The 142,568-nt window shown below is 46.0% G+C and overlaps 4 protein-coding genes across 11 annotated transcripts; 3 read left to right on the top strand and 1 right to left on the bottom strand.

Moving 5' to 3' along the window:
- Window positions 1-10,404: 10,404 nt before the first annotated feature.
- On the top strand, window positions 10,405-11,229 carry GJC3 (gap junction protein gamma 3). Its single transcript, XM_014797111.2, has one exon. The coding sequence runs from the start codon at window positions 10,405-10,407 to the stop codon at window positions 11,227-11,229; it is 825 nt and encodes a 274-aa protein (XP_014652597.2).
- Window positions 11,230-16,632: 5,403 nt separating this feature from the next.
- On the top strand, window positions 16,633-43,069 carry TRIM4 (tripartite motif containing 4). Of its 4 annotated transcripts, none has more exons than XM_014797106.2 (7): window positions 16,696-17,234; window positions 18,843-18,917; window positions 25,044-25,139; window positions 26,049-26,279; window positions 30,761-30,783; window positions 31,048-31,145; window positions 37,211-43,069. In XM_014797106.2, the coding sequence occupies exons 1-7, from the start codon at window positions 16,842-16,844 to the stop codon at window positions 37,795-37,797; spliced, it is 1,503 nt and encodes a 500-aa protein (XP_014652592.1). In that variant the 5' UTR covers window positions 16,696-16,841; the 3' UTR covers window positions 37,798-43,069. The 4 variants fall into 4 exon arrangements, 3 of the variants coding, with proteins under 3 accessions (XP_014652591.1, XP_014652592.1, XP_087273722.1); XR_015548619.1 differs by lacking the exon at window positions 18,843-18,917 and having other exon boundaries at window positions 16,698-17,234; window positions 37,211-41,894; window positions 42,664-43,069; XM_087417596.1 differs by lacking the exon at window positions 18,843-18,917 and having other exon boundaries at window positions 16,698-17,234; window positions 37,211-37,479; window positions 40,690-43,069.
- Window positions 43,070-70,312: 27,243 nt separating this feature from the next.
- LOC106803952 (odorant-binding protein 2b-like) lies at window positions 70,313-101,235 on the bottom strand. Of its 3 annotated transcripts, XM_087417613.1 has the most exons (8): window positions 101,044-101,164; window positions 100,620-100,686; window positions 73,049-73,182; window positions 72,701-72,771; window positions 72,026-72,136; window positions 71,254-71,355; window positions 70,927-70,953; window positions 70,313-70,488 (listed from the first exon to the last, which is right to left on the bottom strand). In XM_087417613.1, exons 2-7 carry the CDS (start codon window positions 100,623-100,625, stop codon window positions 70,928-70,930), a joined length of 450 nt encoding a protein of 149 aa, XP_087273739.1. In that variant the 5' UTR covers window positions 100,626-100,686; window positions 101,044-101,164; the 3' UTR covers window positions 70,313-70,488; window position 70,927. The 3 variants fall into 3 exon arrangements, with proteins under 3 accessions (XP_087273739.1, XP_087273737.1, XP_087273738.1); XM_087417611.1 differs by lacking the exon at window positions 100,620-100,686 and having other exon boundaries at window positions 101,044-101,235; XM_087417612.1 differs by lacking the exon at window positions 100,620-100,686 and having other exon boundaries at window positions 70,313-70,483; window positions 101,044-101,235.
- Window positions 101,236-101,416: 181 nt separating this feature from the next.
- On the top strand, window positions 101,417-134,756 carry RCC1L (RCC1 like). Of its 3 annotated transcripts, XM_004442838.3 has the most exons (11): window positions 101,421-101,777; window positions 110,202-110,331; window positions 112,717-112,845; window positions 113,689-113,755; window positions 114,344-114,395; window positions 116,051-116,135; window positions 124,868-125,049; window positions 128,773-128,860; window positions 129,717-129,890; window positions 132,544-132,629; window positions 133,705-134,756. In XM_004442838.3, the coding sequence occupies exons 1-11, from the start codon at window positions 101,454-101,456 to the stop codon at window positions 133,780-133,782; spliced, it is 1,395 nt and encodes a 464-aa protein (XP_004442895.1). In that variant the 5' UTR covers window positions 101,421-101,453; the 3' UTR covers window positions 133,783-134,756. The 3 variants fall into 3 exon arrangements, with proteins under 3 accessions (XP_087273727.1, XP_004442895.1, XP_087273728.1); XM_087417601.1 differs by lacking the exon at window positions 132,544-132,629 and having other exon boundaries at window positions 101,417-101,777; XM_087417602.1 differs by lacking the exon at window positions 124,868-125,049.
- The last annotated feature ends 7,812 nt before the right edge of the window (window positions 134,757-142,568 follow it).

Below are 142,568 nucleotides of genomic sequence, written 5' to 3'. Positions count from 1 at the left end.
ATGTTTTGGTGGGCTCAGGACTAGCTTAGCTCCCTTCTCTCCAGGTCACGAAGGATCCCAGGCACAGTGCCGTTGTATCTGATTCCCTGCGAAGATGTTTTCCTTCTTGTTCTCACACTTTCCTTCTGCTGACCCCTCTGCAACCCTTGTTCAGGGTGTCTCTCACTATCCCCTAAACCAAGTGGATACACCCAACTGTGGAAAGAGGGAGGGAGGGAGAGAAGAAAGATTTCTCCTCCCATCTTGGTGGGCACAGAGATGCCAGGCCTCCACACTTCTTTCCACTCCCTACCCTTGGGTGATCCCTGCATTCTGGACACCCTGCTGCTCCAGGTCTTGGCACATATCGTCAACTGTGGCTGTGGGAGGAGGCTGGTCTCATCTGGTGGGAAGAGGGGAGACAAAGAGGGCATTGTTTAGTGGAATAAAGAAGTGGGATGAGAGTTCTCTTTATCCTTGGGGGCTTCTTTCCTGGCACCAATCCTCAGAAACTTATCGTGAAAGAGATGTTTGTCTTGGTGCTTTAGGGTCCTGTCAGAAGCTTAGAAATAATTAACCAGAAACCCCCCCCCCCAACCCCCGGCACCAACCCTGATACCCACACTGACCCGGGTACTGTGGACATTTATAAATAGAGCCATTGAAGAATCAACAGAAATTCATGCAACTTTGAAAAGTACCCCTATTCCCGGGCCCTGTGTGTCTCCCCACTTTCCACCCCCACTTCAGACCTTTAAACAAGGACTTTGGTCACTCCGGCTGGACCATCCGCATAGCCCCAAATGGTGGGGTCACAGCTCTTGGTTTCCAAGGAGATGATCACATGCCACAAGCAAAGATGTACTAAAAGCAGCTGACTCAGTGGGTCCTCCTTGAGAAGTGGTTTAGCAAAGGGGAAGGAATCTGACCCTAGAGCCACCCTTGGTACCCCTTGAGAGAGGACTCAAGTAAATAAAATTATAAATGAAAGAGGAGACATTACAATTGATACCACAGAAATACGAAGGATCATAAGAGACTATGAAAAATTACACATCAACAAATTGGACAACCTAGAAGAAATGGATAAATTCCTAGAAATATACAACCTACAACGTCTGAATCATGAATAAATAGAAGATCTGAACAGACCAATAATATGTAAGTAGATTGAATCAGTAATCAAAAACCTCCCAACAAAAAAAAAGTCCAGGACCAGATGGCTTCACAGGTGAATTCTAGCAAACTAAAGAAGGATTAATGCCAATTCTTCTCAAACTCTTCCGAAAATAGACAAGGAGGGAACATTTCCAAACTCGTTTTACAAGGCCGGCATTATCCTGACACCAAAACCAGATAAGGATATTACAAGAAAACTGCAGGCCAATATCCCTGATGAATATAGATGCAAAAGTTCTTAACAAGTTACAAGCAAACTGAATTCAACAGCACATTAAAAGGATCATATACCATAATCAAGTGGGATTTATCCCTGGGGTGCAAGGATGGTTCAACACATGCAAATCAATAAACGTGTATCAAATCATCACATTGTACACCTTCTACTTACACAATGTTATATGTCAATTATACCTCAATAAAGCTGGAGGGAAAAAGTGTTGGTGAAGATATGGAGAAAATGGAACTGTCTATGCTATTGTTGGGAATGTAAAGTGTTGCCACCACTTTGGAAAACAATCTGGCAATTCTTCAAAAAGTTAAACATAGATTTACTATAAATGAAAACATAAGTCCACACAAAAGCCTTACACAAATATTCATAGCAGTATTATCCAAAAGGTGGAACAACCAAAATGTCCATTAACTGATGAACGAATTAATAAAAGTGATATATCCATGCAATGGAATATTATTCAGCAATAAAAAGGAACAAAGTACCGACACATGCTACACCGTGACTGAAGTTTGAAAACATTATAGTAAGTGAAAGAAGCCAGTCACAGAAGGCCACATATTGTATGATCCATTTATATTGAAAAGCCCAGAATAGGAAAGTCTATAGAGACAGAAAGTAGGTTAATGGTTGCCATGGGATTGGTAGGGGGATGGGGAGTCACTGTCAGTGGGTATGAAATTTTCTAAGATTAGATAGTAGTGATGCACAATAGTTTGAATACATTAAACCCCACTGAATTGTACACTTAAAAGGGTGGATTTTATGGCATGTAAATTATATCTCAATAAAGCTGTTATAAAAAAGTTAGATGGACAGCAAACTTTTGGGTTTGGTGTAATAAATATCACACTAAAGAGATCAAGAAAAGCCACTTTAATGCAAATTCCTGAGTCCTTAACAGGTTTCTGAACTGAGTTAGTTCTGACGACTGTTAGTGTGAAGTAAGTTAGACCGAGAACCCATTGATTGAAGGGTTGGATCTCCATGTGGAAGTACCCTGCAACACCATGTGAGGTGTGTTCAGTAGTGATTCCCTGAGTTCTTCCTCAAAGTAATCCATAGCCGTTTACCTAACCACACAATGGGGAAGGGGAATATCGAGAAATTTTGAGGACAGTTGGATACATGATTGAGTTGGCACTGAAAACTCCAAGGATCCAAAGCTCCATCATAGCGCATATGGAAGTTTGGGAATAAATGGAGCCCTGGCCCAGCTCCCTCTCACAGTACATCTTACATTCACTGGCTTTACAGATCCATCTGGTAGTCACTTCCCATGTCCCAGAGTGTACAGTCAGAATGGATAAACTTAGCAGTTGCCTGAATCCCACATAGACTCCTTGACCAGTGGAATAAAATTGTTATATAACAAAGGCCCTGCCCCAATACACAGTAGGCCAATATAGTAAATAGAAAACAATATTGCATCGCAGGAGGAATGGCAGAAATCAATGGCATCCTCAAATAATTAAGGAATGCCTGGGGGTGGTCTCCATCATATCCCATTTAATTCCCCAGTCTGGGCCTTGCAGAACAGAATGGATCATGGCAGATGATGGTGGACTACTGAAGAATTAACCAAGTAGGAGCCCCAATGGTTAAACACTGGGCCAGATGTAGCATATTTAGTAGAGCAAAATAACACAGGCTTTATTATGTGGTAAGTCTCTACTCATCTGATTAATGTGCATACTGATTCAATGTTAGAACAATGTGTAAAATCATTATTATTCATTTGTATTTCGAAAAGTTTAAACTTCAACAGAAATTCTCATATCTATCTGGCTAGTTCACAAATAAGTTTTTCTTTTCCTCGGAGCTTCAAATTTAGTTTATTCATCTGCAGTGTGAAACCAGCCAGCGAGGAAATGTAAATCACACTGCCATTTTTTTAAATCTTTGATTATTGAATATTTGACAAGCACTTCTTTTGTTTCAAGAAAATCTTGCATTGGAGTTATCAGTACAGTAAATCCTAGCAAAACTCTTCCACAACACAACCAACAAGCATCGAAAAAGAACACAAGATCATTAAGTTCTTTGCCCTCTATTTCTTTCAGCAGTTCCACAAACTGGTGATGACTTATGGTATTTGCAGATATTTACTCAACGATTTTATCAACTGTATTCATGACAGTTTTCTTAAAGTCTGCTGGCAGTAAAGGATTGTCAATAAGACTTATAAATCCACTAGATAGTAGAAGGCATTTAAATAATATCTTGAAAGTTCTGAGGGAAAATAACTGTCAACCTAGAATTCTATGCCCAACTAAATAATAATTCAAGATTAAGGATAAAATGAAAGCATTTTAAGACCAAAGAGGATCAAGAAAGTTTACTTCTAACAGTTTCCTAGTAGAACTACTGAAGGTTGTACCTCAAGAAGAAGATTTAGCACACCCACATTCATAGCAGCATTATTCACAATAGCCAAGAGGTGGAAGCAACCCAAATGTCCATCAATGGATGAATGGATAAACAAAATGTGGTACATGCATACATGCACACATACAATGGAATATTATTCAACCTTAGAAGGGAATGAAGTTCTGATAGATGCTACAACGTGGATGAACCTTGAAGACATTATGCTAAGTAAAATAAGCCAGTCACAAAAAGACAAATGCTATATGATTCCACTGATATGAGGTATCTAAAGTAGTCAAATTCATAGTAATAGAAAGTAGAACAGTGGTTTCCAGGGGCTGGGGTAGGGGAGAAATGAGTACAAAATTTCAGTTTTGCGAGATGAAAGAGTTCTGGAGATTTGTTGCAGAACGAAGCGAATATACTTAACACTACTCAACACTTAAAAATGGTTAAGATGGTTAAAAAAAAAGGAAGAAAAAAATTTATTCCAGAAGGATGGTATGGGATTCAAGAAGCACCACTGAACAAAGAAACTGGTAAACAAATTGGTAAATCTAAATAAGAATTAAGTTAAATATTGTTTGCAATGCAGAGAATGGATTAGAGGTGGACAAGTCAAGAAGCAGAGGCACTAGGATGACGTTTCATTCATTCAGTCTTGAAATCAGGCGCCTTCTTAACTCAAGGAATGGAATCTGTACCACTGGTAGATGGATAAGGTGTGGTCAATGAAAGAGAAGATGTCAGTGATGACACCCAAGTTTTTGGTTGGGATAGCAGAGTTAGTTATTAAGATGTGGAACGTGTAAGAAGAGGATTTTTATTTTCTCAAGGGCATGAAATTACAATGAGTTTGCAATCAAAAGCTCTTTAAAGGCTGGTAATTTGAATAATGGGGAGGCTAACAGTGTAGGAGTGGTTAAGGGTTTGCCATCTGCAGCCAGATTGCCTGTTCAAATCCCAACTTCTCCACTCATTAGCTGGTTGACCTTGAATATGTTACTTAACTTCTCTGTTCTCCATTTCTCTCCTTCACAAAAGAGGATAATAATAGTATTTACATCATAAAGTTGTTATGAGGGCTAAGTGAGTTAATAGCCATATAGCACTTAGAATTTTGGTCATTCATTAAGCACTGAATAAATGTTAGTGTAACAAGATATTAAATTGGAGATTTTGACTGGATTTCGAGATGCAATGTTTTAGAAAATACAATATATATGACATTCTAGAATGATTTGTTAGTCTGAGATACAATATTTCAAAGGAAAAAAAACAAATAAATAACAGTTATGTCACTCAGACTCTACACTCACATCGAAGTTGGATAAAACGGCAGAGTTCTTGGAAATTAGAAGGAGAGAGGGTTAACTTTGGAGAGAGAATGTCTTTGGAAAGAAATGTGCTGTTAGTTCTTCCCAAGAGAAAGGGGTGAGCGTGCTGCCTCCTGCCTCTCAAGCCCAGTAAGAGGGGCTCCATTGTGTCTATTGATGCCTGTCTGATAAATCAAGAAGGCAAGAGGTAGGCTATCCAGCAGAGGAATGGAAGGAGATGTGGCTGCATTGGAACTGGCCTACATGCCCAGAGTTTGTTGGACCTAAGGATGTGTAATTGTTCTCCGTGGGCCAGATGTGGACATGCCCAGGAGAGAGCCAGTGTGAAGTTATCATATGTCTTGCTTAACAGAATCCCCTGGAGGAGTGAACAGGCTTCAGAGCTAAAAAAGAATCCATTTGGCAAACTGTCAAAAAGATCAAATCACTTAAAAGGTGAAGACTGTCGAGCTGGACTTATACCTCTCCATACCATCATTAAATACTAGAAAATAGTGGAACGATGCCCCTCATATCCACAGGGGCAGTAACTGGAACTGAGGTTTCCCCCAGCTCTCCTCCTTGAAGAGCTCAATGTTGGCTCTGGGAGCTGGCAGCAAAGTAATGAGACCCCTCACTCTGCACTCCTGAGTTACTTTCCCACCCATCCACCTGCTGGCCCAGCCTCGCCCCTTCCCATTCTCCAGCATATCTTTGGAGGGGATCCTGGCTCTAGCAATGGGGGCAGGAAGGGGTATGGGGGCAGGCATTGCAGTTCTCACTGGGCTGGGCTCCCCGAGCTGCTGAGGGGACATGCATCATGCTGTGAGGGGAAGCCTGTGCTATTTCTCCCAGCCAAGAGAAGAGGACATCCTGAGAGCAGGATGAGTTCTGGGACAGCTGCTGCCTGAGGAAATGAAGCAAACACACGCGTGCACACACACCCACACATACACCCATACTTCTTGTGCTTTGGGTACCTTGGCCAGGAGAGTGGGGGGACACAATAGAGATTTAAACATATGGAAATTCTATCTATTGTTGCCTGAGAGCTCAAAAGTTGGAAACACACTGAAGCCATTGCTCCCCTTGCAGATAATCTGAAAATCCCTGTTTCAGTTCACCCTCAACAACAGCGGGTTATTCTCCAGAGCCCATTCTTTAACGGCAGGGCTGCCCGCTCCTCCAGCTGCAATTCTCTTACCCTTCACTAAAGCTGCCAGGAATGAAAGGGGAGGGGAAGAAGGGGGTGGTGGCAGGGGCAGGGCCTGGCGGAGAGCTGGGACCCCGAGGCTCCAGCCTGAGGACGCTCCTTTCTGCTTCTTTCCCGTTTGTGCTTCTGCTCAAAGCTGCCAGGTGAGTGCTGGGGCAGAGAGCAGCAGGGCTGGCTCAGGGCCTGCGGTAGTGGTGGGGGGGCTCTAGACTGTGCTTCATGCACACACCAACGACCTGGGGATACTACTAAAAATCAGATTTGATTTGCTAAGCCTGGGCTGCAGCCTGAGATTCTGCATACCTGGTGATGCCAGTGCTGCTGCACCACGGACCACACTTTGAATTAAAGAATATAGAGCATTTTCCAGGCCAGGTGGGGTGAGATGGGAGCAGTGAGCCAGGTCCAGCACTGTTCTCAGTGGACATCTCTCCCTCACACCTCAGATAGTTACCTGCCACCAACGGAATCCTGAAATTTTTCTCTAAAAGAATAGAGATGCTTAGAAAAATTCTTACCAAAATCATGATGGAATTAAAAAAAATCTATTTACATATTTGAAAATCCCCTCAAACTTAGGGCTTTCCTCCCTCTCCCAGCTCTTGAGCTCACAGGTGTCGCTTCACTGATTGAAATCGTGACAGGTCTCAGATCCTGCCAGCTCCTTCCTGAAGAGATTTATTTGCAAATTATTTCTCCACTCCTAGAAACAGTGGTGTCCCTTGAGCTGAGATTTGTCAATAATGCTGAGCTCTCAGCTTCTTAGGTCCTCAAGTTAGGCCCGAGGACTCTGGCTCCTGAGGACAAAGCTGCAGATACGTTTGCAGGAGGAGGCTGTGGGGCTCAGAGAATGAGACAGGTGGGCTGGGGACAGCTGGAACAGATGGGTCCCAGGAAAGCAGGGGATGAGGGAGGAGGCAGGGCTGTGTTTAGGCTCTGCTTATATAGGAAACTCCCTTTGGTCTGCAGACTGTGGGAGATGGAGCATGATTTTGTTTGAACCTTCCATGAGGCCCCGGAATGTGTGCAGAATAAATACTGTTTCAGTGATAATAGCTGTGAGGCAAAGGACACAGAAAGGTGCTCAGAATTAGTTGTGGGGACTCCAAACCAAAGAGTTCTCAGGCAAGTCTTCTTGTCCTGTTTTATCCCCTCTCTCCTTTCCAAACCCCCAAAGCTCTGTTGTGAGCTCTGGAGACCCCAGTTCAGTTCCAAGAGCTTCTCAGAGGACATTTGGATGTCTAGATGTGGGTCAGGGGTGGGCACGGGAGAGAGAGAAGAATAGAGATGGGGCCTCTGTAAATTACTAAAATTCCCAACACTTGGAATAGGCCAGGCCTGCTCTGTGTTAAACTGCAGGTCTGCTGGGAATGTGTTGGAAACGCGTTTAGAGGGTCCTGGGCCTGCACTTTGAAATGAGATGAGGCTGAGTGCAAGACCTAAGAATTTACCAAGATAGCATTTGGTAACTCTCCAGGAGGGCCAGGGCAGAAACCTTCAGAGCCTGGGGCTGCCTCCTCTAAGTGCAAGGACCCTGTAGACTTATGAGGCGGAGAGGGGCAGCAGGCATCCTCACAGATGGGGCTGGTTGAGGGAAGATGCACAACTAGCCTGGAAATGGGCTGTTTATCATGCTCCACCAAATGAAAGCCCGTTGACATGCTCTTGTATAGACATCTTGCTTTACAGAGCTGGTAACTGAAGCTAAGAGCGGGGAGCTGACGGACCAGTGCGACCTTAAGGCAATGGTTCTCAACCAGAGGTGAATTTGACCCCAGGGGACAACTAACAACAACTGGAGACATTTGTGGGTGGGAGGGGAGGAGTGTGCTACTGGCATCTAGTGGACAGAGGCCAGGAATGCTGCTAAACATCTTACAACGTACAAGACAGCATCCCCCCTACCCCTAAACAAAAATTATCAGGCCCCAAGGTTGAGAAACCCAGGACCAGCATTAGAACTTGACCTTCCTTTTGGTCCTCTGTGGAGCTCAATGTCTCTCCCAACAAAACTCAGTTAAACATTTATTGAGAAACTGCTTTTCCTCAGGCTCTTCACTAAGTGCTTTTTCATCCACTAAGCAAGTGATTTTGTTTTATTGTTGTCTGCATTTTCAAATTAGGAAACAGATTTTGTTCCCTTACCTATTTACCTTTTATGATCTTCAGTTGTTCATCTTCTTCCTCTGAATTCTGGAAGAATTACCCAAGGTGCTTTCCAGCACCCCACTCTGATTTTCCTCCAAATCTGTCCTGTTGCCTTTGAAGTGGATTTCAGTTGTGCCACTGGCGATCTTCCTCCTGCTCCATTCATCACGGTTTATACGTTTAAAGATCCATTTACTCTCATTTTCCAGGAGCCTTGAGAATGAGAAGGGATAAGTCTCTATCTTCAATCTGCCATCATTAATTATGAGACCAATTTTGCATCTTTCTAGAGACTGAAAATAGATTTCTTCTAAAAATTTTAACCCAATTTTATAGCAAAGAATTTTCAGCTGCCTGATATACTTCTGAGGGGCAGGCAGAGGTTCACACTCTCATTCCTAGTGGCTCAAAAAATGGTTTCTCACAGTTGGTGAGTGGCGACGTATTTCTCTGGTCAATTGATACCCTTAGAGGCATCTCAATCCATCTTTTCTGATTGCATAGAAGTGACCATTCTGCCTCAGTTTTGGCATATGGCCTTGTCTTTTCTATAGTTTATAACACTAATACCCATTTAAAACTGTTTTGTGCATCTTTCTGGGTATTATAATTGGGAAGCTGATACGAGACAAATTAGCTATGTCTCATTTGCTGCCATATGAACTTAGAAATTCGGGTTATTATTATTAGAGTTAAAAGGAGAAATCTAAGCAAGTTCATAGTCAGAGGGGAAACCCTGGGTTATTTGAATTACAGGAAAGATAATTTGGGGATCAAATCCTTGAAGAAGCTGGAGAGACCCAAGGGCACGGATCTGGAAGGGAGAGTAGCCTTGGAGAAGTGTAGGACCACTTCTTTCTCTAAGATGCTGTAGAAGGAAGTGACTATGAAGGTGAGAGAAGTAGTAGCCCTGGGGTTTCACATCAAAGAGTCTATTTTCTCTGTGGAATGAGAGGTTTGCATGGTCTTCTGAGAGAGAGGGGAACTAGGTGTGTAAGAGTTCAGGCTGAAGTGGGATGGTTAGGAAGAGCAGCGGGACATTGAGGAGACTGCTGATTAGGACAAAACTAAAGATGGCAAATTGGGCTTGTAGCATGATGGTATTTGTCCAGAGAACTGAGGAATTTCTGAAGCCTGTCCCTGACCAAGGTCACCTCTCACCACGAGGGAGATATAAGCCCAAAGAACAATGACAAAGCAAAGTCCAATTTCGAATTTTTATCCAGCCAGCTCTGGCTTTGGCCCCAAACTCCATCACATGTAACTAGTAGATTCTGTTTTTTTTCTTTCAAAATGTTTTCCTTTTCCTAAGCTGGTTAGGTCTAAAGAACATCAGACTAAAGAAAGCCTTGACACTCACTCTGTTCACTTGATCCCCATTCAGCCCACTAACCTAACTGCATCTCAATCTCACCACTGTGACGGGAGCAGAGGCTGCCCAGACACACCTGTGAGCACCCGAGGGCATGGAGCCAGAGAAAAGTGGATAGCAAGAGAATGCACATTCTCCCCAGTGTCAGCACTGATTTCGTTCAGGTGACGCTGACTGTAGCACCAGACCTGGTAGCCATCACTTGGGGAAGCAACAGTTTTCAGAGGATTCTGGTCTCTGACTATTCAGCCTTTGGGCTGAGAGGGAGGGAGGGAGGGAAAGGGAGAGACAAAGACAGATCCTGGTCCCCTACCATGCCAAGAGTTCCTCTCCATTCCAGCAGTACAGAGAGGGGACAGAAGAGAGAGAGCCACATCCACACTGACTCACTACTATTATTTTACATACATGATTCCATTAACTCTAAGTAGGTGCAATCCGAGTCTTGGTATTTGATCAACCAGATCCTTGGGGAGGAGCAAGAGGCTTGCCTTACCCATCCTTGGATTAGGAGTGAAGAGGTGGCCTGACACTCCTAAAGGACAGTGAGCAACACACCCACACCCATCACTGTCCTCTGCTCCATAACAGGATGTGTGGCAGGTTCCTGAGGCAGCTGGTGGCTGAGGAGAGCCGGCACTCCACCCACGTGGGGCGCCTCCTGCTTCCCGTGCTCCTGGGATTCCGTTTTGTGCTGCTGGCTGCCAGTGGGACGGGGGTCTATGGTGATGAGCAGAGTGAATTTGTGTGTCACACTCAGCAGCCAGGCTGCAAGGCCGCCTGCTATGATGCCTTCCACCCCCTCTCCCCACTGCGCTTCTGGGCCTTCCAAATCATCTTGGTGGCTGTGCCCAGCGCCCTCTACATGGGTTTCACTCTGTATCATGTGATCTGGCACTGGGAAGAATCGGAAAAGGTGAAGAAGGAAGAGGAGACCCTGGGCCTTCAAGGGGAGGATAGCAGAGATGCCCTAGGGTCTGGAAGCCCCAGGCTGCTCTGGGCCTATGTGGCACAGCTGGGAGTGCGACTGGTCCTTGAGGGGGCAGGCCTGGGGGGGCAGTACCATCTGTATGGCTTCAAGATGCCAGGCTCCTTTGCGTGTCGTCGAGAGCCTTGCCTTGGTAGTATAACCTGTAATGTGTCTCGCCCCTCTGAGAAGACCATCTTCCTAAAGACCATGTTTGGGGTCACTGGACTCTGTCTCTTGCTTACTCTCTTGGAACTTGTGCTCCTGGGCCTGGGGAGATGGTGGAGGACCCGGAAGCACAAATCTCCCTCTTCTAACTACGTCCCAACTTCAGAGAGTACCAGAAGACACAAGGAACCAACCAACAACTTCCTGGTGGTGGAAACAAGAGAGCAGTTCCGAGAAGCAGGTGAGAAGGGCGCTCACATCACTCTTTCTTCCTGCCCCTGATATCCTGTCCTGATGATCTCCCATGGCAGGTCCCTCGCCCTCTGGGACATACAACTCCCACATGTCATAAATTCTGACCACTGCTCCCAACCCATCTCCCAACCCCTATCCCTATCAGTTCAATGATTCCTTCCAACGAACCAGGACGAGAGTGCTCAGTCAGTTGCCTCCTGCCCATTTAGGTCTCTTCCCACTCAGAAAAATCTCAGCTTCTGCTTGATTCTCTACTTTGCAGAGTTATGAAGACATCTGTCTCACCTCTGAAGGAAACCCTATGATTGGATCTTCTTCCAAATATCCTGTGAGTGGGGTTTTACCTCCATGACAAATGAGAGGCTATTGAAGCATCTCTAAGGGCCAGATGGGCCATGCTGTCTGAAGCATTGCCTTGAAGAACTCCTGCTTGTGCCTTCTCACCAGAATCCTCTGGTGTCAGCATAATAATATTCATGGGCTTGGTTCCCGAGTCAGCCAGCAGAAGCCTCCATTAAAACCATGCCACTCCCTACATGCACAATAAATATTGACTACTGTTGTTGGCATTCCTGTTGCTGAAGACAATCCTCCCCCCGTCTCAGTGACTCTACTTATCTCTCCTGTTGTTCCACAATCTCTGCTCTCCCCTCCTTCAAAGTCCTGTAAACTATGAATGCCCCCAGCCCTGCAGCATGTCATATCCAGAAGCTCTGGCCTTCCAAGCATATATGACCCAGTGTCCTTTAATATATAGATTAGATTTATTCAAATACCCAGCCACATCCTTTAGGAAGATCATTGGGAATTCAGAAGCTTATGTCTCCTTAACCACTGACAACTCTGATTTCTGCTCAGTTCTCATTCTCTGCTTGGTGCACTGCAGCTGCTCCATTGTCTCCAGCAAAGCAGCACCTCCTATGTGGGGCCGTTCCTAGCTTTTAAAGGCATACCTGTCAATACCACACAGAAAAGACAGTAGAGATTTACTGCTGATTCAGGCATAACAGTAAGGGACGTTTACATCACAATGTGATTCAGCAGATAATTTAAAGCTGAATATCAGGCTTCTCTTTTCTTGAATCTGTCAGTCATTTCTGTCCGAGTTCCACCTTTTTGCAGAAATATCTCTCTCCACAGCCCTTCCTTGCCCTCAAATTCTCAACAAAGAGCAGTTACCTAGTGTTGTTTTCTCCTTCTGAATCCCAGTGTACCCCCAAGTAAATGAGGAAGGCCCATTCCTAAGGAAAGATATTTGGTCCCCCAAGGGACACTTTGGCAACAGCTAGTAAAATAACAATTTTTCTTTCTGCTACACAAGTGTTTCATAAAGAGTCCCTTATCTACTGTAGCCAGAGCCCAGCCAAGTGACCAAGGACAGAAGAAAGTAAACGTCATCCTTCTGAATTCCTCCTTGATAGAGTCCCTTTTTAAACAGCTTTATTGAGATATAGTTCACCTACCATATAATTCACCCATTTAAAGTATACAACTCAATGGCTTTTAGTATAGTCACAGAGTTGTGCACCCATGAACACAATTTTAGAACATTTTCTTCGACTTAAAAAGAAACCCTACAACACTTAAGTATCACCCCCGAACCTCCATACCCCCTAAACATAAGCAACCGCTAATGTACTTTCTGTCTCTCTAGATTTTCCTATTCTGGGCTTTTCATATAAATGGAATCACACAATATGTGGTCTTTTGTGACTGGCTTCTTTCACTTAGCATGTTTTTGAGGTTCATCCATGTTGTAGCATGTATCAGTACTTCTTTCCTTTTTCCCAAATTTTTAAAAAATTTAAAATTTTTTTTGTGAGGAAGACTGGCTCTGAGCTAACATCCGTTGCCAATCCTCCTCTTTTTGTTAAGGAAGATTAGTTCTGAGCTAACATCTGTGCCCATCTTCCTCTCCTTTATATGTGGAACGCCTGCCACAGCATGGCTTGATGAGTGGTGCATAGGTCCACACCTGGGATCTGAACCTGTGAACCCCGGGCTGCTGAAGCGCAGTGCGCAAACTTAACCACTACAGGCCGGCCCACTTCATTCATTTTTACGGTTGAATGTTATTTCATTGTATGGCTATACCACATTTTATTTATTCATTTTTCAGTTGATGGCCATTTGGATTGTTTCCACTGTTTGGCTTTTATGAATAATGGTGCTATGAACATTCATGTACTAGTTTTTAAGTGAATACCTAGGAGTGAAATTACTGGGGCATATGGTAACTCTTTAAAACTTTTTAAAGAACTGCCAAACTGTTTTCCACAGTAGCTGAACTATTTTACATTCCCAGCAGCAATGTATGAACTGGTTGCAATTTATCCACATCCTCGCCAACACTTGGTATTTTCTGATTTTTGTTTGTTTTGTTTGATTTTTTAATTCTAGCCTTCCTAGTGGGGTGAAGTGGTATCTCATTGCGGTTTTGATTTGCACTTCCCTAATGACTAAAGATGTTGAGCATCTTTTCATATGTTTACTGGCCATTCGTATGCCTTCTTCGGTGAAATGTCTATTCAAACCCTTTGCCCATTTTTAAATTGGGTTGCTTGTATCTTTGTTGTTGAGTTCTTTCTATATTCTGGATACTAGATCCTTATCAGATATATGATTTCCAAATATTCTTTCCCATTCAGTGGGTTGTCTTTCACTTTATTGATAGTGTCCTTTTATGCAGAAAAATTCTAATTTTGATGAAATTCAGCTTATCAAATTTTTCTATTGTTGCTTATAATTTTGGGGTTATGTTTAAACCTTCACATTGCTTAATCCATGGCCATGAAGATATGCCTGTTTCTTTCTAAGAGTTTTATAGTTTTAGCTTTATATTTAGGTCTTTGATTTTGAATTAATTTTTGTATATGGTGTGAGATAAGGGTCCAACTTCATTGTTTTGCATGAAGATATCCAGTTGTCCCAGCACCATTTGTTGAAAAGCCTATTTTTCCTCCATATAATGGTTTTGGCACCCTTGTGGAAAATCAATTGATTGTAGATGTATAGCATTATTATATATATTATATATATATTATATATATATATCTGGACTCTCAATTCTATTCCATTGATCTATGTCTATCCTTATGCCAGTACCACATGTTTTTATTACCGTAGATTTGTAATAAGGTTTGAAATTGGGAAGTGTGAGTCCTCCTACTTTGTTCTTTTTCAAATAGTTGGCTATTTTGGGTCCCCTGAAATTCCATATGAATTCTGTATGAATAAAATTGTGAATTGGGGAGCATCGATACTTTCAGCGAAAAAGGACATTCATCTCAGGAGTGTGGCAGGATAGAAGACATGAACCTTAAGGAGACATAGGACCTAATGTCTGCCACTCAATACATAGACAGACACATACTCGCACCACAAACACTCATGGCAAACATTGGTAACTGATAAGAACACTTCTTCCCGCTCGGTCCATATTAAGATTGGACTCGGGCCGGCCCCACGGCTTAGCAGTTAAGTGCATGCGCTCCGCAGCTGGCGGCCCAGGTTTGGACAATATTTTGGATGCTTCTCCGGCCATGCTGAGGCTGCGTCCCACAAACAACAACTAGAAGGATGTGCAACTATGACATACAACTATCTACTGGGGCTTTGGGGGAAAAATAAATAAATAAAATCTTTAAAAAAAAATGATTGGACTCAGATTCCTTCTCATTCTAATTCTAATTTACAAAGAACATGCATTTATTAGTTGTATAGTTTAAACATTTTAAAACTAGATATTATGTGGGACTTTTATCAAAAACCCCAAAATAGAGATCATAGGAACCCCTTTCCAACTCATGTAATCATACATTCCATAATACTTACTGAGCATATTAAGGGAAAGACAGTATCTGATATTGGAACACAAGAAGAATTAAAATTTTCATCCATAAGGGGCCAGCGCAGGGGCATAGTGGTTAAGTTTGGTGCTCTGCTTTGGCGGCTCGGGTTCGCAGGTTTGGATACACCGCTCAGCAGCCATGCTGTGGCAGGGACCCACATACAAAATAGAGGAAGACTGGCACAGATGTTAGCTCAGGGCTAATCTTCCTCAAGCAAAAAAAAAGAGGAAGATTGGCAACAGATGTTAGCTCAGAGTGAGTCTTCCTTACAAAAACAAAAAAATTTTATCCATAAGAAAAGGAACAGAGTGGGAGGAATAAAAAACAAAGCACCTCAGAAACACAGGATCACAAGTCCATTGAAGAGAAATAGATAATTCTCTGCAACAGACAAGCATATTGTTTGTTGAAAGCCTCAATGAATGTTTCTTGGGATAGCAAAGTGGTTGCTGTTCAAATTGGGTACCAAAAGGCAATGTGTCTGTGCTTCTAAATCCTAACCACTCCCACTTAAAAAACTTGATTTCCTTTTCACCCACTCTCCTGGTCCTACCAGCTCTTTCCCAATGTCCTCACAACAGCTACAGCTTCAGTTCCACTCTCCAGGCAAGGCTCTTGCACCCCGGTCTTGACCTCCTCAGGTAGGAGGATCAGGAACTGCTTCAGCACCAACAGCTACAGGATCTGCTCCTTCCCAGGATCTTACATGTCAGCCACTCATAGCAGATCACCCAGAGTTGCCTTAGAGCATCCCATAGCCCACAGACCTCCTGGGAATTGAACCACCTAAAACACTGATGGGAAGTCTCCAATATGGGGCAGACCATCGAATCCTAGATTCTCTTCCCCTAACTTATTAGTACCCCCATCTGCACTGGGTGAGTGTGTCCCATGCTCTGAGAATGGGATTCTTCTACCTGTGTCTGTCTCCTATGCTTGGGGAGAAAAAGAGGGAAATCAGGGTGGCAGGGCGATCAGATAGCTCCCTAGCTCGTGAGGGAAACACTCCCTTTCCCGCTCCCCTCCAAGAAAGTTGGTTCTCCAGTTCCCGGGACTCCTCCAACACCAGGAGAGTTGTGGGCTTCCAGTTGGTGGGCTTCGTGGGTGCAGTAGGAAATCCTGCCCTTCTGCGAACTCAAGTAGACCTCGCGGTTGGAGGCCGAGAACGGGTTCCACTCCCAGGAGAATGAGGCTGAACGAAAAAGGGAGGCTTCACGGAGAGCAAGCCTAAAGGGCCCTGCGCCTCCTTAGCCCCACTCCAGGCCCGGCTGCACAGACCCCTGTAGTCCTCCTGTCCTCCAGGGTGCTAGGCTGCCGCTCGCCTAGGACTTCACAACTTAAATCGCCCCGAGCGGCCGGCGAACAATGACCTCACCCCTCAAACTTGACGGACAGGCTAAGTCCGCTGGCGCCTCCCCGTTTTGCTCCACCCGCGGCTCCATCGCAGCCCTAGCGCGCCCTCCGCAAACCCGAGAGCTCCTCAAGTCCCCTCTAGGCTTCCCGGGGGATTTCCGCATCTCTATTGCCGGCCGAAGGCGCAGCCCACCTCCCGTCATGCGCCGCGGCAAGGCCGGGGCCGCCCCGCGAGGAACGGCTGCGCTGTCCGGGCCTGAGCGCTCTGGCCCCGCAGCGCCCGCGCGGGGAAGGGGCGCACCCCGGCCGGCGCGCGCCGCGGCAGGGGCCCGAACCCCGGAAGAGAGGCTCCACTTTCCCGTCCGGTGGGAGGCGCCGGCCGCGGCTGCGGCCTCACGTCCGACCCCGACTCCGGCTCTGGGGCAGAGAAGCGGCATGGAAGCCGAGGACCTCCAGGAGGAGCTGACGTGCTCCATCTGCCTGGACTATTTCGAGGACCCGGTGTCCATCGAGTGCGGCCACAACTTCTGCCGCGGCTGCCTGCACCGCAGCTGGGCCCCGGGCGGCGGCCCCTTCCCCTGCCCCGAGTGCCGGCAGCCGTCGGCGCCCGCCGCGCTGCGGCCCAACTGGGCCCTGGCCCGGCTCTCCGAGAAGACGCGGCGCCGGCGCCAGGGCCCCGTGCCCCCCGGCCTGTGCGGCCGCCACTGGGAGCCGCTGCGGCTCTTCTGCGAGGACGACCAGCGGCCCGTGTGCTTGGTGTGCAGGGAGTCGCAGGAGCACCAGGCCCACGCCATGGCGCCCATCGACGAGGCCTTCGAGAGCTACCGGGTGAGCCGGGTATCTTCGAGAGTTAGGGGGCTGCCGGTGTTGCCCCGGAATACTCAGTTCTCGTGCAAGACCCACGAGGTGGCTGCTATTCCCACTGGGAGCTTGAACACACCCCCACCCCCCTTCTCAAAGAAGTTAAGTGACACACGGATCTCAGAGTTGGAGTTAAAACTGGGAATGGGAGGGGCAGTGCTCAGTCAGCACTGTGCAGAATTTCAAGGGACTGGCCCCTAGGAGCTCCTAGTTTAAGACAGACGTACTGACGGGGTGTATACCAGTGCTGTCCAATAGAAACAATATGCCACATATGTAATTGAAAAATTTTCCAGTGGTAAAAAGAAACAGGTGATGTTAATTTTAATAATGTATTTTATTTAACCCAATTATCCAAAATATTGTCATTCAGCATTAATCCATATGAAAAATTATCAGTGAGATATTTTCCTTTTTTTCGTATTAGGTCTTTGAAATCTGTTTACAGCACATATCACTCCGGACGCTCCACATTTCAGGTGCTCACGTGGCTAATTGATGCTATATTGGGCAGTGCGGGTCTGTATCTATAGATGTCGTACACAGCTGATGATTTGGGAAAAGCCTGGCTTGGAGTGATGAGGCTGGGTTTTTTTACTAGCTTCATTTATCAGTTGGGAAAATCACTGTTTGAATTTGGAGCTCATCTGTCCTGCCTATCTCATGGGTTAAGAAGCTTCAGTTGAATAAATCAGTGTATCTTAGTCTGCTCCAGCCGCACTAGCTTTCTTGCTTTTGTTTCAAGCCTGTTCTCTTTCTCTACCCTCACCTTCCATCCTTTAGATCCTTTTAGCTTTTAGCTTGAAGACCTTCCTTGATCATCCTTTCCAGAGTAGCCCCACCCCCTTCCATTACTGACGGTGTACCTCCAGTGGTCTCCAGCAGAATTGGTATCTAGTAAGTACTTGTTGAATACAAGAATTTAATGATACAAGTTAAAGTGTATTGTAAATTGTAAAATGCTATACAGTTTTATCAGCGGACTGTGAACAGGAAACAGGTGCAAAGCTAGTCTAGAAAGTGTACATTCATTTCTTCATTCAGTAATCTTTATTGATGCTTATTGTATGGCAGGCGTTGTTCTAGAATCTGCTCATAAACGGATGAGAAAGACATGGGCTTTGTCTTGTAGGGGACATAAGCTTGTAGACGAATAATTTCAGTATGTGTGAGAGTTATCAAAGTTTGTACCAAGTACACAGAAGGTCTCTGGTCAGAGTGAGGAGTGAGGAAAGGCTTCACAGAGGAGTTAAACATCAGTTCATTCTTGAAGGGTGAGTACAACAAGGTACGGGAGAGGGAAGGGAATTCAGGCCAAGGGAACAGGATATTCAGCAGTGTGGCAGCATGGAATAGCTTGTGATATATAAGAGGACTGGAGGTTGCTTTGTACTTCTGGAGTGTAGAGCAAGGGAGGGAGGGTGGAGGGAGTTGAGGTTGAAGCAAGAGGCAAAAGCCATGTCATGAGGGATCTTGTTAACTGAGCTGAAAAGACTGAACTTTCTCTTTGAGGCAATGGGGAGTCATCAAAGGATTTTAAGGCAAGGAATGACATTATCAGTTTCTTTGTTTTAGAAAGATCACTTTGGCATCCACGTGGATGAATGGAGAAGACTGATTAGGGTGCTGTTGCACCGTTTCAAGCAGGAGGTATCAGGGGCCTGAATTAGTGCAGGGCAGGGGTGATGGAGAAGAGAGGATGGATTAATTATGAGCTGGAGTTGAATGACTTGGTGACTAATTGGACTTGGTTGGTCAGGGAGAGATAGGAGTCTAGGATGGCTGCCCAGATATCAGGTGCTCATTTGGGACATGTTGAGTGTGAAGTAACTGTGACAGAAAGTCCAAGGAAGAGGGACAGGAGGCAGGGGACATAGGAGGGTAGAAACACAATATTTTAGAATCATCAGCCTATCCCTGAAGTCATGGAAGAAGTAAGCAGAAGTGAGTTTCCCAGGGGGACCACATAGAATCTTTTGATCTGTAATCAGATACGTTGTCCATTGCACCATTGGCCCCTCACCCAGGGGGACCACATAAAGGGTAAAAAAAAGGGGCGTGAAGAGAAGCTTGGGAAACACCAATGCTTAGTAGCCAAAAGAGATTGAAAGGACCCATCAGAGAAATGGAAAGGAAAATACATTTGTAGGAGAGGGCTGAGGCAAGTGTAAGTGGATGGGTATGAAAAGGGGGAAATAACTCTTAAAGCGTCAATTTTCAGCAATAATAATAATATTAATACTAGCATGAAAAGGGGGAAATAACTCTTAAAGCTTCAATCTTCAGCAATAATAATAATATTAATACTAGCATGAAAAGGGGGAAATAACTCTTAAAGCGTCAATCTTCAGCAATAATAATAATATTAATACTAGCTATCAGTTATTGATGGCTTATGTACCACCCACAGTTCTAAGCATTTTTCATATAGTAATTCTTTAATCCTCGTAGCAACCCTATTAGATGGATTCTCTTATTCCCATTTCGTGGATGGGGCATGGAGATGTGAGGTCACTTGTCCAAGGGCACAGAGCTAGGAAGTGGCTAAGCTTGAACTGAGGTCCTCTAACCCCTAGTCCACTGCACTTTTCGTTATGCTACAACTAATCTAGCTGAGAAGACTTCTTGGAAGAGGTGGGATTTCAGGATTAAACAAAATGGTCCAACAGACGGGGAGTGAGTGGGTAAGGGTAATGCTGGGGTGGGTTGAATGTCACAAGGTTGACTGGGCGGCTGTTCAGGAGTTAGGTCATTAGGCAGAATTCTCCAGTATCTGTCCTCCTGTGCACCCTCCTCTGCTTAGTTATAGCTCCATTCATCCATCTCCAACTCCACCCCCACCCCAAGTTAGAAAACATTAAGTTGCTCATGGGTGGATCTACCCTGTTTCCACCATCCCGTTCCCAGCACAAACTCAGTTGGGTGCACTGTGTCTTAAAAGTTGGGAGTTCCCTAAGTTCATGGAAAATATCCCCCATTCTATGCCCACACTTGGTCCTGCACACAGTGTGCCAGATGCTTCCTCTCAGGCTCTGAGTCCCAGAGCACTGCATCCAGGAAACCTGCTTTGATGAATTCCTAGCCCACTCTGCTTGCTCTCTTGGGCCACACCAGTGGCTCAGGATACACATTAGGATCACCTGAGAACACTTTTAAGAACTAGCCAAGCCAGGCCTCTCTCCCTCCAGGATTTTGATTCAGTTGGTGGGGCCCTTGGCATCAGCATTGTTTAAAAGTTCTCTAGGTGATTCTAATGTACAAGATAGAGAACCATGGACCTACAGCTTAGTACTTTCATGCAGGGAAATCTCAAAAAATTGTGTAGAACAGAAGTTATTTTTAAGAGAGTCATTGGTGGTGGGGGAGAAAGGGAGAACAGAGAAAGAAATAGCTTCATAAGCTTCAGGGAGCAGATTGCGTGGAAAAGGCTTCCAAATGCAATTCTTCTTTTCCTCATGCCAGTATTTAGTCCACTGACTCTAGGAGCTAATCCCTCCATTGCTATTAATTCATTTAACAAATATTTATTGAACACCTGTTTTGTGTCAGACACAGCACTGGGAATACAGTGGTGAATGAGGCAGGTGAAGACTGTTTCCATGGAGCTCACAGTCTAGTTGGGCTGGGGTTGGAAGGTAAACAATAGACACACAAATAATCGAAATAATCACAGATTGTGTTGTGTGCTGTGAAAGAAATGATGTGCCGTGGCAGAGAAGTAACGGGCTTTAATAAGGTGAACAGAGTAGTCTTTTCTGAGAAGATGACATTTCAGTTGAGACTTGATGGACGAGAAGGAGGTAGTTAGCCATCTAAGGAACTGTGGGAAGAACGTTCCAGGCAGTGGGTAGCAAATTCAGAGACCGTGAGGCTGGGAAAAGCTGGACGTATTTATGGAACTGAAGGAGGGTCTCCGCACCTGGAGCATCAGGAGCAAGGGGAAAAGTAGCACGAGATGAGTTGGGAGATGTAGGCAAGGGTGGGGTTATGGCAGGCCATAATAAGGTGTTTGAATTTTCTTGGTGGTGAGGGATTCCAGTGAAGAATGGGGAGTGACAGGATCTGATTTGTTTTTAAAAAGATTATTCTGGCTGCTCTGTGGATATTGGATAAGAGAAGGACAAGATTGGAAGTAGGAAGACCGGTCAGGAGGTTGTTGTAGTTGTCCAGACAAGACATGATGGTGGCTTGAACTAGGGGTGGCGTTAGGGATGGCAGGTAGGCTGATTTGGTGTGTATTTTGGAGGTAGACCTTCCTGCTTGGACTGAATGCAGAGGTTACAGTGACTGAAATTCACAGAACCTAAGGGCTGGGAAGGTATTTAAGGGACCAGCTAGTCCAGTTGTCTTCATCCTATAGGTAAGGAAGCTGCGACCCAGGAAATGTATGAGGCTGGCTTGCTCAGATACACACAGCTAGTTTGTGAAGGTCTGGACTGAAACTCAGATCTAATTTGAAGTTTAATGTTGTTTGAACCACATGATCACAAGTCAGCAAATGTCTTCATTCTATAAATGTATGCTCTTTTATCATACTTAGGGTTTTACATATATGCAATTTTCTGATGTTAAATGCAGAGAAAGTGATTTTTTCAACTTCTGGTACCTCTGTCTTTGATGTGCTTGGTGTTGCCCTCCTGCCACCGTGTGGCAGTTCCTGTCATTGCAGGGAAGGAGTTTTCTAATCTTCCCCAAGGGTTCCCAAGTTTACTCCTGGGCCCTGTTTAGATCCCAGCTGTGGCAGGATTCAGAAAGACTTAGGTAGAGTCTTGGATAATAGAACCAACCATACAGGATAATTCATGCATATTGGAATTGTTAAGGGCTTTTAAAAATTTGAAACATTCTATTTAAAGTATTATTTAGTTTTTTTCCATTATCAAACAACAGTGAAAACATAAAAAAAAAATCTTGGTCACATTCAAAGTGCTATTTATATCATTACAAGTCTCACACATATATCAAATTTGACAATGATCACAAAGTGGCAGATATATAATTGAATAAAGGAATAAAATTACTTGAGCTGGCTTACTGAGTAGCAGGATTCTATGCCTATTTAAGTTAACAACTAGGGGTAATAAATATAATGTTAGGAAACATTGTGTTAGAAAGAAGATGGCACAGGTGATTTTATGGTATATAACAGAACTATATAAATCCGTTTGTAACCTAATTTTATTTTCCCCCAACATTTTACTATGCAATTTTCAAGCATTCATCAAGGTTGAAGGAATTTTATAATAACACCAGTATACCCACATCTAGATTCTGCCATTAACATTTTACTCTCCTGAGGCCGAGTCCCGCGTGCAGCAACTGGAAGGATGTGCAGCTACGACATACAGCTGTCCACTGGGGCTTTGGGGGGAAAAATAAAATAAATAAAATCTTTAAAAAAAAAAAAAAAAAAAACATTTTACTCTGTTATCACCTGTCTATGCATCTATCTATATCTTCTCTGCATCCATCAATTCTTATTTTATTTTGAAGCATTTTAAAGTTAATTGCAGATAGTACATGTCTTTCTATATTTTAGCATGCATATCATTAACCAGATTTAACTTTTTTTATGGTATTTTTTGAGGTAAAATTTAGTACAATTAAATACATCTTAAGTGTACATTTGCTGGCTGTTGACAAATGCATACACTTGCGCACCTCAAGCCCTTCTCAAGATAAAGAACATTACTATCACCCCAGAAAGCTCCTTCATACCCTGTCCCAGTTAATCTCTGCTCCCTCCCTCTACCTGATGCAACCACTGTTCTGATTTTTTCCACCGCAGATTAGTTTTGCCTGTTCCAGAACCTCATGTAAATGGAATCATATAGTCTGTACTCTTTCTTATAGGCTCCTTTTGCTCAGCACATTGATTTTGAGATTCATCCATTTTGTATCAGCAGTCTGTTCCTTTTTACTGCTGAGTAGTATTCCATTATATGAACAAGCTGCTTTGAATATTCTCATACAGGTCTTCTTGTGGACACACATTTTCATTTTTCCTGGGTCTAGGAGTAGAATTGCTGGGCCCTAGGATTAATGTATGTTTAGTTTTATGCCAGACTTTTTTCCAAAGTGGTTGTACCATTTCACACACCCACCAACATTGTATGAGAATTCCGGTTGCTCCACATCCTTGCCAACTTTGGAGTTGTCAGTGTTTTAAATTATCTAACTTTATTTTAACCATTGTCATTTGTAAATGATTGGAAGTAAAGTGATAACGCTTAGTTTTCTTTAATTCTCCTAGGGAAGAATTAAAAAAAAATGTGTTGCTTATTTCTTAGTTCTATTCATTTTTTTTTCTTTTAGCTTTTTGTTTTGACACATTCAGACTTAATGGAAAGTTGCCCTAGGCAACTTTAGCATTTGACAGTATTCACCATTTTTTAATTTGAATTTTCTCTTCCTTTGGTGTATAAGAAACCATTCTCTTTTGGGTTTTCACCAACCACTCATCTAGCTGCTTTGCAGGATTTTTGTCCTCTGCATACCCCTTAAATATGGTTGTTCCCAGTTCTAGCCTTGATCCTCCTCTTCCTCTATAGAGTCTTGCCAAGTGATTTTACTCACACCTGTGGCTTCCACTGCTATCTGTGCTTTAATCCCTAAATCTGCTTCTGCAGCTCAGATCTCTTTTTTGACTTTTAACTGCTAACTGTATCCACTTGTCTCTCCCACAGACATCTCAAACTCGCTTGATTCAAGTCGAATTTATTTTCTTTCCTTCTGTTTACATACTGCTCATTTTCCTATAGTTCCTAATTTGGTAAATAACCTACGATCCATCTAGCTGCTCATGTCAGAACCTAGGGGCTAAATCTGGACTCCTTGCTCCTGTAACCACTTGGTCATCAGTTCCTATTGGTTTTCCCTTGTGTGTGTCTCTAACCTGCCTGCTTCTCTAAGGTTGTGTCTGACATTCTGCTATCATGTGCTGCCCCTGTACAGAGCCTACTTTGTTAATGCTCATTGACTCGTTTTATTTTTTAAAAGCTTATTCAGGTTTTTAAATTACAGAAATGGTGTATGCCTCCTGTAGAAATTCAAACAAAACAGAGATTTATAAAATTTCTAGTCTTCCCTCCCTACCTCCCACCCATTTTTATTCCCCAAAAATAACCAGTGTTAATAATACTTAGGTATATATCCTTCTAGATGTTACTTCTGTTCAAATACAAACACACACACACACATGCCTAGACACATGTATAATTATTCTTTTTAAAACAGAATTATACAATACTATTGTTTTACAGCTTAGTTTTAACTTAATATAATATGTCCATATGTAGAGAGCTACTGGAAGTTGATGGAGTATGAGTACACCACAATTTATTTAATAATTCCCCATTGATGGGTAATGAATAATGCTGCAGTGAACATTCCCATACATATTGGTTATTTTTTGCTAGTGTTTTATTGCATAGATTATTAGAAGTAGGAATATGCACATTTTAAATGTTAAATTCTGCCAGTTGCCCTTAAAGAGATGGCACCTTTCTACGCTTCTACTGTTATGGTGCCAGAGGCCTTCTACCTTGCCATTGCTAGGTATTTATTAATCTTCTAACAGTTTTTAGTTTTTGCCAGCTTAGTAGACAAACTCTAGTGTTTTGATGATAACAGAACAGAATATTTCTTACATATAGGCCTGTGACCTTCAGCATTTTCTCAATCTCATTCCCTATTTGGATTAGGTGAGTTTTAGCTCTTGAACAAGTAGGCTACTTGGAGAGGTGATTTCTCTCTGATATATGTTTCTGCTGGCAGGAAAAACTTCTTAAGACTCAATGTAGTCTGATGGCCAAGATGAAGAAAGCCATGCATTTGCAGGACATGGAGGTGAAGAATGCTACAGAGTGGAAGGTAACAGCAGAAGTGGTTGGCCATTTCTTGCTCCTGAGGCCCTTTCAGTCTGAGGCTGCTCAAGGGATTTTGCTGGGAAGAGGATGCAGGATGTTATCAGTGGTCAGGCCCCTTGCAGATAACGTGATAGAACAGGAAGCATCTGTCCCTACTGACCTGTGGCTCTGGGCAATGTGAGTTCCACACACTTCATCTTCATATCTCTACTTTGAGGTAGTGCCCCCCTCCTTCCCACTTTTTCCTAAATATACACTGTAGTTTGGAGTTGGTTTGGGTCCATGGCATTGTGGAAAGTAAGTGGACTTTGCTTTCAGAGATGGTAGTCTTGTTGGGAGGCACAATGCGTGTGCACACGTGCACGTCTAAAGATTTCACAAAACTAAACAGTAGGGGTTCTGAGAGCTAAACTAAATAATCTGAAAGTGCATTTTAGTTTAAAAAGTATACAAACAAGGCATTGCTGTCACTACGGTCATGTGTTGCTTAATGATTGGGATATGTTCTGAGAAATGTGTTGTTAGGCGATTTCATCGTTGTGTGAACATCATAGAGGGTATTTACACAAACTTAGATAGTATAGCTTGCCACACGCTAAGGCTATATAGCACTAATTTTATGGGACCACTGTTATATTTGTGGTCCTTTGTTGACTGAAATGTTGTTATGCAGTGAATGGCTTTAGTAGAGACTCAAATGTGACAAAGAATGAATTAATACTGTAAAGACTAGTACAAAGATATCAAGTAAGTGTAAATAGAGGAGTAGGGGAAATTTGTGGGGCGTGGGCAGGAGCTTTTCTGGAGATGATTAGGATGGAAGGACCATGGATTGTTGGGGAGTGATGTGCAAGGAATTTAGGGACAAGGGCCATGCAGAACACGAGACTGAGCAAATCTCATGTGGCTGTAGGAGAAGATGAAGAATCAGCGAGTGAGATTCAGCACAGAGTTTGCAAAGCTGCACCGCTTTCTGGCTGAAGAAGAGCAACGGTTTCTTCAGAGACTGAGCAAAGAAGAAGAAGAGACAAAGAAGAAACGGAATGAGAACACATTAAGGCTCAATCGAATGATCTCTTCCTTGAAGAAGCTCATCATAGAGGTGGGGGAGAAGAGCCAGAGCTCCACCCTGGAGTTGCTTCAGGTGAGACAGGCAGGGGAGGGGTTCGTTAACATCATTAACTGCACTCACTCTTGTCTTTAGAGCTGAATGTCTTTCTTGGTGAGTGGGTTTAGTAGACGAAATATTTTCTCTGTGGATAATTCTGTTACTACTGTCTTTATACAATTAAAGAGTCAAAGATTCACCATTCAAAGGAAATTAAGGTGAAATTTAGTTATGCTGAGCTCAGGTAATATGAGATACTTAGATTCACTTGGTCTAATGGTTTATCTAGGATCTGAAGCACTTCTAAGACTTCTGTTCATCTTGTTTATACATTTATAATTCTTTCTTAAAACAGAGCAAACATAAAACCACAAAGTAGATAATTGTATCAACAGTTTCTAAGAGAAATTTATCTTTCTCACTAATTTTTCTTTTTGTTTTTGCTGAGGAAGATTCACCCAGAGCTAACATCTGTTGCCAATCTTCCTCTTTTTGCTTGAGTAAGATTTGCCCTGAGCTAACAGTGTGCCAGTCTTCCTCTATTTTGTATGTGGGTTGCCACCGCAGCATGGCTGCCAATGAGCGGTGTAGGTCTGCGCCCGGAAAATGAACTTGGGCCACCGAAGCAGAGCACGCCTAACTTAACCACTAGGCCACGGGGCCGGCCCCTCTAATTTTTTTTTCCAGTAACTTTATTGAGATCATAATGGTTTATAACATTGTGTAATTCTGGGTGTACATTATTGTTTATCAATTTCTGAGTAGACTTCATCGTGGTCACCCCAAGTAGTCTGATAATTGTCTGTCACTGTATATATGTGTCCTTTTACCCCTTTCACCCACCCCACCCCCCTTCCCCTCTGGTAACCACTAATCTGTTCTCTTTATTCACGTATTTGTTATATTCCACGTATGAGTGAAATCATGCAGTATTTGTCTTTCTCTGTCTGGCTTATTTCACTTAACTTCATACCCTCAAGGTCCATCCATGTTGTTGCAAATGGGATGATTTTGTCTTTTTTTTATGACTGAGTAGTATTCCATTGTATATATATACCACATCTTCTTTATCCAATCATCTGTTGATGGGTGGCCCCTCTAATTTTTAATCATTACAATCACAGCTTGATATAACTTTGTTCTTAGCCCTAGATTTTGATTGGTATATTTATTTAAATAATTTTTAATATCCTGCAACCTTTAAAAGATTATGATTCTGACTCATTAGCACTTAGCTATGGGTCTTTTGGCCAGTTTGTTACCAAAAGTCCTTCCTTGGGTTAATCTTTACCATTATATCCTTTGTAGGTAAAGTGTCCTTGTAGCTTCTTTCAGGTTTTGGATAAGATCCAACATTTGTGACTGTCTTCTTTTTGTTTCACTAAAATAATTCACTTTTGGTCTCAGATCCCTCAGAACCTCTCTTTCCTCCATATCATGTGACTGAAGATGAAAGAACCGTTGAAGGGCATCCTCAAGAATACCTTCAATCTACCATTACTGTTGTTTCTCATCAGAAGGAGACAATTTTCTGTTCTACTCTTAAGAGAGAAACATGACCCACTCACTAGTTATTTTCAACAAGAAATTGCTAGCCGGGTGGTAGATGATATCTAAATGTAATAATTTCCAAGAATTGTCTAGAACTTTTACAACTTGCTTGAGCAATGAAGTTACAATGACGTATCCAAATATATACTCTAGCAGAATCTTTGAAATAACACCTTTAAACAGTGTTTTTAAAATAGAGGTTTAACATCTAGTCAGAGTGTAAAGCCTCAAAGATACCCATGAACCAGCAGAATGCTTACAAAAAAATATATCAGCCAACATAAGTGCAAGGTTAGGAAAGTGATTAAAGAAGATGGAACTGGAGCATAGAATCTCAGAACCTAAGAGAACTTATTTTACTGATTTATCCATCCATCTGTCCATCCATCCATCTGTTTTTTTCATTATTTCCTTGGCTTTTAGCCTATAACTCACTTCTGTTCTTTTTAGGAACATAGAAACATGGAAAATAAAAAACATTCTATTGTGCTTAATTTTTACCTTTTTATTTGAACGTGTTCTTGCAAAATATGTAGTATTGCTTGGGTTTATGCATTTTTAATTTATGCAGTGATTTAGAGTTCTTGTTGCATTCTGTTCTTTGCTTTTGTCATTAGGTACTATGTTTTTAAGACCCATTCCTGTTGCTATATATACATTTAATCCGTGTGTCCATCCACCACATTTTGCCAGTTCCCTCTTCTAGTACCGGATACCCAGGTTGCCCCCAACACTATTACCACTACAAATAATGCTGCAGTGGAATCATTAATATCTGCTCTTATTGTTATTGTTTTTTTCCTTATTGGTCCTTGAGTTTGCTCTGTAGCTCTTTCCTCAACCTCTCAAGTTGGCATGCTTAGCTCATTTATATTTACCCTTTGTTTGCTGGTAAATATATATTTATGCCAGACTTTCACCTTTATGTATTGCTTTAACTGTGTCCACAGATTTTGGCAATATTATTTTTATTGTCATAATAAACATGTTTAAGAACAGTTTAAGTATAACATGTGTAGAGAAAAATGTATAAATCATAAGCTTGACAGGTTATCACCAAGTGACCCACCCTTGTAACCACCACCCATGTCAAGAAATAGAATGTGAGTAGCATCCCAGAAGCCCTCCTCATGCCCCCAGTCAGTACCCTTTCCCTTCTTCTCAGAGGTATTCTCCCTCCAGACTTCTCACACTGTTTCGTTTTGCCTGTTTTTGAATAAGGATCTTTCAGTATGCACTCTTCTGTGTGTGGTTTCTTTTGCTCAGCGTTATGTTTGTGAGATTATTCCATGTTGTTGTACTTGGCAGTAGATGTTTGTTTTCGTCACTGCTTAGCAGTAGTTCTCAACCAGGAGTCATTTTGCTCTCCCAGGGGCAATGTCTTGAAATGTTTCTGTCATCACACTTTGGGGGTGGTTACAACTAGCATCTGGTGTATAGAGGCCATGGATGCTGCGAAACATCCTATAATGCACAGAAGACACCTCCTGCCTAGCTCCTAGGAAAGACTTATCCAGCCCCAAATGTTAATAGTGCCAAGGCTGAAAAACCGTGCTGCATTGTATCCCATTATGTCAATATACCAAAACGTATTATTCATTTTACTGTTAGTGAAATTTGGGTTGTTTCTAGTTTTACTGTTACAAAAAAGCAGTATGAACATGTTTTTTTGGTGCACATATATATTTCTGTCACTTCTGTCAGTTATGTACCTAGGAGAGCAATTCCTGGTCACAGGGCATGCACGTGTTTAGTTTAGTACAATTCCAAACTGTTTCCCAAAGTGGTTGTATCAATTTACACCATTACTAACAATGTGTGAAAGATCCAGTTGCTCTGTATCCTCATCAATACTTAGAATTGTCAGTTCTTTAATTTTAGCCATCCTGAATGGTGTATATGTTATCTCACGTCCTCAATCAGCACCACGCCTTCCCTCTTCCCAAAAGTAGACGGCATTTCCCTGATGACTGATGAGGTTGAGAACTTTTTCATATGGTAATTAACCATTTTGATATACTCTAAAAAATAGCTTTTCTGAGGTATGATATATATATCATATAATTCACCCATTTTAAGTGTACAATTGAGTGGTTTTTATGAATTTACCAAGTTGTGCAGTCCTTACCACAATCTAGTTTTATAGCATTTCCATCACCTAAGTAAGATCTCTCATGCTTTGTTTATAGTTAACCTCTGTTTCTGCTCCAAGCGCCAGACAACTTACTTTCTGACTCTTTAGATTTCCCTTTTCTAAATATGTAAACAGAATCATACAATATGTGGTCTTTTGTGTATATGGCTTCTTTCATTTAGTATAATGTCTTTGAGATTCATTCATATTTTAACATATTAGTATTGTATTCACTTAACTTTTGAAATTCCTAAATAGGATTCCGTTGTAGAATATTCCACATTTTGTTTATCTTTTCACCAGTTGATGGACATTTGGGTTGTTTCCACCTTTTGGCTCTTATGAATGATGCTGCTATGAAAACTTGCTTGCTATTCTTTGTGTGGACATATATTGTCATTTCTCTTGGGTAGATAGTAGGAACAGAATTGCTGGGCTATATGGTATATTTATGTTTAACTTTTTAAGAAACTGCCAAACTGTTTTTCAAAGTGGCTGAACCATTTTATATTCCTACCACATCCTCACCAACATTTGTTATTTTCTGTGATTGAAAGAGAATAGACGGAGAAATAGGCAGAAAGCCAGGAGAGAGTTAATGTCATTGTGCCAAAGGAGAAAGAATAGGGTTTCAAGAAAAGAATTGGTTGATGTTGTCACATAGTGCAGAGGGGTCACATGAAAAAAGACTACATTGTGTCAATCCACTGGCTCTGGCAGCATATCACATGTGACATTAACAAAAGTAACTGGCAGAAAATACCTGCTCACAAAGTTGAGTACCAGATCTCAAGGGCAAGGTTCATACCTTACTTCTTTCTTTTTTTCACAGAATCCAAAAGATGTGTTGACCAGGTATGAGCTCCTGCTTTCTTTTGGGGGCCTGAGTGGAATGGTAAAGATATAGGCTGAGCAGTGGTGAAACAAAGCCTGGGCTCCATAGATCAATCTGGGCACACCTTGAGGGGTCTGTGGAGGAGGAAGCTATTGTTCAGTTTTGGGAGGAGGAGTGGGAGAGAAGTGATCTGAGCTTTGGGTTTGGAAGCTTCAGGTAGGAGTTGGGGGTCTTGGCTGCCCTAGATGTCTCCTAAGAAGAGCAGCCTTCTGTACTTTTCTTAGGAGCGAGAACCAGGATGTGAACTATTCCCTTGAAGTTCTGAAGGTGAAGACTGTGTGCCAGATACCAATGATGAAGGAAATGCTGAAGCGATTCCAAGGTGAGCAAAATTTCTAGGATATGGAGCTCCCTAGAAATCTTTCAAATAAGAGAATAAATAATTAGAAAAGTCTGGAAAGGAAAGAGAAAACAGAGCATGCAGCTAACAGAAGTGTCAGGAAAAATGGTAATAACTACTTAGGAATAAATGGATATATGCTTCATTCAAGAAACATTTATTTAACACATACTGTGTATTAGAAGGTACTAGTGATACAAAAAGAAAAAAACCTGTTGTCTTCTTTCTAAGAATTCATAAGCAAGTTAGAGAGACAGACACATGTCACTCACTGTAATATAGTGGTATGAGTAAAGTCTTACAGAAGTACAGAGGAAGAGCTTCCTTGGGGATGAGGTGGGGAAGTTTTCACAGCAGAGCTGACAGTTCTAGGATTTGAGGGATGAGTAGGAGTTTGCCAAGTGGAAAATGGGGATATACTCCTTCAAGCAGAGTCAGCAGCATGAGCTAAGGTGTGGAGAAAACAAAGGGAGGGTAGCTGATGTGACTAAACCTTAAGGTACATTGTGGGGAATGGCAGGGGCTGAGGTTGAAACGATGAGAGTAGGAAAGACTGAAGATAAACTTACTGGATCTCCAGGGAAGTACCAAGGCATGTACATGTTGTAAAAGCTATGCAGGCAATTCTCATGTGCACATCCCTGATTAAGAACCATATTATGGGTGTCCACTTCCAGCTAAAATGAAGTAACAGGGACTGGATTTACTCTTCTGCCTGAAACTTAACTTCAAAAGCAGACACAATACGTGAAAGAACAGTTTTCAAAATTCTGAACATCAGGCAATGAAGGACAATGATCTCTGAAAAATGTGAAACAAATGAGGTGAGCTCTGTGGTTGCTCCAGCCTAGTGCCTTGTGACAGTTTCCAGGCCATCTCAGGGAGGGATAACAGAGATGGAGCCAGGTGGACTCCCTGAGTTGAGGAATAGAGCTGAAAGTCCAGGAAGAACAAAGCAGTGAGAGTTCACAGAGCATTGAGAGGAGAGAGCTGTACAGAAAGTACCCTGACAATCTACAGAGGCACCTACTAAATATTCAGCACAGTACTGATCAGTACGTAGTTGTGAAGAACTATCTGAGGGTGAGGAAGGAAGTTTCTAAAATGATTAGAAGGAACAGTTCCTGGTGCTCTCACAGGCCTAGGAACAGTGCCTGTTCTATCAGCCAGACTGGAAAGCTCTTAATTCTTGAAGCACTGGGTAGAGTACTCAGGAAAATCTTGCCTCATTAGTGGGGGAATAGTTAACTCTATACTGAGCACTACTTTGGACCCACCTTACAAATCATGAAAGCAAGACCCAAAAGGATTGAATTACTTGCAAGTTTGCAACTTGACTACATCCCAGGACAAAGCTCAAGAAGATTGATGGGAATAAAAAAAAAAAGTTTGAGTACCCAACAATATCAATTCATAATGTCTGGCATCTGATCAAAGATTAACAGGCATGCGTAAAGGCATGCGAAAACATGACCCATAGTGAGGAGAATAATCAATTGAAATTGACCCAGAATTGATCTAGATGTTAGAATAAGCATAGAAGGACATTCACAGAATTATTATAATTGTATTCTGTAAAGAGGCATATAGAGACATGGAAGATATAAAAAAGACCTAGATCAAACTTTTAGAGATGAAAACTACTGAGTGATGACTGAGATGGAGAATACACTGGTTGGGATTAAGTTGATTAGACATTGCAGAACAGAAGATTAGTGAACTTGAAGACAGAGCAGTGGAAACTATGCAAAATGAAACGCAGATGAAAAAAGAACTTAAAAAATGAAGAGTGAGCTGTGGGACAACTTCATGCAGCCTTATATATGGTAATGGGGGTCCCTAAAGGAGAGGAGTGAGGATGGAGATTAGACAAAAAAAAATTTGCAGAAATAATGGCTACACATTTTCCAAATTTGGTGAAAACTGTAAGTGCACAGATCTAAGAAGCTAAACAAACCACAAGCACAAGAACTATGAAGAAAACTACACCAAGGCATATCATAATCAACTTGCTCAAAACCAGCGATAGAAAATCTTACATGCAATAAGAGAAAAAGGACATGTCACTTACAGTGGAACAAAGATAAAAATGACACCACGCTTCTCATTGGTAGTTGCTCATTGCAAGTGAGCAAAGTCTTTACTGAAATTAAAAACTGTTAAACCAGAATTGTGGCAAAAATACCCTTCAAAAACAAAAGTGAAATAAAGATGTTTGCAGATATACGAAAACTGAAAGCGTTTACCACCAGCAGACCAACATTGCAAGAAATGCTAAAGGAAGTCCTTCAGGCAGAAGGAAAATGATACCAGTGGAAGTCTGGATCTATGCAACGGAATAAAAGATCACCCAAAATGGTAATGATGTGAATAAATATATATATATTTGTTGTTATTTAAATCTCTTTAAAAGGTAATCGTGGTGGTTAATTTGTATGTTAACTTGACTGGGCCATGGGGTACCCAGATATTTGGTCAAACATTATTCTGGGTATTTCTCTGAGGGTGTTTTTGGGTGAGATTAACATTTAAATCAGGAGACTTGAGTAAAGCACATTGCCCTCCATAATGTGGGTGAGCCTCATCCAGTCAGTTGAATGCCTGAATAGACCAAAAGGCTGACCTTTCTCCTGAGCAAGAGGAAATTCAACAGCAGATTGCCTTTGGACTTCATCTGTAACGTTGGCTTTTCCTGCCTGAAGGCCTTCAAACTGGAACATTGGCTGTCCCTGGGTCTCGAGCCTACCATCCCAAAAAGCAGATTGGACTTGCCAGTAACCATAATCACATGAGCCAATTCCTTATAATCTCTTTCTATATACATGTCCTGTTTGTTCTGTTTCTCTGGCAAGTGCTAACTAATATAGTAATTGACTGTTTAAACAGACAGACAAAAAATCACATTGTGGAGTTTGTAACATGTTTACATGTGAAATGCACAACAACAACAGCATGAAGGTTGGGAGAGGAGAATGGAAGTATACTATTATATGGTTCTTATATGTGAAGTGGTATAATATCACTTGAAGGGAGACTGTGATAAGTTAAAGGTGTATACTGTAAACCTTACAGCAACCACTAAAATAAAACAGAGTTATAGTTAATAAGCCAACAAAGGAGATAAAGTGGAATCATAAAAAAATACTTAATCAGGAATAAGGCAGAAAAAGGAAAAAAGAACAAATAGGACGAAGAGAAAACAAATAGCAAGATGATAGACACAAATCTCATCATATTAATAATCATATTAAATATAAATGGTCTAAATACCATAATCAAAAGGCAGAGATTGGTTGGATTGGATAAAAAAGCAAGACCCAACTGTATGCTGCAAGAAACACATTAAATATAAAGAACTGTATATGTTAAAACAATGGAAAAAGATATACCATGCTAACATTAGTCAAAAGAAATCTGGAGTGGGTATATTAATATCAAAGGAGATTTCAGAGCAAAGAATATTACCAGACATAAAGAAGGTCATTTCCTAATGGTAAAGGGATCAATTCATCAGGAAGATATAACAGTTCTAAACAATTATACACCTAATGATAGAGATTCAAAATACAGTAAGCAAAAACTCATAGAGCTGCAAGGAGAAATAGAAAAATCCACAGTTATAGCTGCAGTTTTCAATAATTTTTGGAACAAGTAGGTAGAAAATCAGAAAGGATTAGTAGACTTGAATAACACTAGCAACCAACTTGACCTCACTGATATTTATTGAACAGCCAACAACAGCAGAATACACATTCTTTTTAAGTGTACCTGGAATGCTTTCCTAAATAGACCAGTGTAGGCCATGAAACAAATCTCAGTAAATTCAAAAGGATTCTTATCATACAAAGTATGTTCTCTGACCATAATGCATTTAAGTTAGAAATCAATAAAAAAAATATCCCTGGAAAATCCCCAAGTGTTGACACTTCTGAAAAATCCATGAATTAAGGGAGAAATCAAAAGGGAAATTAGAAAATACTTTGAACTGAATGAAAAGGGAAACAACATATCAGAATTTGTGGGATGCAGCTAAAGCAATACTTAAGGGGAAATTTATAGCACTAACCACCTATATTAGGAAAGAAGAAAGTTCTCAATTTGGTGACTTTAGTTTCCACCTTAAGACACTAGAAAAAGAAGAGCCCCAGATAAAGCCCAAAGTAAACAGAAGAATGGAAATAATAAAAATCAGAGCAGAAATCATTGCAACAGGATACAGAAAAAAACCAGAAAAATCAATGAAACCAAAAGCTGATTCTTTGAGAATATCAATTTTATTGATATACCTTTAACCAGAATGATTAGAGAAAAAAGAGAAGACACCCATTACTAATATCAAGAATGAGAGAGGCAACATCACCACAGATTCTACAGATATTAAAAAGGTAATAAGGGAAGAGCTAGCCCTGATGGCCTAGTGGTGAAGTTCAGCGCTCTGACCACGTCAGCGGCCTGAGTTCGTTTCCCGGTTGTGGAACCACACCAACTGTCTGTCAGTAGCCATGCTGTGGTGACAGCTCACATAGAAGAACTAGAAGGACTTACAACTAGAAAATACAACTATGTACTGGGGCTTTGGGGAGGGGAAAAGAAAGAGAGGAAGGTTGGCAATAGATGTTAGTTTAAGGCGAATGTTTCCCAGCAAAAAAAAAATTAATAATAATAATAATGAGGGAATATTCTGAGCAACTTTATGCTGATAAATTTGACAATATAGATGAAATGAACAAAGTCCTTAAAAGACACAAATGACCAAAGCTTACTCAAGAAAAAATAGATAACTGGAATAACCCTATTTCTATTAAAGAAATTGGTGGTGTAGTTAAAAACCTTCCCAAATGGTTTCACTGGTGAATTCACCAAACATTTAAGAAATATCTATTCTATGTGAACTCTCACAAAAAAATGAAGAGGAGAGAATATTTCCCAATTCATTCTATGAGGCCTGTGTTACCGTGATAGCCAAATCAGACAAAGACATTACAAGAGAAAAAAACTATAGATCAATGGCTCTCATGAGCATAGAATTCTAAAGAAAATTTTAGCAAATTGAATCTAACAATGTATTAAAAGGATAATACATCACAACCAAATAGGATTTGTCTCAGAAAAGCAGGGTTGGTTTAACATTTGAAAAATCAATGTAATTCATCACATTAGCAAACTAAAAAAGGAAAACTATATGATCAGTAGATGCAGAAAAAGCATTTGTCAAAACCTAACATCCATTCCTGATTTTTAAAAAAACTAAACAACTAGAGAGACATGGAGAGTCTGAGAGGGAAGAGAATTTGAAGGCAGGGAGGAGGTTATAGACACAGTTAAGGTGAGAGATGCTGAAGGTCTGAGTGAAGACTGTGGCAGTGGGAATGGAGAGGAGGAAAAGACCCTGAGTGGTATTTCAGAGGTAGAATTGATAGGACTTGGTGACTAATCAGCCATTGAGGGCCAGAGGGAAAGAAGAGTCAAATAATCTCAAGATTTAAAATTGTGAGTGTTTGAATGGAGGTAATGCTCTTACACCTTAGAGAACAGAGAAGACAAGATGTCTGCATGTAAGGGGGGGTTAGTCCCAAGAAGGTGGAAGGAGACTTAGGTTAAGGAGTTCCATTTTGAGTTATCTATGGGGGCTTGTGGAGATGCCCAGTGAACAGAAACCTTGTCAGTCATGACATCCGTGTGTACCTGTACAAAGAACCAGCCAGTCAACGGCGGTGATCTGGTCCTGATTCAACAAGTCAGAATTTGTTAACGTTTCTCCAAATTTTATGCTGATTGTGAAGACTTGGAGCCGTGAAATAATGAGCTCCCCGTTTTATAGGTCTTAGTCTTTAATAGTAGAAAGGAAATGAAGATTTCAGGTTGCTAAAGGCTGTGGCCTGCTAGGCCCAGCTGAGGATCACTTGAGAGTCAATGAGGAGTCTCATTCCTAACAGTACTTGTTAGGAGGGGAAGAGTGGAGCTGAAGCTGGAACAGATGGGCATTCCTGGAGGCGGGTTGGTGGTAAGCTGTTGCCTTATTTATCTCAGCTCTCATTTCTCTGCAGTGACTATAAATCTGGCTGAAGACACAGCTCACCCGAAACTTGTCTTCTCCCAGGAAGGGAGATATGTGAAAAATGGAGCGTCAGCCAGTTCTTGGCCATTATTTTCTACAGCATGGAGCTACTTGGCTGGATGGAGGAATCCTCAGAAGACCTCACAGTTTGTGGAGAGATTTCAGCACTTACCCTGTGTTTTGGGAAAAAACGTTTTCACTTCAGGGAAACATTACTGGGAAGTTGAGAACCGAGATAGCCTGGAGATTGCTGTGGGGGTATGTCGGGAGGACATCATGGGGATTGTTGATAGTTCAAAAATGTCCCCGCATGTGGGGATCTGGGCTATTTCTTGGAGTTCTGCTGGCTATCGGCCCCTAACAAGCTTCCCTGTAAGTCCTACGAAGCAAGAGCCAGCTCTTCACCGGGTGGGAGTTTTCCTAGATCATGGGGCTGGGGATATCTCATTCTACAGTGCTGTGGATGGAGTGCACCTACACACTTTTTCTTGTTCTTTCATCTCGCGTCTCCGGCCATTTTTTTGGTTGAGTCCATTAGCATCTTTAGTTATCCCACCAGTGACTGGTGGGAAATGAGGCTGTTCTTCCCCTGCCCAAGACATACATCTCCCTATTACCCCAGCCCAGGGACATACATCCCTTGACCCTCTTCTCTCACTTCATACATATTGATCCTGGATAGTACATCAGTACTGTCCATTCAGATTCCAAGTTCATGTTTCGTTGAGCTCCCTGGATGTCCTGTGCATAGACAGATACCGCAGACCCTGTTGGTTGCCTTTCCAGTGGCCACTTGGCGCACTTCTCTCCTTCTCTTCTGGGTCTTCCTAATTGAACTGTTTGGTATGCGCCCTCCACATGCTTCAGGAGAGGCAGTCCCATGCACGGTAATTCTGGCTGACTAGATAGGATGAGGAGTTTTCCAGGGTGCTTCTGGGGAAAGTTTTTGTAGCTTTTAGAGAGTTATTTGGGAAGACACAGCGTCTCTGATGTTAGCGGCTGTATTGGAATCGAGGAGAGCACAGTAATAGGGGAAAGGAAGAAGAAATATGGTCTTTGTTGGCATCGTTCAACTGCTGGAATTTTCCTAATCCCAAATTTCTTATTATATGAGATTATTGCTCCCTTATTGTATAAGGCAGTTTTAGTTGCATTTTGGTCACTTGCAGTCTGAAGTATCCTGACTGGTGCTGTGGGCACATAGCATCGGCATCCTACCCTATAGGCTTATGTCACTTTTTCTGAAATTTGATAGGTTTATAGAATCCCTTTCTATTTAGTCATGTAATTCCTCCTCTTTCCAGTAACTTCTGATATCCCTCACTTTTCTGGATCAGAAAATTGAGGAAATCTTCCCTTACTCTGCCTGTGCTGTTACTCTTCTTCACTGACCAGGTCTCTGCCCTCCAGTGTTCATTATGCTATCCATCTGTCAAATTCATATACTGTATATACAAGGTAATTAACGTCATACCGAACATGTTGGGAAACACTTTAGTATTTACACAGTGCTACCCTTTTCACATAATGCTCTCATGATTCTTGGCAACAGCTTGCTGAGATGGAAATTAAAATCCTATTTTTTCAAGTGAGAAAACAAACCTTGAGAGTAACTTGCTCAGTATTGCTCAGCTGGCAAATGGGAGTGTTGGGACTAAATCCAGATCTATCTGAGATGAAAGCCTACACTCTTTTCTACTCTACATTCATTTCTTACAAATTGTGGGATCAGTTTGTGGGATTGATCCCACAAGTCCAGGGACTGTAGATCAGCTTCATCTTTGTTTCAGGTTTTTATTTTGTTCCGTTTTTATCCTGTATGTGTGTTTTCCTTACTTTCTGCTCTAGATCGTATGCATTCAGAGGATTGCAGCAGTTACTGGATAGTTATTTTAAAAATAACGATTGTTGGGCCTGGCCCGGTGGTGTAGTGGTTAAGTTTGCGTGTTCTGCTTCGGCAGCCCAGGGTTCGCGGGTTCAGATCCTGGGCGTGGACCTACACACCACTCATCAAGCCATGCTATGGTGGTGTCCCACGTACGAAAAGAAAAGAGGAAGATTGGCACAAATGTTAGCTCGGTGACAATCTTCCTCAGGCAAAGAGGAAGGTTGGCAACAGATGTTAGCCTCAGGGCCAGTCTTCCTCACCAAAAAAAAAAAAAAAGGTTGTTTCTCTCTGGTTATAAAAGTCATGATGTACTTATTGTAGAAAATTTGGAACATACAAAAAGTGTAAAGAAAATTAAAGTTATCAATAATCCCACCACTTTTAATATGTTTCTTCCCAGACTGTCAATAGACTTTCTGGTAGTGATCTAACAAGTCTTACAAAACTTCCAGCACCCTCCCTAAGCCCTCCTCCCCATCCTATGTCTCAACCCATCCTGGCTTGTCTTCCTATTTCAGCCTGAGCAACCCCCTGATTCAGTGATTTCTGCTGAGTTCTCATTAACTCTCCAAGATACTTGCTGTTATGAGTTGAATTGTGTCCTTTAAAAAGATATGTTGAAGTCCTGCCTGTGAATATGACCTTATTTGGAAATTAAGATGAGGCCATTAGGGTCGGCCCCTAATTCAACGTGACGGGTATCCTTTATAATTAGGAGAAATTTGTGCATGCGCACGCGCGTGCACACACACAGAAATACCCTGTGAAGACACAGGGAAGATGGCTATGGGAGAGACTGGGTTTATTCTGCTGTAAGCCAAAGAATGCCTGGGGCCACTAGAGGCTGGAAAAGGCAAGGAAGAATCCTCCCTTAGAAGCTTCTGAGGGGACATGGCCCTGTCAACACCTTGAATTTGGACTTCTAGCCTCCAGAACTGAGAGACAATAAATTTCTGTTGTTTTATGCCACCCAGTTTGTGGTACTTTGTTATGGCAGCCCCAGGAAACTAATACACTTGTCCATCAGGCCTTTCTCCATCCCTGCCTGGTTAATTTCCAGTCCTCTGGGAAACTCGTTAGTACCTTTCCTCCACTCTTCCTTCTGGGCTGTTGAACCAGGTTGATGGGTTCTGCCACAAAGTCTCTGTCTCTGACTTCAAGAGGGCTCTTTGAGCTGCTTGGTAAACAAACTTATTTTTTCATCCCGTGACTTTCTTTTACATTTCTGGTGGCAGTGATTCCAAACCTTTTCCTCTTTTCTCAAGCCTTCATGAGCCCCCCTTTGTACTACTGTAGGGGAGGTGAAGCTTTACCTCTACCCATGTTAGGTTTTCAGCTGGGACTCACAAAAAGATTAACAAGAGAAAAACAATGGTTTATTAACACATGCAGCGCACATCACACAGGAGAAACCTAAAATGAATCGTAACTCAAAGTGGCTTAGACTTCTGGCTTACATAGTATCTTCAACAAAGAACAATAAATTTGTGGAGAAATGACAGTTTTAGGCTTCCAAGGGTGGCAGGCTGTGGGAGGGTAAACATATGTGAGGAAACTAATGGAATAATGTTTGTTTGCAGATTCCTCTGCTGCTGTCTCTGGGCTAAGAGTTTGTCTCCAGTAAAAGGACAATTTATATCCTGCCTGTAGGCAGAAAAGGGGGAGCTTTTTCTGGGTTTGCTGCTTCTTAATTGCCTTCAGCTCAAAATAATTTTTGTGTCAAAGAGGCATATTTTGGGGTGAAACATTCTGGTTACCATTACTACTTATTATTGCAAAGAACTTGCATATTCTACTGAGAAAAATATGTTCTCTTACGCTACCCTTCTTATTTGCAATTCTTTGCCTCTTTTTGGAGTGTTGCTATTGGCCCCTCATCTCAGGTATGGGATGGGGCCCAGGTATCATCTTTATTAAAACTCTTCTGATGCACAAACGGGATTGAGAATAAACTTGTAATAGTTTTCAATTTTGCTTCGTATTTCTCTGAGTCTATATTAATTTCTGAGTCTATTCTAATTTCTATATTAATGTGTTATGTGAATCATTAGGAGGGGTATTTATTATGCAGCACTTCTCAAGCTTTATTCACCACGGAAATTTTAGCTCTGGGAGCAGCAATTAAGACTTCCCAGAAGACGGTTTGGCAATGACTGTTTATTCTGCACTTTTTCCGGGTGATCTTGACCATCTCAGATTTCAACCTAGGCTTGCACTGCCCCCGCCCCCAAAGTTGGTGGATACATGCATTGGTGCTGTAAGCTACCCACACTGTGTGACCCCACATAAGGCTCTTTCCCCTGGAGACTAGGTTTCTGTTATGGAAAACACTCTGGGCACATTTTTCAGTGATTTCTATTCTTCTTCTCCCTGCCAGAGCCATGAGGGGATCTTTCTCAACTTTTTACTCTGAGAATTTGGTGGGGTCCTAGAGGTAAAAACCCATGAATATGTGGCCCCTCCCATACTGCAGCTCCCAGAAGTTTCTCACTCTTGAGATAGCCTACACTCAACCTGCAGCAATTCATCAAAACTAACATTTAAGTATTCCTACCAGTTTATTGCTCCAGTGGATTTTTTTTTTTTGCTGGGGAAGATTCACCCTGAACTAACACCTGCTGCCAATCTTCCTCTGTTTTTGTATGTGAGCCACGGCTACAACATGGCCACTGACAGACGAGTGGTGTAGGTCCATGCCTGGGAACCGAATCTGGGCCACTGAAGTGGAGTGCACCGAACTTAGCCGCTAGGCCACTGGGGCTGGCCCCAGTGGATTTTGCTTCAGGTAAATGGATCTCAGCTTTGACCCTGTGGACTTGCTTGTCTATCCAGATTTGGGGTGGCAATTTGCTGTGCAACCTAAGTTCTCTGATGGGTCCAAGAAAAGACATTGATTTTCAGTTTTCTCATCTTTTTCTTTTAAGGATGTGATTTATGACTTCCAAATTCTTTACATGTTGGAGCTGAAACTGGAAGTCTTCTATCATATTATTAAAATAGGTTTCTTTTAGACCTCTATAATGGTTAATTTTATGTGTCAACTTGACTAAGGGATGCTCAGATAGCTGGTAAAACATTATTTCTAGATGTGTCTGTGAGAATGTTCTCGGAAGAGATTAACGTTTGAATCAGTAGACTGAGGAAAAGGTAAGTTTCACTAATGTGGGTCCAATTAGTTGAGAACTTGAATAGAAAAAAAGGCAAATTTGTTCTTTGCTTGAGCTGGGACATCCATCATCTCTTGCCCTTGGACATTGGTGCTCCTGGTTCTTGGGCCTTCAGACTTGAACTGGGACTTACACCATTAGCTTCCCTGGTTCTCAGGCCTTTGGACTTGGACTGAATTCCACCACCAGCTTTCCTGGTTCTCCAGTTTGCAGACAGCAGATTGTGGAACTTCTTGGTCTCCCGTGATCACGTGAGCCAGTGGTCAATGATCCTTCTGTTGGTTCTGTTTCTCTGGAGAGCCCTGACTAGTACAACCTCATGTAGTTGGGTCTTGCTTTTTTTATCCAGTCTTGTCAATTCTTTTTTTTTTTTTTTTGGTGAACAAGATCAGCCCTCAACTATCCAATGCCAATCCTCCTCTTTTTGCCGTGGAAAATTGGCCCTGGGCTAACATCTGTGCCCATCTTCCTCTACTTTATATGGGACGCCACCACAGCTTGGCTTGACAAGCGGTACGTCAGTGTGCGCCCGGGATCCGAACCTGCAAAGCCCTGGCCGCCGAAGCAGAGCGTGCACACTTAAGCGCTGTGCCACCGGGCCGGCCCCTGTCAATTCCTAACTGTTATTCTTAAACCATTCACCTTTAAAGTTATTGTTTGTGTAGTTGGATTAAAATATACTGTCTTGTTAGCTGTTTTCTATTTTCATTTCTTCTATGTTTATTTTTTACCTTTTTCTGCCTTCTCTAGTTTTATTGAGCACTTTTAAAAATAAAATTCATTTTATCTCCTTTATTCGCTTATTATTTATACCTCTTTGAAAAATCTTTTTAGTCATTGCCATAGAGTTTACAACATACATTTTGAAAAATCTGAATCTATCTTCAAATAATAGATTGCTTCATGTGTGGTGAAAGATTATAACGGTATGGCCTTGATTCCTAGTCCTTGCTCCATTGTTGTCATACATTTCACTTTTACATGTGCAGTAAACACCCAATACATTGTTGCTATTAATGCTTTAAACATTTATTTGCTTTAACCATCTCCTGGTATGTTGAAAAGGGTAAGGGGTATGAAATGACACATACACAAAAGTGGAAAGGAGACACAATGAAGAAACCCAGGTAACTGAAGACTCAAGAGATTTTGGAAAGATATTTGTCATGGAACATCCATACTGCTGACTTAGAACCTATAGACTACATTCAGGCAGCCGAGAGAGACTCTCAGGAAAGACAGAGAAAATCACAGCTTCTCTAGAGTCTGGCTGCTGAGAGTTCAGCCTTCAATTCTTAGTGGCCTGGGCTCCTTTCAGGGCTAAAAGAAATGCAGGAAATAGGTGATTCTGAAGTGAAAAAGATTTCCAGAGTCAAAGGGATCAGGGTCCTCTGAATAAACTAGAAAGGACAGCTTATCTGCTCTCCTGACAGTTTTACCATTGTCAGTGTCATGGTGTAGACCTATGGAGTGCGTATTGACAGGTCATCCCATTTTGGGTTTCTCAGCATGACAGGCACACTTTCAGATCTTGCTTCTTTATCCATTGTAAAACTGTCTGGCTTTTAATTGTACCATTTAGTTCATTTTTACTTAATTAAATTATTGATATAGTTGAGTTTAAATCTATCGACTTGTTAAAATTTGCCCTATTTTTTCTCTATTACTGTTTTCCTGCCTTCTTTTGGGTAAATAAAATATTTTAAACTTTTATTTCAGCTATTGGGTCTTTAAAGAGCTATACATCTTTTAAAAAATAATTTTAAATCTGGCATTTTGGTCAACTATTCTTCAGTAAGGGTGCTAAGAATACACAATGAGGAAATTATAGGCTCTTCAATAAGTGGTTTTTGGAACACTGGATATCCACGTGCAAAAGAATGAAATTGTGTTCTTATACCATACACAAATCAACTCAAAATTGTTTAAGGAATTAAACATAAAATTAAACTTCTGAAACTGTAAAATTCCTAGAAGAAAACGTAGAGAAAAAGCTTCCTGATATGGGCCTTGGCAATGATTTCTTAGATATGACATCAAAGCACAGGCAACAAAAGCAAAAATAATTGGGATTACATCAAACTAAAAACTGTACAGCAAAGGAAATAACAAAATGAAAAGGCAACCTATAGAATGGGAGAAAATATTTGCAAACTGCAATCTGATAGAGTGTTAATAATTAAAATATATAAGGTATTCCTACAACTCTACCAAAAATCAAATAACTCTATTAAAAATGGGCAAAGGATCTGAATAGACATTTCTCAAAAGAAGACATACAAATGGCCAACAGGTACATGAAAAGGGGCTTGAGGTGACTAATCTTCAGGGAAATACAAATCAAAACCACAGTGAAACATCACCTCACACTTGTTTGGATGGCTATTATCAAGAAAGCAAAAAATGGCAAACATAATTTTTTGAGGTTTCTCAAAAGATTAAACTATCGTATGGTCTAGCAATTCCGCTTCTGACTAAATATCCAAAGGACTTGAAATCAGTATCTCAAAGAGGTCTCTGCACACCCCATGTTCATGGCAGCGTTATTCACAATAGTCAAGACGTGGAAGCAACCTAAATGTTCATCATCAGATGAATGGATAAAGAAGAGTGGTATGTACATGCAATGGAGTATTATTCAGACTTTATATAAAAAAAGGGAATCCTGACATTTGTGACAACATAGATGAACCTGGAAGACATTAGCTAAGATAAATAAGCCAGACACAAATACTACATGATACCACTGATATAAGAAATCTAAAATAGTCAAACTCATAGAAGGAGAAATTAGTGTGGTGATTGCCAGTGGCTAGGGGGAGGGAAAAGTGGGGGGATGTTAGTCAAAGGGTACAAAGTTTGTTACACAAGATGAATAAGTCCTAGAGGTCTACTGTACAGCAGAGTGCCTACAGTTATCAACACTATATTGTGTACTTAAAATTTTGCTAAGAGGGAGATCTTATGTTCTTGTCACGGAAAAATAATAAGGAAGGCAGGAGGAAACTTTGGAGATGATGGGTATTTTATGGCATAGATTATGGTGCTGGTTTCGTGGATGTACACATCTCCAAACTCATCAAATTTTATTCATTAAATATGTACAGCTTTTTATATATCAATCATACTTCAATAAAGTGGTTTAAACAAAACAAAATACCTTATTTCCCTTTTGATTTCTCCTTTGATATGGGTTATTTAGAGGTATGCTATTTAGTTTCCAAATATTGGGGATTTTTCTGGAGATCTTTTCTGTTACAATTTCTAATTCTATTGTGTTCCGAGAAAATACCTTGTATGACTTAAATTCTTTTTAAATTTATTGATCCTTTTTTTATGGCCCAGAATATGGTCCTAACTGTGCCGCCTGACTGTGGACAGACCCTTTCAGACGGCCTTGGGGGAGGCCTCCAGCACTGGGGCTACTCTGTGAGGCACCATCGCCCGGGGGCCTGCCCTGCCCCGTGACTGAGTCCCAGGAATGTATCTCCTCCCCCACAGAGCCCACTCTTGCCTTTCTCTCTCCCAGAGTGCATCACCCAGCTACCCTCAGAGACTCATGGTGCACCAATCAAGAAATCCCAGCCTTTCTTTCACGCAAACCTTGATGTTTCACACAGAGCAGCAGCCCAGATTCAGCTTGAGCTGGAAACAATGTTTGGAGTCCCTCTAGCTGTGCTTTTCTCGGGGCCACACTGAGGGCATGCTCAGCGGTCAAGTTTAAAAGGATAAATCCAGATAATGTGGTCACCTCCTCAAACCAAGAGTTCAGTGTCTTGCTAGGGAAGCAAATAGGTGGGATGTAGCTGGTGAGGGTTGGGGTTAGCCCATGGAGGAGCAGAGAAACTTGATCTTTATATGGCTCTGGTAGCGTGGTGACAGCTCAAGTGCCAGGAGACCAGAGAAGCATGCATGAAGCTGTGCCCATCAGAAAAATGCCCCGTGTGAGTCCATCCTCAGAGACGAAAGCTGAACAGGCTCAGGCTCATGACTGGAAGCTGTTCCATAGCTAAGTCATCCGCCCTCATTACAGCAGGAGAACACTGAAGATGAAGCAAAGGCCTGATTGGGTCCCTATTCCTGACACCGACTGTACGCCGGGAGCTGCCAGGTGCTGGGGATGCGTTGGTGAGAAGGACGCGTTCAGTCCAGCTGGTGCATCTAGGGGCTGGCTGCCTCTCATGAATCTGGCCTCAAACTAGGATATCAAGATGAGGCCGCCTGCCCCCAGAGCAGCCGAAGGAGGCCGTGTTCGTGAGGGGATTCCTTTGGGCAGATTCTACCCCTTACCCTGGGCCTCACAACCTTGCCTGTATGATAGAATCATCTGGGAGGTTATTTATTTATTGTTTTGATGTACCATATTTTATTCATCATCAGCTGACGGAAATTTGGGTTGGTTTCACTTTTTGGCTAATGTGAATAATGCCAGAACTTCATGCACAAGTTTTACATTGGCCGAGCGTTTGATTTTTGGAAGATTCTCATACAAGTGTTTGTGTGAGCATGTTTTCAGATTTCTTGGGTGTATACCTAAGGAGTGGGATCACTGAGGCATTCATTTAATTTTTTAAGTTTTGACACTTGTGTCACATAATCCATGACACACTCTAATCAGGACACTGAGTATTGATTTCCCTGAAGACAACTCGGGCTGTTCCCTACAGGCTCCTCAGAGGCTCTACCTGCTTCTCTGAGGTTCTCCCTGGACATCAGGACCCTCCCTGTGCCCCGTGCTCAGCACGGTGAGAGACGGGCCCTGGTCTAGCTGATGCTGCACAGCTTTCCTCTGGGTCAGCTCAGGTCCCGAGCTCCTGGAAAAACAGCTCAAAGGAGACGCTCCCCCATCAACCTTTGCGAGGTAGGATCTCCGGGTTCTTGCCTCCGTCCTCCTCCTCCTCTGTGCTGCCTCCACCATGTTGACAGGGACTTTCTTTAACCCTCGAGAGTGAGAATAACTCACATTCTTTCTTGGCCATCCTTCACACCAGGCATCCACTCCTGTTGCTTTTTCTACCACATTCATGTTTTCACAACATTGAGATGTCAGTCACATGATGTAAGACCATTTTAAAGTGGACAATTCAGTGGTTTTAGCATGTTGTCTATATGGTGCAACCATGCCCATGATCTCATTCCACACATTCCCTTTGGAGAGCTCGTTTTCACCATCATGAGCCCCCCACCTCTAGCCGAAATTCACATGATGAAACCAGGGGAGACAAAGTGACCACAGAGGCTGCTATTTCCTTCTGTTACTGTGTTCTTTTTGTTACTTTTTGAGAGTGGGTGGGGGCCCTGTTTAAACTATATTGAAGCCAAGATGAGTGGAATCAGACATTTTGGAGTGGAGTCCTAGCATAGGTAACCCCCCTAGGGGATCCGAATGTACGCTGGGGTGAGAACCTGCCAAGAAGCAGCCAGACTGCCCTGGTAGGAACTATGCCCTGGTGGGGGAGGGGCACAGTCATAGTCCTGAGGGCTGGCTGGACGTCTACCATCCTCTACCTCCACCACTGCCCCCGCCACCCCTGACTCTGCACTGGGAAGGCCCTTGAGCCAGCCAGGGGAGGCTCTCCTGAGAACTGATGCCAGGACCCTGGGCCTGGCTGTCTCCCTTTTCTTCTTCTATCAGCCCTGTTCATAACCCAGACCTGTCATTCAGATGCTAAGTTTGGTCCCCTGCGTGGAAGTCCTCAGTGGCTCCCCATGGCCTGTAGGAGGGTGAGGCCCCTGGCCAACCTGAGCACCCACCTTGCGTTTCAGTCCCATCCCCTAGCAGCCTCGTCCACTCCTCCCTCCACTGCACTTCTCCATTCCAGACAAGGTTCCCGCTGGCCCTCTGTGACTTTACTCTTCCCTCTGCTGGGTCCCCATCTTACCAAACTCAACCCTAATGTTCTGGCTTCTTGGTTTGCCCCCTACTGCCGGGAGAGGTCATTCCCTACCCCTGGACACAGCATCCATTTGTGGTCTAGCCTAGCCCTGTACTCCCTGGAATAGCTCCTGTCTATGTCTTCACACCTTCTAGAGCGACTCAGGTTCAGGGGCCACAGCGGTTCATCTGGGTCCCCAGCACCTGGCACAAGGTCCAGCATCACCCGAGTGACAGTGACTTTGAGTGAGCGGTGGGAAAGGGAGGTCAGGCTCTGGAGGCCTTTGTAACTGTTTTGAGAGTTGGGGGGGATATCAAGAGTCCTCGTGGATGTCCTGGCTCCTGTGGGGTAGCTGAAGGACTGAGAGGATGCTTAGTCTGCAGACCCCAAAAGGAAAAGCCTTCGCAGCAGCCACAACTTTCTTTGTCTCAGGGTGGTAAGAGAGCTTCAGCTCCCATTTTCACTCCCTTCCATCTCCAGGGCTGCTTTTCCTGCAGGCAGGGGTGAGGGGGGTGGGGATGGGGGTTGGTGGTGCTGAGTGCAGGCTCAGGTCTTCAGCCCTGCCCTGCTCACACCTGCCCTCCACGGAAAACATCAGAGAGGGGCAGTGACTGGTGTCCAAGGTCCAAGACCTCTGTCCTGCCTGGGCAGCCCCAGTGCCCACCTGCCAAAAGGGCAGGAACCAAATGCCAGAGCCCTTGTGGCAGGGACGCTGGGCATGGAGCCCTCCCTCCTGCCCCCATGGTATCTTGTCTGGAGGCATCATCTCCTGGGCTTCTAGCACCAAGGACCCGTTCCTGAGGGTGTGACATCCACAGCGGGGCTCCAGGCTTGGGCAAGAGGCCCTGTGGCCCCGGATCCAGCCCCTGATCCTCCCCCTGCCACCAGCAAGGCCCTGTCCTGCTCCACAGGCCCCCTGACCCCAGGCCCGCATCTGCCAGAGGTTTGGGAGGAATGGTGGGCACAGTAGCCAGTCTCCAAGATGGCCCCCAGTGACCTTGCCCTCTTGGTTTCACACCCTTGTGTGTTCTCCTCCTGTGTCATATCAGAGCGGGGCTGTATGGTGACAGAGTATGGTGGAGGCAGTGGCGTGTGAATTCTGAGGCCTGGGGCCAAAAAACCATTTTGGTTCCTACACTGGCCCTTGAATCCCTTGCTCTGGGGGAAGCCGGGCACCACACTGTGAGGACACTCAAGCAGCCCCATGGGGAGACCCACGTGGAGAGGAACGGGCTTCCTGCTAACAGCTGGGCCCAACTTGCCAGCCCTGTGAATAAACCACCTGGGAAGTAGATCCTCCAGTCCCAGCCAGGACTTCAGATGATCACAGCCTCCTGAGGGACACCGAGCCAACTGCTCACACTGCTCCCGAATTCCTAACCCACAGAAACCGTGACACGTAAACAATCATTTTAATCCATTGAATTTGGGGCAAGTTGTTACACAGCTTCAGGTAACTAATCCAGCCCCTCTTGCTCTGGGGGCCGTGTCCTCCTCTCTCAGACACTGGGTGTTGGACGGGAAGGTTGTTCTGCCTTCCTCCCAGCCCCTGGCCATGTTCCCCGACCATGGACTGGAGAAGGAAAGAGGTGAGATGTGGCCCAGGATCAGCACAAAATCAGACGCCCTCAGCCAACATGATTTTCTTCTCCATTTTAACTAACACTTTACAAATTAAAAAATATACTGTCTTTTTGGGGGAACATTAGGTACTTTTTCTCTCCATCATACAGTACATGAATCTTAAGGGGTTCGTGTTTCTTCAAGAAGGAAAGAAAGCATGAGGGCCACGCCCCCACCCCCACCCCCACCCCCCGCTCCAGGGTGTAGGACTGCCCAGTTCTCCCCTCCCCACACCTTGGGATGGATATAAGTGCCACTGCTACTGCTGGTGACCTGGCGCAGACCAGGTGAGGGCCAGACCCCCCAAGACGAGGCCCTGGGCAGGGCAGAGGCCCCCAGAATCGCACTGTGCATCCAACATCAACTCACCCCCATGTCAAGATAACAGAAATGATTTTGGCATAGAGCAAGAGGGGGGTTTGCGATTTCGTTTGTTGTTAGTGCCCCCCCCCACCAGTTTTGGAGCCACCCCTGCTCAGTTCTTTAGGGACCATTTCCTGAATAGGTAAACTGAGGCAGTGGATAGGAAATGGCACTGGGCTTGGCCTGTGACTTAGGACCTGAATTTGGCCTGTTTTTCATCCCCCGCCGCATCTCCAATTTTGCTGGACTCTCTTCATGGGTGAGCCCCAGTAGGCAAGGGGACACCAGCACCCAAAACCTCTCCTTGTGAACAGTGTCCTCAGGACTGGATGCTTCTGAAGAGCTGGCTTAACAGGTCTAGCCCCTTTGGGCTGCAGGGACTGCCAGGCCTCGTGGTGCACAGCAGAGCCCCTGCTGGGGACACACACCTCTGCCCCCTCCCCAGAGCAGATTTACACAGTCAAATGAGGTGGGGCCATCCTGTGTTCAAGGCCTGCCACCCCCACCCATCAACTCCACATGTGGCCCCCGGTGAGAATGCTACTGAGGCCTCAAAATACTGGATGAGCCAGTCCCTCAGCTAGGATTTGGGCTCTGCACACGTGTGCTCGCACACACACTAATGTGGATGACACGGCACATGCTCACACTTACATTTGTGTGTGTGAACACACGTGTGGCCGTGCACAGAACACTGTCCTCACCCAAGGGCAGGGGCCACCTTGCACTCCTGACTCTTACAGCCTCCCATCTCCTTGAAGCAAGAGCCACAAACTCCCTCACCACCAGGCTGCCCACAGACGCCAGGGGCCGGGCTGCAGGCTCCTACCTCCACTCCAGCCACTCCTGGTGCCGCCAGCCTCAAGGCCAGAGGCTGCCTCAGCCACCAGCTCCTGCCTTTACCTTCCCAAGAGAGCAGGCATCATAGGAGGGGTGGACATCAAAGCTGAAGGTATGGAAAGGGGATGAGAGACAGTTAAGCTTGTCCTTTTGCTGCCTCTAATTTGAAAATGAAAGAAAGAAGAGAGCCAGATGAGCTCTGAGAGGTAGGAAAAGGTCTCTCCTACAGCAGGGCTCCACTCCCCTCAGGACAGCCCCGCCACTCTTCCCGAGCCTGCCCTCTGCTGGGCTGACCACCGTCCACCACCCTGGTTCCTCCCCTCCCAGGAAGCCTCTGTGAAGGGAGGGCTCCTGCCTCTCCCTCAGCACAGTATCTAGGAACCTGAAAGGCCAAAGCTCATGTCTTTCCACTGCTGGGAGACTCCGTCATCCTCCCCAAGGCTCCACTCACTAAGCCAACCTCCAACTTCATTTCTTGGTGGATGTGACAGCAGTGACTGGCTGCTCCCTGCCCTGGCTTACAGTGGGCACAGATACATCGGGGGTGTTGTCTTCCTACTCCTGCCCAGTGTCCACTCAGGAAGTGGCATCAAAAATTCCTCAGTCACAGGGCTGGAGTGCTCTGTGATCATCTGGGAGATCCCCCAGGTCCCCTCTCTTAGCTGAGGCTGGGAAGGTCCCTAGCTTTTCCCACATCCAGATCCAGAGGCTCAGAAAGGTGGCCCCGGGTGGCTGTGGGACTCCTAAAGGTGAGCCTGGGAAATGCTGCCAGGTGGGTGAGCAGGTTCATCTTTGATTATCAGGCAAATGGTGCCCTCAGCTTGGGGTGGGAGCCTGACCCTTCCTATCTCCCCAGAGCCTTCTCTCGTGACCTCCATGGCATCCTCCATCACCTCAGAGGGGACAAGACCCACCAGACCGTGCATCTTCTGCTGGACACCACACTGGTCTCTGAGGCCATGCTGCCTGGTGAGGGAGGCCACAGTGGGCAGCTCTGGGTCACCCGGCTCCCTCTGTTTCCACCATGGGCCTGTGGCCTGGAGTTGGTGGGAGGAGGAGAATGCTGGTCCTTGGGGGTCTCTGGACTCCCTGAATCTTAGGGAGGAGAGGTCTGCATGCCTCTCCAGGTTGGATGTATGCCCTGGACTGAGGGCTGTGGCATGGGCAGCACCTCCTGGGGAGATTTGGAGACCCCATGGAGGAAGGAGGTACAGAGCTGGCACTGCCCATCTCTCTCCTGGGTCAGGACAGGGGGCTGAGGGAGAAAGGGGTTTATTAGGACCTAGGGGAGCCCATGCTGAGGGTTGAGGCAGAGGTGAGTTTTCTAATTGGGGGTGAGGGAGAAGAGGTGGTCACAGCCACCTTGTCCCTCACTCTCCCCTCCTTGAGCTGCCACCGCTCTGGAATGTACAGGGATGGGGCAGACGAGGGGCGAGGGGTGAGGGTGGCATGTAGATGGTGTGAGCTTTTCTCACCAGGGAGAGGCACACAGGCAAAGACACACACCTGGAACCCAGGTGGCGGCTCTGGGCAGCCCGCTTACCCCGCCTCTCAGCAGCCTGGCCCAGGAACCCCATTTCTCTCCTGCACCACCTGCCACCCCAGCCAGAGCCCAGAGATGCTCAACCCCGACAGGGTATATCCTCAGGCTTCCCTGAGCCATTGGCTGCCCTCAGCGCCTTTGCCTTCAGCCAGTAGGAAACATGGCAGTGGGCTCTTCTCCTGGGGTGAGGGGTCAAGGGTCACGCTAGATGGCGGTGCCCAGGGGCCGCTGAGGTGGGAAGCGGAAAATGGCACTGGCTGCACTGGCGTTGTGCTGGCATGGGATACCTGACCGTGTGCAGATGGCTGAGCTTGCCAGATGCAGGTCCCCATGTCAGCCCAGCCAGGTGAAGGAGCACAGCCTCAGAATCACAGATGGTCCAGCTCAGGGCTGCCCCTGGTGTCCTGGATCAAGAGCAGAGCAGGAGGGAGCAGGGACCTCCCATCTACCACCCAGATGGGAAAGCTCCAGAAATAGCTCCGCCATGAGCCCAGAACTCCCTGGTCCATGAATGGGGATAAAAGAGCTCACAGGGCTGTGGGGAGGACACAACAGGGGCTCAGGGTGGGTGCCCTATTTTAGATAAGTGGAGGAAGACCTGCATTTTATCACATTTTATCCTCAGGAGGGTCAGAGGAGCAGGGTCAACTCATGTCTCTATGTATGCTGAAGGGGAGGAAGACTTATCCTCTACCCACTCTGGGTCCTTTCTGGCTGGGCTACAAATTAAATAGACATGAGACCGAAAAACAGGAGAAAATCATACAAAGATTTATAACTTGTATACATGGGAGAGACCCAGGCAAAGCCGGGTAACTCGACAAATGGCAGAGGTTCATCTTTAAATAGCATATTCAGGTAAAGACAAAGGAGGATGTTGGGGGTAGGGGGAGTCAGTTATGGGAGATTACCAGAAAGCACAGTAAACAAGAGAAGGCAGATTTAAGGCCTTGCCTTCCGTACTGATAAGAGTTTCTAGAGATAAGGTCATCCCCCCTTCTTCCTGGTACAGAGAGGGAGATACCTTTACAAATGGAGATTTCCCTTATAAGTGTAAATATTTCTTACAAAGGGTAACTTCTACTTTTACTTGGTTTTCAGAGCTTTGATAAGAATGGGCTTAGCGAGGACCCTCCCAGTCTATCATACCCAGAGTTAAATTCTTTTAGGCAGTTAGTGGGGAGGAGGAGGGGGGAGGAGGTCAAAGTCTCTTTCAGAGAAAATAATCAAGGTAAAAAAGACATATTTTGAGGTGGCCAATTCTGATCCCCCACAATGCCTTCCCTGTGTTGATTCTACTCACCGTGACAACTAGGCTGGGCTGCCCGCTCCACGTGCGCTGATCTCATTTAACTTCACAGAATCCCCACCCTGGGAGCAGCATTGTCCTCATGTCATGTCTGGGAATTGGAGGGGAAGGAAGTGTCACTAGTGGGCCCCCAGCTAGTAGGTACAGCTGACATGGAACTCAGGGTCAGGAACAGTGTTCCTGGAGTTTCTACCTGATGAGCTTGGCCATGTCCTCACCCCTGTCCCCGGGGCGGTGCTGTCTCTCTGGGGCTTTGGGAAATTTGTGGAGGCTCTTTGGGCTGTGCCAGTGAACGGGGGAGACCACTGTCATTTAAGGGAGCAGAACATGCCACAGACTGAAGAATTGTCACCACCCCCACCCCACGCCCAGGGTGCCCAGGTGAGAACCACTGGGAGGACTGGGGAAGGACATTCTAGCTCTGGCCTCACTTGGTCACTGGAGATAAACAAGGTGCTCCTACCAGCACATGTGGCTGGTCCCTGGGAATATGAGGACTCTGTACTTGGAGCAAATTAATAAAAACATTGAAACACTTAGAGCCCCAGAGTGCTCTGGTCCTTTCACCTTCTCTAAGAAAGGATCCCCGTGGCCTTGGAATTGGGTTGAAGGTCACAGGGTCAGGGTCCCTGGGTAAGCCTTGAGGGAGACACTCATCACAGTCAGCACCGGGCAGCTTCCCTGAGCCCCACTGACCCCTGTGGGCTTCTCAGCATCTCTCAGACCCAGCCTGCCTGTTGGCCCAATCTCTGCTGGGACCCCATCCCAGGCCCCTGTTTTGCTGAGCTCTAGGCCCTGGGCTGCACCTCTCCCAGCCCCTGTCCAGCCTCCTACTGCCCCTCTCCAACTGAGCCCCTGCCCCACCTAGGTCCTGCCCACCTTGACCAAGATCACAAACCGGGTCCTGCTGGTCAATCAGAGGCCACTGCCCAACTGTCCTTCACCCTGAGGGGTGTTACCTGCAGCAAGAGCTCTGCAGCCACCACTGGTGGGGTGGGTGGCCACCCGGAAGACTCTGAGGAAGGAGACCCTGGGCCAAGTAGGGTCAGTGCTACCTGCACTGCCCGGTCTTCTCCCTCCAGCCCACCTGGGGGCCGGTCAGGCTGGGGGTGCATTCTCTCTTCTCTCCGTCTTATTTTGTCACTCACAAATGCTGCTGGTTTTCTCTTGGTAGAGTGAATGTGCTTTAAAAAAGTCAGAAAGTGATAAAGGTATAAGGAAGAAATTAGTAATCACTGCCAGTCCCTGCCTGCAGGTAACATTTTGGCAAGTTTTCTCCCAGGCTCTTTAGCTCCTGCTGTATACGTGCTTTCATATCTTGTTTTCCTCATTAACATTATTTCCTAAGCATTTTCTGAAGTCAGCACAATTTTTTCCCAGATATATTGAGGTATGATTAACAAATAGAAATTGTATATATTGAAGGTATACAATGGGATGATTTGATGTACATATTCATTATGAAACAATTACCAAAATCAAGCTAGTGAACATTTCCATCATCATGTAGCTACCCCCATTTTTTCTGTTGTGTTTGTTTGTTTGTTATTTTACTGAGAACACTTAAGATCAATCTTCCTAGCAAATTTAAAGTATATAATACATTATTATTAACTATAGTCACCTTGTTTTATATTAGGTCTTCAGAACTTATTTATCTTATAACTGAAAGTTTGTACCCTTTGACCAACATCTCCTCCCCTCCACTCCCCTCCCTTGTCCCTGGTAACCACCATTCCACTCTCTGTTTCCATGAATCCGACTTTTTTAGATTCCACATATAAGTAAGATCATGCAGTAATTGTCTTTCTGTGTCTGGCTTATTTTACTTAGCACAATGTCCTCCAGGTTCATCCATGTTGTCGGAAAAGACAGGATTTCATCATTTTTAAAGCCGAATAACATTCAACATATATATACCACTTTTTTAATCCATTCGTCTGTCAACAGACACTTAGGCTGTTTCCACGTCTTGGCTATTGTGACTAATGCTGCAGTAAACACAGGAGTGGGGATCTCACTTCAAGACACTGATTTCATTTTCTTCGTAAATATACCCAGTAGTGGGATGGCTTCATCATATGAGAGTTCCATTTTTAATTTTATGAGTGAACTCTATACTGTTTTCCATAATACCTGCACCAACAAAAATCAATTACAGGTGGATTTTAAATATAAAAGTGGGAGTTTTTACAATAACTTCTCTAGTAGGTATAATAGGAGAACATTTTCAAGATCTTGGGGCAGGCAAAGATTTCATAGAACAAAAAGTGTACTAATCGTAAGGAATAAAGAGATAAATTGGAAATTATTAAAAATAAGAACTTATTTTTGTCAAAATAAACTTTTAAGGGAGTAAACAAGGCAGGCATAGAAGGGATAAACATTTGCAGCTCATTTATCTGACAAAATACTCTTATTTAGGATATGTAACTAACTCTTATAAATTTATAAAAATACTACAGACAATCCACCAGAAAAAAATGGGCAGAAGATTTGACTAGGCACTTCACAAAAAAAATAACCAAATGGGAATAAGTAGATGAATAGTTGCTCCACATCATTCCTTAGGAGGAAAATGCAAATTAAAACCACAATGAGATACCATTACACATACACCACAGTGGTTAAAATCAAAGCCCTGACAACACCAAGTGTTGGTGAGGATGTGGGGCAACTGGACCTCTCATACACGCCTGTGAGGGGAAACTTTGAAAACTCTTTGGTAGTATCTCCTGGAGATGGACATGCACATTCTCTACGACCCAACAATTCTACTCTTAAGTTTATGCCCAACATAGATGTGTTCATATGTTCACCAAGAGACTTGTACAAGAAGATTCAGAGCAGCACTTTTTGGCATATCATCAAATTGGAAACAACCCAAAGTGCATCAGTAGTGGAATGGATAAAGAAAATGGGTTATATGTTTTGTAGTGGAATACTATAAAATACTATAAAAATTAACTACACCCACATTCAAGACTATTTATGAAAGAAGCCAGACATAAAAGAAGACACTGTGTATGATTTCATTTAAATACGGTTCAAAGACAAGAAAAAACAAATTCAGAAGTTAAAAACTGGTTCCCCTTGGGGGAGAGAGGGCAGTGACCTGGGATGGTGCATCAGGGGGCCATTGGAAGGTTAGTCATGTTCTATTTCTTGTGAGTACCAGTTGCCAGGTGTGTTTCCTTTGGATAATTCATGGAGCTATGTTAGTACGATTTCCATACTTTCTAGTACGTATGCTATGCTCCAAATTGCAAATCCAATCACATGTTTATAAACTTTTTTACCGATTAGTCCCAAGGCATAGTGGTTAGTGCAAGACTCCAGAATTATGGGTGTAGGTTCATATCGTGGATCTAACCTCTTCCTACCTCAGAGACCCTGGCCAAGTGATTAACTCTCTGTGCTTCAGTTTCTTCACTCGTAAAATGGGTTACTTTTGGAACCTCTCTCTTACTCAGTGAGATAATTTTTTTTTTTTCTTCCCCAAAGCCCCAGTAGATAGTTGTATGTCATAGTTGCACATCCTTCTAGTTGCTGTATGTGGGACGCGGCCTCAGCATGGTCAGAGAAGCGGTGCGTCGGTGTGCGCCCGGAATCCTAACCCGGGGCCGCCGGTAGCGGAGCGCGAGCACTTAACCACTAAGCCACGGGACCGGCCCCTGTTCTTGCCATTCTTAACTCTTCGGGCTGGGGAGCTGGTGGACGATGGCCTGTGGCGGAGGGAGGAGCAGGATGGGGATCCAGTCAAGACACATTCTCCAGGTGACAGTGAGGGGACAGAGCAGAGCTGATGCTGAGGTGCAGGAGGAAGGATCAAAGGCCTGGGGCCCCTCCTTCCTTCCCCATCTCAGTTCCTGCCCCTCTATAAATACAGGAGGTTAACTAACCAGGTGATCTCTAGCTGGTTAGTCCTTCCAGCGAGGACGTTGGAGAGACAGGAGGGCGATGGAAATGCCATGAAAAGTCAAAAACAAATTTCCCAGTTTGAGCCCCACTCAAACACAAAGGACCAGACCAGGTAGTTAGGGGAGGTGGATATAGTGGTGGGATTATGGGTCCTTTCTATACTCTTCATTGTACTTTTTTCTATTTGGGACAGGAGCCGCCTGAGCCAAGAAGCCACCTGCGTGGCTGAGACCCCTGGGGTGGTTCATTTATCTGAAGTCTCCATAGGAAAGGTGGCCCCCTTGGTTCTGGAGAGCAGAGAATTGCCCTCTGTGGATGGGATGGTGTGGAACTCCCTAGGCTCAGGGGTGCTCTGTCTGCCCTGCCACAGCCCCTCCATGAGGGACATCCCGGCATTTGCTGGTTTGTGGGGGGGACCACACCAAGAGGAAGGGGCTCAGGCTGTCAGTGCCCGGCCTCTAGGTGTCAGCGACCTTCTACTCTCCTCCCCTCCCCCCTGAATCAGCCCCCAGCCCCTCCTGAGTGGAGCCCCATCTTCCCAGCCCGGCCCATTAGAGCCTGAACCCCCCTTCCCAAGACATTCATCCTGGAGAGGGTACAGTCCCTTGGTGCGGCCTTTGTCTCCTCCAGGGTGTCTGCCCCTCCCAGCATCCTGGGCCTGGCCTCTACCTGGGGGAATCTGGGTCTCAGAAGCTGAACCTCAGGCTCCTCCTCGCTGGCCATGTGCACATCACACCCACATCCTGCCCCACCGAGCCGTGTACACCTCAGTGTGCACAATCCATGCACTGAGCCTTGTTTGGGGTGAAGGTTTGTCCTGCACAGGGAGGCAGGGGTGGATGGTGAGGAGAGAAGGGACATGTGAAATGCACCTAGAGCGGGGAGGAGTGGGCCGCACCAAGGGGCCTTGTGGTCTGCAGTCATGATGTGCAGGTGGGACCAGCCCTTGCTCTGCACCACCCTCTGCCCCTCTCCCAGCTGGGGCAGGTGCAGAGAAGGCACAGAGTTGGGCTCCCAGGGTGGACTTCACCTGGCCAGGACCATGGAAGGAACAGGGCAGAGCTGCAGGACAGGAGTGTGGGGATGTCCTGGAGCTCAGTGTGTGCAGAGGAAGAAAGGAGGTGACGTAGGGGAAGGAAAGCGAACGTGGAGCAAGGTTGGCAGACGGAGCCCCAGTGGGCTGAGGACTCATCAGGAGAGGGAACTCGCAGCGAGTGGGCTGGAGAGACACCGGTGGGTACTGGCTTAAATGGGCTGGCCATAAATGGGGGTGTCGGTCGTGGTGGAGATGTTTAAATGTGTAGAGTGAGGCCAGGGCGGTGGATGGCAGGGGTCAAGTGAAGGAAGGAGTAGGACAGGGCCCTGGGAGTCCAGGATGTCAAAAGGATCATCTGGGTGGGTGCAGAGTGACCAAGAGGGGTTGACTCACAGTGGTGGTGAAGAGACAGACAGCGTAGGCTTACATACACACCTGAACACACACACACATGAACACACACGCACACAGACCCTGATCAAAGCACAGAGCACAGTTTGGCCCAAAGCCTGAGCACAGCTGCCACAGGTGCCAGCTGACATGGGCAGCCCCCTCTGTGTGGCCATACCACTGTCCCTAAGGACACTCCTGCCCTGTGGAGACCCCCATTGAAGAGCTTCATCATCTGCATGTCCTGGTTATTCATCTTGTCCTTGAAGTAGCTGATGTCATGGTCCCTCTCCAGGATGAACCACACATTGATAATGGGTCTCCACCCTAGAGGTGACATGGGTTAGAGCCGTGTTGGACTCCTCATGGTCCGTGGGATTGGGGAGGGTCCTAATGTCTGAGAGAGGAAGAGCAGAGGTGGAGGAAGCCCCAGTGCAGGGAACTGCGAGGTCTGGAGGGATGCAGGCTCAGACACCCAGTAGTGCAGAGTGGAGATGGCTGGTGGCTGGCAGGGAGGCTGTCCACCCTGGGTCTCTCTGCTGGCCTCAGGATCGCCGCCATCAGCCGAGGCTCCTGGACGCTTGTTTTCACGGGTTCTTAATGCTGCAGGGAGCTTGGGAGCAGCTGACCTGAACCCCAGACTTCTTGACCAGGTCTCTGAATGGAATAAGGGGAGATGATGGGCACTGTACCAACAGGGTGTGGTGTCCCCTGAAGGTGGGGATCCTGTGAGGTGGGGGAAGCATAATTATCCTGTCCCTGGGCATGGGGCCAGCTTCAGTGAGACAGGCTTACAGGTAGAGGGGTGGTCAGGGAAAGGCATGCCCGGACTCTGGAAAACTGGAGAAAGTTGGTCCTTGGACATGGTGTGGAAAGAACATGAGCTGCATGTGGGGACCAGCCAGGATGACTGATGGCTCTGAGCAGTAGAGGGAAAACTGTCTCTCCATGGTGGAGATGTGAAGTTTTCAGGGGACAGCGGGAGTTGAGTCTATCACATGAAAGTTCACCCAAGTTCACAGTCTAGGTGGTCACCTGGCACATTGTGGCAGAACTGCTGCCCCCTGGAAGCCCAGGCCCTCCATACAGCTGAGCCAGTGGCTACTTACAGGTTTTGAATTTTGAGGTGATGATTCCACAAAGGGCATTGTAAATAGTTTGCATCCACGTGGGTTCCCGGAAAACAGAAGCCACCCTGGAGCCCTGTTCTGGTGATGGAAGCATCCCAAAGTCATCAGGGGATGAGCCCCCACTTCTCAACCAAAGGGCACCCTCCTCAGTCTTCTCTCAATGTCCATCCTGCCTCCCTCCAACCCAGGGATTTGCCACCAGCTTGTCCATTAGACCCAGCCCCTTCCCTGTCAGTCCCACCCCAAGACACCAAGGACCCTTGCCTGAGGTTCTGCAGCATCTTTGCTCAAAAAAAATAAAAGGATAGTTTCAGTCCCACAGACCCTGCCATCACATCTCAACACACTCTGCTGCCATGATCTTCTGAAGCACGTGGACCCCCAGGATCTCCTCCACCAATGTTTCCAGGCAGTGCCGACGTGGCCACATAGAATGGATGGTCAGGAGATTGTCCAGTGAATCTTGCACACTCTTCCTCCCCCCATCTCTGCCAGGAGCTCACTCCTGGGTAATGTCCTCCCATCTTAAGCATGGTGAGGCTGTGGACTGCAGATGGCAGGACTGGTACTGCTCTTGGACCAGGCTTGCCCATCTGCCACTCAAGGAGACTGTGAAAGTTTGGGTGGGGATCCCATCTTATTTATCTTTGTCTCCAGAGCCCAGGACGGTGTAAACCAACACCCAGCACATGTGGTGGGCTGAACGGAACGAGCTAATGGAACAGTCAATGCCCTGACTAGCTCCCCTTCCCCCTGAAGAATGGGGCTTTCGGCCTTTCATTCAGGGACTCACAGAATTGCCCCATTGGGCCTGTTCTAAAGACATGTAATGCTCGTCTTGCTGATCATGCCCAACAGGATCCTGGAGAGGCTGTTGGCCTGCTATGGGGAATATCCCAACTCTTTTCCCTGCCCATCCCACTTACAGCATTGAGCTGCCAGGTGAGCCCAACAGCGGGCCCCACTGGGTACAGCAGGATGACAATGGCTGCAGTCTGCCCTCACCCATTTGCCCACCTGTCTTGTAGACAAGAAGTCTCTGTTCCTTGTCTCAGCAGAAGCCAGTCCAAAGCTTGCACTCTGGGCTCAGAGATCCCCAGTGCCTATCAATCTATTCAACTTCTAGCTCATGAGAGAACTATGAAGCCTCCCCTTCCTCAAGGACCCATAGCACTCAGCTTTTGCAAAGTGTGAATGAGATAAGGCATGTAAAGTGTTTTCCAGGGAACCACACCATAATTAGTTCTCAGTACATGATGGTGACTCACCCTTAATTTCATTGCCGTGACCAGCATCTTTATTGTGTGAAGTCTGCTAGAAGAACTGGCACATTAATAGCATGATCAACTGGCAGGCTGCTGTCTGGCTCCAGAGCACAGATGGGTGGTGAGGCCTGTTCCCAGCACCCCAGGGTTGGTATAGGGGAGCTCATGGGTGGGAGGGGAGGGAGGAACACCCCCCAGGATGTGCATTCTGAATTCCAAATGACCTTGAAGTTCATTATGAAGCTGAAGGGCGGTGGGGTGACACCATTTTACCCTGGTGATATCGATGGTTCCTGCTCAGTGCTTTCTATACCATTTTCCTGAAAGCTGGGGAAAAAGGATGTCTGTAATAAGAGCTTTATGGAGAAAATTGTAACAAGATTGAAAGGACTAAGCCCAGATGTCTCTAAAATGGCTAATATCAGAGCAGGTGTCCATAGCTCAATGAAAATGGGCTGTGAAGTTGGATGAAATAGGGAGAGAGAGATCAGATGGTTGAGGGAGATATGGGAGGCAACAGCAAGGTGTCCCTCCACTTGATTCTGCCCTCCCATCTGGTCAGCAGAGGAAGCTGACACTGGTGGGAAATGTCCTGTGAGATTTCCACAGGAGCTGCCATGGCCATAACATCCTAAAGGGGAGGGACTGTTAATGGGCTCATTGAGAGGACAACTGCAAAAGGGACCAGACACTTGTCAGAATTGGACATGCCCCCAATCCAGAGCAAGAAAGGGGTGAATAAGCAAGAGCAGAGGATGGAGCAAATGTACATGGGGCTCACAGTGATGGTCACGTGGATTTAGACTCTCCTACTTTAGAGGTGTCCATGTGTGCCTTACCTCATTGCCTCATAGGTATTCATTCATCCGTTCATCCGTTATCCATCCATCCATCCATCCATCCATCCATCCATCCATCCATCCATCCATCCATGTATCTACCATCCATCATGCATACATCCACAATCCATCCACCCACCATTCATTCATCCATTCATCTATCCCTCATCCATACATCCATCACCCATCTACCCATCTATTCATCCATCATCCATCAATTATCCATCCATTATCCATCCATCCATCCATCCAGCCATCCATCCATCCATCCATCCACTCATCTGTCCACTATCCATCCCTCTATCCGCTATCCATCCACCAACGATCCATTCATCCACCATCCATCCATCCATTTACCAGATAATTGTGGAACATGGGATAAAAATTATTATGATTGTGTGGCCAGAACTTCCTTTGTCCTGACACTATTGAGGGCTCCAGATCTTCTAACCATTACCATTGCCAAGCCCTTTCCCCTGAAATCAAGTGCAGTTTTGTTCTGATGACGAGCACACATATGCATGCTATTCCCCAGGTCTTGGGCATGACCAACCACCAAGATCTGGTTTCCCAACACCAGCTCTTGCCTCATCCCTGGGTCTTCTGGGGACTTTCCTTGAGAAACTGAGGATAAACCTCAGGGTTTAATGAGACCAGTTCTTTCAGGGGTGAGGGAGAAGGAGGATCCAGACATGGGCATGTAACAGGGAAAAGGCAAAGAGAGGGGAACATGAGTCCTCAGGCCCAGGTGGACAAGAGTGAGGCCGCAAGCCGACCAGCACCTGGAGAGGGAAGGTGGGCATGGGGAGACAAATGGGCAGAGAGGGGGCAGGAATCTTGGGGTCTGCAGTGGGAGGCCAGGTGTTGGGGATGCCTGGAGCCCAGGCCTGAGTGTCAGGGATGTCCAGGTCACAATAGTACCAGCAAGAGGCACAGAGGGGTCCCAAGGAGGTGAGGCTGTGATGGTTCCTGTGGGAGGGTAGTGACCTGGAACTTGGTGGCATCTAGACATTTGCAGACCTCAAATATTGTTCCAACAGCACCATGGATTTTTGAAGTTGACAACATTTTTGGTAATAATGTGTTTGACTTTTAATATTGACCCCAGTGCAGTAGTCTTGCAAAATATAAACACATAGTAGGGGCAACATTCTTCGCATTTATAGATGGGCTTAAATTATGCAATTTATAGACATGACTTTGGTCTCTGAGGAAAATACGTCTTAGAAAGGTTACCTGACTTGCCTACAATTTCACCAGGAGTAAGGAGTTGGCAGGGACCCATGGTGGATGGAAATCTGTCCAAAGCCTCACTGAGCCCCCCTGTCCCCCAGTAGGCAGGAAGACACCCTGCTCTGCCTGGGAGACACCACCAAACACACGAGAGAGGAAACTTTGTCCCAAGTCCACCTGGGGATCAGAACAACAGGACTGAGACCCTAACCCAGTGCAGGTGGCTGACCTGGGACACATACTTTCTCACCACCCATCCCTCCCAGAGGGTCTCACCTCCCCTCCTTAGTGTGGGTAGGAATAAACTGGGTCCCTTCGCCTCACAGCACAGAAAGCAGACTTAGCCATGCTTTCAGGAGGGACAGGTGCATGGCCTGGTGAGGGGGTCCTATATCTGTTCCCTGCTCGCCTGGACTCCGAGCTGCCCTTTTATCCTCTGGTTCTGGGCTGACCTGGAGACAGGATCCTGCCCCTCCCTCACCTTCATAAAGGACCCTCAATTTTGCCATGTAGGTGGTGATTAAACTGTTTTGTTCAGATCCTGTGAATGGATGTTCTTAATTTTGTGTAATTAGCCATCATTGCGCCTGGGTTTGATTCCGTCTGAGAAACCTTATCTGGAAGGGAGAATGTTATCAGAATGGGAAGTAGTACACCTCTGCATTAAGAGTTAGCAAGATAGAACAATGGCTTCCTTGTGTGTACCCCACCCCGCCCCCCAACTCCCATGGCCTTTGCTGCCCCAGCCCCAGGGATCCTGGACCAGCCCAGTCCCTCTGAGCTGCCCCGGGAGAGCTGGTCCCAGTCCAGACTCCAGCTCCTGCGTTGGAGCTGATGTCCCCACACTTCCCCTTTCCTCCCAGACCTCCTGAACTCCAAGCAAAGTGTCCAGTCTGCCCTAAACGCCACTGCCAGGAGGCCCACGGCTCCCGCTGCAGCTTCCTCACCCTGTGCAGGCTGAATTGATCTCCTTCCGCTCAAATGTGCCCTGGCTCCTGTGTTCCGTATTCTCATCACTGCCCCCAGTGACCCTGGGAGACCTCTTTGACCCTCTGTACCCTTCACTTCTGCTACCCACACTACCTGGGCTGGTTGCCTACACACATGCCCCCAGTCCACCTCCTCCCTCTACTGCTGCTGCCCCTTTCCTTCCTCCCGACTTGGAAGTACTGGGGTGACTCCACTGACTGACATACCCTGAGTGGTCTCTCTTTCCCTGCCCCTTGTTCCTGCTCCATTCTGCTCCCAGGACTTTCCACCAAATGCAAATGGCATTGTCTTGCTCCTGTGCATGTGTGTTTGTGTGCACGTATGTATATCTGCATGTGTGTCTGCGTGTGCATGTGCGCATCTGGGCATGCACGTGCACACACGTGTACATGTGTTGTACGGATACAAGATGTATCCGTATGTATGGTGTATACGCATGTGTGCATGTGTGTCTGAATGTGTGCACATGTGCATGTATGTATATGTCTTTTTGTGTGCATGTTATGCTGTACGTGTGTCTGAGTGTGTGCATGTGCACAATTGCACATGCGTCTCTGTGTCTGTATATTGTGCTGCAAGTGTGTCTGTATGTGAGTGTGCGTGTGCGTGTGTGTGCCTGTGCATGGTAAGGGGGAGGCCCCACAACATTCCCACCGCTACCCAGTTCTTGCTCCAAAGGGTGGGTGATTCCACCTTTACCAGGCCCCAGAACCTTCTACAAACCCTCCAGCCCTGGCCATGCTGCTCCTCTACTGGGGGTGCATCACTCGTGTGGTCACGACAAAGCTTAGGGCTCCCTTCTTTGGGAGGTCTTCCAGCTGCTCCTGAGGAGGGCCAGCTGTCCTGTTCTGTTCCCCTTTTATGGCTCCTCACACACCAATGACTCCGTCCATGACTGCTGTGGGCAGGAAGGAATATTTGCATTCTGTGTGCACTGCCCCACCCAGAGGCCCTTGGAGTTATTCAACTCAGAGAGACGGATTCTCGCTGATTCTCTAACAACACTGCATGCAATGCCCGTCCCGTCCCTCAAGGGCCAGAACCTGTGAATATGTTAGGTTTCAAGGCAAAGAGACATGAAGGTGCAGATGGATTAAGGGGGCCGGTCAGCTCACCTTGAGATGGGAGCCCGCCTCGATTGTCCAGGTGGGCCCAGTGTAATCACAATTCTTATAAGTGGAAGAGGGAGGTGGTGCGGTTACAGTGGAGAGGATGTGAGGAGGCACGCAGAGCCAGAGTGGCGTGATGTCAGGAGGACTCCACTGGACACTGCCAGCCTTGAACACGGCTCACAGTGTCCATGAGCCAAGAAACACGGTGGCCTCTCGAGGCTGGAAAAGGTGAGAAGATGGATTCTCCCCAGAGCCTCCAGAGGCAACCGGCATGCATCAGAAAAACAACACTTGTCTGTTGAAATTGATGGTTTCAGCGTCCCATTGTCTACCAGATAAGGAGGCAGAGTTGGTCTGCACAGAAAAGGCGCAGGAGGTGGTTCTACCTGAAGAGTCCAGTCCTCACAGGACTGCAGGCAGGAGCTGTTCTCCAGTCTTCAGGTGGGCATTTCAAAGGGTTATGATTCAGCCTGAGATGGAGAGCTGTGCCTCTGGGTAAGAGAGTGGCCTGTGTGAGAGTGTGTCTGTGTGTGGGTGTGTGTGTGTCTCTGTGTATCTATGTGTGTGTGTTAGTTTCTTGGGATTGCTATAACTAGTCACCACAGTGTTGATCGTTTAAAATAACAGAAACTTATTCTCTCATGGTTCTAGAGGCCAGATGTCTGAAATCAAGGTGTCGTCAGGGAGCTAATACAGTGCGGATCCCAATCAATGATGCCTGTGCCACAGCCCAGTGTCTGAAGGCCCAGAGTGGCCTACTGACTGGGCTCTTCCTAGGGTGGGGCTGAGGGTGTCCCTGGATGACCACTGTCTCCTGTTTCCTGCACATTGTCCAAGATGATTGTCCAGATGCCCGTGAATGCTGTAAGCTACAGGATCATCTCCTTGAATTTTATTTCTGCTTAAATTATCTAGAGTTTCTTCTGGTATTTGTAGTCAATAACCCTGATTGGTCCAGATGCTTATACAGAAAAATTAACCGCTGCAATTCTTGCACCAAGTCTGTGACAGAACCAGCTTCCAGTGTCCTTGGACTGGTTCTATCAGACAGAAGGACAATGAGACATAGAGCTTGTAAAGGGGAAGAGAAAACCCGTGGAAGGTGTGTCGAGTGCCTACAAAACTTGTCTGACCCAATGGAATTGGAAATAGGGACCCAGACAAGTCCACAAATAAGCATGTTCATTGCAGCATTATTCACAATAGCCAGAGGGTGGGAACAACCCCAATGTCCAGCAACTGAAGGACAGATAACCAAATGTGGTCTATCCATGCAATGGAATATCATTCAGCCATAAAAAGGAATGAAGTTCTGACACACACTACAACATGGATGAACCTTGAAAACATCGTGCCAAGTAGAAGAAGGCAGACACCAAAGGCCACATATTATAGGATTCCGTTTATAAGAAATGTCCAGAGTCAACAAATCCATGGAGATAGAAAGTAGATTAGTGATTGCCAGGGGTTGGGGAAGGGGGCAGGAATGAAAAGTGACCACTAAAAGGCGTGAGGAACATTTATAGGGTGATGAAAATGTTCTGGAATTAGTGGAGGGAGTGAGGCTGGAGGGGGTGGTCTCTCAGAAGGGGGAGGGGAGGAGTTGCATGGAGTTTCTGAACTTGATGTGGAGAGAAAGTGCAGTGATCTTATCTGGCCAAGTGGCCTGAGCAACCCCCACCTGTGTGCTGGACCCCTTGAGGCTGACCCCAGAAGGGGTGAGTCGAGGTTGGTGAGCCCCCACAGCGCCAACTCCTCGGCTGTGGGGGGTCAGTTCCTTCTGCTGAGTGAGATGGCAGGGACTTTTATGTGCTGAGCTGACCCAAACTGTGTCCCTTGGGAGGAGACCAGCCTGACTCTTGCTCCAAACGGTTCTTCCCAACACCTTCTTAACTGGAGGTCAGGGCTTGGGCAGCTTGTCCTTGCAGACGTGGTGCTTCCATACATGGTAACCATGAGTGGACATGCACTGCCCTCCTGACCAGCATGTGAGCAGGAAGGAATGTCTGGGTCATCCATCTGGGCACCACTGAGATGGAGGGGGTCTGAAGGTGAGTGGTATCAAGAAGGGACAGCTGATAGGAGGCTGTGAGGGTCAGTCTGGTCCTAGGACTGGCTGCAGCGGGTCATGGGCTGTGGTTTGACCAATTACCTCCCTCTTCTGAGTGTCCTCTTGGAAGGAGCGTTCCTGGGACCTGGAGGAGCAGCTCCCCAAAGGTGCGCGGAGGTGTTTACCTGTGCCCAGGACGTGACAGGTGGGCTGTGGTGTCCATGCAGGGTGCTGTCAGAGCCCCTTTAGGAGAGAGCCCGCCACTGAGCTGCAAGGATGACAGCTGGTTGAAGGGTCCCAGCGGCAGCACCCCCAGGACTGGGGAGATTTGGGGAGGAGGGTGCTGGGCTGGCCTTTCCACCTGCAGGCTCCTCCATGGGCAGCCATGGCTCCCACCTCCCCGCTGGGCCAGCTAGGCTCCTTGGAGGATCTCCTGCCTCATTTGGCTTCCTGCCCCTGATCTTTCTCAGGTATCAGCCCCCAGGCCCCTCTCCCTCTCCTACCCATCTCAGCTGCGACTTCTCAGAGGACCCAACTGAGCAAGAAACCAGGTAAACAAACCAGGAGGAGAAACGGAGAAATAGAAGTGTCATGTCTGTAGGAAAGATGAACTCTATGTGGTCAAACCCTGCAGGGTCCACTTCTTACCCTTCTTTCTGTGTATCCCCCCGATTGCCCTGCGGGGGGTGGGGGGCGCCACAGCTAGGACCCTCAGAGCTAGGCCTGTAAGGCTGGTTTTGTTTTAGGACTACTTCTCGGCCTCCACCCCAGAACGAGGTCCAGGTGGGGAGAAAAGCATAGTGGTTCAGCAGCAGGGACTTGAGCCCCCAGCATGCCGGCTGCCTCTGTGAGAAAATCTGTGGTCTTCCTGGGTCCCCTCCAGGGTCCCATCCCATGGAAAGTATGGTTTGCAGGATTCTGTTAAGATCCCCTTTGTTCTGTCCCATCTTGCCTGTGAAGGGGCTCCTTGGGACACAAGGCCCTCCAGGGTCCAGGCTCCCCTGCAGACCACTGCCCAGCACAGACCGGGCACCTGGACAGCCATCAGGTGGGGCCAAGGTTGTTGGGGAGCAGATGGTGCTGGGGAGGGCGCTGGGCTTGGATTCCCAGACAGAGGAAAGAGACTCACATGGGGCCTCTGCCGCCCCCACACTAGGAAGACAGACCCTGAAAATAGGCTCCATGGGAGCCCAGGAGCTGGGCACAGGGACCCCCACCTCTGCCCACTTGTTCTCCAGCTGGAGGGGTGTGTCATGGGGCAGATCTGCCGAGGATTGTCACCTGTCAGATCTTAGCTTCCCCACCCCAAGTCTTAGCCCCTCGATCATTGAGGACCCTACACCCTGGCCCTGGCCGGCTCACAGCCCCTTCTCTGCACAGCCCCTGGGGCAGCCACACCAGAGGGACCTCACTGGTTAGGGGCAGGTCAGAACCAGGTAGACAAAGGGTGGAGGGCCTTGGAATCCCAGGAGAGGGGTGTGCGGGCACAGAGGCTTCCAGCGGGTCCCTCCTGCCAGGCTCCTGGCTTGACGGCTTTGTGCTATTGCAGGGACAGTGACGTAAGGACTGTCATCCTTATAGAAAGCCAGAAATACACAGCCAAGGCTGATGTGGCCTGTAACGGCCTGGAACCTGGGTGTCCCCCCGACTGGCGGGAGGCTTGCACCACATAGGGACTCCCTACCCGGTATTTCGTTGTCAAGGAAGGAACACACAAATGCCAGGGCCCCAGAAATCTGCATTCGGGGCCTGCTGTGTCCCGGAGAGACCCAGGGATACTGGCCACATGACCGGGAACCTTGGGCCTGGGACTTGGGAAGGTACACTGACCCTGCATGAAGGGAGCTCCCAGCATCCCCCTGTATCCAGGGAAGCTGGGCTGGGGTCCCCCCTCCCACCATGAGCGAGAAGACCCTGACCCCAGCTGGCTGGCTGTCAGGCCACTCACTGCAAAGCCCCAGGGTAATTTGGGAAAGTGTAGTGAGGACATTAGAATTGTGAGCAACGTCCCTCCTGAAGTGGCTCCCTCCCCAGGGACAGTGCCTGTGTCTAGCCAAGCCTGAGGGTGGGGCAGAGCAGGAGCAGAGTCCCCCCCAGGCTGGAATCCCAGGGTCCTGCTGTTGCCATCTTGGTGGCCTGGCCTCCTGCCTGAGCCCTCAAAGGCAGCCTCCCCCTCACTCCTGCCACCACCTCCAGCCAGTTGGGAACCAGGGGCCAGGTGATCCCTACCTGCACACATGTCCCCATCTCAGGGCTGGATCTGACCCTGTTATCTTCACACCCCCTCTCCCCAACCACGACCACCCAGAACATGAGCTTCGTGGGCGTCAGACCTGCAGAGAGCCCCCCATAAGACCCTTGGTCAGAGCTGCAACACCCACCCCTCGGCCCGGACCCTCATGCCCGGAGAATCCGGACATTGATGGGTCCTCCTGTCCTGCCCGCCGTGGCTTGCCCACCTCCTCCCAGTTCCCAGCCCACCTGAGAGACCCCACAGACAGGCAGAGTCACCAGGAACTGCTGAAGCTCTTTATGTGGAACCAGGAGGGCTGGGGGAGGAAGGGGAGTGGGAGTGGCAGGGTGTGGGGGGGCAGGCCAAACCCCAGAGGCAGGGGATCCGTCCATGTCCTGCAGGACAGAGCGTCCTGGTGGTGCTGCTCTGGGGCTGCTGTGGAGCCGTGGCGCCCCTGTCCTGGGAAGGAGGGAGGTTCAGTGAGTTCAAGACAGGTGAGGGGAGGGGGGAGCAGATGTGGGGTTCTCAGGGGCTGCGGTGTGGGGGGCAGATGAGGGGCACCAAGGGGCTGCAGGGTGGGGGGCAGATGCAATGCTCTCAGGGCTGCTGCATGGGGGGCAGGTTCCCACTTCCACTAGGTGCATGGGTGTGGTGGAGGACAGACCCTGGCCCATTGACCCAAGTTGCACAGACAGAAAAAGGAGTCCCTAAATGTCCTGGGAATGATCCTCGGGGACAGATATCCCAAGTAAGGATCAAGTCCCAGAGGGGATCTCAGAGCAGACAAGGCTCTGCCTAGCTCACACAGGGTTCCTCCTGTCTGCAGCTTGGGGGGCCCCAGTGGCTCTTGATGTTCTATTGAACCCAGGGATCTTGTTTGCTTCAAGGGTCACTTACCCTAGTCACTATCAGGAACGCAGCTTTCTGTAGAAACCAAGGAAAATTCAGGAATGAGAAGATGGCCTGAACAAGGAGCCGGACCCCATCACTGTCGCAGCTCTGACACCAATATTGAAGACCCGGAGTGGGGCCCTTGCGTCCCTGTGACACGTCACGGTGCTGATGTCTCCCCCATGGAGGGGATGGGAAGCTCATGGGGGACACAGAGGGACATGAGGGACACAGAGGGACATGAAGAACCTGTTGGGGACACAGGGAGGGACAAGGGGGATAAAGGGGGATGCAGAGTGGATACAGAAAACCTGGACAGAGTTGTCCTCTTACCCGTCTGGATGGGCATGAAGATGTCCTCCAGTGGCAATCCCTTGCGCTGTGTGAATTTCTTAAATGCCTCCAGGGCTTCCAGGTTCATGTCGGGATTTCTACCTGCAGGTGAGGTGATCAGGTGAGCCCAAGGTTCAGGAAGCCGACCTCAAGAGGATTCGGCACCTCCCAGCACTTGGGGGGCCTTCACCTTGGAGCGGCCGAGGCTGAGAGTGCAGAGTTCAGCCTGAAAGTGGACGCAGAGCAGGCCCAGAGGAGAAAGGCCACCACTAGCTGACAGGCCCCTGGGAGGGGGATAGCCAAGGGGACACCCGAGACACTGAGTGTCCCTGGGGTACCGGACCCACTCCCAAAGCCGACCTGCATGGTCACACCCCTGACCTGGAAGACCCTTATGGCCTGGAGGAATTGTGCTGCCATCTACCAGAGAATTCTTGGACTTCACCACCCCCCTGGAGAGTCACTGCCCTGAGAGGGCCTCTCTCAGCAACAGCACACTCCCCTACGCTAACCTGGCCCCACACCCCAGGCCCCAGGAAGCCGTACTTTGTAGCTGTGGCCTGATCGTCCTTGGGAGTGGTCAGGTCACCGAGGGAGCTCGGACTGGCCACCCTGGGGCAGCAAATTGTGCCAGGCCCAGAAAGACAGATGCAGGGGGTTCATATTCCCCAGAATCAGACTGAAGCTGGTTCCACTGGCTTTTAGAAGCAGAGCCTGTGGGGCTGGGTCAGGAGAGGCGGATCTCTGAGGACCTGGGACAGCAGCCTCTTACCCACGAGTTTTCCCATGCGAATTGGTTTCCCTTGGAGCTGGCCCTCGCAGTAAAAGATGTGGTGGTCCTTCACTGGCAGCTCCAGGATGTACACAAGCTTCTTGCCCCCATCTGCAGACAGAGAGAAAATGGGTCTTTAGTGTCTTCATTCCTAGAGAAAATATTCGAGACCACATTAGGGAACACTCTGGAACGTTTCAGTCTCTTGGCCACCCTAGCTGTACTGATCGCCCTGTAATCCAGGCGCCCAAGCTGGGCCTGTGCCCAGGAGATGCTGCTGCTCCCAACCATGGACCCCAATACTGGGGAGGGAGCCTCCTCCTAGGGGAGATTCCAACCCAAGCTATGGAGTCACTAGAGGCCAGAGGACATCAGAGGTTGGGGCTCTGTCCTCTGGGCTCCCAGCTCCTGCCCCACCCTGCTACCCCATCCTCAACCCTTGGTTTCTCTGCAAGCTGAACAGCTAGGACCGCCAAGGGGGAGGGTGTGGTCCCATCAACCCTGCTGTGGCGAAACCTGTCCCATCTGGTGTCTGATGTCAGGACAAGGAGGCCCCCAGGGAGGGAGAGATTAGCATCTCCTGGAAGGGGACAGGGCAGGCAGCAAGGCCGCCCCAGGGGAGGGGGAGGCCTGGGCTCTGGCAGGGAATGCGGCACAGCCTGGGCCGGGACTCACAGGCGCTGTATTTGCCAGCCTCCTCAGTTTGGTGTATCACGGTTCTCTTCTCCTGGCACTGGTCCCCCTTCCTGGAAAACAGGAAGCAGAAGGAGAGGCTCTCAGGAAACTCCTGAGCCAACCTGAGCTCACCTGGCACATGTGCCTCTGCCCTGGTGTCCCCAAAAATTCCACTGTCATCCCCCACTGCTGGGGACTCTTTCCCCTCAAGGTCAGGGGGACATTCATTTTACCCACATCCCAAACTGGGGCTGGAAGAGGCATGAAGAGGGGCTGCTCTGGGCCACCCCGCAGCCTGGGGCCAGGGAGACGGAGGGGAGAGCAGGACCCTTGGGTGGCAACACTCACATGAAGGTGAACATGGCCTCCAAGTCTCCACCATCCAGGACAGTAACTCTCATGGGAGACACATTCCTGGGCCTCTTTTCCTTAGGCAGGTTCTTGTCAACCACCATGGCCTTCACGTACCACGTCCCCGTGATCTGAGCAGGGTAGGGGCCGTGAGCCCAGCAAGGGCACGGCCCAGAATCTCCTCCTCACCCCCCAGCTGCCTCCCCGGGTGCACGGGCTGCAGCCATCCCCAGACATCCCCAGCACCCCGGCCACAGTCCTCCACAGGCCGGCTGGGTTCCACACACCCGCTCCCCAGGGCTCTGTCAGAACAAGCCCAACACTCAGGGCTCCCGGCCCCAAACAGAGGCAGGGGTGTCTGCGGCCCCACAAATCTCTTCTCTGCTGGGACCAGGCCCCAGCTCCCTATGAGTCCACACTCCAGAGGTCCCTCAGCGCCTCTGGGGTCCCCAGGGCATCAGCTCAACAGTCCCTGAGCTGAACCTGCTTCCCTACTTCAGCCTCTGGGCCCAAGGAGGGGCCCTGTCTGAAGACACAAGAACAGAGCCCTCCTGCCCTCTGACCACTCTCTGCAGGGAGCACAGGATCAGAACTTCCACCCTGAATGACACCTCCTAGGACAGGGCCCTGGTCACTGCCCACCCAGAGGCAGTCGCCACCCCCCTACACTCGTCCTCCCCACCACTCCCCAGGCTCACATTCTGTGTCTCCAAGGGGAAGAACAGGGGATCCTGGGCCTGCAGGGCCGTGATCAGGCCGAGAGTGATGGTCAGGAAGAGAATCTTCATCTCTAGGGCTCTGCGCTCACAGCTGCCGGCAGGTCACTGGCGGTCTGGAGGAGGCTGTGCGGGCCCCTCACAGGGCTGCCCTTTATACCCAGCTCGGCTCCTGCCAGTGAACACTTGGCACAGACCACACCCCTCCCACCCAGCATCCCGGCCAATTCTGCATCAGGGAAGGTGGACTGTCGTTATTGTTGGAATCTGATGAGTGACAGTTAAGTGCCAACCACATATTAAGACTCATCGTGCCGTCCCCTGTTTGCACCTCCCAGGGCGCTCACTCCAGGTGAGCCATCTGGAGGAGGAGTATGTTATCAGAATGGGCAGGTGTGCATGTCTGCACTACAGTCACAGAGGGAAGGCCAAGGGCTTGCTTCCCCTCCTTCCCACCCCTGCCCCTCCCAGGAGCACAGGGCTGGACCCTCAGCAAGTTCTCTGGACACGGGCCCCCGCCAGCTGCTGAGGGGAGAGGGACTGAGGTTTAGAACCGCAGAGACACGGGCGTGCGATCAGCCGAGTCCCACAGGCTCCCCAGAGCCCGAGCTCTCACCACCCTGGGGCCCCTGCATTTGCTCCTCCAGGATCTGGGATGCTCACCCAGATCTTCCTGGGGTTGGGGCACTCTTTTAGGACTTGGGATGAGTTGAAATATCGCCTCCTCAGAGGGGCCTCCCCAGGCCACAGGAGGGAGTGCTATGGCTACCCTACCCCACCCCTTCATTCTGGACCCCGGGGCCGGGCTCTGTTTTCCAGGGAGCACTCGTTATTCTCTGGATTGGCTGCTCATTTCTTCACACGCGTGTTCACCGCCCGTCTCCCCTGTTAGAATTTAAGTTCCCCAAAGGTAGAGGCTTGATTCCTGTCTCACAATGGCGATGCTGCTGTAGGGGGAGCTCCTCCCACATGCTTGGTGCTCTCAGACCTTTGTTCCCTCAGGAGTAAACCAGTTACTGAGTCTCTTGGAGCCTCAGAGGATTCCTCTCTGACAGGGGAACCCACAACTTCTATTGCTTTGATCTCCATGAGGCTCTGCTGCGACGTGTGAAGCCCGCTCCCCTGGCAGGTACAAGGCTCCGTGAACAAGGGGTCCTCCCCTCCTTCTGCCTGGAGTGGGGCCCGGGACCAGGTTCCATCTGAGCCTGTCCAAACCCCCATTTGTGCAACTGCTTTAACGTGCATTCTTGCAGAACCCCGACTCTCCAGAGCTCTTTCACCTCCCTCCTCTGCTTTGACCCCCCCCATGTCCCTCAAGACAGGCCTCAAATCTCATTCCCTTTGGACAAATGGGCCGAGTGAGGCACAAAGAGGCCACGTGCAGGGCTGTGCTCAGAGTTCATGGCTGAGTGTCTCTGGGCACCAGGATCTGCTGGCCTCAGCCCCGCTGCCTCCTGAGCAAGAACTTGGCCTTCTCCCTCCTTGACCCTGTACTTCCTGGGCTTCAATCATCTTCCCTGAACCCACGGCTGACCCAGAGCCTGTACGCAGGGGCTGGGCCACACAAGGGCACCTTTGTGCCTCTCTGGCAGAAGATTAGGCACCACTGTAGATTGCACACCCACAAGTACTTCCTAAATAATAATAATTAGCCCTCTCTAATAACCCCTGAGGGATTGTACTGAGGGTGCTGGAATGACCCAGTAATTAACTTCCAGCTTGCAAGGTGCTGCTGAGCAGAGAGCCTGCCCCCCTGGGAGTGGGACAGGGCGAGGCCAGTGCACTTTAGGATCAGAGATTAGTAAACACGCTCGAGAGGGAGACCTCTTCCTGTCCCCTGTTCTTGTCAACTGTACCCCAGAAACCTTGGTTTCGCTTATTATTTGGGAGTCACTGACCTCAGCATATTATGACATTGACCAATTTAATTCAATCCTTGAAAAAGATGGTGGAACAAGGTGTAGGGATCATTAGGAGTACAGGGCTGCCCCCATGAACTCTATGCTTAGTGTAATCAGAGGTTTCCAGGGGCTGCCCATGATCCACCATCTTGCCCTGTGCCCCAGCAGGTGAACTCTACAGAGTTTTCTTTTTGGATACTGGATACGTTCAACAGGTGGTAGACACCACTGGGAGAACTAGGGATGGAGGGGACACCTATCTCTGCGCCCAGTACTCCATGGCCTGAGGCATTTCTTTGGATGGCTGTATCCCTTTATGGTGGTAGGCCCTCATACCATCCACACCATGATGACTGTCCCTACTCCACAGCTCTAACTCTTACCACTTCTGGTGACACCTCTCCCTCCCTCCCCTTTGAATCTCAGAGTGGTCACAGCTCCTCATGTGCTGCTACATCCCAGGTACCTCGCTAAAGTGAGCAGTGTCTGGGCTTTCCTTGGCACGTGGGAACAAAAGGTTTTTGATGGCACCACCAAACACCAAGACCAGAGGGCATGCTGGCTGGGACTAAGGGGCATGTAGAAGGGGTAGAAGACGAGGCAAGATGAATATCAACTAAGGCCGGAAGACCAACTGGAAAACTGGGACTGTAGCTTGTTCCACTAACCGTCTATTTTCATTGTTTTAGAGATTGTGGTTGGCTACCACCCTGAAGCCTCAGTTCCAGAATTTGCCAGAACAGATTTGATTTGGAGCATGAGTGCATCAGTGCAGTGCAAAGGGTGGACTGTGGTTGACAGGGCTGATGACCCACCCCCTCAGCCCAACTCCAGCTGCAGTTCCTACACACTGACAGGTTCCCAGCTTCCCACCTCAGTTCCCGCACCCTCTGTTCTCCTCTGCTTCCCCTGACACACATGGTGAAAGCAGATGTGCAGGTGAATTCACATACCCAGTCAGTAGCGATGGTAACTGATGGGATAAATGTCCTAAGCTCTTTGTTCCCCATGGGACAGTCTGAGATGGTTCCACTCTATTTCTCAGAGAGTCTTCAGGAGGACTGAGTCCCAGTTGCCCATGATGGTGATATTCTCATTAATATACCCTTTATTGGATTTTCTACCTTCTCCATCTCACTTGATCTCAGACTTCTGCTTCTAGAACTGAGAGAGAATGAATGTCTGTGTTTTAGCTACCTGGTTTGTTGCACTTTGTACAGCAGCCCTAGGAAATGAATACGATCCTTAACATGTTAATAATAACATTAAATGTAAATGGGCTACACACACAAACTAAAAGACAGGGCTTGGTAGGGTGGACTAAAAACTATGATACAACCATATGCTCTCTTCAAAAAACTTACTACAAATATAATGATAGAGGCAAGTTGGAAGTAAAAGCATGGAAAACATAAACAAAATAAATAAGTGTATTATGGCGCCACTTATCAATGGATTGCCTCTGTAATACAACATCAGTGTGTTGCCCTTCATTTTCTGTTCTGCAATAATGGAATTGGACCCAGTAGGCATTTCTCTTTTGCACCTGGCAGGGGTTAAGCTTTGTTAGTAGAAGGCTTAGGACGAAGGGGCTTCCTTCCTGGTCCTATGGTGCTTCTATGTTTTTTCATTTTCTTTTTCCTGCTGTACAACCAGCAGTGGTATAATTCGGGGATGTCCACAGGGAGTCACCCACAGTGGGTGATCTACAGTGGAATCAGTGGATCCCTGTGGATGGCTTCCTAAGGACATTGAGTGGCACCTCTACAAGTGGGATCCCAGTGAATCCTGTAGGTGTCTCAGCCTCAGCTCACCTGCCCCTGGGAGGGGACAGAGCTTTGATACTTGCCAGTCTCAGCCTACATTTCCCTACCTGCTGACCTCTGCCCTGACCAGGGACCCGTACTGGCCCTGGGAAACATGGCAATCTTCTCCACCATCCCTGGGCTGCAATCATTCCTTCTCCAACAAGGTCTGAACGCAGCCTTGGTGAGGGGGTTCCCTCCCAAATTTGTTTCTTTCTTAGCTACTCTACTGTACCTCTGGGCTATTCTCTATAGTTCTCTTTGCACTTTTATAGTTAATTTTTTGTTATGTAAACTATCTCTGCTCGATCTATTGTATGGTTTCTGTGTTCTGACTGAACACTGGTTCACATAATTATATATTATTTTAAAAGGTGATAAGCGTTAAGGGGAAAAAATCAAAGCGGAACAAGTTGGGTAGGGAGTGTCAGGACAAGGGGATAGTTTGTATTTTAAATGACATGGTCAATACAGCCTCACCAAGGTGACATTTGAACACAGAATTAAAGATAATGGAGAAAATGAACCATGAAATCATCATGTGGAAGAGGATTTCAACTGGAAGGAACATACAACGCAAGTCTTCAGGTGGAAGAGTGCCTGGCACGTACCAGGAACATAATGGAGGGCAGAGGGACAGGAGCAAATGATACAGGTGAAGACTGGCCAAAGATTAGGTCAGACAGAGGGTGGGACTGATTCAGTTGGGCTTGTAGGCCATCACAAGGACTTGAGCTTTTCTGAGAGTAATGGAAAGCCCCCGGAAAGATTTCAAAAGGCAGGGTGTGACTTCTGGTTTTAAAGCATCGCTCTGGTTGCTGCAATGAGGATAAATTTGGGGGCAAATATAGAGGCAGAGAAACCAGTTAGACAGCCATTACAGTAATCTAGGCCAGAATGGTGGTGCAATGAGGTCTCCCCAGCCATCGGGGAGCAACAGGGTATGGACTTACATCCCCACAGCAAACAAAGAGAAAACGGGTCAAAATACGTGAAATGATTCTTCATCAATGACCAGCCTACACATGCAGTGGGTGAAAGTCCACAAGGCCAGGAAAAAAAAAAACCGTTGGATAAAGAACAATTCCAAGGAACTGTAAGTCAAACCACACCCAAAAAACACAGATTCTAGAATTAGTTGACATGCCAAGAAAATGGCAAAGGAATAGCCTTTAACAAGTAGTGCTGGGACAACTGGATATCCACATGTGAAAGAATTAAGTTGAACCCCTGCCTCACACCATTTACAAAAATTAAGTCAAAATGGATCAGGAATGTAAATGGAGGACCTAAAACTACAAAACTCTTAGGAGAAAATGTACAACTAAACTTCATGTTCTTGTATTAGGCAATGGTTTCTTACATATGACACCCAAAGTACAAGTGACCAAAGGGAAAATAGGTCAGTTGAACTTCATCGAAATTAAAACTTTTGTGCATCAAAGGACATGATCAAGAAAGCGGAAGGACTGGGCTGGCCTTGTGGCGTAGAGGTTAAGTGCGCGAGCTCTGCTTCGGTGGCCCAAGGGTTCACAGGTTCAGATCCCGGCACGCACCAATGCACCACTTGTTAAGCGATGCAGTGGTGGCCTCCCACATAAAGTGGAGGAAGATGGGCATGGATGTTAGCATGGGGCCAATCTTCCTTGGCAAAAAGAGGAAAATTGGCATCGGATGTTAGCTCAGGGCTGATCTTTCTCATGAAATAAAAAAAAAAAAAAGAAAGTGGAAGGACAACTCACAGAAGGGGAGAACATATTTTCAAATGTTTACATATCTGATAAGGATCTACCACTGAGTATATATAATATACTCTTACAACTCAACAATAAAAATACAAATGGCCCAATTATAAATGGGCAGTGTATTTGGATAGGCATTTTTCCAGATTAATATACAAATGGCCAACAAGTACATGAAAAGATGCTCCCCATAATCAGTCATTAGGGGAATGCAAATCAAAACCACAGTGAGAGATCACTTTACACACATCAGCGTGGCTATAATAAAAAAGTCAGATAGTATTGAGTGTTGGTGAGGATATGGAGAAATTGGAACCCTCACTGATTCACTGGTTGCTGGTGGGAATGTGAAAGGGTACCGTTGCTCAGGAAAATAGTTTGACAGTTTACACTGATGAATGGATTAACAAAAGTGGTATATTCATACAATGGAATATTATTCAGCCATAAAAAGGAATGAAGTATTGATACATGGTACAACATAGATGAACCTTGAAAACATTATGCAAAAGGAAAGAAGCCAGACACAAAATACAACGTATTGTGTGGTTCCATTTATAGGAAATGTCCAGAATAGGCAAATCCGCAGAGACAGAAAGTAGATTAATGATTGGCAGTGGCTGGGGGAAGGACGTATGGGGTATGACTGCTAATGGCATGAGGAACATTTTTAGGGTGATGAAAGTATTCTGGAATTAGTATTAATGATCGCACAACCTTGTGAATATATTAAAAACCACTAAATTGTATACTTTTTAAAAATTAAGACTTTATTATTTAGAGCAATTTTAGGTTCACAGCAAAATTGAGGGGAAAGTACAGAAATTATTCATATGTCCCTTGCCCTCACACATGCATAGCTTCCCCCATTTTCAACATCTCCCACTAGAGTGGTAAATTTGTTATGATTGATAAACCTACATTAACACATCAGGACCACCCCAAGTCCATAGTTTACCCTAGGGTTCACTCTTGGTGTTCATTCTATGGGTTTGGACAAAAGTATGAGATGTATCCATCATTACGGTATCATACACAACATTTTCAATGCCTTAAAAATCCTCTGTGCTCTGCATATTCTCCCCTCTTCCTGCCTCCAATAATCTTTGGCAACCACTGATCTTTTTATTGTCTCCACAGTTTTGCCTTTTCCAGAATGTCATAGAGTTGGAATCATATACTATGCAGCATTTTCAGATAGGCTTCTTTCACTTAGTTATATGCATTTAAGATTCCTCCGTGTCTTCATGGTGTGATAGCTCATTTCTTTTCAATGCTGAATAACACTCCATCATCTGTATATACTGCAGTTTAGCACTGCATAATATTCCGTTATTTGTATATACTGCAGTTTGTTTCTCTGTTAAGGTACTGAATGACATATTGGTTGCTTCCATGTGTTGGCAATTCTGAATAAAGCTTCTATAAACATCCATGTGCTGGTTTCGTGGGGACATAAGCTGTTAACTCCTTTAGGTAAATTACAAGGAACACAATTGTTGGATCATATGGCGTGAGTTTTCACTTTTGTAAGAAACCACCAAATTGTCTTCCAAAGTGGCTGTACCATTTTGCATTCCCACCAGAATATCTTAGAGCTCCTGATGATCCATATCTTCATCAGCATTTGATGTTATCAGTGTTCCAGATTTTGGCTATTCTAATAAGTGTGTAGCGGCATGTGCTTATTGTTTCAATTTGCATTATCCTGATGACATATGATGTGGAGAATCTTTTAATATGCTTATTTGCCCTCTGTATATCTTCTTTAGTGAGGTGTCTCTTCAGATCTTTCACCCATTTATTAATGAGGTTATTTGTTTCCTTATCATTGAGTTTTAAGTGTTCTTTATATATTTTGTATATCAGTCTTTTGTCAGATGTGTTTTTGCAAATATTTTATCCTAGTCTGTGGCTTGTCTTCTCAATCTCTTGTCATTGTCTTTCACAGAGCAGAAGTTTTTAATTTTTTTTTTTTGTGAGGACGATCAGCCCTGTGCTAACATCTGCCAATCCTCCTCTTTTTTTGCTGAGGAAGACTGGCCCTGGGCTAACATCCGTGCCCACCTTCCTCCACTTTATATGGGACGCCGCCACAGCATGGCTTGCCAAGCGGTGTGTCGGTGCGCGCCTGGGATCCGAAACCATGCACCGCGTGCCGCCACAGCGGAGCGCACGCACTTAACTGCTTGCGCCACCGGGCTGGCCCCAGAAGCTTTTAATTTTAATGAAATCAAGCTAATCCATTTTTTCTCTCATGAATTGTGCCTTGAGTTGTATCTAAAAAGTCATCACCATACCCAAGGTCATCTAGGTTTTCCCCTACATTATCTTCTAAGAGTTTTATAGTTTTTCATTTTATATTTAGATGCATGATCCATTTTGAGCTAATTTTTGTGAAGGGTGTAAGAAATGTGTCTAGATTCATATTTTTGCAGGTGGATGTCCATTGTCCAGCACCATTTATTGAAGAGCCAATCTCGGCTCCAGTGTATTGTCTTTGCTCCTTTGGCAAACATCAGTTGACTATATTTGTGTGGGTCTATTTCTAGGCTCTCTATTCTGTTCTATTGATTGATCTGTCTTTTCTTTCACCGATACCACACTGTCTTGGTTACTGTAGCTTTCTAGTAAGTCTTGAAGTCAGGTGGTTTCAGTCCTCCAACTTTGTTCTTCTCCTTCAATATTGTGTTGGCTATTCAGGGTGAATTGTATGCTTTTAAAGGGTGAATTTTTTGGTATGGAAATTAGAATCTAAATAAAAAATATTTAAATCACCTGCTCAGAGAAACCTCCCCAGACCACACTATGGAAGATGTTACCCCACCCCACTCCCTGCACTGCTCTCTGTCACTCCCCTGGCCATGTCTGTTGAGGACACATCACCCCCTAGGCTTACCCTGCTCACTTTCTGGCAACACTACTGATGATCAATTTCCATGTGGTAGCCTGAATAATGGCTGCCCCCAAAGATGCCCACATCCTAATCCCCAGAGCCTGTGAATGTGTTACGTTATATGATAAAAGTCACTATGCCAACGGGATTAAGCTAAGGATCTTTAGATGGGAAATTACCAACCTCTGTGGGCATCTGGAACTTCCATGAGCCCACACTCCCGAGTGTAGACAGGGACTATAGGAGAGAGACCACAGTGTCTCCTGTATAAATTAGGGTGATTGCAGTGGGTGATCCACATGATTAAAAGTGTCTGTTGGCCTTGGTCCTCCATCAATGACCCACTATGCTCCAAGACCCTGGGACAATGCTTTCCACTCCCTGAAGATCCTGTAGATCAGGGAGAGGTTTGGAGGAGTTGGTGGATAAGGACTAAGGATATGGAAGAATATGCCAGAGCATGGTACACTGAGTCCATGGTCCGAGGTAAGACCAGTCCTTGTTGGGGTCCTCATTTGTAAGTAGAGGGGAGTCATTGTCCTGGCTGAGGCGAGGATGCCTCGTGGGTGAAGATGACACCGGTGGACGAATAGAGAGGGGGGAAGGGAGGCTTCTGAGGTCCTCATGCTGTCCTTGCTGCCTGTAGGACACACTTGGAACCTGGAGAGCCACTGCCTTGAGAACCCCAAATGGAGATGCCTGTCTGGTTTTGTGCTGTCCTTCCTGGAGTGCAGTTCCAACGCTGACCACCAGGTGGCAGCCTCCTCTGTCGGTGGTGCCCACTGAGCTTTGCGGGACCAACTGGAGCAGGGAGGAGCCAGGCGGAAGTCATGCTGCCCCTCAGGACCCACTTGCACCTCCTATTACTAGCATTCCTCTCCACCATCGGAGCAGGTCAGAAGCGAGAATGAGAGATCCAAGATCCCCGTATTTATTCATTCAGCAGCTATGTGCCAAGCCATCACCCTGGTCCAGGAGCCCTGGTGGGCCGGAGGGTGGTGCTGAAATCTACGCAGTGTTCCTTGCCCACCAGGAGCTCAGTCTGGAGGGAGATGGACAAAGGCACAAACTCAGAGACACGTGAAAGAGAAGAGCATGAACTAGAATGAAAATAAAGAGTGTCCTGTGGGGAGGGCTGGGGTCTCACTGGGTAGGAGGGTCTGAAAGGCCTGACTGAGGTGACATTTGTTGTGACCAGAATGACAAGAGGAGCCAGCCCTGCACCCACCTGTGATCTGTGTGCCAGGGAGAAGGTACTGCTGGTGTGGAGACACCCAGGCAGAAGTGAGTTTGGCCAGAGGAAGTTAGAGAGGTGGGCACTGTGGCTGCAGAGTGCCTGGAGGGAAGAGAAGGGAGAATGGCAGGCCAGATCCGGGAACTGGGAGATGGTGTGAAGTGTCTCCTCTTCTCTGACAACGCTGCTCCCCACCCTGCATCTTTAAACCGCAAATATTCACTCTCTCTCCATCTCTGTGGACCAGGAATCCTGCATAACTGAGCTGGAGCCTCTGCTCACCGCGTCTTCCAGGTTGGGGCTGTGGCCTCCACTGAGGCTGGACCAGGATGAGATGTGCTGTCAAGCTCACTCCCGTGGGCGTGGTCAGGATCAGCTTGACTGAGAGCCCAGCTCCTTTCTGTCTGTTGGCCAGGGTACTCCCTTGGTTGTCTCCTGTGTGGGCCTCTGCATAGGGGAGCTCAAGACGTCCATGCATGGTCCCCAGGTCCAGGGGTAAGACAGACTGAGAGAGAGGGAAACAAGGGGAGAGGGAAGAGGGAACACAAGAGAGCAAGCGAGAGGGAATGACAGACTCGGTGATGGAATCTGGGAAGGGACGTCCCGTCACTTGTGCTGGGTCTGCTGGTGAGAAGCCAGTCCCTAAGCAGTCAGTCGTCCACAGGGACGTGTAGAACAGGCAGGGAGATCATCCCTGCAGGGGCACGCTGACCTTGACTCGAGTGTCCTCGTGGTGAAAGGCTCCCTTCCTACCTGGGCTCATCCTGGGTTGAGCTCAAATCCTCCTCCCTGGGAGTGTTGCTCGTTGGGGCCCAGGTGTGCTCTTCCGGGTTCCCTGGGCTCCTGTCCCCTCCAGGAGGGAGATGTACACTGAGGGGGCTGAGGCCAGAGCAAGCAGGGACCACTCCACCCTCCCAGTTCATTCTCTTCCTTCCCCAGAAGGGCCGAGTCCTCAGGAGCCTCTCCTCACTGCTCACCATCTTCTCTGCTCTGAGAGCACCTCGGTTCACCCTCTGAAGAAGACCCAGGGAGAAGTTTCCAGGTGGGAAGTTTCTTCTCTCCATGGGAGCCCCAGAGCGGACGGAGACCTCCCACAGGACTGGGCATTGCCCGCCTCACAAGGCTGGGACCTCCTGGGAGGCAGTAACCCCTGGGGGCAGAGCTTGGGCTGGTGGCAGGTCTCTAAGCGCCCCCACAGTCCCCACCTGCCTGGTGTCTCCTGAGTGGGCACAGGCCAGCACATGCACACAACCTTCTAGACCCACAGGGACATGTGGAGCCCATTAAGGCCCCATGTCTATCTCATTGCCTGGTTCTCCTTCTCACCTTCCCAGCTAGTTCGCTGCTCTGTTCTAGATCCAACCTCAGGCAGCTGCAAAGTTGACCTTCCACATCAGCTTGCCACTGAGATGGCTACTGTTTCCAGAAATGCTTAGGGGCCAGGCTTTTCCCACCCATGCAGACATCAAGTGGGCAACCTCTGACAGTGAAGCCACCCCCCTTCCGGCCTGTCCTCCTCACAGGGCCATCACACTGAGGGTGTGAGGACGGGACCTGCCCTGGGCAGAAACACCACAGCTCTCACTGTTCTTCCCTCAGCTTCAAATGCTCCTCAGTTGGTTGTATGTCTTTGGTCTCTTCCCAGAGTCCTGACCTGGTTGTTTTCTGACAGCATGTCCAGTGTGATCATTGTTTTCCAGGAAGAGGATTTGCTGAATTCCTCACTCCACCATTCGGTGTGTCCTGCCGCCCCACCTCGATCACTTTCTGAAGGCACACACTTTCAGCAATCTGAGAACCCAAGATTGTGAGTCTGTGGCCTGGAGGGATTTTGAGAAGACCTGGTGGGATGGCTGTATTGCAAAGCACAAGTCTTACTTGCAGAAAGTTCTCTGGGATCCTCAACATCTTGCTGTTTTTGAATCAAAGCCCTGAGGTCTTTAAAATGCCAGCCATGTTACAACGTGGGCCAGATATACAAAAGTCTCTGGGCTCCAGCACCAATTAAAATATTCTGAATTTCTAGTAACTTGAGATGAGTGGAAAGGAATTGGGAGTGTGGGGTGGAGGGGGCAGTCTTGGGCCAAACTTTGTGTTTGGAAGGGGAAATGCCATGCAGAGCAGCCTTTCTGTGGGCTTAAGCGTGGGATGTGTTCAGACCCCCGCTGCAGACACTGCTGCTGCTGCCCTCCTGTTCCCTCAGCAAACCTGAGTCCCTGCAGCTGTGAGCCAGTCCCCAGCAGGCCTACAGTGTCCCCATGGAGCATCTGCACCCACTTTCTGCCTGAGGGCTCTCTCCTGCACTGGGAGCTTCCACTCCTGCAAGGCTGTGCCAGACTGCAGCACAGAAGCATTCATGTCCCGGGGGAAACCCTCCACCCATGGGGACACTGCCAGTCTGGGTGGGACCTGGTCTCCCAGCGGGACTAAGATCGATGCTCACCTTAGTGCTCCCTCGCCAGGCCTTGCCCTGGCTCTCCTCCAGGCTCCCTTCCCCATGTCCTCCCTCGGGCTTCCTGGGATTATCTGCAAACAAACCACTTGCCTCTAAGGCCTCATCTGCTTTGGGGACCCAAACTCTGCCGAGGTCCCACACTGACCGTGACTTGGAGCAGGTTGTCTAGCCTTCTGGACTTGAGCTTCCTCACCTGTAAGATGGGGACAAAAGGCCTGCCTCCCGGAGTCGTCAGAGGAGACACAGCGTGGGAAGATGCAAATCACCGCAAAGAAGGATGCCCGGTGATCACCCAGTGAAAACGCCAACCTTGCCAAGGAAACAGGAGCTCATGAGGCTGAGGGAGGAACGCGGGCAGCCTGTCCAAACAACGTGGAGAGTCACTGACGAGTGTGGCCGTGCAGGGTAGGCCCCGAACAGTGGAAGAGCCATTCGACAAAGAGGCTGACAGGACAGAGGCTTCCAAGGAGAAAGGTTTAAGCGTTGGAGGGTCAAAGAGGCCTTAGGAAAATGGTGAGGTCCAGAAGGTGTTTCCTGAGATGCTGTTATTGGTCAGAAAAATTGTGTCACGAATACCCAGTCCACACTAGATTTATTCTTTGTTGGTTCTAGGAATCAGTGCATACTTGCAATTATAATCCACATTTTGTTAAATATAGAATATATTTATTTTTCACAACTTTTAATTATTTTATTATTCTAGATGAAGTGCCAAGCATGCCTTTTCTCTGTTATTTTCTTTGCATGACTGGCCTCTATTTTCAGAAGTGGATTCCTGGTGCTCATCATCCCTGCTAAGCCCAGGGCCCACCCTCTTTCATGTCACGCAGTGGACATGAGCTCCATATGGACAGGGACCACTTCGGGTCATACTCACTGGTGAAGTTTCAGTGCTCAGCACACAGCAGGGACCAGAGAATATTGGCTGAATGAGTGAAAAACTGAATGAATGAATGAATGAACTAGTGAATGAATGAGTGTGTGAAGGAATGAGTTTGTGAGTGAATGACTGGGTGAATGACTGGGTGAATGAATGACTGGGTGAATGAATGAGTGAGTGAATGTAATCCCATAAGCCAGGATCCAAATAGGAGGAGCCTTTATTTCTGGTGGGGTCAGAGGGCATCAGATCATAGGCCTTAGATGGCGGCGTGGAGTGCGTCCAGCTGTCCTTCCCGGGCAGAGCCTCCTTCACCCGCAACATGCTGTCATCTTGGATCTTCTTCAACTCCTCCTCAAATAATTCTTAATATTTCTGGCAGCAGGGCAGCAGGAGGGGAACCTGAGGAGAGACTTCTCAGACCCTGTGCCCTGGAGGACCACTGTGACAGTCTGGCAGCCTATCCTTCGGGAAGACGAGGTCTCTCTGGGCACCAGGACCAAAAGTTCTTGGAACTTCAGAGACGAGAGGCCCCTCCCTCAGCCTCAGGGGAGCCTCCTTCTCAGGCAGGCCCCATGGGGTCTAAGAGGCACTGGGCTCAAATCCAGGCTCTGCCACTCTGTAGGGCACAGAGGGGGCAAGTCTAGTTAAGCCTCAGTTTCCTCATCAGTGAAATGAAGACAATAATCCGTCCTCCCTCATGGAGTTGTGGGGAGGAGTCAACGAGATAACTCATGAGGAGAACAGAGGCCCTGGTAAGTGCTCATCACCGTGAGCTGTTCCTGCTGATGTCACCCCACTGAAAGCCCCCTGGGGCCCTTTGCCTCTGTTTACTCTGTTCTTCCACCAGGCATGCCCTAGTCGCTCTGACTCCATTGTTCCTCTGGAAAGCCTTTCTCCACCCCATCTGGTCCCATGGCAGTCAGCCAGGCAGGTGGGGATCTGGGCCCTTGGCCCATTTCTCCTCCTGTGCTGTCCTCGTCACGTGAGCTAGCAGCTGATGAGCTCTTAGAACGGGCAGAGGACTCCAAGTGCAACCTCAGTGAACTTGTCTTCACATCTCCATGTAAGGTCAGCTGCTACCCCATTTCACAGGTGAGGAAACCGAGGCTTGAATGGCAATGCCTTTCCAAGGTCAAGTGGCGGCCTGGCCTGGAATGGCCTGCCCTAGGCCTCCCTGTGTTACCTTTGTGTCCCTCTGGGCAAATGGCCAGAGGCGTCTGAGGTGAGACCTGACCCAACCTCTGCAGCGTGGGCTGTCCAGGGCTACAGCCTCTGGACATGGGGATGCAGCAAGCAAACATGATGCTTACTCAAGTGTCTCCAGCCAAGTGAACTGGGTTGGGGGCTGTCTCTAGGATGTGGGTGCCTAGTTCTGTTGGGCTCTGTGAGGTCACTGCCTGGGGTCCCCTTACCTTTGCTTCCTCCTCACACAAGATCTCCCCAAGAACCCCCTGGGCTGCTGACTGCCCCCTCTGCAACCCCATGCCATGTCCATACACAGTTATACCAGCATAGCCCACTCCACAGCCCCTGGGAAGGCCTAGGTGCAGCCAGGGCCCCAGCCTTGATGACACAGAGCTGGGTTCAGATCTGGCTCCTCCTTCTTACCAATGATGTCACCCTGGACAGCCATGTGCTTCTCAGGGCCTCCCCAGTCTCCCCACCTGTGCAGTGGGGGTCATTCTAGCATCTACTTCCTAGGGGTGTCATCAGGTGTACAGACCTATAAATCCCTCTAGTGCCTGTGAAACCAGTGGGCTGCTCCCACACATAGCTCCTGCACAGACTTTGCAGTGGAAGGATCACAGAAAGGGCTGGGTTCAGTAGGGAATACAACCCAAACAGGCCTGGGTCTTCTCTGGGATCTGGAAAGGCACTTCCCCTCCTGCCTGTTGCCCAGTGTCCCTAGGGAGGCTTGAAATGAAATGATGTTCAGACATCATCTCCCTCTGGCTTACAACCCTCCAGGTCCTCCTGTTATGTTTAACTCAGGTTCAAGTGCCTCATCTCAGCCTACGTGGTGGGCAGCTCCCACAATGGCTACCAGCATTCTCACGTCCTAGGCACACATCCTATGTAATCCCCCCTCCTCGAGGGAGAATGTCTTTGTGGCTGGGCTCTAACCAATAAAATAGGGCCGAGTGATGGGATGTCCCTTCCAAGATTGAGTTAATGAAAAGTCTGTGACTTCTGCCTGGTTCTCTCTTTCCTGTGTTCATTCTCTGTATATCTCTGTCTATCTCTCTCTATCTCAGCCTGTCTATCTCTCCCTGTCTCTTTCTGTCTCTGTCTCTCACTGTCTCTCTCTCCATCTTTCCTCTCTGTCTCTTTGTCTCTGTCTGTCTCTCCTCTTTGTCTTTCTGTCTCTGTCTCTCTCCCTCTCTGTGTCTTTGATCCATTATTCTGGAGAACCAAGATCAGATATTATGAGCTGCCCTATGAGGCCCCAGTACAAAGAACTGGCAGAAGGTCCCAGCCAACAGACAGAAAAGACCTGAAACCCCCCCTCCAGACTGAATCCTGTGAATACCCTGTGAATGATCTCAGAGACAGACTCTGCCCCAAACAAATCTCAACCGAGACTGTAGCCCCAGCCTCCTGGGAGACCTTGAAGCAGAGGCTCCCAGTTGAACAGAGCCTGGATCCTGGTACAGAAACTTGAGATAGTCAATGTTTGTTCTTATAATTGCTAAGTTAGGATAATGCTGTCACATAGCATAGACAGCTAGTTCCTCCTTCCAGGCCTGGGTGTGGCCCTGCCCTCCTCACTCCCTCCCTTCTCTCCTCCCCAGATCTCTCCAGCCACAGTGGCTCCTTTCTCACCTCTTCTGTGGCCAAATTCTCTTCTGCCTCCAAGTCTCTGCACCTTTGAGCTATCCCCCGGGCATACTGCTCGCATAGGGCTGGCTCCCCTTGTCCTGGTCACAGCACAAATGTCACCAAGGAGGCCTTTAAGATGCCACCTAGGGGCTCCAGGCCCTCCCTCCTCCAGCACCCTGCTTCATTGCCCTGTAGCACCTGCTCTTCTTTTTCACATGGATTTGTTCGTAATTTTGTCCCTTCCACCTCCAGGCTGTGAGCTCCTGGAGGACAGGGACCACGTGCGTGCTTTCAGCACTGCCCTTGGGACTAACACGGGCCCTGCTCAGGGTGAGTGCTGGGGCCACAGTAGCTGAGAGAATCATGAGAGGATCTCAGAGCCCCCTCCCGCCTCTGAGCAGCTCCCATTGTGGACGTGGATGCCAGTCTTCAAAGGTGCCTGTTGCTTTGGACAGGGGAACACCCAGAACAAGCTCTGGGCGTCCGTTCCTTGCTCCACTTGCTCCATTGAGCACGAGTGGACACAGGACTCCCCTGGTGGTCAGCCCTAGCCTTGCAGCCCCAGGCAGGAAAGCAGAAAGCAAAACACACACCTTACTTGGTTTGGGGTCCTCAAGGCAGTGGCTCCACCAGGGCCCAGGGCACAAAGGAGCAGGGCCTGTAGGCTCCAGGAGTGATGTGAGAGACCTCAGAAGCCTCTCTTGCTCTCCGCTTTCCCTCCATTGGCCCTGGAGTGTCCGGTTGACTCACAAGGCCTCCTCACCACAGCCAGAGCAATGATTCCACCTCACTTCCAAAGGAGGACCCCGAGGCTCCGACAAGGATGGCCTTGTCCCTGGTCCCCAGACAAGTCGACCAGTGCTCTGCCATGTTCTGCACTGCCCGGGGCCCCAGTCACCAAGCTCTCAGGCTGCCTTCTGCTCAACAAGACCTCGAGGGAATGGAATGCATTTTACAAGGACTCAGAGAACAGTGGGTCATGGATGGAGAATGAAGGTCAATAGACTCTTCTACAAGCCTGTGGGACCCTTAGAGTCACCCCATCTATGCAGCCCAATTTACAGAGGAGTAAGATGAGGCCTTCTCTCCTGTAGCCCCTCCCCGCTACGGGGTCACATCCTAGTTCCCGGGGCCCAGAGTGGTGGACGCAGGACGCCAGACCCTGTTCTCTGCAGGCTGCTCTAGGGATGGCCCCAACCCATGCATCCCCCGTGCACCTTGGGGACCCCCTGCCCACCAGTCTGGCATCTCTCCCCTTCGTGCTATGGGCCTGGGCATGTTGTTAGGGGACCGGATGCCCCTGCCCCATGGCAGAGCTGTTTCCAACCTCTTTCTTCTTTTCCCCTGTCAACTCCCCAGTGTGAACTCCCCTTCTGACTCCTAGCTGAGCAGTCAGTGTGTGTGTGTGTATGTGTGTGTGAGTGTGTCCACGTGGGGATGCATAGAGGAAAGGGCCCCACATGGGAGGGGGTTGGCAGGGCTCCCCCAGGATCTTCGGGGCTCTCATTCCCAAAGCAAACCCCTTGGAAGTGTTGAGGCTGGCCTAAGAGCTTGGAACGCTCTCTTCTCCTCTGGACTCTACCCACCTCGTGGACCCAGGGCCTGTCCCTGCTTCTCCCGGCCTCAGTTTCCCAACTGTCCCGTGAGGTTGGACATGGAGCAACATCAGCCCAGATGAGCATGGACATGGCCCGGGATCTCTGCCCGCATGGGCGTGGCGGGGATCCCCTCACGGTCTCACAGGCCTCTCTCCTGTGGGGCAACCAGGCCTCCTGTCCATGGTCAGGCACACAGAGGGGCCCTGCAGACAGCACTTCTGGGTGACACAGCCAGTACACACGTGTAACACAACGGTCCCCTGACATGGCTGGTTTCGTCTGTACCCTCCCCAGCCAACTGCTCTGTGACCCTCACATCCCCTAAGTCCCGGGAACACCCCACACAAGCCAGGTGGGCCACACGGTGCGCAGTTGGGTAGGTTGGACATCTGGGGACATGAGGGTCACTGAATATACACCCACCTCACTGTCCTGGTCCACAGACTCCATCCCAGGGTCCAGCTCCATGCATGGCTGGTCCTGGCAACATGAAGACAGTGGTGGACACAGACCCTGGGCAGGGAGAAGGCCAGGCCGCCCTTTTCCCTCCTCCTCTACACCCCCTCCCTGCCACATGAGGTCCAGCCAGTCCCTGCCTGCAGCCCTGGTGGGTGTAGGAGGAGCTGAAGGGAGCCCAGCTGGGCAAATATTGGAGGGAGTTACTGTTATTAGGGAGACCCCTGGGTGCTGAATGATCGCACCCCATTTTATAGATGACCAGTGGTCCCAGCATTCAAGGTCATTCTGCTCTAAGTGACCAAGTCCAGACATGAACAGGGGACTAGAAATCCTTGCTTTTCACCAGGATTGAGCTCAGCATTGACCATCGAGGCCTTGTCCTGTGTTGTGTCTCCCCTAGCTGGGCGACCTCCTGAGTCCAAGCACTTTGGGCACCTTCCTCTCCCTGCTTTAATCCCAACACACTCTCCTGAGGTCAGAGTCACTCACTCCATTTTTCATGGAGGAAGCTGAGGCTCCGAGAAGATACCACATGAACTTGCCTGTCACAGGGCTGTGATGTGACCCAGCTGTGGGTTTGACCCCAGGTCAATCTGACCCTAAAGGCTCTGCTTGCACAGGAGCCTGAGGAGGTGGCCTTTGAATCCAGCGCAGGTTGAGTCCATCCTGGATGGGGGCCCAGGGGAGGGGCACTGCAGGCTACAAGCTTTCAAGGGGGCAAGGGCTTGGCAGGGTCCTTGGGGAGGAAGGCTCTGGGGTGGGGGTGGGGTGCAGTGAGGGGTGCACTCTGGGGATGGTGTCTGGACCAGATCACACAGGGCTCTGACTCAGGCAAGCATTCGGGCCTCACTACAGGTTGGTTGGACGTGAACGAGCAGTCTCATCAGAGCCTCAGGTGGTCAGATCCTAGACTTGGAGGGAGCTTGGCGGGCACCTTATCCACCTCCACTCAAGCCCAGGTCCCCAAGAACCAACCAGCATGAGGAGGCTGCCTCCATTCCCTTCTGTGAGGGATGGGCTTGCTGCCTGGAGGGCCCAGAGAGGACTTTTTGTCAAAGTAGCCATTCAGGAGAGGTCTATGCCCAGAGAGGTCTGAGTGAGGGGACCAAGAGTTCACCCTGCTGCCTGGCTCACCAGGACACTCTGTTCATGTTGCTGTTCTTCATTCCAGGTTGACGTGGTGATGCAGCATCGATCACCTGCTGGATGGAGAGGGGCAGTGAGGAGCTGTGGTTGCAGACCCTGAGACACAGCACTTGTGTGTGCCTGAGGCCGCTACGGGTGTGGTGGAGGCTGAAGAGGAAGAGGTGCTGCTGGAGGCCAAGCTGATGCAGGAGATCATCGGGGACCATGGGAAGGTCAATTTCCATAACTGTGGAATGATCAGCATGATCAGCAGATTCTCTGGATGTCAGGGCACCCCAGACTGGCGTCCAGCTCCTGGGCTTCTTGGCCCCTTTCTGGGTGTGGGTGGGGAACATGGGCACCGGGAAGGGAAGGGCTGGGGATTTGCTGTCAGGGAGAAGAGGTAGGGCAGTCACCTTCTTTTCCTGGCCATCAGGGGACACCTGGTCAAAGCTCCTGTTGATCTCCTCCACTTTGGAGCTGTAGGAACTGGCTGAGTGCCTGCTGAGCCCTGAACAATGTCCCTGCTGCTGAGGTCTGGGCCCCACCTGGGCTATCACAGGACTTGGAGTCGGAGCTGTCCCTGGTCCTGGACTCTGTGTTGGGAGGCTAGTGGCTGGATGGAAGCTCTGGCTTTGCAGAGTCCCGCCCACTGAGTGAGTAGGTGCTCTGGGGTGCCCGTGAGCACAGATGGCAGTGACCTGCACGTGGGAAGCTGTGAGGGAGGTACACAGAGGGTAGTGCCTAGGTGTGGGCAGAGCTTTATGCCCATGGGCAGTGCTCCTTGGCAAAAGTCAGCTAGTCCTTTGGATCCCAGAAAGCAGAAAGCACCTGAAGCTGCCAGTGGTCCAGGCGAGGCCAGGACAGCCTGGTGACTGGCAGGTGTCCTGCCTGCAGCAGGAGAGATTCAGGGTGAAGCTGCCCCTGAGTGGCTTGGGCTAGCGGGTTGGATGGAAGATGCCCCCCTAATTTTGTCACTCTAGTCTGTTAAGTGCTTAGCTTCCCAGCTAGCCAGACCCTGGGGAGGGTGACCCTGTGGCTGAACAGCACTAGGGGCTGATGAGAAGGTGCCCTTAGCAATATCGATTCCCTTCACATCATGTGAGGGAGGGTTGAGCTCACCTGCCTGACCTCAGCCCCTTGGTGATGGTGGGCTTTTTCAGGTCAAAGTCATATTAGGCATTGGGTTCATGGCACCGAACACATTGGCATCCTCAGGGGTCTTCAGCTTTGGGGGGGGAGGGGCCAAAGGAGGGTTGGCTGTGCTCAGGACAGCCACACCAGGGACAGGGAAATGCACAGAGACAGGAAGCAGATCAGTGCTTGTCAGGGTCTGGGGGAGTGGATATGGGGGCATGGCTGCTTAATGGGTACAGGGGTTCTGGTGGGGTGATGCAATGATCTGGAACTAGATAACGGTGATGGTACATAGCATAGAGGATGTAGTTAATGGCCCTGAATTGTACAACTTTGATGAAAAAATTAAACTTTATTGAATCTAAATTTTAACACATAAAATATAAAAAATCATAAAACATAGAAAAGAGAAAAGACATCCTGCCCTCACAGGCAAGGTGAAGGACAGCTCTGTGGTGGAGCTGGAGCCAGCCGGGCCTTAGTTGCTGGCGATGAGGGCGGTGCTACAGCTGCTCTAGCGCTGCAGCCACTGCTGTGGCTGATGCTGGAGACCCCACCAGCTCTGGCTGTGCAACTGGCCCAGAAGCTGGACCTGATCTGGGGCTGGAGCTGGGAGTGTCTCAGGCGATGGTGCCTGACCTGCTTCTAGAATTGGCTCCAGTCCTGAGACCAACTCTAGCTCTGCATTGTTGACAGCTTTGGTGTGGGAGCTAGTGATGGAAATGGCTGCTGTTCTGGAGCTGGTCAAGTGTGGGAGCTGGAGGGAGCTCTAGTTCTGGAGCTGGCTGCAACTGAGCTCTAGAGCTGGTGCCAGAGCTGTCACTAGTCCACAGCTGGAGCAGGATCTGGTGCTATGTGGCTCTAACTTTGTAGGTCGAGGTAACTCTGGCTCTGCTGCTGGTGACCGAGCCTTCTCTAGCTCCATAGGTGGTAAACAGCGTGTCCTGACCTTCGGATGGGGTCAGTGACATCACCAATCAATCATGAGCTGTCGATCAGATGGTGGGAGCACTCCAGCAAACAGCATATATTACAGTAGTGTTATTTCATCTCAGTTCCAGTTACATATTTATTTTAAATATGCTAAAAGGAGAACAGGATAATAGAAACCTTTCACTCTGCTCAGATTTAACATAGTGTGCCTTGCTTACTTCATTTTTTAAGAAATAATACAGAGACAATTGAAGGCACTGTTCTCATTCTTCCCTCTTTCCTCCCCAGAGGTAACTATTGTCTTGAAGTTAATACATATGTTCTATACACATTTTCTTTTGCAAAAAGCAAGTGTCCCAAGTTTTCTGACACTTTTTTCCTATAAATGGCTATCAAAGATATGCTTCCTAGCTGATGCTGTTAAAAAAATCTGTTTTTTGGGGCCAGCCTGGTGGCATAGTTGTTAAGGTCACGCGCTCTGCTTCAGTGGCCTGGGGTTTGCAGGTTTGGATCCTGGGCACAGACCTACACATCGCTCATCATGCTGTGGTGGCATCCCACATACAAAAAATAGAGGAAGACTGGCACAGATGTTAGCTCAGGGCCAATCCTCCCCACCAAAAAAAAAAAAAAATGTTTTTTTCAAAGTAAATATAACAATTCAACAATTAGTTGAGAAAGTACCTGCTTTTTAGATATCATTTTTAAAAGAGAGGTTTGAAAATATCTCCATTATGTTACCATTGATCCTCCTTATTTGGAAGAGTTATGTTCTGTACATTCTTAGCTGACACTGCATGAGCAAGACTGAACTAGTGCTCCCAGGGGAAGCACAAGGTTAGGTTTCTGCAGCCTCTGGTCGTGACATGTTTGGGAACCTCTCAATGCACAACTTTGTCTTATGTGTGTCTCTTTAAAGACACGTTATTTCATATAGATTGTTGATTCATTAATTGAACTCCTGGCCAATGGCACTGTCTATAACTCATGTCTGAAGGAAGCTCATCGAACATAAGCATTTTCTACATAGGGCCCATCACAGACTTCTTGTGCTTAGGGACACTACACAACACTTCAGCACTACGTTTGAGGGCTATTCTAAAGAGCAAAATCACCAACAAGAAGCACAAAAGGTAAAAAACATAGAATTAAATAGATCAGGAAAAGGACATTTGTTGACGTGAGAATTAAAACAAGAGCATCACCTTGTTCTACCTCAGCTGGAAACGTGTGCCTCAGGCAACTCAAATTTTTTTGCCACTCTGCACATGTCCAGGAATGACCAGGGAAAGCACAGGGAGTATTGGTTTTGGATTGATGTATAAATTTTAGTGAGTAGGAGAATTCACAAATACGAAATTAGTGAATAATGAGAATTCACTTGTTTTGTTGCCAAAAACAATGGGAGTATAAAACTCTCATACTTGAGAACTTAAACATGGAAACTGTTTTCTAATCCACTTTAAAATCTTCTATATGAAAGGTTTCAGTGTTTTGAACCATTTGTTAAAAATGTCAAAATACACATCTTCTAATTGGTTTAAAAGAAAAGCTGATTGACATCAAGAAGCATTGTGTGTACTCAGTATCTCTAATTTCTCTCCCTCTCTCTTGAACCCATTCCAATGAACCTCCACCATCCACTACAACTGTTTACCCAAGGTCACAAGTGACCACCACATTGCTTAATCCTACAGTCATTTTATAGTCTGTAAATTACTTGATCTATCAGCATTTGACATAACAAATCACTACATCTGTTAATAAAGTCAGTTAATAGCCAATAAATTATTTTGGCACAATCAGATATTTGTTTGACAAAATTTCAATAAGTATACAATCTGGTCTTATACCACTCATGAAAATCAACTCCAAATCTAAATATAAAAAATAAAAGTATTAGATTGTTTCACAAATATTATAGAACATCTTTATATCTTGGATAATAGTCTTCCTAAACAAGATACAGAAAGTAAAAGCTCTAATGGATAAGATTAATAAAACCGACAACATCAAAGTACAACTTTGTAAGACAAAGGGCACCATAAATTAAGTAAAAAGACAGGAGAAAATGTTTCAACACATAACCAAGAGTTTTTATGCAGAATATATCAAGTACTCCTATAAATTAATAAGAGACAAACCACCCAGCAGAAATGTGGCCAAGGATATGAATAGCCAAATTGTCAGTGGAGGAAATATGAAATGCCAGCAACCATGAAGTGTTCACCCTTCCTAGAGATGACAGAAATACAAAATAAATCAACAAAGAGATATGCTTTAGGTATCAGATTGACAAACATTTATAAAGTTTGTGAGGTGTTGGGTATATGGAAAAATGAATCCACTCATATGCTATTGAAGCACAACTTGGAGAACACATTGAAAGTACCTATTAAAATTTTCTAAATGAGCATTTTCAATGGCCCAGCAGTTCTGTTTATCAATATCTATCCAGGAGATACCCTCACACAGGTGCAAAAGGAAACATGTACAAGAATATTCATTGTAATATTGTGATAGCAAAAACTGGAAACAACCCAAATGTGCACCAAAAGAAGAACAAAGGAGACGTAGTTTATTCATACTAATATGCAAGAGTGAAAAAGAAAGGGGACGGTCCAAGCAAATAGTTACAAAAGTATCTCCAATGTAGTTTTGAGTGAAAAGAGGAGGTTGCAGAATGAGGTCCATATTATACCATTTTCATTAAGCACACACACAACAAAAAGAAAAGATTATTTTTTCTACAGCAACAGCTGTGGTTAAAGGAGCCTTTAGCTTTATTCATATACAACTGTTAATCAATGAATTTTTTACAAAGGTACTGCATCATCTATTAATTGTATAATTAAAAGTTAATAATAAAAATTAAAATATATAAGACTAGTTCATTACAAGTTCATTATTTCCCAGACTTGACAATTTCAGCTACACTAAAGTAACTAAAAAATTAGAATATCCACAGGAGAATCTCAGTATAGGTGGGGGAAAAATCGGGCTTGGCTAACATTAGCAGACATTTTCACACTTTGGGGTAGCTGATATTTTGCTGTAGGACCATCTTAGCCTTGCAAAACTTTGGACAAAAATGCAAGTATTTGCCAGTATACAGCCAGTATATAAAACCAAGCAGGTTTTGATAATAAAACATAAAAGCTCGATTGTCACTATAAATCCAGCTCTTCACTGGCCAAAACCGGCTTTTAGGCTGTCTGATCCTATTTCTCCGTGAACAGGAGCCACAAAATTGATGGGCAAGCATCGCCACCCAGTAGCTATGGTTCACACTGCAGAGTTTGTCACTGTACCCTTTGTCTCCCAAATCTCAAACCAATGCTTCTGTCATTGGATATTCCTTAAAAGTTCAGTATTTTAGAAATTCAAGAGTTACCAAATTTTTAACTCTGACATAAAGATTTTTCAAAAGCCTACTATCTAGGGGCCGGCCCAGTGGCGTAGTGGTTAAGTTTGCGTGTTCCGCTTTGGCGGCCCGGGGTTCGCAGGTTAGGATCCTGGGTGTGGACCTACTCACCGCTCATCAAGCCATGCTGAGGCAGCATCCCACAAAGAAGAGCTACAACTCTACAACTATGATACACAACTATGTATTGGGGCTTTGGGGAGAAAAAAGAAAGAAAAAGAGGAAGATTGGCAAAAGGAAGATGTTAGCGCAGAGCTAATCTTCCTCAAAAAAAAACAAAAACAAAAACCAAAAACAAGAAAAAAAACAAAACAAACAAAAGCCTACTATCTATCATCATTGCCAGTTTTTAAAAGAACAGATATTTAAAACCAAAAAATCAGAGAGGCCATAATCTCAGATAAAAGGACAGTCTTGCTTATGAAAGAACAACGTAAAATTATAACACATTTCATAAATAGATATCCCATAACTATATCAATAATCGTGATGGTTAACTATGCTGTTAAATGTGTCAACTTCACTGGGCCACGAGACGCCCAGACAGCTGGCTAAACATTATTTCTGAGTGTGTCCGTGAAGGTGCTTCCGGAAGAGATTAGCATTTGAACTGGTGGACTGAGTAAGGCAGACAGCCCTCTCCAATGTGCGTAGGCCTCATCCAACCTGCTGAGGCCTGAGTAGAACAAAAAGGCAGGGGAAGGTTGAATTCTCTCTTTCTCTGCCTGACTGTTAGCGCTGGGACATCAGTCTTCTCCTGCCCTCTAACTTGAACTCACACCATTGTTGTTCCCAGTTCTTAGGCCTTTAGACTCAGACTGGAAGTGCACCACTGGCCTTCCTGAGTCTCCAGCTTGCAGACGGAAGATCATGGGACGCCTAAGTCTCCTATCGGTTCTGTTTCTCTGGAGACCCTGACAAATACAATAATATTTACATAATTCTCCTTTATCAATCTGTCTCAGCTTTATCAATAAAAGCAGAGCTGGAGACAAGGTCTTATACCCAGATACTTAATTTGGGAGGTACTGGGAGTGAGAGAGCAGGGAGAGGTGATATTCTCAGATGCATGGCCCCAATGCCTCATCCCAATCTCAGGTTTCCACCCCCTCCCTATCAAGGCCTGACTCCAGCATAGGAGACCTGCCAACAGTGTACATGCATCCTCCTCTGTAACTGTCACACCCGTGATGCAATCCCAGGCCTATGGCTTCTCTATAGCTGCAGGAGATGAAAGTGTTTTTAAACAGCAACATGGAGGCCTGCTGGTTTTCACAGCATGCCCTCACACAGCTGGCTGACCTGAACCTGGGCCAGGATTTTATAAGGGGAAATGCCTCTGTAAGAGAAAATGGGGTGGGGGAACCTGAGAAAGTGGGAGAGCCATCAGGCCACGGATGCAAGTCTGACTCTAAATGAGGGAGAGAGAGAGAGAAGGCCGGGTAGAAGTGTCCTACACTGCTATATAGTCTAAGGAAGGCTTGGTAAGGCCACTGAGGAGTCTTCAAGCGCAAGTGGACCATCAGAGGAGTCCATGCCTCCCAGGACCAGGTCTGCTTGAGTGTCCATCCCTGCCTCACTCAGTCACTGGGAGCAGTTCAAGGGAAGCATGACCTCAGTGCAAACAGAGGATAGATCTCATAGCCCAGCAGACTATTGACTTCATAGCTTTGGTTAATTATGTTCCCTGTAGTTGGAGACCTTTGAGGAGCAGTCTCCTGGCTACCACACCTTATCAGTCAGTTTTCCCTCATCACCCTCTGTATCAGTTTTCCCTGATACAGCCCCACAGAATGGTGAAACATCAGCCACATTTCACCACAGAACAGCAAAAACATGTTTCACAGACGATACAAGGCACATTCCAGTACAACAAAGTAATTTGAACTAGTCTTGAGAGTAGATTAAAACTAGATTAGTTTCAGGTATCAAGCAATGAAAAGAGAGAGAGAAAAGGAAGCAAGGGAGGTCGAAGAAAGAAAGACTTTGCCTTCAACATTTGGGACTAGTATTTGGGAATGCCCATCATGGATCATAATGGGCTGCAAGAGATCGTACAAGCCATAAAGTCAAAACACCTCATTCATTTCATGTATCGATTTTTTTTAAGCCTCTGATTTTAGAGGTGAGATCCAGAGAAGGGAGACAAATTCCTAACACGATGTAGCAAGTCAGTAGCAGAGCCAGGACTAGAACCCAGGTCCCCAGATTCGCGTCATTCATTCATGAGGGCTTCCCTTTTTCCTGGCTGCATGCTAAACTCTAGGAGTACAACATTGGTGAGGACTTTCCGAACAGACTGAAGATCTTACCTTCATGCTAAACTCTAGGAGTACAACATTGGTGAGGACTTTCTAAACAGACTGAAGATCCTACCTTCATGCTAAACTCTAGGAGTACAACATTGGTGAGGACTTTCTGAACAGACTGAAGTTCCTACCTTCATGCAACTTCAAAGGACGTTCTCAAGCTGGATCTCAGAAGAGGACTAAGAGTTTGCCAGACATCTGCAGGGACAGGAAGGCAGTGGGAAGGGCATTCGAGGCACTGTGTGCAAAATAGGCAGGCCTGAAACAGCACTGGGATTCAGAAGGCACAAGTGGAGCCCTCTGCCTCTAGATTGAAGGGCTGAGGGGCGAGGTTAGCTAGGGAGATGGATGCACTGTGAAGACAGCAGGGAATCCCTGCAGGGTTTCTGGCAGAGAATGACAATAATAAGAGCTACCCTCTAGCTCACTGTGGCTGGAGCACAGACTGAGTGGCCTGGTAGAGGATGGGAGCAGGGAAAGGCCGCAACAAGGGTAGGTAAGAAACGACGAGGGACACCGGCAAAGGGAGTGAACAGGGCAAGGGGAAGAACTTACCTGGAGATGCGCACACCCCTCCAGTGTTCCCCCTGCCGATGGCCAAGAAGCAAAGGGACTCGCAACAGGAAAGCACCGTGCGCAGGCCCGAGCCGGGCAGATACTTAGTAAACGTGCGCTGCGCGGGGAGGGAAGAGCGTTCAGGTGGACCTGGAGCGCGGAGAGAGGTCGCGCACTAGGTAGCATGGCCAGAACCACGTCCCCCTCGTCCACTCGCTTATGAACGGCGTACCCGGCTCCGCCCAGCCCAGCCCAGCCCAGCCCTCCCGCCTCCCTTAACCATTGGCTGCCCTCAGTGTCTTTGCCTTCAGCCAATAGGAAACGAGGCCTCCGGCGCTTCCGCCAGGGCGTAGGGTCAAGGGTCACGCAAGATGGCGGCGCCCAAGAGCGGCTGAGGCGTGCAGCGGAGAATGGCGCTGGCGGCCCTGGCGGCGGGGGCTTGGCTGGGGCGCCGGCTGACTTGCCTGGGGCCGGGTCGAGGGCACTGGACGGCGGCAGGGCGCTCACGGAGCCGGCGCGAGGCGGCAGAGGCCGAGGCGGCCGCGCCCGTTGTCCAGTACGTGGGCGAGCGCGCGGCCCGCGCCGACCGCGTCTTCGTGTGGGGCTTCAGCTTCTCAGGGGCGCTAGGCGTGCCCACCTTCGTGCTGCCCAGCTCCGGGCCCGAGCCCCGCGCCGGCTCACGGCCGCGTCGCAGGATCCAGTCTGTGCCCTACCGCCTGGAGCTGGACCAGAAGGTGCGGGCGGCCCCCTCCCTCCCTCCCTCCGTTCCGCCCGCCGCCTCTGCCGCTCCTCCCCGGGCTCTCGGCCTCTTGGAGAAGCTGCGACGCTGGTGGGGTCAGACTCCGGGAGGGCGCCCCTCGAGCGGCCGGAATCCCGCGGGGGGAAGGCGGTAGGGGCGCTGCCTACACGGATGGAGCGGCGGAAACGTCGGGTGTTGTGGCGGGTCGCGGCATCCGCACTTCCCCCGGGGGTCGGGGTTGTCTCCACAGTTCAGGGAGCAGAGGGAGGCTCAGAGAGGTCAAGGGACAGGCCCCAGGCCCCACAACTGGTAGATGGAGGTACAGTGGGATCCGCGCTCGGGCTGTCTGGCTCCAGAAGTTCTGATGTTAGGACAGCCGACGGCAAAACCTTAGGGACCTTGCGGGCCGGCTGGAGTCAGTAGACAAGTGGGAAAGGAAGTGTTAACTGCAGCAGGTACAGGGATGAGCGAGGAGGAGGAGGGGAGGTCCACACACTAGGATGCACAGGAGGCCTCTAAGTTGACTCAGATTTGAAAAGATGGCAGCAAAGGACAGCAGCTGGAGGGCGGCGTATCTCAACAGTCAGAGATGCAGACATGTGCTTAGGATAGGTTTGTTACCCAACCAGGGTCGTTTTGCTCTCCACGCGATTATTGCCAAGCACGGAGAGGACCAGTGTGCAAAGAAAAAGGATTTAATCACAAGGCAGCCAAGCGATGAGGTGGGAGAATCAATCTCAGACCTGCCTCCTTGAAAATGGGGACTGGGGGATGTGGGATAAGGGGGCAGGGCGGTCTGAAGTGTGGGAATAGATAATTGGAGGTAAGGAGAAGTGTGGTAATTGATGATCTTAGCAAGGGTAGTCAAGCTTCATGCCTCTTGATAGAACACATATTCACAAAATGGAGGTGTTACCATGATCTGAGGGTGGAGTTTTTAGCTCCTTGAAGTCAAAAAGGTCACTTGTGGAGCATTTCCGTAGGCCCAGTTGATGGGTTGGTGGTCTCAACTGGCCTGTACTGGACAAGGGGTCCTAACTCCTGAAAAACAGCTCAAACATCCCCTGAAAAACAGCTCAAACATCCCTTACCATGGTGACCCAGGCACCAAGGGAGATGTTATCTATAGGAACCTAGTGGGAGTCCCATAGTGTATTGCCTAAGCAGCAGTTAACAATGGGTAGGTGAAAAACTAAAAGCTATAATCAGTAATTACAAAAAAACTTGAGCTACTAGGTATCTAATCATCAATGGCTAACAGGTTACAGGTTTGGAAATCTTGGTGGGTGATGACAAAGAAGCAGATTTGACCGGTTTACTTCTAACTTTTCTGTCAAGAGTAACAGTGATCTTTAACTGCAAAGGGGAGATCAAGAGAAATGGAATTTATGCTCCACATGAATGAAAAGTTGGGTTGTTTGACTTCTTAATATTGAGTTGTAAGTGTTATTTATGTATTCTGGGTAAAGGTCCTTTATCACATATATGATATATGCAAATATTTTCTGCCAGTCTATGGCTTTTCTTTTTATTTTCTTAATAGCGTCCTTTGAAGAGCAAGTTTTTAATTTTAAAGAAATTGCATTCATCCGCTTTTCTTCTATGGATTGTGCTTTTGGTGTATCTAAGAAATCTTTGCCGAACCCAACATTGCAAAGATAATTTTTCTATGTTTTCTTCTAGGAGCTTCATAGTTTTAGTTCTTATGTTTAGATCTATGAGCCAACCATTTGAGTTGATTTTGGTGTATGGTGTGGGGTAGGGGCCTTTTTACATGCGAATATCCAATTGTCCTAGTATCATTAGTTGAAAAGACTATCCTTTCCTTATTGAATTATCTTGGCACCTTTGTCGAAATCAGTTGACCGTAAATATAAGGGTTTATTTCTGTACTCTGAATTTTGTTCCAGTAATCTATATGTCTACCCTTATGCTAAAATTACACTCTCTTGATAACTAGCCTTATAATAAATTTTGAAATTGGGAAATGTAAGTCCTCCAACTTGTTCTTGTATTTAAAAATTGTTTTGGCTATTCTGGGACTTTTGCTTTTCCATACAAATTTTAGGATTTGCTCATCAATTTTTGCAAAAAAACTTGCTGAGATTTTGATAGGGATTATGTTGAATCTGTACGTCGATTTGGGCATAAATGCTATCTAAACAATTTTGAGTCTTCCAATCTATGAACGTGGAATGTCTCCCCATTTAATTAGGTCTTTAATTTCTCTCAACTGTGTTTTGTAGTTTTCAGTATACAACTTTTGCATTTCTTTTGTTACATTTATTCGTAGGCATTTTATTCTTTTTGGTAGTATTTTGATAGAATTGTATTCTCAATTTCATTTTCGAATGTTCATTGCTAGTATATAAAAATAGAATTGTTTTTTCTATATTGACCTTCTATCTTATGACTTTGCTGAACTTGTGTATTCTACAGATTTTTGTGTATTCCTTAGGATTTTCTACATACAGGATCATGTTGTCTGCTTGTCTGTGAATAAAGACAGTTTTACATCTTCATTTCCAATTTGAATGCCTTTTATTTCTTTTTCTTGCGTGATTGGATAGAACCTTCAGCACAGTGTTGAACTGAAGAGGCATTCTTGCCTTGTTCCTGATCTTAGGGGAATAGCATTCAGTCTTTCACCATTAAGTGTTACCTTAGCTGTAAGTTTTTCATAGATGCCTTTTATCAAGTTGAGGAAGTTCCCTTCTTGTCCTACTTTGTTGAGAGTTTCTGTTCTTTTTTTTAAATCATGAATAGGGATTATATTTTGTCAAATGCTATTTCCATGTCTATTGAGGCGATCGTGTGATTTTTGTTCTTTATTCTATTAATATGACATATTACATTAGTTGATCTTTGGATGTTAAACCAACCTTGCATTCCTGGGAAAAAGTCTGTTTGTTCTTGGTGAATAATCCATTTTAGGCTGGGTTGGTTTTGCTAATATTTTGTTGAGGATTTTTTTCTTGTGATGTCTTTGGTTTTCTTATCCGGGTGTTGCTGGACTCATAGAATGAATTTTTGGAAAGGTTTGAGAAGAACTGGTATTAGTTCTTATTTAAGTGTTTGATAGAATTCACCAGGGAAGTAAGTCTTCTGGTTCTGGGCTCTTCTTTGTAGGAAGAGTTTTTATTACTAATTCATTTTTTTAAAACTTGTTATAGATATATTGAAATTTTCTATTTCTTCTTGAGTCAGCTTGGGTAATTTATATCTTTCTGGGAATTTGTCCATTTCATGTCAGTTATCCAATTTGTTGGCATAAAGTTGTTTGTAGTATTCACTTATGAGCTTCTAAATTTCTGAAAGGTTGGTAGTGATAGCCCTTCTTTCATTTCTGATTTTGGTAATTTATATTTTCTTGCTTTTTTTCTTGGTCAGCCTAGCTAAAGATTTGTCAACTTTATTAATCTTTTGAAAGAACCAAATTTTGGTTTAATTCATTTTCTCTGTTGATTTTCTGTTTTCTGTTTCATTGATTTCCACCTGAATTTTTACTATTTTCTTTCTTTGCTTGCTTTGGGTTTAGTTTGCTCTTTCTAGTTTCTTAAGGTGGAAGGTAAGGCTATTGTTGAGGTCTATTTTCTTTTGTAATATAGGTGTTTAAAGCTGCATTTAAAGCTTTAAACTAAAGTTTAAAGCTAAAGTTATAATTTTCTCTCTAAGAACTATATAGCTTCAGCCCCTGAATTCTATGTTGTATTTCTTCTGTCTTCATTCAGCTTGTTTTTTCAGTTTTCTTTCTGATTTCTTCTTTGACCCATGAGTGAGTTATAAGGGTTTAATTTCCAAATATTTATCATTTTCCTAATTTCTTTATTTGTTAATTTCCAATTTAATTGTGTTGTGGTTAGAGAACATGCTTTAATTTCAGTCCTTTTAAATGTATTGAGACTTGGTTTTATAGCCTAGCATATGGTTTATCCTGGAGAATGTTCCATGTGTGCTTGAAAAGTATGTGTATTCTGCTGTTGTTTGGGTGGAATGTTCTGGAGATGTCAGGTTAAGTTGGTTGATAGTTTCTTGGTTAACCTATGTTTGCTCCAACTGTTATCCACTACCTCAGGTAGCTTCAGTGTTCATCATTAGCCTCTGATTGTTTTCAACAAACATCCCTGGGGGAAAGGCTGTTTGCACTGGGTGATGTCTGGGTCAGGTCAAATAAATAGAGCCTTGTGAATGGGGTCTTGCAGGGAACCACCAGAGAGATCAAATGAGAATTCTCTGGGAATGGGGCTATGAAGTTGCTCCAATCCCATCCTGCCTTCTCCAATGGCTGCCAGACTGCTGATTTCCACTGAAATTGTGAGCTGTTGGTGTTCAAGGCTACTGCAGAGCTGAGGAGAGGTGGATGGGAATAGGTCAATTTAAAATGCTACAAAGCTTCCTGTTCTTGATGAGATTCAGCTGCTTTTTTGAGTAAACATTCCCCAGATTACTTTAAGTCTTTGGTTCATTTCCAGAATTTTGGAAAGGTTGATTTTGACAATGTTTGCCAGTGTTCTTGTTGCTCTACCATTTTCACTGATGTCACTCAATCCCTGTCCTTGTACTGTAATTACTGATGTGGTTGGATCACATCTGCCATTTTGCTCTTTGTTTCTGTATGTCTTTTTTGTTTCTTTCTTCTTCCTTTGCTGCCTTCTTTTGTGTTAAATAGGTATTTTTCTAGTGGACCTTTTTAATTCCTTTGTTGGATGTTTTACTATATTTTTTGAGGTTTTTTTTCTTTTTTTTCATAGTTGCTCTTGGGATTGCAATATGTCTTAAATTGTCACAATCTACTTCAGGTTAATAGTGATCTAATGCTGAGGAAACTATAGGAACTTTGTTCCAACATAGCTCCATTTCCTCCTCTCTCCTTTGTGTGGTTATTGTGGTGTATATATTACATCTTTATACATTTTAAGCCCAACAATACAATTTATAATTATTATTTTACTCAGTTGTCTTTTAAATCACTTAAAGGATGAAGGGATAAAAAATATATTTATGCAGTGTTTTATATTTAACTTTATAATTACTTTCACTAGTGTTATTCATTTCTTCCTGTGATTTTTAGTTACCATCTGCTGTGATTTCCTTTTAGCCTGAAGGATTTCTTTTGTTCTTGTTAAGACAGGTCTGCTAGCAGTGAATTCTCTCAGTCTTTGTTTGGGAATGTTTTTATTCCATCTTCATTTTTTTTTTTTTAAGTTTAGTTTTGCTGGGTATAGAATTAATGCTTGGTTGACAGTTTTTGTCTTTCAGCATTTTGAATATGTCATTCTACTGGTTTCTGTCTCCTATTAATCTTACCGTTGTTGCCTTGTACTTGATGAGTCCATTTTCTTTTGATGCTTTTAACATTTTGTCTTCCAACAGTTTAGCAGTGATTTGTTGAGGAACTTTGATCTGTAGATTTATGTTTTTCATAAAATTTGGTAAGTTTTCTGCCATTATTTCTTTTTATGTTTACGTATTTCTTTCTGCCTCTCTTGCCCTTCTGTGACTCCCAGTTCATAAATGTTAACACAGTTGCTGTTGTGTCATAGGTCTCTGATGCACTATTCATTTTCAATATTTTTCTTTTTTTCTGTTCTTCAGAGTGAATAATTTATGTTGACTTTTTTTTTTTTTTTGGTGAGGAAGATTAACCCTGAGCTAACATCCGTTGCCAATCCTCCTCTTTTTGCTGAGGAAGATTGGCCCTGGGCTAACATCCATGCCTGTATTCCTCTACTTTATATGGGACGCCACCATAGCATGGCTTGACAAGTGGTGCATCAGTCTGTGCCTGGGATCTGAACCTGCGAACCCCAGGCCGCCGAAGCAGAGTGCACAAACTTAACTGCTGTGCTGCTGGGCCGGCCCGTATGTTGACATTTCTTCAGGTTAACTGATTCTTTTTTCTGCCGTCTCAAATCTGCTGTTGATCCTATATAGTGAGTTCTTTATCTTGTTATTGTACTTTAAAATGCTAGAATTTCCATTTAAGTTTTTAGTGTTTTTATTTCTGTATTCAGTGTCCATATTTGTCAAGTCATTGTCATCATATTTTCATTTAGTGTTTTAAACATGGTTTTAAAATATTCTTTAAACAGTAGTTCATTGAATTCTTTGATAAATCCAATATCTGGGTCCACTTCTTGTCAGTTTCTGTTGGCTGCTTTTTCCCTTCAGTATAGGTCACACTTTTATTTCTTTGCAGGTCTTGTACTTTTTTGTTAAACACTGGAATTTTTGATGATATATTATAACAACTTTGGATTCTGATATTTTTCCCCCTGAGTTGCTTCTTTAGTAGCTTTTATAGACTTGAGCTATAGAATCAGTCTCCCCTTCTGTGCATGGCCACTGATGTCTTTGCTCAGGTTTCTGTTTTGTCCCCCTCCCTCTTTGTTTTGAGCCTGGCTTCTTGATGGTTGTCCCCTGTCTGCATACCTTTGTGATCAGCCAATGATTTGGACACAGGTTGTGCTCAAACACCTTGAGCTTCTAAGATTTCTACCCTTTACCTTTGATTCTGTGTGTGGGTTGGTAACCACATCAAAGTTCAATCTGTTCTTCAGTCTCCTCAGCTTTACTTTCCACTGGGTGCTTAGGTCTCCTCTATCCATTCATGCAGTTTCCCAGTCGGCTGTGGATGTGTGCAGAGCCTTCGTCGACTCTCTCATTTCTGGTATCTTCCCATTAAATTTCTGGCTGGTCTGCCTCTCCTCTTGCCCCAATCAGGATTGCAACCTGAGTTGTGGACTTTCCCTGTTTGTTTCCTACTGATTTTGCTGCTGGGCATGAGTTTTCACCCTCCACCCCAAATTAAGTCTGTCCTTTCTGGCAACAAAGCTGATAGTTTTTATGGCCAGCCCTGCCCTTTTAAAACTTCTGTGCTAACTGAACTGGAGGAGATGGAACAGTACAAGACAAGAAGTCTAGAGACTCCTGCTATTCTTACCTGTAATTCTAGCAGTCCTTCAGGAATAATTTCTCATTTTATATGCCTTTCATGGATTTCTCAAGCCCTGAAATGGTTGGTTTTTTTTTACAGTTTTGTCCATTTTTATACTTAACGTTTTGGTGAGAGATCTACTAGCTTCTTCACACTATGGTAGTTAGAAGTCCTTTCCTGGTGCATTATTATAACACACATTACTTAATGCTGATTCTGTGTCTGGTATTGTTCAAAGCCTTTTCCCACACTAGCAGATTTAGTAACACAGTAGGTGCTCCCCAAGTATTTGTTGAATGTTGAATAAACAGCTACCACAAGCAATGAGAAAAAGCATAGTGTGCTGGGCCTCATCTGTGGCCTCACTCCTTTTCTATATTTCCTGCCCTGTGGTCAGAGGCTGGCTCCTGCCTCTCCACTGGGTCATTTCTGTGGAGGTGGAGCCGTTCCAGAAGGCCAGGGAACTGAGGTTTTTTTGACTCTCACAAGGGTGCATGTGTAAATGTTCCCTGTGAATGTGAGAGGAAAATACCACAAGGAAAAGGAGGGATGTATCACTTTGGGATGACTTGATTAAACAAGTTATCAACAAGTCAAGTTTAAAGGAAATATTTAGCTAGCTTTCTGGAAGAAATGCTGGAATTAAAAAAGATTTCCTCACATTTGTTCATTATTAGTGATAAGCTGGCATTTTCATCAGGATTAGGTTAGATTTACATGTTGTCTCTGAGATTGGCTACAAAGGCCTGTGATAAACTGTAAACAGCCAAGAGAGAGTGGTTGGGGGTCTTTAGGGTAACTGTATATTTTGTCATCCAGTTGGTTTGAGAGCGAAGGTCGGGACATCAGGTGTAAACCAGGACTATCCCAGGCCACCTGCAAAGGTGGTCACTCTGGGTTTTGTGGAAACAGGGTTGACTCTAAAGCCAGGCTGCTTTTGGTTTGCTTCAGCCCCACTGAATCCTCAGTTTCCTCATGTGGCCAGTGAAGGTGAGAATTGATAACATGTGTGTGGGTGAAACACCCAGCAAAGTCACTGGGCTATGAATGTGTCATGTTCACTGTAGCTGTGGTATGAAGTCTTCTTCATGGCAGGGTTTGAGAGTGCCACAGTGCAGCATCAGGGTTAAGAGTGCATTCTGGAATCAGACAGCCTCCACTTATTAGCTGTGTGACTGTGTTAGGCGAGTTACTTAATCTCTAGGAGCCTCAATTTTCTCCTCTACCGAATACCCTTCGTACTACCACCAATAATAACAGTAAGGACATGACATTGCCCTTACCTTAAGTCAGGTGGTATTTACTGTAGGGGTTTTGGCTCTGTTAACTCATTTAGTCCTCACAACAACCCAGTAAGAGAGACACTATTATGATCTCCACTTCAAGTAGAAGGAAACAGACGCAGAGAGGTTGAGCAGTCTATCTCAGGTCACACTGCTGGTATCACAAATCAGTTAATGCTTTATGGGAACTCTTTTTCAGATTTCATCTGCTGCCTGTGGCTATGGATTCACACTGCTGTCCTCTAAAACCAAGGACGTGACAAAAGTTTGGGGAATGGGACTCAACAAAGATTCTCAGCTTGGATTTCACAGGAGCCGGAAAGATCAAAGTGAGCACTCTCCCCTTGGCTTTCTCTGCTGTGATTGGTCTGAGAAACCTCCCTTTGACTTTCAGGAATATGATGACATAAACCAAACCATAACAACCAAATGGATGGAGTCTTTAAAGACATGTTGTTTGACACCACCTGGACCAGATTATTTTTCAGCCTGTTTGTAATAACATTAAACCTTTAGGCAAAAGGGCATTTGCTGATAAGTAAAGATGTTGTTTTTTAGCCCCACAGAGATGACCTTTCTTTCCTAGCTTGAGATAGCCTGAAACACTCTATAGCGCCTAGAATGTAGTCTGGGGAAAAAATTCAAAGAAATCCTTAGGCTGGAACTTTATTCCAGATATTTGAAACTTGGATTGAAGCGTTAGAAATGATTTGTGATGACATTTTAAAAAGTAGACGTTAGTCAATCGATATTGTGAGTACAATAAGGAACATTTTTTAAAATAAAGGGGAGATTACTCAGAAGTACATACTGGAGAAACCTTTCTTTTTTTTTGGTTCTCTCATTCATAAGCAAATATATTTTTATAAAATTTTGATCATAGCATATATTATGTTTTCTGCCTTTTTTGATTAATTTTACATCAGAATTCCTTTTGTAGTTAATATTGACATCTTTATTAGCTATAAGATGCCACATTACATTTCTTTATAGCTTTTATTAGGAGCAACTGTAAATATACACAGAAATAGACAGAATAGGATAATGCACCCCATGGACCGTCGCCAGGTTCAGCTGTGATCAACTCATGATGGTCTTATTTTACTCATTTCCCCCACCTTCCCCCTCGATAAATTTGGAACAAATCGTAAGATTATTGATTTCGTTTGTAGATATTTCGGTACCTAGTTAAAAAATAAGGACTCTTTAAAAAAAACATAAATACAACATCATCACACCTAAAAATAAACAGTATAATCCCTTAATATCAAATATCCAGTTAGTGTGCAAATTTCCAGTTCTTTCATAAGTGTTATTAGGTTTTTATTTTACTTTTAAAAATTTATTTGAATCAAGATCCAGGTGAGGTCCAGACTTTGCAATTGGTTGATAAGAGTTTTAAAAGTCTTTCAAGTTTTTGTAATCTTTTTTCCTTGAAATTTATTGAAGAAATCACATTGTTTATCCTATAGAATTTTCCATCTGGAGTTTGCTGAATGCATCCCTGTGGTGCTGTTTGACATGATCCTCTGTATTTCCTGTCAATTGGTAGTTGGACCTACAGCCAGATTCCGTTTCAATGTTATGTATTTACTGCGTCCTAGGCCCTTAGGGGTCTATGCAGGGCAGGTAGTAATGGGGGACGTGAGTCACTTTTCAGTATTTTAAAATACTGCATATTTTCTGCTAATAAGGCTGTATAAGCTAACAACATTGTCCAGTTTCTTTGATTTTACTTAGAATCATATCATCTCATTGTGGTAAACCAATTATTCCATGCAGATCAAAAGCTCTGTCTGAAAATCATACCAGTCACAGATGAATATTAATGGGCAAGTATATTACTATAACAGTAATAATGCCATCTATTTGGTAGACAAAATCTTTTTAAACATGGAGATCATAGGAGAAAATAGGGGATCATTAGTGGGAAGTAGGTTGAGAACCAGTGCATTCTCAGATCTTCTCCTCAACTCCAGCCTCCATTGTAAATATTCTGAAGGTCATTGTTTAAAACTTGCAAGGGGACCAATCTGGCTTCTCCAGAAGGATTTTAAAGAGCAATAAGGTTCTTCTTTAGAGTGACTTCTGAAAAACGTTCCCCCCTGCTTGCTTATTTAAATATTAAAATTTTCTCTTTTAATAGATAATGTACTTGCATCAGTCAGAACCCTAAAGGCAGAGTAGAACATGTGGTGAAGAGTCTGCTTTCCACCTCTGTCCTCCCAGCATCATGGTTTCTCCCTGCTGTAGACAACCTGTGTTAACAGTTTCCAGTTTATTTTTCTTGAGAGATTTCATGCATATGCAAGCAAATGCATCTATGTATTATTTTTGTTTCCTTTTAATATAGGTGGTGTCATGTAATATATGCTGTTCTTCACCTTACTGAGAAATCTTAGTGGGTATTGCAGGAAGAAAATGCTTTTACTTTCCTGAAAAATTCAAATGGTACTAAATGACGTGTGAAGAGCTTTAATAAGACTAAGGATGCTTTTCAGTAACCCAGTGTGTAATGGAGGCACTGTGGTGCAGTGGGTTGGGAGTTGGGTACCAGGGTTCTAGTCCTCGCTCTGCCGCTAACTTATGTGCCTTGAGTAAGTCATTCTGATCTCTGACTGCATAACAATGTGAGGGTCAGACAGTATGATCTCTAATATTAGAAATGCTCTGACTCTCCATCAGTGTACTGACCCTGGTTGTGTTTGTTTCAGCGAGGGGATATGAGTATGTTTTGGAGCCCTCACCCGTCCCACTGCCTCTGGACAGACCTCAGGAGACACAGGTGCTACAGGTCTCTTGTGGGAGAGCTCACTCTCTCATCCTGACAGACGGTGAAGGAGGTGAATTGACCTGTTCGAGATTGATGGAGGGTGGGGGAACTGCTTTCTTACTATTGGGCCTGAAGAGGCTCATTTGATTGAGCCACCTCTATTGGTATTTCCCGAGGAAATCAGTAGGATGGCTCAAGAGAGCTGTATGGGGCAGACCTTCCTAACTCTTTTATGTTCTCTACTCTCTGGTTACTGGGAAATGTCAGGTATTTATAAACATGACAGCGCACACCAGGCAACTTCATCAAGGCCTCCCTTTGCTGTGAAGTCACCAAGCCAGGCTGCGTGTAGATAGCTTTTTCTATTGTACTGAAAGGAACCTGTTTGCTAACACTTTTAAGTGGTGGAGGCTTTCAGAGTCCAGGCCTCAAGGGTAACCCTGACTCTCTCCAGAAGAGTGGTTGTTTCCAGGGAAAGGCCAACTTGACTAAATCTTTCAAATTTCATTTTTTGGCTAAGTGTGCCTTGTAGGAAAAGGCAAAGGTAGTGTTTAGGAACTCTTTTAAGAGGGGACTTGCATTGAGGGCAGCCTGGTGACAGGTCCAACAAGTGGAGGTCCTGAGGGCTTTCATAGGAGGTGCTCATCTCCTCACATGGAATTCCTGAGGCAGAACGAGGGCCCTGAGGGGAAGCAGAGGGAAAGTACAGGTGGCCGAGCCTGTTGCAGCAGGTCTGGACCCCAGCATGCCTGGAGGTGTGCCTGCACTTGCTGGGAATGTTGGAGAAGGAAACCCAGTGGCAAGTGGGGTGAGCAGCTGGACTGGGACCACTTTCCCGACCCACTTCCAGTCTTGACATTCTAGGATTTCCTGAATCTGCAGAACTGATTTCATTGGTGGTGTTATTCTTTAGTCTTCAGCCTGGGAAACAACTCTTATGGGCAGTGTGGAAGGAAGGTGGTTGAAAATGAAATTTACAGGTGAGTTTCCACAAGGACTTCCCCTCCCCAAGTTGTGTTGAGCGTTAAACATCTCTGGAGTGATTACTATGTGATAGACCCACAGAGCAGTAAAAAGCAAGGTTCCTCATGCCTGAGAGGAGCAGTGAGCGCTCCCCAGAGAGCTGTGGAGAGTGTTGTTGCATCACAGGGGGAGCTCCGTGCATCAGCCTGGTGGGAGGGAGGGCACATGAGCATTGATTGGGATGCCTGGACCTTCTTTGGATTCATTCTTTATTTTTAGCCAAATCAATTAACTTAAAGAATTCCTCTCTGTTTCAGTCCTATTCATTTTAGTCTTTGAAAACATTTTCCCCTACTTCACATTATTCTGGTGGGTCTAAACACCAGTCTCAACTCTGGCAGCATATTAAAATCACCACAGGATTTTGTTTGTTTTACTTTCACACCTGGATCTAACTCTGCCTTGTATTTGACCTTGAGAGTTTCTCTAACAGTTACTGTGTGCATTTGGGGCCGCCAGTTAGGGGTGACAAGGAGGGGCCAGAACCCCACGGTGCTTACCATGACCATATCTCTTACTTCTCCCCTAATTGCTCCTGGCCGTAGTGAAAGTCACAAAGTCCATAGAATGCAGGACTTCGATGGACAGGTGGTACAGGTAAGGGTCGTGGGCTGAGAGCCACTCATTCTGCCCCCCTGGGGCGCTTTTTTGAAAGGGTGAAAGTTGGGTGGGGTGATGACAAATTTGTTAGGGGAACTTTCTGAATTAATAAATTATTTTAGTGAAAATTATTGCCTGCATTCTATAGGCCAGGATGTATGGTAGATCATGGGGTACAAAGTTAAATAAGGTTTGGGGGATGATACTCTAGTGGGAGAGACAGGTTAAAAACTAGATGTACCACACCACACTGTGCGTGTTCCATGCTGCCTTTATCTTGCTCATCATTTTACTCCCATCCCTGGGGCACTACCTGGCACATGGTAGGTACCAATAATAAATACTTAAAGACATAAATGAATGCATACAGAGAGTGCCATAAGAGTACCAAAAGGGGATTGTTAAGTCTCCCAGGGGTGAAATGGACAGGAGAGGAGGGATCGTGGAGGAGGTGGCAGAGGAATTTACCAGATAGACTGGGGATGGGTGTTAGGCAAGGTTTCATGGCAGAGAGGAGGGGGCAGGTGGAGACTTTAACTGCTGAGAGCATGCGGGGTGGCTGGAGTTTGGTATGCTTACAGGAGAGTGCTGTGGGATAGGCTGGAAGACAGGTGGAGAGTGAAGGATGCAGGGTTTTGTAGAGTTGGTCGGGGGGAGCGGTGATGAAGGCCACTTGGGAAGCCGTGGGGAGACATGTAAGGAGAATTGACTGGATTTGGGACTTGATAAGATATACACGGAGTGAGCTAGAAGGAGTTGAGCATGACTCCACAGGCAAATGAGTGGCTGCTGATGTTCTCAACCCAGATGGGGGAGTGTCGGAGGAGGAGCAGACTTGGGTTGGGTGGGAGGGGGAAGCGAGGAGGAGGTAGAGAGTGAATTTGCTTTTAAAGTTGCAGTAGAGTGTAGTGCTTCTTGCATAGGCTTCAAAGTCACATGGATGCGAGTTCAAGTCCCTGCTTCTCCGCATATTAACTGGATGACTTTGGGCAAATTACCAACCTTTTCTGAGATTCAATTTCTTATTAGGTGGTCTTGGTTATTGACTTAGCACAGTGCCTGGCATAATGAGTGTTCAGTAAAGGGTGCTTTTCATTAGGCAGTTAGAAAAGCAGGTCTGGAATTCAGTAGAGTTGTTGGGACTGGAGATAACAGTGTAGAGGCGACAGAGAAGGGCTTGGAAATGTATGCAACCTCCCAGGGGAGAGGGAAGAGTAGGAGAAAAGAGGGCAGAAGATAGACCTTGGAGAAAGATTCCAGCACTGAAGGGGATTAAGTAGAGGCTGAGCTAGTGACAAAGATTAAAAGCTATTAGAGAGGCAGAAGAGAGGGATGGGGAAGAGAAAGGCTTATGGAGGAGGGAGTGGTTCCTTAGGGATAGAATGGGATGGAGGAGATCTTGGGTTTGCTCCTTAGGACATGTGGCCCTTTCCTTTACCAAGAGCAGTTTCAGTGGAGTGGGAGACAGAAGCTAGACTGCTGTGGAGTGCGAAAGAATAAGGTGTGGAGGTAGTGTGGGGCAACCTGCCTGGACCTGGCCCCTTCGAGGCTCAGGAACAGTAGGGAATGCTACCGTGCTTTGGGTCCGTTGACCAGGACACTGGGCTTCCAAGGATTCCTTCTCATCAACCTTCCCTCTCTTTGTCTCATAGGTCGCCTGTGGTCAGGACCATAGTCTGTTCCTAACAGATAAAGGAAAAGTCTATTCTTGTGGATGGGGCGCGGATGGACAAACAGGTAGTGGACCTTACACCCCCCTTGGGATGGTGCAGTATGGAGCTGTGAGCGGTGGGGCTCTCATGGGCTAGAACCACCTGCCTTAATTTGATTCTTACCCCTCTTATCACTTTCTCGGGACACTATTCTGTTTGTCCCTTCCCCTTACTCCTGACTCCCATGGAAATGAACTGATTGGATGGAGGAGCAAATGAAGGGTTGGATGGAGGATTAGAGCCACCCCTCAACAAAGGAGTTCAGAGCCTTTCTCTCAGCAGAGAGAGGGAACTGAGCCTTTTAAAGAAGAAACAAGGGCCACCTAAAAGGAGCTCCATTTAACTGATTTGAGAAGAATGTAATTAAGGGAGGGAGGAAAGAGGGAGAAGCTTTATCAACCTTGTATATTTATAATCTTTTTGTTTCTGATATTTGTCTGAAGGGAGGGCCTTTAAATTTAAGATTTAAATCTTGTATAAATCTTCAATAATCCTACCACCACATCAGATCATCTTTGTTCATGTTCTTGTGTTTTCTTCCAGTCCTTGTTCATATGTGTACAACATTTATATTGTAACATAGCATAGGTGTGCCTTTATTTATTTATTTACTTTTTGTGTGTGAGGAAGATCAGCCCTGAGCTAACATCTGCCAATCCTCCTCTTTTTGCTGAGGAAGACTGGCCGTGGGCTAACATCCATGCCCATCTTCCTCCACATTATATGGGACGCCGCCACAGCATGGCTTGCCAAGCGGTGCGTCGGTGCGTGCCCAGGATCTGAACCGGCGAACCCCGGGCTGCCGCAGCAGAGTGTGCGCACTTAACTGCTGGGCTGGCCCCTCACAGTTATGGTTTTTAATATTTGTATGAGATAGCATTGAATTAATTTACCTTAAGGTAATTCAGCATTTAATCATTTTATCGAATAATTACTTAATCATTACCCTGTTGGCAGGAGGCATACGTTTTGTGGGGTGGGGTACAGTGGCCATTGGAGATGTTATGACATTTATCGTGTATACATATATAGCTTTTTCTTTCATTTGGGTTATTGCCCTAGGATAAATCCCAGGAGTGGGTCAAAGAGTTAGGATATTTTTACTGTTGTCAGAATGCATTGTTAAATTGTTTTCCAGAAGTTTCACCTGTTTATACTGCCAGCAGCAATGGGTAGAAGTACCACTTTATACATAACCTCACGAGCAATGAGTATTGTCAATTTAAGTCTGCTAATTTCATTATCTTGCTAGTTTTTTTTTTTTTTTTTTTTTTGCTGAGGAAGGTTGGCCCTGAGCTAACATCTATGCCTATCTTCCTCCACTTTGTATGGGACGCCGCCCATGGCTTTGACAAGCGGTGTGTCAGTGCATACCCGGGATCCGAACCTGTGAACCCTGGGCCGCCAAAGCGAAGTGCGTGCACTTAATTGCCTGCGCCACCGGCCCGGCCCCACTGTGCTAGTTTTTTAAATGGGCATTTGTTTGGTAACTATAAAGTTGAAGCTTCTCTTTATTTTTAAAATGTTGATATGAGTAACTTGTAAAAATCAGCTTTTTATAAAAGTAGGAAAAATGTTGGTAGATTCTGACAGCAGAGACAGGAATGAGGTGAAAAGTAGAAGTCCCACTTGCTGAAGATAACCATGCTTCACAGTGTCTTGGTGCCATTCCAGAAACTTGTGGTCACATGGTGCGCCCCCTCTGGCCTCCCTGCCCTTGCTCGGCAGGCTCTGCGTCCAGCCCCATGGCCTTGCACTCAGTTCCTGGAGCGTGCCCTCCTCTTGGCTCCATAGGGCCTTTGCACATGCTGTCCCTTTAGCCTGGAACACTCTTCTTTGCTCCCTTTTTCCTCCTCTGGGCCTCAGCTCAGGTGTCATCTCTTCAGTGACCATTCTTTCTAACCCAGTGGTTCTCCTTCTTCTTTGCAGGTGCTCTCTTAGCATCCTGTTCCTTTTTTTCATGACCCTTCAGCAAGTTGAATCATTTTTTAAAAATCTTTTTGATTATATAAGCATTACGGTATATACCAAGGATGATGTGTAGGCAGTAGTACTTCCCAAATTGATCTTCAGTGCAATCCCTCTCAAAATTCCAGCTGCCTTATTTGCAGAAATGGACAAACTGATCCTAAAATTCTTATTGAATTGCAAGGGACCACAAATAGCCAAAAATTTTTCAAAAAGTACAAAGTTGGAGGACTCACTTTCTGATTTCAAAATTTACTACAGAACTACAGTAATCAAAACAGTGTGGTACTTGCATAAGAGTAGACATAGATCAATAGAATAGAATTGAGTCCAGATGTAAACCCATACATCTGTGATCCAATATTTTTTTATTGAGGTATAATTGACATACTACATTATATTAGTTTTAGGTGTGTGACATAATGATTTGATATTTGCATATAATTCTGAAATGATCACCACAGTAAGTCTGGTTAGCATTGATACATAGTTATAGAATTTTTTTTTCGTGATGAGAACTTTTTCAGTTTTACTCTCTTAGTAACTTTTAACTATGTAATACAGTGTTATTAACTATAGTTGCCATGCTATACATTACATCCTCATGACTTATTTATTTTATAACTGGAAGTTTGTACCTTTGGCTCCCCATTTCATTTCACCCATTTCACCCATCCCTCACTCTGCACCTCTGACAACCACCAGTATGTTCTCTGAATCTATGAGATTGGTTTCTTTTTCTTTGTTTGTTTTTAGATTCCTCATATAAGTGAGATCATACAGTATTTGTCTTTCTCTGTCTGACTTATTTCACTTGGCCTAATGCCCTCGAGGTATATCCATGTTGTTGCAAATGGCAAGATTTCAATCTTTTTTATGGCTGAATAGTATCCCCTTGTATATATGGACCACATTTTCTTTATATGATCTATTATTTTTGACAGGAGTGGTAACACCATTCAGTGGGGAAAGAATCGTCTTTTCCACACATGGTGCTGGGATGACTGGATGTCCACATGCAAAAGAGTGAATTTGAACCTCTACCTCACACCATCTATGAAAATTAACTCAGAAGGGATTGAAGTCATAAATCCAAGAGCTAGAACTATAAAACTCTTAGAAGAAAACATAGGTGTAAATTTTTGTAACCTTGGATTAGGCAGCAGTTTCTTAAATACGACACCCAAAGCAAAAACGAAGAAAGAAAAAAAAAAATAAATTGATCTTCATGAAAATTAAAAACTTTTGTTCATCAAAAGACACTATAAAGAGAGTGAAAAGGCAACTCACAGAATGGGAGAAAGTATTTGTAAATCATATATCTGATAAGGGTCTAGTATCCAGAATATATAAAGAACTCTTACAACTCAATAACAAGACAACAGCCCAATTAACAAATGGGCAAACGATTTGTGAAGTCATTTCTCTGAAGAAGAAAAACAAATGGCCAATAAGCACACGGAAAGATACACACATAATTACTCATCAGGGAAATGCAAATCAATACCACAATGAGATACCACCTTACATCCCATAGGATGGTTACTATTAAAAAGCCCCCAGAAAATAACGTGTTGGTGAGAATGTGAAGAAATTGGAACCCTCATACATTGCTGGTGGGAATGTAAAATGGTGCAGCCGCTGTGGAGAACAGTTTGGCCATTCCTCAAAAAGTTAAACGTAGGGGCCGGCCCGGTGGCGCAAGCGGTTAAGTGCGCGTGCTCCGCTGCGGCGGCCCGGGGTTCGCTGGTTCGGATCCCGGGTGCTTACCGACGCACTGCTTGGCAAGCCATGCTGTGGCGGCGTCCCATATAAAGTGGAGGAAGATGGGCACAGATGTTAGCCCAGGGCCATCTTCCTCAGCAAAAAAAGAGGAGGATTGGCGGATGTTAGCACAGGGCTGATCTCCTCACAAAAAAAAAAAAAAAAAAAAAAGTTAAACGTAGAATTACCGTATGACCCAGCAATTTCACTCTTAGGTTTGTAGCCAAGAGAAATGAAAACATTTATCCACACAAAAACCTGTTCACGAATGTTCATAGCAGCATTCTTCATAATAGCTCAAAAGTGGAAACAACCCAAATGTCCATCAGCTGACAGAATACATTCATTTTGTTTGAAGGAGGTCAAAATGTAAAAAAAAAAAAAAAAATACAGAGACAAAATTAGAATGGTGGAAGAAGAGGAAAGCACAGTCCCAGTTATCTCTAGCCATTGCCCATCCACTAATGCCTGCTGTCCTTTCCACAGAGAGGCCTAGATGGCTATTTTATAGCAGCTGCCATTCACACAAGCACATTTTCCCAGTTTTGTGCTACACAGACGGTGTGTAGCACCTCTGCAGAAACATTTCTAAGGCACATGAACTCAGAATCCCACACCGGACATCAGGTCCCTGTAAACCTGGATTAGCACACACTGCTCACTGGTTTAGCTGCACAGTTGAATCCGTTGGGTGTTGCAGCAAAGGATTGGAGATGAATTGTGCTGGGCCTTGTCAAAACAAATCAAAAACCAAAATGCAGTGTATCCCTACAATGGAATATTATTCAGCCACAGGAATGAAGTTCCGATACATGCTACAACATGGATGAACCTTGAAAACACTGTGCTAAGTGAAAGAAGCCAGACACAAAAGAACACATATTGTTTGATTCCATTTATACGAAATGTCCAGAAGAGGCAAATCCATAGAGACACCAAGTAGCTTAGAGGTTATTAGGGCTGGGAGTGAGGTGGAAAACGGGGAAAGACTGCTGAATGGATATAGAGTTTCTTTCTGGGTGATGAAAATGTTCTGAAATTACTTGGAGGTGATGCTTGCACAACATCGTGAATATACTAAAAACCACTGAATTGTACACTTTAAAATGATTTAAATAGTGAATTGATGCTATGTGAATTTTATCTCAATTAAAAATATGTAACATAAATGTAAATTTTAAAACGTGGTGATAAAATCAACTTTTGTGAAAGCACTTCCCAATTGAAGACCTAGACATTGAAGACCTACCCAATTTAAGAACATTCCCGATACTGCAGAGTCTGCCCCTGTGCTCCTCTCCTGTTCCATCCGCTTGCTTTCCCCCCAGGGGATCCACTATCTAAATTCTATTATTCCTTTCTTTGAGGGAGAAAAAGTTTATACAGACACACACATTCCTAAATAATATCTTGACTAATTTTGCTTATTTTAGAGGTCATACTCTAGGTAGTCTTCTGTGACTTGGCTTGAAATCACCATTATGTTTGTTAAGATTCAGCCATGTTGTTAATGTATGCGCCTGCAGTCTGTTCATTTTTTTTTTCTCCCTACAGCCAGGGAGGCCAATTCCAGCTTGTAAATTGCTTTTTGTTTTTCTTCAATTTTTTTTATTGTGGTAAAATACACACAACATAAAACTTACCATCTTAACCATTTTTAAATGGACAGTTCGGTGGTATTAACTACATACATATTGTTATGCAACCATCACCACCATCCATCTCTAGAACTCTTTCATCTTGCAAAACTGAGCGTTTATACCCATTAAACAGTAACTCCCCATTCTCCCCTCCTCCCAGCCCCTGACACCAATCATTCTGCTTCTGGCCTCTATGAATTTGACTAGTCTAGGTGCCTCATATAAGTGGAATCATATAGTATTTGTCTTTTTGTGACAGGCTCATTTCAATTAGCATAATGTCTTCAACGTTCATCCATGTTATAGCATATGCCAGAATTTCCTTCCTTTTTAAGGCTGAATAATATTCCATTGTATGTATAGAACACACTTCGCTTATCCATTCATCTGTTGATGAACACTTGGGTTGCTTCCCCTTTTAGCTGTTGGAATAGTGCTGCTACGAACATGGCTGTACAAATATCTCTTTGAGACCCTACAAATATTCTTTTGGGTATATACACAGAAGTAGAATAGCTGGATCGTATGGTAATTCTACTTTCAACTTTTTGAGGAACTGCCGTACTGTTTTCCCCAGCGACTGCACCATTTTACATTATCACCAGCAATGTATGAAGTTCTAATTTCTCCACATCCTCACTAACACTTGTTATTTTCTGTTTTGTTTTTGATAGGAGCCATCCTAATGGTTGTGAAGTGGTATCTCCTTGTGGTTTTGATTTGCATTTCCTTAATGATTAGTGATGTTGAGCATCTTTTCATGTGCTTATTGGCCATTTGTATATCTTCTTTGGAGAAATGTCTATTCAAGTCATTTGCCTGGTTTTTAATCAGTTTTTTTTTTTTTTTTGTAAAGTTTTAGGAGTTCTCTATATATTCTGGTTGTTAATCCCTTATCAGGTATATAATTTGCAAATACTTTCTCCCATTCTGTGGGTTGTCTTTTTACTTTGTTGATAGTGTCTTTTGATGCATAACAGGTTTTAATTTTCATGAGTCCAGTTTGTCTATTTTTTCTTTTGTTGCCTGTGCCATTGGGGTCATATTCAAGAAATCAATGTTAAATCCCATGTCATTAAGCTTTTGCTCTGTTTTTTTCTAAGAGCTTTATAGTTCTAGCTCTTATGTTTAGGTCTTTGATTCATTTGGAGTTGATTTTGTATGTGGTGTTAGCTAAGGGTCTAACTTTATTCTTTTGCATGTGGATATCCAGTTTTCCCAGCACCATTTGTTGAACAGCCTGTCCTTTCCCCATTGAGTGGTCTGGGGACTCTTGTCAAAAATCATTTAATCGTATATGGGATGGTTTATTTCTGACTATTCTATTCCAATGGTTTATGTGTCTATCTTTATGCCAGTACCACACTGTTTTGATTACTGTAGCTTTGTAGTAAGTTTTGAAATCAGGAAGTGTGAATCCTCCAATTTTGTTCTTCTTCCAGGTCAGTTGGCTAGGGTCCTTTGGAATTCCCTATGAATTTTAGGATGAATATTTCTATTTCTGTGAAAAACACTGTTGGGATTTTGATAGGGATTACAGTGAATCTGTAGATGACTTTGAATAGTATTGTCTTAGCAATATTAAATCATGCAGTACATGAACATTAGATGTCTTTCCATCTATTTATGTCTTCTTTAGTTTCTTTCGGTAATGTTTTGTGGTTTTTGTTGTATAAGTCTTTCACCTTTTTGGTTAAGTTAATTCCTAAGTATTTTCTTCTGCTGGGTGCTACTGTAAATAGGATTGTTTTCTTAATTTCCTTTTGTGGATTGTTCGTTGTTAGTGTATAGAAATGCAGTTGAGATTTGTGTGTTGATTTTGTATCTTGCTTCTTTGCTGAATGCAGTTCATTCATTTTTATAGCTGCATGATATTCTACCATGGAATATACCTCAATTTATTCACTTCTCTGTTGATAGATATTTGGATGGTTTACAGCTTTTTGTTATATAACAAGCAGTGCTTCTGTGACCATCTGTACATCTCCTTGTGCGTGTGGTCCAGAGTTCTAGGAGTTCTAGTGACGAGTCTATGAGTGGAAGTGGGTTACAGGGTATACATATGTATTCAAATGATTGTTTCCCAAAATAGTTGTTAATAGGTAACCCCCAATAGCAGCAGGGTGTTTTTTGACATCCTGGCTGAGGCTTGGAGTTGTCCCATTATAAGTATTTTCCTGTCTAGTGGGTGTGAAATAGTCTCTTGTTGAGATTTGAATTTGCATTTTCCTAATTACTACTTGAGAGGGACCATCTTTTTATATGTTTATTCGTCAGTCTTGTTTTTTCTCTCAAACGGTGTCTTTGCCCCTTTTTGTTGAGTTGTCTTTTTCTTACTGATTTTTGGGAGTTGTTTTGTATCCTGTATCTGTATTCTTTATCAGTTATAGTGTTGCACGTATCTTCTCCCAGATTGTAGCTTGTCTTTTTGTCCATCCATTTGAGTTTTTAATTTTAACTATATTTTTTTGTTTCTAATTGCTTCATTTTCAGATTTACCTGGCCATTTTCGATAGTCTCTTATTCCTGCTTTTGTTTCTTTAAACCTTGGACACAGAGGTATCTCTTATTTTGTGCATCATAATTCCAGTGCCTGAAGTCTGGAGGGTGGAAATCGGTTGTTGTTGGTTCTGTTTACTCTCACTCGTACTGGCATCTTTCCTTATGTGTGTAGTAGGTTTTGACTGTGAACTCACATTTTATTGAATTTACTTTGTGGAAACTCTAAGGGCCTACATTGGAGGTGCTTTCCCCCAGAGAGGATGTGGATTTGCTTTTGCCTGTTGCCTAGGGTGCTGAGGTCTGACAGTGCTCTGGGCCCCTTTGAGGAGGCCTGGTGTAAGCAGGAGTCTGTGGTCAGTGTTCTGCCTGGCTCTGCTGCCCAGGGGTCACCCTCCATCGCAGTGCTGATGGTGACATTCATCCTTTGGGGAAACCCTGTGTTTTCCTCTCTTTACTGGTTGCCATGCCAATTTCCCTGTCTCAGTGTCCTGTGTTTTGGGAATGGCCTGGGGGGTCGGGATGGGATGGGCTCTTAGAGATTTCCTTTACTTTCTAGCAAGCCCAACAATACTTTAGAAATTGCTCATTGTAATAAACGCAAGCTCTAATAGGTTCATTGTATAGTAGTGTTTCATTGAAAAGTTTTCTCACTTGAATCAGAACTAGAAAATTCCCAGGGTTTTAAAGTAATACCAATTACAATAGTGTCTTTTTCCTCCGCTGAGAGAACGTGGACAAGGAAGTTGTAGAGCGTGCAGAGGAGCAGATTAGGATTTCTGAGTTGATCTTTGTAAAGTGTTCAAAACTGTGTTTGGCACATAGCAAGTCTACCTAAGTGTTTGCTAAAAGAATCAATAATTAAAAGTATTTTCCATTGTGTTAGGTCTGGGTCACTACAGTATCACCAGTGTGCCCACCATGCTGGGTGGAGACCTTGCCGGGGTGAACGTTGTCCAGGTCACCACCTACGGTGACTGTTGCCTGGCTGTGTCTGCCGACGGAGGCCTCTTTGGTTGGGGAAACTCTGAGTACCTGCAGCTGGCCTCTGTCACTGACTCCACACAGGTATGAGGTCACTTACAGCGCGGGGCTGGGAGGTTTGGAAATAGAAAGTGTGAAGGACATTTATAACAGATTCTTCACCAAAGTGTGGTGTATAAAGTGCTGTTTAGGCCTCACCTATTGTAAGAAGGCCTCTTCAAGGTACCAAGTTCTTGGCGATCTCATTGGAACCTGGAAGGAAAGCTTAGATTCAAAAACCATCATTATCAATACTTCGATGAGGTAGTCCTGGTGTAGAGCAGTATTTTAGATCTGTCTTTACCCTGTCTTGTTCTAAAAGGCATACGAGGCTGTTTACATAAGTTCCTGTGATGTCACACTGTGCTTTTTGTTGCATTGTCACATATATGCCCCCAAAGCACACAGACTGTAAGTGTGCAGCTCGAAGAGGACCCCTGTGTGACCCCATCCAGATCAGGCAGGAGAACACTGGCAGCCCTACAGACCCTGCCTGTGGCCTCTCCTTGTCTTTGCCCCTCCTTGTCACCAAAGCGAGCCACCATCAGTACAATACAGTAGGATTTTAAACGTTTTATTAAGGAAAATTTCAAATATAAACAGAAAGAGCTCATTGCATAATTAGTCTCTATGTACCCATCACCCATGTTCAACAATTACCAACTAATGGCCCGATATTAAAAGAGAGATAATTCACCATTTTTGAGAGTATAATTTAGTGGCTTTTCGTATAGTCACAGGGTTGTGCAGCCATCATAACTATCTAATTCCAGAACATTTTCATTTCCCTCCACTCATAAAAACCCCAAACCCCTAATGGCCAATTTTCTTACATCTATACTTCCATTTCTCTGCCCTGGATTATTTTGAAGCAAATCCTAGATATCATATTTCCATCCATGAAAGTTTCAGTATGTATCTCTAAAAGATAAGGACTATTTAAAAAACATACTACATTCATTAATGTGATCAAACTCTGACGACATCCAGAAGGGATTTAAATATATATGAACAGATAAAGAGATCTGCACACAGAGAAACTAAAGGTCAGCTAATAAGATGAAAAACTGGTGCAGTGGCTAGAAGTGGGTGCAGATTTGGCTCTGAGCTTCCTAGTAGCCAAAGCAAAGAAGAAAACGATCATCATCATCACTTAAATGATCCATTGTTTCTATAAGATAAATAGCAAATAAAGTGTTCAGGAGAAGTACTGCTCCTCCTGACACCAAGGCCTGCAGAACTCTCCCAGGGCCTTCCTGTGGGGGACAGATCCAGTGTCATGTCATCTACCGTATAACAAATGCCCGCAAACTTAGTGGCTTCAAACAACAAATATTTATCATCTCAGTTTCTGTAGATCAGGAATCTGGGGGGTGGGGGGCACCTATCTGGGTCTTTGGCTCTGAGTCTCTCAAAGGCTGCAGTCATCTTAGGGTTCCACTGGGAAGGCTCTGCTTCCAGGACCACACTGGTGGTTGTTGGCAGGATGCAGGTCTATGTGGACTGTTGCACTGGGGCCCCAGGTCCTCACTGGCAGATGGCCAGCTAATGGTTGTTGGCCAAGCCTTCCTTGGTTCCTTGCCACATACCCTTCTCCATGTGGCAGCTCACAACATGGCAGCTGGCTCCATCAGAGCAAGCAAATGAGAGGGCAAGAGAGAGTGCCAGCGAGACAGAAGCCAGTGTTCTGTCATTTAATCTTGGCAGTGACCTCCCTTCACTTTTGCTGGCTTTCTGCTCATGAGAAGCAGGTCACTAGGTTCAGCCCCCACACAAGGGTGGGGATTACACGTGGGTATGAACAGCAGGAGACGGGGATCACTGGGGGCCATCTTAGAAGTAGCCCGCCACAACCATGATCTTGACTGTGGCCTGAGCCTCACCCTGTCAGTGACAACAGTGGTGCGTTTCGAATGGCTCTTGGCTAGAGCACAGTTAGGTAAAGAAGCTCTCTGCGAGCCAGGCAGCAGAGGCCATGCCCCAGCTCTAACAGCCTCGCTTCATGTAGGCATACATTGTTTGGATCAATAAACCCCTTTATTCCTTTTGAGTCAACTTAGGGACAGTTATTGTCCTGCTGTCTTTATTTGAAAGTGACTCTATAAAGATTCATGGCTGTCACTGAAACACTTAAAATCTGTCTTTCCAAAGTTATTCCTCAGCAGAGGCACCAAGATCAAATCCTGCTGGAAAGCTAAGTTGGCCGCACTTCAACCTCCAGACCCCTTACCCTCTCATCTCTCACTTTCAGCAGAAGAACCTGCCTCCTGTTTCATAGAGGGAACAGATGCCGTCAGCTGAGAAAGCCCTCAGTTTCCCACTCGGACTCCTGCACACTTGCCTGTACCTGTCCCCGCCCTGGGTCCCTTCCCTTTATAGCCATGGAGGAGGTGTGTCTCTTCCTGCTGAAGCTGATGCTTCTCTCTGTGCCCTGGATCCCATCTCCCCCCATTCCTCAGAAGCCTTACTCCATCTGCTGGGCCGCCTTCCCCACAACTTCAGCCTCTCCCTCTCTACTCGTCCCTCGCCATCCATCTTTCCACCTGACGCAAGTGTCTTCCCTCTTAAGAGGTCCCTGTATGGACCCCTCCACATCCTCCCATTCCCCCACCTCCCACCCCTTCGCTTCACCTCCTGCCTCCCCTTCTAGGTCCAACTTCTCAGGAGCTGCATTGACTTACTGTCCCCATTTCCTCGTCTCCTTCTCATTCCTCTGTCCGTTCCCCTCAGCTTCCACCCTTATCAGTTTGCTGAGTGGCTCTTGCTAGGGTTACGGTGACCTCCATGTTGCTGAAGACAATAATAAAGAACCTGGAGACCATTGTCCAGTCTTTCCCTTTCTTGACCTCTCAGCGGCATTTGACATTGGCCGTGACGTGGTGACCATCTTTGTGAAGAACACTCTTCCTTTCGCCCCTGTGACTGGGCTCTCCGAGGGCTCTCTTCCTTTCTCGTTCCTTCTGGGCTCATTTCCTGGCTCTCCTCCTGGGCCAGGCCCTCCCATGTCGGAGGTCCCCGTGGCGGGACTGTGTTCGCCTCCTTTCCTCTGCCTTCTCCTTCAGAGGGTCTCACCCTCACCGCGGCTGCAGTCACCATGTGTGTGCTCAGGACTCTCCAGCTGGCAGGTCGGGCCCAGCCTGCTCTTCGGAGGTGCAGACATCTCTCAGTGCCACTTGACGTTTGCCCTTGGCTGTCTCTAGGCACTGCGAGTTCAGTGGGTCCAGAAGTAAACTCCTGCTCGTCCCTCACCTGCTCCTTCTCCACTGTTGGCCACGTCCACTCACGTTCCCCTCTAGAAATCACGTCCCTCCCCTACGTAGAACCCTTACTGGCTCCCCGTTGTGCTTAGAATAAAGACCAGACCCTTCCGTGGTCTACAGCATCCTGCATGACCTGCCCTCCCTGCTCCCCACTGGCGTCTTGCAAATATTCCCCCTCGTCCCCTGGCTTCATCCACTCGGCCCTTGTTTAAACTCCCTCAGTGGGCCAGGGCCCCTCCCTCCCTGTGCAGGTGCCGTCTCCCCTACATGGAATATCCTTCTCTCCCCCCCCACCTCCTCACTCCTACTCATCCCTCAGACCGTGGGATAGAATGAAGCCTCCTGACTGCTGCTGCCCCCGCACTACATCAGGCTCCCTGAGGCTCACTGTCAGAGAGCCTGTCCTGCCCTCATTGCTGTCAGCACAGAGTAATTTGATGTTAATTTTGGCTGACCTCTGCCTTGCTGGTTTGTCTTCCTAACAGTATGGACCCTTCCTTTGATTCAGGTGAACGTCCCCCGGTGCTTACCCTTCTCAGGAGTGGGGAAGGTGAAGCAAGCTGCGTGTGGTGGCACAGGCTGTGCTGTATTAAATGGTGAGACTCTCTTGGCAGGCAGGCCATTGGGAAGCTATAGGGGGAGTCGATGGGGAAGGGTCGGTGTCCGTTGGATTCACAGGTGGCAGAACTCAGCCTGAGGGAGGGAACGTGGCTGTGGGAAGAACTAGTTAGACTGAGTTCAGTTAGTAGAGGGTGAGGGTGACATTCTTGATAGAAAGATAATAGCTGTGATTTATAGACAAATAGCCAGCCCAGAGCTCAGTAATTCTGTAGCAAACTGCTGGAGTGGAGAAGGAGCTACCTTCTTTCGCTCCCGTAGCCTGGGCCCAAGACGCCAGCCCTGCCTTCTCCAGAGAAGCTGCGCCAAGAAACAGAGGCAGAGGGAGAAGAGCCTTAGGGTTTGGATACTGAGATCCACGTCCCAGGGATTAAACGTCTGGCACCACTGATGAATATTCAACGTTTTATAACCATAAACATCATTTCTGAGAGTTTTTGGCATCTGGCCAGAAATTGGTGATACTTGGTTTGCTCTCCTGGTCAGTGTGAAACTTAGAGCTGTTAGTAGGGGGAAAACTGCCCTTCTCAGGCTCTCGTGTGTTCACAGGGGGTTTCTGGGTGATTTGTGGACTGGGCCTGTCCAGGTTGCCCTCCAGATGTGGGAAGTTTGTATTCTGAGATTGGTTAGCTGGCTAGACACACTCCACAGGCAAGAATTTGAAAGAGAAGAAAAGAAACTGATTATTTTAAATATCTGTCAGCATGTTCTTGCCAAGCAAGGAAAAGAAACAATCCTGTGAATCTAATGCATCTTGGTGGTGCAGTTTGAATTCCTTGTGAGGGAGGCTGCACTTGGTTTGATTTACTGACCGCTGTTTTTACTGTCGTGTAGGAGACGGACATGTCTTTGTCTGGGGCTATGGGATTCTTGGGAAAGGACCAAACCTAGTGGAAACTGCTCTTCCAGAAATGATTCCACCCACTCTCTTCGGCTTGACGGAGTTCAACCCAGAAGTCCAGGTTTCCCGCATTCGCTGTGGACTCAGCCACTTTGCTGCCCTTACCAGTGAGTGACCAAGCCCCAAAGTGTGGCCCCAAAGACGGGCAGAGCTTCACCCTCTCAGGTTCACCTCAAGCCGTGGGCAGCTCTCAGTTTCCATCCATCCAGTGCAGTAGTGACCTGTGTGGATAATTACAGAGAGCGGCTAATCCAGGCATCGTTTGGCTTGAGGTTGTGTAACGTGTGTCTTTTTTTATCCTGTTTTGTTTTTGCTTCATTTGGTTTGTGCTTGGGCTAACGTGAAAGTGAATTTTCTCAAGAGGACGCCAGTTGGTGGTGGGAGAGGGGACCCTCGAGAATGTTGGGGTGCTGGAGGAAGCCAGCAGACTCCAGAAGTTCATTAGGAAATGAACGTATGGGGCTCATCTTGCTCCTGGCCAAGCCCAAGCCCTGACCCCACCCAGGAACGTGGGATGGCAGGAAGCAGGTTTGTCAGACTGTCCCGGGGTTTTGTGGAGGGAAATCTGCCTGATTTCTCCAAAGTGTTGGGGAGAGAACCATCAAAGGGAAGGCTGAAACAGAGCTTTTTTCAAAGGTTTACCCAATTACAAAGCCATCAAATACCCAGGTACCTACCGACCTCTCGAGTGTGTGCTTTTCTTGTTGCATCTCTTATTCTACCACAGTGACCGTTGGTTCAACTTGCTGCTCTTTAGTTGACCAGAATAGTAAGACTGAACTAAATTAATTTCATTTTGTGATCCTCAAGTAAATTCGCTATTTCCTTGCAGTTAAAAGATCTTTTTGACTCTTGGTGAGTAACTGTTTTCTTCTTAAACATCTGGCTGGGACGGTCAGTTTGGGTCATCTACGTTTGTGTTCTCTGGCCCCATCCTATCCTGAGGACTGTTCCAGAGCCCACCCTCTGAACCAGAGTCCTGACTACCATTCAGTTATTGTCTGAAGTTCAGATCTTGGGTCCTTAAGGCACACAGGCTGTGATGTGGACTGTGGTGGAGGTGGGGGTGTGACTGTGTATACAGCACCCGCGGTCGCAGTGATAACCGGAGGAGAATCCCTCAGCACCGTCAAGCAGAGTCAGCACTTCCATTTGCTAATGACTCCAGGGCATGAGAGTCTTTTAAAGCTATTTGGATTTAAAAAATAAGAGTAATGGGGCTGGCCTGGTGACCTAGTGGTTAAGTTTGGTGTGCTCTGCTTTGGTGGCCCAGGTTTGGTTCCGGGGTGCGTTTCTACACCACTTGTCGGCAGCCATGCTGTGGCGATGACCCACATACAAAATAGAGGAAGATTGGCACAGGTGTTAGCTCAGGGCGAATCTTCCTGAGCAAAAAAACCAAAAAAACCCCGAGTCATTATGGACTCATTCTGAAGGTATCCATGATCTATTTTCCAGAATGTTCTAAGGCTTAAACTGTGCAGAGTCACATCCTTGGAAATCCATACGAAGTGTTCAACTAGAGTAGACTGTTCTGTTTACTGTCATGCCATGTGGCCATTTTGGGTCACACTGAAATGAAATCCCTATCGAGATGTCCCCCAAGACCCCACAGCCACCCTCCAAGTGCCAGTGACTGTCCTCGGTAGAGGGAGCATCAGAGCTTGGGTTTCTCCCCTGTCTGTGTGCCCAGCATTTACATATGGCCAGCTGGGAGCTGGAGTTGGTTGGTTTACCCTGAGGGCTACTAACATTAGGGGCCAGACTGAATTATTCTGTTAAACATGTAAAATCTGATGGTGGAGCACCTGGGGTATGGGCCGACCAGAGGGGCTCTGACGGCTTGTAACAAAGGAATTCCTTATTTAATCAGCCCAGATTATTTTAGCCCTGACTTCTTCATGTCTTGTTTTCTACTTCTACTTCCCAGATAGGAGGTGGTGAAATGGGGTCTCTGTGCCGAGGAGTGCCCAAAGCTGATGTGGACAGAAGTCTGGACTGAAGGCTGGGTAGTGGGAAGCTGCCCCACCAGGTCTGGGGTCCTGTCCTGGAGGTTGGCATTCCTAGAGCCTGGTCTAGATTCGATCTGCTAGACTATCCTCTATAGCAGTCTGTTCTCCCTCCTGGCACTTTTTACAGTTTGTAAACATATGTATTGGTTTGATCATTTGTTTGTTTCTAGCTGTTTGACTAGCTCTAGGCCCATGAGGACAGGAACCGTGGGTGTTCACTCACTGTCCTGTCCCAGCTCCCAGCACACAGACATCGACCCGGCCCAAAGAGGTGCCCAGAGTCACCATGTGTCACTTGACCAAATGGTCCCTAGATGTGGAAACCCAGACAAAGAATGACAGTAGTCCTATTTCTCATTCTATCAGGGTGTGACCAGGACTGGAAGGTGCTCAGACTTCTGGAGTTGTGGAGGGCAGGGTTTGGTGGGCCATGACTGTGGGTGAGGGGTGTGCATAAGGGGCGAGCAGAGCGGGCTGTGTGCAGGAGCCTCCTGGGCCTCCAGCTCTGTGCATGTGCTCATCTCCATGTGACGGACACAGCGTCATTCTGGGCTTGGACATGTCTTGGTTTTGGTGATAATATACTTTTCCCCTCAAAAGGAAGCATTATTGCCTGGTAGAAACTGAAGTTTAACATTGGGCTCTGTTTGTACCTGGTTCTAGAAAGCCCGTTCTCGTGACCCTTCCTCTTCTTGGTGACTTGCCCCTGGCCTAGCCTAACCAAGCCACCTTTTTCCTTTCTATGCAGACAAAGGAGAGCTGTTTGTGTGGGGCAAGAACATCCGAGGGTGCCTGGGAATTGGTCGCCTGGAAGACCAGTATTTCCCATGGAGGGTAAGGCTGGACGGACGGGCGAGAGGGTGTGCCCACCCAGCAGACTCACCTGATGTGGCAGCAGCGCCCAGTGGGCAGCTGGGCCGGGACCAGGTCCCTGGGCACTGCTCCCTCTCCCAGGGCCCGGCTTCCCTCCTCCTGTCCCAGCGCACCCTCTGCCAGGGCATCAGGAGAGACCGTGTAGTGGTGAGGAGCCAGAGCGAGGGCCCAGCACCAGCTTCTCAGGCTGTAGGCTCCCTGCCCTGAGCTCCTTCCTGGGGCTGTGAGTGAGCAGCCTGACCAAGGTGAGGACAGCCTGACCAAGGGTTGCAGTCCCACAGTGCCCAGTAAGAGGCCTCGTCAGAGGCTGTCCGCGGGCACATGGAGCAGAGAAACAAAGGCCCTCCGGGGCCTCAAACGAGCAAGCTGCAGGCCGGGTGCCCCGAGGCCCAGAGAAGCTCCCAAGAGGGGAAGATTTGAAATAAAAAAGCTGGCGTGCCAGGAGCTGTTTACTGAGGCCCGTGTGGAGGAATGTTTTACAGTGCATTTAAAAGAAAGCAGGACGATCAGTATTTAGAGTGCCTTATCACAGCCACCAAAGTGAAAAATAAGGATTTTCATAGAGAGAGGATGCAATTAGACAAAAAGGCTCATTTCAGAATTAAAGGAGGATAAACTTCTTTCTTAAACTGTAGGAGGTCGCTGAACAGCTGGCTCGAGAGCAGGTGTTGACTCTGGCAGGGTCACACACAGAGGGGAGTAGGCTCTGTGGGATGTGCACGTTCCAGGACGGTGCACTCAGGGTCTGTGCTCGAGCCCAGAGCGGCCCCTCAGAGTGGTGGGTGTGAACAGTCATGTCTGCTGTTGACGGGGTGGGGAGTTGGGATGGCCCTTTCCATGGTGGTGGCATTGACTCGTCCCAGCAGACCTGCAGGGTAGGTGTAAGCATGCCCATTCCCAGGGGAGGGACCCAAGTCAGAGAGGGTGAGTCATCTACCAAGAGGCACAGCCAGGATCAGGCCCAGTTGGGCCTCCGAGCCTGTCTGCCTCCCAGCCCGCCATTTCCCCTCATGGTGTGCTGGGTCTTGTTTTTCAGGTGACGATGCCTGGGGAGCCCGTGGATGTGGCGTGTGGTGTGGATCACATGGTGACTCTGGCCAAGTCGTTCATCTGAATCTCCTACCTGACCCACTCGAGCCCGGCCCTGGCCTCAGAACCACTTGGACTGTGTAGCAGAGGCAGCCAGCCAGGGCTCTTGATGGGGGTCAGAGAGGATCAGGTCCTTCGTAAAGTGTGACGCTGTCTCCTAAAGCCCTCAGCAGGTATATGTTAGAAGTCCTGGGACTTGGTGCCTTCTCCAGCTAAGGATGAGACCTGCTAAATTCAGAACCAGACAGCTGCCTTTAGCAGGTTGAACTCCAGCGAGATGAGTCCCAGGGCTCTGTGACCCTGGCAGGGTGAGGCTAATTCACACGTCTGAGCTCTTCCCAGGGAACCTGTGGCAGCTTCTGGTGTCACATCTCGCCCCAGAAACTGGTCTTAGGAAAGCTTAGCTCTCACAACATGCCATTTTATTTGATCTTCAAAGGTGACTGGATGGAATTTAGTGCTCAGGAGGGCTTCTTGTGGCCCCCTCTGACCACAGCAGAGCTCTCGGTTGGCGTCTGGGCAGGCTGTGTGTGGGCATCAGGGCAAGCCCCAGCCTAACTGAGGGAGCCAGGCTGGCTTCGGTCTGGGGTTTTCATTCAGATCCCCCTGCCCTCTCAGCCATTTCCTGCCAGCTGTCCATGGCCAGGTCACTGCTGGGACACGCAGAAATCCTGGACTGGGGTTCTCCCTGGAAATGCCAGTGGACGCCAGCCCAGTACCCCCTGGGCCCATGGCTGTCACCAGCCTTGTAACCATTCTCACTGCCTGGCTTGGAAAAGTTGAGAAGCCCCCACAGGAAGAAGATTGAGGCCAAATTCTTGTGGGCTGAGGACTCGGAACACATCCTGCAGAGGCTTGACTGGAGAGCCAGCCTTGAAGAAGGATTCGGAATTTGTGAAAAACATTTGAGTTAGTAATGTTAACTTGTCTTTTTCTTTAAACATATCTTTTAAAAATCTCTTTTGGAATAAAGTCTATTTTCTGCCTTTTTATTTTTAAGAGCTAAAGAGGTCTTTTTATTGTACCTGATCATTTAGATAATTAGCTTTTTTTTTTTTTTTTGTGAGGAAGATCAGCCCTGAGCTAACATCATGCCAATCCTCCTCTCTTTTTGCTGAGGAAGACCGGCCCTGAGCTAACATCTATTGCCAATCCTCCTCCTTTTGTTCCCCTTTTTCTCCCCAAGTACCCAGCAGATAGTTGTACGTCATAGTTGCACATCCTTCTAGTTGCTGTATGTGGGACGCCGCCTCAGCATGGCTGGACAAGCGGTGCACAGGTGCGCGCCCGAGATCCGAACCCCGGGCTGCCAGTAGTGGAACGCGCGCACTTAACCGCTAAGCCACGGGGCCGGCCCCTAGATATTAGCTTTCAAAAACAAGGCTTTTTGATAAAGAGGCAACTAGAAGCCAGTGAAAAATACTTGAGAAGACAGTCCTAGTTTAAAACTCTTCTGAACGGAGTCTGTTCCCACCGTTCAATTGGGAGCAAATGAGGAAGTACAGACATCACTGGGAATCATGCCACAAACTGGGGTCTCCCTCCCCGCCGGCCTGCGCCCCCTTCCTTCCATTCGTTCACTCACCAAATCCTTCCTGTGTATCCCTCTGCCAGTTCCTGTTTATCACTGGTTCACAAGACCCCCTGTAAGCAGGTCTCATGAAACTGATGTTCTAGGAGGTGAGGCGAAACAGACACTAAACAAGCAAAATGCAAAGTCCCCTGGATGGTTACGTGGGCTGTGGAGAAAAATAAAGCAGGCGAAGTGGACGGGCGAGGGCGGGCTGGCTGCAGTGTAGAGTGGGATGGTCACTGGGCAGGTGGCCTTGCTGGGACTGAGGAGCGGGAACAGCCAGCTGGTGTCTGGGGGAACAGCCCCGGGACCCGTCATCTGGGCTCATGCTATCTCCACTTCTCTGTGGGGACCAGTTCTTATGTTTATTACAGCCAAGCTTTTCTTAAACTTGAAATAGAAATTGAGAACAATTTGTCATTTTCCTTCCTGAAACTCCTGGTTGGGCTGAGGACCACGTCGCCCCGGGGTGAAGAACAATAACCCGTCCTCAGTGAAATACTGCCTTAAAACAGGTTCTGATTTGTGGAGGGGGGGCGCCCCAGAGGACGGGGTCCCACAGCGGTGTCCAGGAATGGTAGGTGAGGGTGAGGGAGTGGCCCTGGTGAAGGTGGGAAGGGTTTTTAAGCCTCCCACCCCAGTGACAACCAAGATTCTGATCCAGAAACTACCTGCACCTTGGACAACGGCCACCAGGGGGACATACAGGGCGTCCTTGGATTTGTCTTAAAACCCAGTGTCTTCCTGTTGGGCTTGGTCTGCCTGGTCAGGTGGTGCGGCTGTGCTCTTTGTGGGTGATTGGGGTTCCTGGTCGAAGGTCATCTGTCACACACCAGTTGTCCTCTGTGCTCATGTCCCTTCCCAGCTTTTGTCCTCTTGTTCCCAGCCCCTCTCAGCATTTAACACACACAGACAGAAACCGTCTACACCATTAGCCTGGTCACCATAATTTATCCTTTTGTCCCTGTGAAAAGTCAAAGTTTGCAGACTCCAGGCTCCTCTCAGTTTAGCGAGTGTGTGATGACACCCTGAATGAAGTGACCAGGGGCCTACTCGGACGTGTCCTCTGGCTGTCCTGTCGTCTTAGACTCTGTCCTTCCACGTGTATTGGGGTCAGTAGCTGAGGCCAGTTCAGAGCCCAAGTGGCAGGCATGGCCTGAGAAGGTGGAGGGACTCGTCACTTCGTGGCCACCACTGTCTCCCCCAGTGGACGGTCTTTCCCAAGGTGCCTGGGTCTTTGTCTTCTGTCCCCTGATCCCTCGCCAGACTTGCAGACTGGCGCTCCAGAATGATTTCTGGGGGAGGGATGGATCTCACTGGCATGCAAAACCTTAAATCAGCAAATAGAAGACACTTGGCCTGCCCTTTGTGCTAGGTCCACCCCTGATACACTCAGGAGAGTCCTGCCCTGACCATTCTTGTTTCCTGAATATATGGTTGGCTCACATTTTCATGATGTCGGGAAACAATTATTATGCACTTACTCTGTTCCACACAAAAAGTCAGATGCTGAGAACCACACAGTTGTGACGGTGCTCTGACTTGGTGCAGCAGGTGACGGTCGGGCTGAGTGCCTGGCGCAGGGTAGACGCTCGGGCTGCAATTGTGAAGATTCGCTCCATTCTCTTCTCTTGCATTTAACCCCGGTCCCAGCACCTGAAGGGGCCCGGCCCCTCCTGACCAGCAGCGGAGTTACTCAAACCCAAACCGCTGTGAGGGCCCCTCTCCCTGCAGTGGCTGCAGCAAAACTGACCACGTGCTTCGGCCTAAATCTTGATAAGTGTTCCACATGCACCTGAAAGATGTGTATTATTCTTTTGTCGAGTAGAGTGTTCTGTAAGTGTCCGTTAGGCTTAATTAGTTAATAATGTTCTATTATTTCTTCAAATATTTTTTCTGACCCTTCTGTCTTTACTCTTTAAGGACGCCAGTTATATGTATATTAGGCTGTTTGAGGTTGTCCTAAAGCTCACAGATGCTCTGTTCATTATTTTTTAATGAACTTTTTTCCTATCTTGTTTCGTTTTCGATAGTTTCTATTGGTATGTCTTCCTACACTAATATTTTCTTTTGCAGTGTCTAATCTGCGAATTCTAGTGTGTTTTTCATTTCAGACATTGTAGTTTTCAACTCTAGAAACTGTGTGTGTTTTATCTTCCTCATCTCTATTAACACATTTAATCTTTCCTCTAGCATTTTGAGCATGTAGAATACAGTTGTAATAAGTTTTAATGTCGTTGTCTGCCAGTTATGTCTGATCGAACTGGTATAATGAATAAGATACCCCAAATTGGTCTATTGATTCTCAGTTCTGGGTTGGTTTCAAGTTAATGATTTTTCTATTCATTATGGCAAGTATTTTCCTGTTTCTTTGCATGCCTGCTAATTTTTTATTGAATGCTAGATGTTGTCAGTTTTACCTTGTTGTGTGCTGGATGTTTTTGTATTCCTAGAAATATTCTTGAGCTTTGTTCTGGAATGCAGTTAAATTATTGGGTGTCCGATCATTTTGGATCTTGCTTTTAGGATGTGTTAGGCAGAACATAGCAGGGTTTAGTCTAGGTCTAATTATTCCTCACTACTGAGGCAAGACCCTTCTGAGTATTGCACCCAGTACTAAAAACTGCCTTTCCAGTTTGGCCGGTGGGAACAGGCACTGTCCTCCAGGTACTGCTCCCCACATATTTTCAGGTAGTTCTTTTCCCAACCTTGGGTAGTTTCATCAAGCGCATGTGCTGATCAATACTCTGCTCAGTACCTGAGGGAGAGCTTCTGCACACCTCTAGCTTTCTCTCTCTGTGCAGCTCTCTTCTCTCCAGTACTCTGCCCTGCTAATTCCAATGCACCTGGAATTTGTAGACTTCCATCTCTCCCCTCGACGCTGGGAGTTGATGTGGTTCCACCTGGTTTGTTCTTCCCAGCACTGCAGCCTGGAAACTGTCCAGGCGGGGGTTCCTGTCCTTTGTTGGTCTGATGTCCAGTGTCTTAACCTGTTGTTTCCTACATTTTGTGCAGTTTCTTAGTTGTTTCAGGCAGAAGGGAACATCCCACCCACATTACTCCATCTTGGTCAGAAGCAGAAATCCCTACAAGTATGTTTTAAGCAATTAGACAGGCACTCTTTTCTTACACTCAAACCATCTCTTTCCCTCTTGTTTTAATTCTGTTTTCACTAGACAACATGTTTTATTTACTTGAATTCTTGAGTACATTAATACTTGTATTGTAATTAAATTATACAACTCCAATTTGTAATATACATTATTATAAAGTGAATTCTAATGTGGCTATATGATCAGGGAAATTCAAACAAATGTGTTACATTTCTAGTTTATTCTCTAACCAATCTTGGTAATGTGGTTATATAAAATTGTTTGTGGTCAGAAAATTCAAATCCTGTTTTAGATACTGGGAATGCATCAATGAAGAAAACAGACCAATTGCTGCCTTCGTGCAGCTTACATTCTAGTGGATAAAAATAGCTTACACTTACACAGCACTTATGTAACAGGCACTCTGGCACTATTCTGTATATTTTAAACATATTAACTTATTGAATTCTCACAAAACTCTATGAAGTATATATATATGTTTTACCATCATTTTTCCAAAAGAGGAAACAAGCACAGATTGTTGAAGTAACTTGCTGAGGTCACATAGCCAGTAAGTAGAAGAAATGGGATTTCAACTCAGTGTCTCTGGCCCCATAATCCTGTGCTTCATCACTACACCACCCAGGTTCTCTCAGTAGACCAATGAGAGCTATCCTAACTTATTATGTTGGTTAGGTATCTCTTTTTTTTTCCTTCAACCTTTACTTATATATTGGTCCACTTAAACTTTCTTAGACTGAGAGAGGTGGATTCAAGTTTTCTTCCTTCAGTAAGTTGCTGTTTCCCCTTGTAGTTCCTATAATTTGGCTTGATTAAATGTTGCTGCTTTGTCAGTGCTTACATTTTCATAACTACTATATCTTCACATAGATTGAACCCATCTTTACAGTCTTTTACAGATTTTACTTTCAATATTATATACACCTCACATAATATCCTTTATCATTACAATGTTTTCTTTGTCTTTCATGCCTCTGGGATTGAATTCTAATTTTTCAGATGATAAGCTCAAAATCGTTATTTTTTAAAATTTTCATTTAGCTCTGCCCGTGCTTTTATTTTTAGCTTTGTGAACTACTTTTTTTTATAGAGACATTCTTTTATGCTGCATCGAGTTCAACTTTGCTTTGTGACCTGATTTGAAAATTCTTTTCTGTGTATAACTGAGTTAAGTCCATTTACATTTATTAATAGCCCAGGTACCTTTGTCTTGAATTCTATCACATTGTATTCATATGTTTTCTGATCTTAGTTTTTATTTTTTAAACTTTATTTTTTATTGAGGTAACATTGGTTTATAACATTATATAAATTTCAGGTGTACATCATTATATTTTGATTTCTGTGTAGACTACATCGTGTTCACCGCCCAAAGACTAATTACCATCCGTCACCGTACACATGTGCCATTTTACTCCTCTGTCCTCCCACCTCCCTACTTCCCCTCTGGTAACCACCAATCTAATCTCTCTGTGTGTCTGTTTTTTTTTTTTTTCAGTTATTTTATTGAGATCATAATGGTTTATAACATTGTGTAATTTCAGGTGTACTTTATTACTTATCAGTTTCTGTGTAGACTGCATCGTGCTTACCAACCCATAGTCTAATTCTTATCCATCAACATGCACATGTGTCCCTTCACCCCTTTCGCCCAGCCACCAGCCCCTTCCCCTCTGGTAACCACTAATCTGTTCTCTTTATCCATGTGTTTGTTTATCTTCCACATATGAATGAAATCATGCAGTATTTGTCTTTCTCTGTTTGCCTTATTTTGCTTAACATCATACCCTCAAGGTCCATCTATGTTGTTACAAATGGGACAATTTTGTCTTTTTTTATAGCTGAGTAGTATTCCATTGTATGTACACACCACATCTTCTTTATCTATTCATCCATAGAAGGGCACTAGGTTGCTTTCACTTCTTGGCTATTGTGAATAATGCTGCAATGAACATAGGGGTGCGTAAATCTCTTTGGATTGTTGGTTTCAAGTTCTTTGGATAAATACTTGTGGGATAGCTGGATCATATGGTATTTCTATTTTTTGTTTTTTGAGGAATCTCCATACTGTTTTCCACAGCGGCTGCACCAGCTTGCACTCCCACCAGCACCGTATGAGGGTTCCCTTTTCTCCACATCCTCGCCAAGGTTTATTATTTTTTGTTTTGGTAATTATAGTCATTCTGACAGGTGTAAAGTGATATCTCAATGTAGTTTTTATTTGCATTTCCCTAGTAATTAGTGATGTGAACATCTTTTCATGTGTCTGTTGGCCATCTGCATATCTTCTTTGGAAAAATGTCTATTCATATCCTCTGCTCATTTTTTGATCGGGTTGTTTGTTTTTCTGTTATTGAGTTGTATGAGTTCTTTATATATTTTGGAGATTAACCCCTTGATGCACATAGGATTTGCAAATATTTTCTCCCAGTTGGTGGGTTATCTTTTCATTTTGTTCATGGTTTCCTTTGCCTTGCAGAATATTTTTGGTCTGATGTTGTCTCATTTGTTAATTTTTTCTTTTGTTTCCCTTGCCTGAGTAGACATGGTATTCAAAAAGATGCTGCTAAGACCGATGTCAAAGAGTGTACTGACTATGTTTTCTTCTAGGAGTTTTATGGTTTCAGGTCTTACATTCAAGTCTTTAATCCATTTTGAGTTAATATTTGTGTGTGGTGCAATATAATGGTCTACTTTCATTCTTTTGCATATGGCTATCCAGTTTTCCCACCACCATTTATCGAAGAGACTTTCTTTCTCCATTGTATGTTCTTGGCTCCTTTGTCGAAGATTAAGTATCCATAGATGTGTGGCTTTATTTCTGGGCTTTCAATTCTATTCTATCCATTTGTGTATCTGTTTTTGTGCCAGTGCCAACCTGTTTTGATTTTACACCTCTGTAGTATATTTTGAAGTCAGGGATTGTGATGCCTCCATCTTTGTTTTTTTTCTTCAGCATTGCTTTGTCTATTCATGATCTTTTGTTGTTCCATATAAATTTTAGGATTCTTTGTTCTACTTCTGTGAAGAATGTCACTGGGATTCTGATTGGGATTGCATTGAATCTGTAGATTGCTTTAGGTAATATGGACATTTTAACTATGTTAATTTTTCCAAGCCATGAGCATGGAATATCTTTACGTTTCTTTATATCTTCTCCAATTTCTTTCAGTAATATAGTTTTCAGTGTATAGGTCTTTCACCTCTTTGGTTAAATGTATTCCTAGATATTTTATTCTTTTTCTTGCAATTGTAAATGGGATTGTATTCTTGACTTCTCTTTCTGCTAGTTAATTAATAGTGTGTAGAAATGCAACTGATTGTTGCAAGTTGATTTTGTACCCTGAAACTTTGCTGTAGTTGTTGAGTATTTCTAATAGTTTTCTGGTGGATTCTTTAGTTTTCTATATATAGAATCATGTCATCTGCAAACAGGGAGATTTTCATTTCCTCCTTTCTAATTTGGATTCCTTTTATTTCTTTTTCTTGCCTAATTGGTCTGGCCGATACCTCTAGTACTATATTGAATAGGAGTGGTGAGAGTGGGCACACTTGTCTTTTTCCTGTCCTCAGAGGAAAGACTTTTAATTTTTCACCATTAAGTATGATGTTGGCTGTGGGTTTGTCATATATGGCCTTCATTATGTGGAGGTACTTTCCTTCTATACCCATTTTATTGAGAGTTTTTTATCATAAATGGCTGTTTGATCTTGTCAGATGCTTTCTCTGCATCTATTGAGATGATCATGTTTTATTCCTCACTTTATTAATGTGGTGTATCACATTGATTGATTTGTGGATGTGGAACCATCCTTGCATCCCTGGTATCAATCCCACTTGATCATGCTGTATGCTCCTTTTAATGTATTGCTGTATTCAATTTGCCAATGTTTTGTTGAGGATTTTTGCATCTATGTTCATCACTGATAGTGGCCTGTAATTTTCCTTCTTTGTGTCGCCCTTGCCTGGTTTTGGTATCAGGGCAATGTTGGCCTCATAGAATGAGTTTAGAGGCATTCTGTCTTCTTCAATTTTTTGGAATAGTTTGAGAAGGATAGGTATTAAATCTTCTTTGAATACTTGGTAGAATTCTCCAGAGAAGCCAACTGGTCCTGGACTTTTGTT

This window comes from Ceratotherium simum, chromosome 26, assembly GCF_057802395.1.
Source record: "Ceratotherium simum simum isolate JZ-2026a chromosome 26, ASM5780239v1, whole genome shotgun sequence".
Taxonomy (NCBI): domain Eukaryota; kingdom Metazoa; phylum Chordata; class Mammalia; order Perissodactyla; family Rhinocerotidae; genus Ceratotherium; species Ceratotherium simum.
This window is presented reverse-complemented; position numbering and strand designations above follow the sequence as displayed.

Bases quoted from the DNA above. Each gene is read 5' to 3' on its own strand.
- RCC1L (XM_004442838.3), top strand. From the start codon at position 101,454: ATGGCGCTGGCGGCCCTGGCGGCGGGGGCTTGGCTGGGGCGCCGGCTG. The intron at 113,756-114,343 runs GTGAGTTTCCAC...TCCTGGCCGTAG, and splicing joins GTTGAAAATGAAATTTACAG to TGAAAGTCACAAAGTCCATA. The intron at 125,050-128,772 runs GTATGAGGTCAC...CCTTTGATTCAG, and splicing joins CTGTCACTGACTCCACACAG to GTGAACGTCCCCCGGTGCTT.
- TRIM4 (XM_014797106.2), top strand. From the start codon at position 16,842: ATGGAAGCCGAGGACCTCCAGGAGGAGCTGACGTGCTCCATCTGCCTG. The intron at 18,918-25,043 runs GTATCAGGGGCC...TTCTGCTGGCAG, and splicing joins TGCACCGTTTCAAGCAGGAG to GAAAAACTTCTTAAGACTCA. The intron at 26,280-30,760 runs GTGAGACAGGCA...TTTTTTTCACAG, and splicing joins CCACCCTGGAGTTGCTTCAG to AATCCAAAAGATGTGTTGAC.
- LOC106803952 (XM_087417611.1), bottom strand. From the start codon at position 101,229: ATGCTACCTAGTGCGCGACCTCTCTCCGCGCTCCAGGTCCACCTGAAC. The intron at 72,137-72,700 runs GTGAGTCCCGGC...CTCTGTCTGCAG, and splicing joins GGCTGGCAAATACAGCGCCT to ATGGGGGCAAGAAGCTTGTG. The intron at 71,356-72,025 runs GTAAGAGGCTGC...CCTCACCTGCAG, and splicing joins TCGCATGGGAAAACTCGTGG to GTAGAAATCCCGACATGAAC.
- GJC3 (XM_014797111.2), top strand. From the start codon at position 10,405: ATGTGTGGCAGGTTCCTGAGGCAGCTGGTGGCTGAGGAGAGCCGGCAC.